The following is a 144,179-nucleotide window of genomic DNA, read 5'->3' on the forward strand; positions in this document are numbered from 1 at the left end:
CTCTCAAGCCCGCTCTGATAATGACAAACTGTCCTCATTTCCCCTCCTACAGAGAAAGCTACCCAACCATCGCGAACGTGAGACGCTGGTCGAGCTCACGGTGAAAGAGGAGCAAGGGTTCAAAATACAAAGATGGAACAGAGTCAATATTCATGTGCCAGTGTCAAGAACAATATGCCTGTCATTAGCCAAATGAAAGACCGTGTTTGTTATCATTCAGGGTGTTTAGCAAGCTGAGATAGCAAATGCATATGGAGCAGTCATTTTTATTCACTTCACTTTCGGTGTTAGCTGCTGCTTTGTTTTCATTTGGATCGTGACTTTTTAAATGTGCGTCTGAGCGGTATTATTTACAACAGATTGAAAATTATGGCAGGCTCATCAAGGAAAGGAAATAGATTCATGCAAATTATCTTATGTGTTTGCTCCTTTCCAGCTTTAAGTGCTAAGCCAGAAGAAGATGACGGCTGGTAGGACGGTTGCAAGCGATGCCTGGAAATCGATGTACCAGGTTGCATCATGAATCAACGAATACAACTTTAATACAGATCCAGCCTAGTTCCTCCTTATTTAATTCAGCTAAATGCCATTAAAATACCCTTTATCTCAGTAACCGCAAACCACAGCTGGGACATTTTTTAACTTGTGATAAGAAGCACTAACATATAGGATGCAGCAGAGAAATATATTCGCTCTGGCAATATTTGGGTAAGATTAAAAGAATGAGTCCCATGGTAAGCAAAAGCAAAAAATAACTACACATGAAGTGGACATAACAATAACAATAAGTACAAAAACTCCTTTATACTGTCAGCAAGCGCTATCTCAAGGGGCTCGAGGGGAAAAATGATCTGGGCTTGTAATTCATCTTGAGGAGACATGTTTATTTTCGCTTGTGCTCCCTTTTTAAACCTACGAAAACACATGTAACGAATCGTCTCTTGGGCTGCAACCAAAGTCAAGGAAGTCATCCTATTGGATATTTAACTATAAGCCAGTATACCAAAAGGTGTGCTCAAAACACCTCTGCCAACAACAAAATGGAATTGCTCATTAATTAAATCGCTGAGTCATCTTGTTCCTCATCTAAAACAGTGTTGGACATGTTACTTTAAAAAAGTAATTAGTTATAGTTACTAGTTACAAGTTAATAACTGAGTTACATCTTTATAAAAGTAACTATTACCAGGGAAAGTAACTATTGTGTTACTTTTTTTAAAAAATCTTCAAATATGTCAAATAACTTGGATGCCCCCAATATTAAATATGTTTGAATTTAATTTTTCCAGACTAATCTTAAATATCTGATATCCTGTATGTATGTGTATGTATGTATATATATATATATATATATTTTTTTTTTTTTTTTTTTTTCTGTAAAAAACACTACTACGTATTCTACTACTAATAACAACATAAAACGCACTAAGGATTAATGAGCTGCTGGGTTTATGAATATTAATCACGTTGTCTGCATTCACTCAAACTGATTTGCTGAAATCAAAACAAGGACAATAATAGGTGAAGAATTACAAAGGAACTCTGTTACTTTGACAGAAAAATACAACCAAGCAGTGTTGGGGAAAGTTACTTTTAAAAGTAATGCATTACAATATTGAGTTACTCCCTAAAAAAGTAACAAATTACATTACTTAGTTACTTTTTATGGAAAGTAATGTGTTACTTTACTTTTGTGTTACTTTTTAAATCTGGGCAGGGCTTCCTTGTTTGTTTTTAATATAAAAAGTTCTATTTTTGTCAAATGTAAAAGCCTTTTCACACCAAAAGCCTCAGGCTTTGAGAAAAGTAAATTCACGTCTGTACAGTAGACCGCAGAAGAAAAAAATGTCAACTCTTCAGCAATAAAAAAGGAAAACAAATGTTAGATTATCTTGATTAATTTTTGCTTATTAGTATGGTTGAATTGGATCATCAAAGGTCGGCAGCAAAGACATCGGTTAATAAAATGGGATTAAATGCATAAAGGATATTTGTATTATTTAACATTTAATTATTGCAGGTTTGTGTCATATTCTGAGTTGAATTTCACTGTTTTTATTAATTTTGAGGAATACTGAATCTGTTTTTTGTGAGTGAGATGAATTAATGCATGCTCACATTTATTCTAGAACTAATATCTTCTGATTTCTCTCAACATGGAGACAGGGGAGCTTTAATCAATAAATGGGGGGGAAAAGTAACTGGCGTTACTTATTTGAAAAAAGTAACTCAGATATTTTCCTGTCAATTAAAATGTAATGTGTTACTTTACTAGTTGCTTGGAAAAAGTAATAATATTACGTAACTTGCGTTACTTGTAATGCGTTACCCCAACACTGCAACAAAGAATATCGTTTACATGGTGCACGTCAGTTCTGTATGGTATAAGACTCTTTTGCTCTGTATCTTTCTTTTCATGTGTATGAGACAAAACGACGGCTCGTGTGCCTTCACACTAGAGTTCATGGCTCGTACGCTGATGAACTGGAAAATAAAATTCTAATAATATTATAATATTATAATAGATTATAGTTACGCCACATTTTTTGTCAGTAACGGTAACGGGGTTGTAACGGGGGAGACAGTAATTAGTTTGATTACTTGTTACTGAAAAAAAATAAGCCTGATAGTAACGCAGTTTATTTAAAACGGTCTTATTCCCATCACTGTCTAAAACATGGATGATACATTATTAGAAGAAAAAACAGCCATTGACTTCAAGGACACGATCGTGTCATTCTGTATTTGCATTTCAATTTATTTCTCTCTTGGGCAGTTTACTGAGATGTCATGCTGATCAGAGCATCTCAGACTGGAACAAATACATTTCATCTTTAATACTGTGCTCGAATCTTAGCACAATCTTGCATTCGGGATGTAAGAGTGCTTTTGAAGAGCTGTGAAATATAATGGCCCAGAGTGGTTTTTAAGCAAATATGTGGCCACATGGTCAAAGGCTAATCACAGGCAGAGTATTTCAATGCTCCTGTGACACTTCCTCTATGGACTGTCTGATTTACAAGGCTGAATGGAAGGGCTCTCTGCAGGAGCTTTGCCCATGTAGCCGTTCCTTCATGTCCTTTCAAATAATAGAAGGGTAATGACTTCCCAAGGCGTCTCTGTTTAGTCTGATTAAGACTCAGCAAATTGCAGGATGTAGGACCATCTATCCTCCTGCTCGCTGCAAAGACGGAATAAGGGAGGAGAGTCTCGATAAAGGGAACCGACAATGGTGTTTTATCTGCTTGGCAAAAGGGGACCGATTTCTCTATCCCCTGACTCCTCGCACTTGATACCTATCCCTCTCGAAATAAGAACAAACCGACCCATCAGAAGACTTACGGCACTATATGGAATGTTAAAAATAAGGAGCTCAGGAGAATAGCTCCCAAAGGACCCGCAAATTGACGTCACCCTCCTATCACTCAGTGAGCTCCCCGTCTTCACAACCTGCTGGTGCAGTTTGCCGCAGGCAATGACTATACTTGGCAAACATTGTCACTACTAGGAAAGTCACGATACCTTCATCTCTGCCGCTATATGGAGTTCTCTCGGTAATCCAGCGCTTCTGTAATGATTTGAGTATGGAATGCTGTCACCATCCCATGATTAGCAATGAACGACTGTTATGAAACATATCAGTTCTCTCGAGTTTTCTTCAGAGGGGATGTCTTGAAGTTTGTAAAATTGAAAACATCAGCATGCAGTATTCAGATCAATACATTATTGCCTTTAAAACCCTCTAAATTCCTTAATTAAGCCTGAATACACATAAGAAACTAGGTTTAATGGGAAACAAATCACACAGGCACCTCACTAACTCGAAGGCTTAGATCTAAAGACTGTGATTTATGCTCGAGCGCTCGCTTTTGGCTTATACAACTAGGTAGTCCTTCTTCTTTAAGGGGTTTTGGCTATGGGATGCCCACTTTAGGGTGGACCTCTCCTTGGAAAGCAATAAGCACTTCTAGACTAGCATGGCTCTGCAATGTGCATAATGTTTCATTTATAGACTGTAGCACAAAGCCTACACACAAAAAAAATCCCCTAAGCACTTCATACAAAGGGAATCTTCTCATTAATGGTATCAAATTGAATTTCCGTCAAGGCACCTGCGTCCTTGTTAAAAAGCGAATAGCAAAACTAACAGAACATCATGAACAACAAATTGGAAGGCAGGCACAGACTGAGAGACTGCAAGAGTTATTTGTCTGATGTTATGTAACACTGGGTTTATTTCAATCCTGGTTTATTTTTGTGTCTGGAAAAAGTCTCTGCAAAATGAGAGTGGTGTATCTAAGCACCAGCAACTGGCTTGTGCTGCATAACAGAACACAGTCTGTGTGAATGCAATTCCCTGCAGTTATGTATGACGCAACGCCAGTTTATTGAATAAAACTAAGCATAATAAAATACTTTCACCGAATTTGTGAAATACATATCTGCAGAAAAAAAAAAAAAAAAACCCACATCAAATTCAGAGTTTAAAGACGTTATCTTTCTAACACGAAATTGAAACATCTGAGGCTCCTGAATGTTACTCGTTGCCTCCTCTGATGGACTAACCTTTCCATGGCCTTTATTAATAGCTTCAAAATCAAAGACTAATATTCATCCTGACATATCCTAAAGACAGCAATGGCAACACAATTCCTGGGGACTGTTTCAATAAGTTAATATTAGAGCCGAAGCCATGGCCTCATTGTTATTCTACAAGTGCTCTGTGTCTCCCCTCAGTTCAAAACCTGTTCTGATAGGAATCTCCCAGCAATAGCCAGCAATTTCAAAGAAATACAAAGGGAGCGGCGAGAGGAGCAGTGGGCAGGAAAAAGACAGGAGGATGAAAAAAAGAGAGTGAGCGAGGAGAGAGAGAGAGAGCAACTGGCCATCAAAGCACCTAGTTTACTTGTCAAATCATATATCAGCTTTTTTTTTAAATCTGGTTCACAGAAGTTCATTACTGTCGATTAGTAGCAGATATGCAGGTATTATTATATCATCTTTTTGGCTTTAGGTTAAGGAATTATTCATATAAAACTAACAATTCAGTTATATTTATTTGGAAGATATTTTGTAGAATGTTGACATACATTTTTAAAATATCTTCTTTTATGCACAGAACATGTTTGGAACAAAATGAGGGGCTGTAAATGAAAGCAGAATTTTCATTTGGGGTGACGGTGGGGGTGGGGGTGAACAATCCCTTTAAAACACAATATCTCAGCCATTTTGCTTGATGGAACCGATTCGGATCATCTTGACATAAGGCAAAGCATCACATGTTGTATGGTTTCATGCAGTGACTCATCAAAAATAGGGAGATCAAATTTGGATTAAAGAGCAAAAAACCCTCTCACAACCGTTTGCAAAGCTTGAAGTAATATTAAGATGACTCACATGTTTGTTGTGCCTCGTGACACCTTGCAAAATTGTTGTTTTCTCAATAAACACTCCATCAGATATGGTAAAGTAGTGGAACAGGCCTGATGTTTTTAGCTACTTCATTGTCCTTCAGACCAGGGGAAATCTCAAACCAGAAAATGTAAACACTTTATTATGTTCAAATGCACATGCTCATCATATTGTTCAGGCAAGGCCATAACATTCTGCTGGGGGCAGATGCTGTCACAAATGTAGGTTTTTTATTTATTTAAAGAGCACCTATGAAAAATTCACCCGCTCCTTTTTTTTATCCCCATAAATCATAAGCAGTGTCTCAGAACAAGTTGTTCGCAGAATCTGTAAAATGTGGCGTTACATTTACAGGCCCTGCCTACGATTGTTGACGGACACTGCCGTATTAGCACACAGTGAGCTGCACACAATCCGCCATGTTTATCTTCATGCTAGAGCATTTAAAAGTAGCATTCAAGTAAGAAATGTCTTCTAATTAGAGCTACAGAAATTATTTATTCAAAAGAAAAATATTTTTATTTTATTGTTTGGTTCATATAGACAACAGTACAGGTAATGTATATTATGCTGCTGTCAATTAATACGCAGATCTAATATAAATATGTGATTTCTTTCTCAGCTGTTTACCTTCACAGATATAAGCGACTGTTTTTGTAACTTGTGTGTTTTTTACATAAACGTGTGTGTATTTGACAGTTTAAGTGCAATAAGACATAAAAGAGAAGAGTGTGCTGTGTGAAGCCACTTTCTGTGCCTGTGCTTTGGATTTGTGCACTCAGAATACCGTATATCAGAAGTTTAAACTGATACGGCTTTAAAATGCATGATTTCAGTGCAATAGACTTGATAATCAAAATCAAACAGATGTTTTATGGCATAGTACCTGAGTAAAGAGCTGTAAAAGCACAGCTCTATTCTGGAAAAGTGGGCAGGGAGCAGCAGCTCATTTGCATTTAAAGGGACATGCACGAAAACAGTGTGTTTCTGCTTTCACTCAAAATAGGCATTTTCAAAATTATATAATAAATGATCTGTGAGTTATTTTGAGCTGAAACTTCACAGACAAATTCTGGGGACACCTGACTTATATTACGTCTTGTAAAAGGGGAATAATACACTCTAAAAAATGCTGGGTTCAGCCCAGTGGATCATTTTATTGGGTTGTTTTTATTATTTTTACCCAGATACTGGATTATTTATTTATTTATTTTTTAACCCAAATGCTGTGTTTAACTTGTTTGGTCATTTTATTGGGTTATTTTTAATATTTTTTTACCCAGTTGCTGGGTAGTTTTTCTGTAAGTAAGTTGCTGAGTCATTTTTAACGCTGGGTAATTTCTTTCTACCCAACTGGGTCAAGCCTGTTTTTGACAAAACAACCCAGCTGCTGAGTTACAGGAGAGCACGGTTCTCAACGCCACCAATTTGGTGCACTTCTTCAGCGGAATAAAGGTTTGTATACATTTTATTTCATTTATAAAGTCTTTACTCTGCTGTAGATTATATTATTTTACAGCAGCAGTCACTTCGCATGATGGAAACACCTTTTGCCTTGCAGAAAATAAATTGATTTTATTCATTATAGTACTGAGTTCAATTTAATTTAAGGTAAAATATGTTCTTTAATGTCGGTACTGTTTGTTTATGGGCAGGTTTTGGAGTCAGTCACGGCATCTTTCAGCTACGAGTGAAATGCGAGGCCGCGGTCTGAAGTTTGCAATTAACCCGGCGAACAGCAGCCCTTCACTGGCTTAGATTTCAGTGACACACCAGCACGAGAATCAGCGCTATTTCAGTAAAAAACGATTACAGAGAATGGTTAAACACACTAAAATTAAAATTTTACTTCAAATGTTATATTTTTTAATGTCTAAAACGCTTGTTAAATGAGTTTAACTGTATATAATATTGTTAACTATGCTGTATTCACCCAATTAAATTCAATTTGTCTTGTATTTGTCTGTGTTCTTGCTTAACAATAAATGTTCATCTTTTGATTATTGCTGTCGCCTCTAGTTATTCTGTGTGTTTTTATAAGTTACAGTCCATTTTAAGCCAGCAATATAATATTTTTAACTAACAGTTGACTTAAATAAAACAACCCAGCATGTTCGGTAAAAACATTTAACCCAACCAGCTGGGTCAAAATAACAGCATGTGTTCTGTCCAATATTTACCCAGCGCTGGGTTGCCAAATAACCCAAGTTGGGTTGTTTTTAACCCAGCATTTTTTAAAGTGTAGATGCCTTTTAAATTAATTAAAGAAATAAGGGACTGAATCTATGGAACCTTTTTACAGACTGCGATAATGTGTTTCCACAGTTATTAACATCATGAACCTAGCATTATTTTTATTACCATTGCAAAAAACAAAAAATATACATTATAATTTGCGGTAAATTACCTTGGCATTAAATTTTAAAACACTTTTTCAGAATACATTTTAACTGTAAATAATATTTTTATTTCTAAAATATGCATACTGACTCTAAATTGTATGTCTAATATGCCTTATCAGCTCTGTTAATGTTTCTTGTCTCTCACATTCAATTATGAATTGCATTTCACGGTTTACGTAAGTTATATATGCTATTCAATTGTATATTAAATTCAAAATGCAATAATGAAAATGTTTGCATCACAGGATATTACTGTATTTCTATCATGAAACAATTCAAATATTCATTGCCTAACTACTTAAATCTCACCTTTCACTGTTGGAATTTAAACTTGACTTTCTTTGGTCATCTCAAACATTTTGACATTTACTTTAATCGCTTTTAAATCACTTTTAAATTTGACAATTACTTTAAACCACTCAAGATGACTAGCCTTTAAAAAAGTGATGCACAATGGAGTAATAAAAGGGGAGACAATTTGGCCTTATCTAATCCCCGTCAATGTCTATAATGGTAAAGGCCCCACGTTTAGAAATTGATTTCAGTGTACATTAGGATATTTAACCGTAGCACTATGATGCAGGTTTGTCATTGTTCACTCAGCTGCATATCCCTGTTGCTATGGCTGCCTCAATGAACTAATGTGAGCATTGTTACCTGCAATTTGACTGCTCTCAGACACACCTGACTCTTGAAATAGAAGTCTTGCTGAAACACAGATGACAGATTTTCCATCAAGAACTCGCTGTGACTTTTATAGCACACACCTCTAATAGCTTATTTGCTAATATGCTTCGAAAATAAATAAAAACATGAATCACATACACAAATACTTTCACACTGCTAATTCACACATGCCCACTTGTCTCACAGCTTTAATCATCAGTGCTTTAGCTTGTGTTTTACTTCAGCGATGGCGAGGGATATAAGATGTCACTCTTGTAATTGTGAGGACATAGCTGGTTGATTCAAGGCTTTGAATCGATGGGGCCTGAATCAATCTGCAAATGAGCATGTGTGCAAAACAAGCAAAGCCTGTGGAAGGGACCTGGGATGATCGATGTCTCTAGAGACGCAGCTCAGCGAGAGCTGAATACCCTGATTTTCCACTGCTAGGCATTGACGAAGCGTAGCCAAAAAAGCATTGTGATTACCTCCTTAATGTATCCCAGCACTCTTGCCCATTCCACCAGATTCCTTTCTTTTAGCCATGCAGGAGATGACCGCATCAGACCTTCATTACAAATGGAGAAAAAATATTACATATCCTGTTGTATATTCATCGCACATCTGACTCATTTCATAACTTTTCAGTGTGGCTCAAAGGTATTTTACAGTGTTGATGAAAAACTGGAGAAAAAAAAATATTTAAAAATTAGATTTTCTCCAGCACACAGAAATTACCTTGAATGATCTTGAATATACACAAAAACATGTTAGCCCAACAATATTCCTTCAAATGTCTGGGCAAACTATTTCATATTCAAGAATATTCCTGATTTGTCAAGGAATTGCAACATGATTAAATTATTTGGTTACTATATTGTTTTGCTTTTTTGCTGACTTAATTTATGCTGTTGTTATTGGTTTTTATTGTCACTGTTAGTTATTTGTGGTGCATTGATGTTCAGAGCTCAGCATTTTACTTAATGATGTTTTTTGATTGTCACAGTGATTGATGTTTGTGCATTAAGTACTGAGCTCCGTGTGCATCTAAAAAAAACTATAGCAAATAATGTCTTTCCTTTTGAATGTTTTTTCTCTTCTTCAGAGATAAAAAAGTTCACTGAATATTAAGAATGATTTAAAACTATGCATGAAAAGGAAATAAGCAGGACATTTTGCGTTTAGCAACCAATCATTTGTTAAGGAACATTACATTACTATGGATTACTAATAGGACTATTATGTTGAGTGATATATTATATTCTTACTATAAGACTCACTGTTATCAGGTAATTATAAAAACTCAATATATCATGTTGCTATGATTTTAACTTTAATTCAGTTATAACCAAAAGAATAACTCATATTTTATTCAGATATTCTAGACAGGTTGTTTTTTTATCTACAGCACCATACAAATGAAAATAATAGAAGCTGAGTCATATGCACCTGGTAATAAGTTGTATTTCAAGCATTGCTCAGACTCATTTAATGATGTTCTGCTTTTTAATCATAGCTGTTAAACGTAAAACATAACACATGCACTACAGGACACATAGAGGCCAACCTGTATCTGTAGCATTGTTACCTCAACTCTTCATATGCGCCCACACTGAATCCTCTAAAACCTGTCAGAGAAGGTTATGTGCTTGAAATCGATAAGAGCAACTTATGTTCAAAGTACCTGCATACACACATTGTCAATTTAGGTGGCTTTGGTTCACTGCGCTCATGCACTAACAGATTTCCCTGATTCATTTTAGCCCACAGCAGACATTTTCAGCCTTTTGATAAACAGGTTTGGTGGTCTCATAACTTCCTTGCCAGGATATTCAGGTCATTAGCCACATTCCTTTCTCTTGGATTCACTCAACAGGGCAAATTGTCCCTTATAGAAAGAGAGAAAGAGAGAGAGAGAATTAGTCATCCATCTTGATAGATGGTGCTCAGTGGGAGCTACGCACAAAGACAGCAAATTACGCTTGACCCCTGATTGCCTGCAGTACAGCCCTGCTGTTTTCAAGTAGCCAACATTTTCCTTCATCTCTAGAGTATGGGACCTCTATGCAGGTAGAATCTAAATTTTTAGCTTAGATCCATACATACATATGACTATATAAGACGCTGGGACCTCTATGCAGGCATAATCTAAATTTTTATCTTGGATCCATACAGTACATCGATATGTCTGTATAAGACGTTTGTCTCAAACAGAACAGCAAATGTGAAAAATACAGATTTCACCATTTTATTCAATTCTGAATGACAAAAGCTTTATTGAGGTTGATTTAATTCAATATTAAGGTACATTTTAATTTCTCAGAAATAATTCTGTAAACTACAGTAGCCTATAATGAATCCTGTTACTTGGTACATTACTACAATATATTAAAGGTTAAAATTAACAACAGAGCCAAAACATTTCAATTAAATTGCTATTAGTATTTAAAGAAGCCTGTAGTAATAATCAGCACTCAAAAGCTTATTTGTATAAATTTAAATTGCAAATAAAGTGCACATTGTTTTTATATAATCTATTACAAATCTCCAATTTTTATGTCAAACAGATTTAGTGACAAATATATTTAGCAAAATTTTTTTCCTAGCTAGGCTAACTAACAAACTATGTACAATGATTGCCCTGAGAGCACACATCCCAGATAGCACATGTACGTCTGCAAGATGTCTGTTAAAGATTATATGATCTGGAAAGCATCTGCTCTGTACAAACACCTGTCAGATGTCTGTAAGATGTCAGTTGTACATATATTCTAAATCATAAACATCTTAAAGACATCTAATAGACATCTATTTGGCATCTGATAGCAAACGTCCTATAGACGTACGTATTGCAGATGAGCAAACACTCAAAAAAAAAAAAAAAATGTCTTCCAGATGTAAATGCAGACGTCAAATAGAAATCTCTGTGATGTATGTGTGCTATCAGGGGTACGTCTGCAAGACATCTGTTAAAGATCACTTGATCTGGGAAGCATCTGCTGTGTACAAACATCTGACAGATGTCTGTAAGATGTCAGTTTTACATACATTCTAAATCATATACATCTTAAAGACATCTGATAGGAAACGTCCTATAGACGTATTGCAGATGAACAAACACTCTAAAAAAAAATACATCTTTCAGATGTAAATGTAGACGTCAAATAGACGTCTCTGTGATGAATGTATGCTAGAGATACATCATGGAGACGTCCTCATTTGGAAGACATATTTTTTTAGAGTGTTTGCTCATCTGCAATACATCTGTAGGACATTTCCTATCAGATGTCAAATAGAGATCTATTAGATGTCTTTAAGATGTTTATGATTTAGAATGTATGTCAGATGTTTGTACACAGCAGATGTTTTCCAGATCAAGTGATCTTTAACAGACATCTTGCAGATGTATATGTGCTATCTGGTTTTTTTTTTTCTAAGGTAAATGTAGTTAAATGGAAATGTGGATGAGTGATTAAACATTTTGTTAAGATGTAATATATCTTTTTAAAATTTTCATTCATGTTTATTTTGCTATAACTGATCAGTTACTAGCACTCTCCGCAGCCAGTTAAATTTGTTTACGCATCAACAGAAAATGGCACAGACAAAAAAAAGAAAAAAAAAAAAATAATAATCTTTAGATTCTGTGAAACTATATTTTTCTTAACTCCTGCTTTCTCACTGCTGTCATTTTTGTTGTGTATATATATTTTGTTATTGAGAAGAAATACGCAGCAAGTATTTGTATATTTATTTAAACGGCGCTGCCCTCGGTGTGGGTGCCATTGTTGCAGTTGTCCTCTGGATCAAAAAAAGATGGATCTCAATCAATCATTGCTGGAAAAGATTCAAATACACAAAATTCTGAAAAAAAAAAAAAGATAATTTGTGGGACCTGAAGGATTTTTTTGAAGAACAGCAAGCAGTTTAACTGTTCAGGACAAACAAGGGACTCATGAACAACTATCACTAAAAAAAAACACAGCTGTTGATCATTCAGGTAACAACACAGTATTAAGAATCAAGCTTATGTAAACTTTTGAAAGGGGTCATTTTTAAAAATTCAACTATTATTTTCTCTTGTGGACTATATGTAAATGTCTTTTATGTGAAAAATCTTATTCAGGTCAGTACTAAATAAAAAAAAAACTTCCTCTCATTTTGCAGATTCTGCAAGGTGTATGTAAACTTTTGAACTCAATATAGCGACATACAAGCTATATCTTATAAACGAAGGGTGCACACAGCAGGTCCTCCACTGTGAAAACTAAATTCTGTAGTAAACACCATCTTAAAAAGATATTACACAGACAGGCCTGTTATCTCCACTTAGTGAAACATAGCCTGAATATTATTTCTGAAGCATAAATCTGAATGTTATCCATGGGCTTCACTCATAGAGATGACACACTTCAGAAATATTCATATTCATATAGACACTGATGTAAAAGATTGTGCTCAGTCAAATTCATATTCTACAAATAACTGGAATCTATATTCTTAAATGCTATATCTTCATCATTCTTGTGTCAATTGTGAAAAAAAACACCGCAATGAAATAACATCAAGTCATATTGTGTTCTGTGGGTCTACTGAACATTATGGACATTTTTCACTCAGCATCAGTTGCATTTAGATCTCTGCCAGTGATGGTCTGCAGCAGTTTAGAAAGGAGGGTGCATCAGATTTGATCATATTTTGATTGCACTGAGTAAGCTGATGAAACCTGCTCGACAACAAGAGGCATTGCCTCAGAGATGTTAACTGCAACAGCATATGGAGGGATGATGAGACCAGCCTCTGAGGGGGTTTGAATCACCCAAGCTCAGTTCAGACCAGCCCTGTAGCTTCTAGCAGGCTCGGGAAGCTTGTGAATTACAGGGCCTTTGAGAATAATGTTCATTCAAATGGATGGGCAGGCAGAAGCAGTACAAAATGGATGGCAGTAAAACATGGCTTCACGATTCCCTCAAATATCATTCGATAGAGTTTTTCTCGGAGTTCTGACTCTGGCACAACACAGTTGTTTTCATATTCCACTGACACTCAAGCTGTTAAATGCAGACGTACTAAAAATGACTAATACAAACATGTTTGAAGTTGCAGAGGGCACATTCACAAGAATTCTTGAGAACTACAAGAAGGCCACTGAGACAACAGTGCCATCTCCTGGCTGCTTTTCGTGAATGTACATAATGCTGTATATATGGTTTGAATCTCAGTTAAGTGCCTAGTACACACAGTTCCAGTGTCAATAATACCATAAGTCAAAAGCATAACATTTAACAAACTATACTAAGATACTATTAAGCTGATCCAGCAGCAGTTAGGACTCATTAAAAGCATCAACATGACCATTCTGATGCTTTGAGAACCCACCCTCTGATGAGTTCAGAAACAATATAATACATACTTCTACTGATGTTCAAGAAGTTGTGGACTGTAACTTAAAAAAAAAAAAAAAAATATATAATATAATAAATATATATATATATATATATATATATATATATATATATATATATATATATATATATATTATAACAAATTGCTGCTCTTTTGAACTTTCTTCTAAACTTAGGGGGAAATAAAAATGCATCACACTTTCAAAAAAAAAAAAAAAAAAACACAACTGTTTTTGGAATGAATGACAAGAAATATTTTTTAAGCAACAAATCAGCACTGTTGGGCATGTTACTTTAAAAATTTAATTAGTTATAGTAACTAGTAACTTCTCACAAATAGTAACTGAGTTGGTAAATCATTATAAAAGTAACTAATTACCAGGGAAAGTAACTACTGTTTTACTTTTTTAAAAATGTTTGAATATGTCAAATAGCTTGGATGCCCCCAATATTAAAAATGTTAAATGAATGAAATTTCAATAAATTGAATGACATTTTTAGGTTACTCACCAGATACAGTATATAAAGCTTAATGGCATTTTTTTAAGTATCTGAATGTACACTTGGCATCAGTCAGTCAAGAATTATAATATGACATTTTGATAACTTAGCATTAAACTTTAGTAATTAGAACTTTAAAATAACCATGTATAAATGTGTATTTGTCATATTGACTAAACTTAGGATTGGTGGTGGTGCTTAAGATATTGTTTGTAATTTAGTGTTTCTATAAAAAATGGGGCAAAAAATAAAAAAAAATACTGAAAAGATAACAAAACTACTACAAATTCTACTACTAATAACAATATAAAAAGGATTAATGAGGTGCTGGGTTCATGAATATTAATCACCTTGTCTGCGTTCTCTCCAACTGATTTGCTGAAATCAAAACAGGGATGATAATAGGTGAGCGCCAGCCAATGAGATTGCCGTTTGCGCATTAGTTCCGCCTACTACCGGAGAAACCGGTAGTTCTTAAAAGCCGAAGTGTTCCAAAAGAACTCCGGTGTTATTTTGACAGGAAAAAACAGCAAAGAATATCGTCTACATGCAACGCGTCATTCTGCATGGTATATAAGACTCTTTCGCTGTGTATCTTTCTTTGCGTGTGTGTGAGACAAAGTTGTGTGCCTTAATTCACACTAGAGTTTATGGTTTGTCAAATACAGGTACGCTGCACATCCATTCAGATGAACTGAAAAATAATATAAAAATGAAATTATATTTATAATAATGTTATAATAAATTATAGTAACGCCACATTTTATTGTCAGTAACGGTAATGGCGTTGTAACGGAGAAACAGTAATTCGTTTGATTACTCCTTATTGAAAAATAGAGCCGTTTATTTCTAACGCCGTTATTCCCATCACTGCAAACAAGCATATTAAAATAGTTTATGAAGGACCAAAGTCCTCTGGCTTTGAACATGAATGGAACAATAGTTTGTTGGTGTTATTTTATTACATGCAGCAACAAGCTAGTGATATGTGATATTCTCTCCTTCTGAACACTTGAGGGAGCTATATAAATGTGCTCACTGAAAGAAGAATGAATTATACATTACATTTTATAAATTTTCAAGTACATGGTACATGCATGTTTTTTATTTCTCAAATAAAAATAATTTTAATGGGCATAAAAGTGAAAATTCATATAGGAATTAAACAAATCATTTACTTTCCCCTAATGTTGTTCCAACCCTGTATAACTTTGATTCATCTCTAAACCACCAATTAAAATATTTTTATTGAAACCTAAGAGGTACCTCTGTTTCTGTACCTCTGTTTGAAAGTTAAAGTAAGGACCATGTGACACTGAAGACTGGTGTAATGGCTGCTGAAAATTCAGCCTGTCACAGAAATATATTTCATTTTAAAATATATTAAACATTATCAGCTATTTTCAGTTCTAATATTTCATAGTATTACTGGTTTCACTGTATTTTTGATCAAATAAATGCAGCAATTCTGTCAAAAACAAAAAAAATCGTATCAACCCCACACTTTGTAGGTATTATATATAATAATAAATGACAAAAACAGTATTTATAATCATTTAAGTGGATATTACTTTGAAGTATTATTTTACTTAACACTTTTGGAGAAAACCAACAAATATACAGTTATAACTGTATAAACAATTTTAGCTTATAAGCACTTTTAATTTTGATAGCAATTTCATTTTAATACAAGCAGCTGCCAAACTTGGCAACAAATGCTAATCATGACATTATGATGCCATTGTTGCCAAGCATCAAAACATCCACACGAAAAGAAAAATGGCATTAATTAGTTTCAGAATGCTGTAGACTGGCATGTCAGCCGTTCTAATCAGCATTCTTACATTTCATTCTGTTCGCAGGTAACTGACATTTATCTTTGTAAAAATACTGAAAAGAATACTGTTTTTATAATACTGTATTTAAAAATATTTAATTGCAAATACTGAACTGTACATTTTCAAAATCAAGGTGCAATAAGAATTTATTATTTTAAAAACATTGTTGCTTTATTTGACTTAAATGTGTCAAACAATGCCTTTATCTTCAGTGGGAAGAGCAGAGGGGTCCAGGCCACATTGTTTCATCTGCACAGCTATGTCAAATAAGTAGTCATAACATTCACACCTGAAAAATAATACAGATTTGAAAGATAAATGATGTATACATACACAAAATATAGCCAATGAGGTGTGCATTTCATAGCTTACATAGTCTTTGCTTTCTCCCAGGTCTCTCCCCAGACGTAGACCCCGTGTCTGCGGACGAGAACAGCGCAGGAGTCGGGGTACATCTCCATGGCTCGGGCCATGCGCTCTTTCAAGTCTTTCTCCTCTGGGGTGTTCTCAATAATTGGAACAACCAGAGTGTCATCATACCTGAGTCAAAACACATGCAAACAGTAAGTAAAAGCAGAATTTTAGATGCTGACGTTACAATCACAACTGTTCTTTTCTGGAATAAACACTATGGCATAAGTAAAGCATCTTAGCAGCAAGTACAACCTGTAGTTTGTACCAGAGTTTCCTTTTCGAATCCCCTTGATCATCTCTTGATGCGTGATGCGAAATTCCTTGCCTGGAAACATGAGAGTTGCCATGACAGCAGACTTTGAGTGTGTATGGATTACTGCCTGAGCTCCTGTGAAAAAGAAATGACAAAGTGTTTTAAATACTGTACAGAACAGAAACAAGTTAGCAACCCACTGTGCGTGGACAGGTACCTCTCATTGTGTAGGCGTTCATGAAGAGGGGCGTGCATTGGCTTTTCTTCAGCTTCTTCTGTGGAGGTGGACAACTGATGTCCTTCTCATCAATGTCACACACAAACATGTCCTCTGGCTAAAAACAGGAGTGGAATGATAGTTTGTTGGTGTTATTGTACATGCAGCAAAAAGCTAGTGATGTGTGGTGCATGTGATTAAAAAAAAAAACAAAAAACAAAAACTTACTTGTATTCTCTCCTTCTGAACACCAGAGGGAGCTATATAAATGTGCTCACTGGAAGAAGAAATAACTATACATTACAATAAATTTTACACATTTGCAAGTACACGGTCAATGCATGTTTTAAATTTATCAAATAAAAATGATTTCGATGGCCATTAAAGTGAAAATTCACCTAGGAATTTAAAAAAAGTCACTCATGTTGTTCCAAACCGGTATGACTTTAATTCATCTCCAAAACACAAATTAAAATAATTTTACTGAAACCTAAAAGGTTTCTGCCCCTCTATTAAAAGTCCAGGTAACCAAAAATGTTATAAATGCATCTTAAAATAAGTTGAATATTAATCAAGTGGTTTGTTCCAAATCTTCTAAAGACGTTTGTTTGCTTTATATGATAATTTCATATAGATTTTATTTGAATTTAAGCAATAGTTAATGCACTTACATATATTGCATTATATGTGACCTTGGACCACAAAACCAGTCTTAAGTAGCACTGGTATATTTGTAGCAATAGCCAAAAATACATTGTATGGGTCAAAATGATACATTTTTCTTTTATGCAAAAAAATCATAAGAATATTAAGTAAAGATCATGTTTCATGAAGATATTTAGTAAATTTCCTACCGTAAATATATCTAAATGTAATTTTTGATTATTAATATGCATTACTAAGAACTTTATTTGGACAAAGGTGATTTTCTCAATATTTTTATTTATTTATTTTTTTTTTTTTGCACCCTCAGATTCCAGATTTTCAAATAGTTGTATCTCGGCCAAATATTGTCCCATCCTAACAAACCACATGCCAGTGAAAAGCTTATTTACTCAATTTTCAGATGATGTATAAAATCCCTATGGTACGGTACACAAGGAAGCTTGAACATGTCGTAATTACACAGAATTTTAATTTTAAGATTATGTCAGAAACATCATGGTGATGCAACCATCCTTATCTTAAAAAAAATAAATAAATAAATAAAATTCTAGAAAAGAAAGACTAATAGCTTGTTTGGCATAATCTTTTATAGTTCACTCTTCTAACCTTTATGCAGAAGGGAAAAAAGCACGTATGAAGTGATTATTGTGTATGATGTATCAAATATGGTGTATGATGTATCAAATATGGTGTAACGTTAAAATGCCTTGACTAACCCATGCCGCAGGCTTATTCCTCCCCCGGTTCCTGTCACCCAGCCCAGCTGATAGAAGAGTCTGCAGAGCTCTGGGATCAGCACACGTGGATGTTCCTGATCCTTAAACAACAATTTAAGATCTGTTACTGCGTGATTACCCACATAAAACACACTTCTGACCAGATCTTTAATGCTGCTGTCTCGATTCTGAGAAACAAACGATATCGAGTATTTCAGATACTCCACAAAACCAGGGTTAAGGACAGTATATTAGTTTTACCCCTATTTCTTTTCCGTTGCACTCCTCGGTTTTAGTGTTCACGATTGACGACATTCTTGACACACTGAAAAAAGACTGTAAAGACAATGATGAAAAAGGCTCAAACTGTTAGAATTTACATTCCAGTTGGTTTCGCAGCGCAAAACAACCCAAAACAGCAAACCAACACGTGATCACACAGCAAGCGCTTCAGCGGAAGACGGAAGTGAAGAGTTTTAAACGATAAAAGACCCCCAAACAAGGAAGTAAGTATGTCAAAAATATCAAAAAACACACACGCTTGTTCTTTCGTTTCCCCCCTTTTTTAACAGTATCTTTTGTTTAACTGCCTAAATGGGGATATTGCATAAACTATTGTTATTAAATACAGGTAGATACAAACTGTAACCTAACACTTACTCCCTACATTTTTACAGCTAAAATATGGTCAAGCAGGTACACGCATAATGTTAAACAGAATTAATAGTAACTCAGCTGGTGTTTGTCCCAAATGTAACAGTGCAAAATTCATTGCAATTAATTAATTGTATCCAGGATTTTGAGAAAAATAAAACAAGCTTTGGAAAGAAGTCAGTCTCATGATATGACATGTTTTTTTTTTATTATTATTATTATTATTATTATTATTATTATTCTGTTTTGGTATACTTCCTGATAACTGGACTATTAAGAGAATTTCAAGCTATTTTACATGTTAAATGGCACTCTATTTATTCATTTATTTATTGGTTGAAAAATACTGAAAGACCTACAATAACTGAGAAATCACGGTTTATTGTACACTGTGAGAATGAGTGTTCATGAAACATTAAAAAAAAAAAAAAAAAAAAAAAAAAAAAAAAAAAAAAAAAAAAACACCCTGGTGAAAAACACAGCATATGCTGGTAGGTATGTTTTGATGCTGGTTTATGCTGGTCCTTTGCTGATTTATGCTGGTCATGTTACTGGTCAAGGACCAGCTAAGGACCAGCATAAACCAGCATCAAAACCTACCTAACCAGCATCCCAGCATCAAAACATACCTACCAGCATATGCTGTTTTTTTCACCAAGGCAGGTATGTATTATGAAGATTCTCTGTCGACACAGACAGCCCACCCAGCAAAAACACATTTCAAGAAGGTAGCTTCACTAATTTATTTTCTCTCTCTCTCTTTATCAGTTTTTCAGGATATTATATACATTGTGGAAAGGAAAGGAAAGGAGGTGATTTGTGGCCAAGTATGGTGACCCATACACAGAATTTGTGCTCTGCATTTTACCCATCCATGTGCACACACACACCGTGGACACAGATCCGGAGCAGTGAGTAGCCAATGCTGCGGGGGCCGGGGAGCAGTTGGGGATTCGGTGCCTTGCTCAAGGGTCTCACCTCAGTAGTGGATTTGAGAGTGGAGAGAGTACTGGTCATTCACTCCCCCCACCTACAATCCCTGAGACTCAAACCCACAACCTTTGGGTTACAAGTCCAACTCTCTAACCATTAGGCCACAACTGCCCCAGAGATACCCCTTACAGAACATTTTGTGTTTATACAATAAAAAGTATGACTTATGTCCTCACAACGTATTGTCCTTGTGGGGATTAACACGATTTTTTTATTGTTTTATTGGACAAGCACTATCTGGTATTCCAGTGTCACAGTGTGAGAGTGAGTACATGTGTGTTGCATGTCACGCAATGATGCACGTGCAAGTATTGCGCTTTCCGTTATTCCGAAAAATAATCTTGTGTATCCTAATACATTGTTTTGGTGCAGCTGTGTTCAGAGTAGCATTAAAAATGTGTGTTGGTATGGTTAAAAAAACAATATTACAGTGTAAGACAGTTACTACAGTACACTTAGACATAAATGATCTAACAATATAATTGATGGATGGCACTTTCTGCGTCATTTAGTACTGTAAATTCTGTGTAACGTTACGTATTACATAACATTTCAATGAAACAGGCTGTTGGATAATTATTATTATATTTGAATTGTTTATATGATCTTAGTTCGACTTTTGTTGGGAAATCCAACTTTATGTGTGTTTAGAAGGATCGTCGGAAAATTAGTGTGTTTTTGTAAATACATAACTGCACAAACTATGTCCTGATAACTTGTAGTTCACAGCCTTAACACTAAGCCCAAAAATGGGACTTTATTGATCCTATTTCGCCACACAATTTTGATATTGGCCACTTGCAGAATTATGCAGTGCATGGCCTTTCATTAACGTAATGTAATGTAATGTAATGTAATAATAAGGTAATAATAACTCCAGAAAAACAAATATCATTCATATCTTGAAACAGTAAAAAAATCGATTTCCTCTTTCTCAATATGTTCCAACGTCATAGATTGAATTGATCTCCATAGACTGAAACTCATGCTAACTTGGTATAGACGTCATAGGTAAAATGTTAAGAAAATAGCCAAGTTACGTAATAGTTTATTGATTTCTTTTGAAGTTCCACAAGAACCAACATGAGAGAAAAAAGTGACAACCTCCTACGAGCCACCTTCACTTTCTTCCCGCACTTGAATCAGGAAGTGAACGTGTATCAGCAGACATGAGGGCGAGGCCATTTTTCACACACCTGAGTCAGCCACACCACAGCATGTTCACACTGACTCACCATAATACATGAAGCCACCCTCCTCACCACAAACTAGGCTATTTACTCCCAGTGTTCACCTTTTTCATTTTAAGAAGAGAAATTCAATACGTTTTGCTTCTGTTTTATATTAGTTCTTTTTAGTATGTAGCCTACTTACATTAAAGAATGTTTAGTACAATGTACTTACTATGTTCTTGAATTACAAAACAGTTTTGCTGCTACTAAGATGGCATGCAGGTAAGGTTAGAGACAGGTTTCATGGTATAGTTAGGTTTAAAGGTGAGTTAAGGTGTACATGCAATTAAATGCAGGCAATTAAAATCATACAAAATTGCAAACCATAAAAATGTACCCAACAAGGGATATTAATGTACTCCTTGACAATATGTGTAATGTGTTAGATTCAGAAGCCAGAGGATACATCAAAAACACTGTTTTATTTAAACACTGAGGAAACACTAGAAGATAACTTCTGGAAACAACACACCGAACACAACCAATGCCAGACAATAAACAAAGGAAAACTCAGGGCTTGAATATGTGAAGAGAAACAGAACAGATGTGGAGACTAATTAACAATGATAGAAACTAACTAGAGAACTCAGGCAGGCACAACAGGAACACTAAACCAAAACAGAACATAACCAGATATGCATGTGACAGAACTCCCCCCTCCCGGAAGGTGCGTCCTCTTACCGTAGAACAGTCCAACACATTAGGGAAGGTGGGGCTCCGGAGGAGGACGCAGAAAAGGCAGAGAGCAGGAAACCAAGGGAGATGACAGATGGAGATGATGGTGGAACGAGCCAGGCAGGGATCCAGCGTCCATCCAGGAAGGAGGCCCACGGTGGAGTCAAGGGTCGCTGGAGGTGGAGACCCAGGTGGACCGGGGAGACACAGAGGCAGAGTGACACTGAAGGCGAGAGGCAGGATCCCGGAAGACTGCGGTGGAGCCGGAGTGATGGAGGACAAAGGCAGAGCTAGAGGGAAGTAGGAGTCCGACTGAGAAAAAGAGATGGAGGGATGCAGCAAAGCCGGAGAAGTGGAATCCTGTACCAGAGGCAGGTTAACGACTGATCAAGGGGGAGTCAGAGGGACAAAAGAGCCTAGTGGATCAAGTGGGATGATTGGCCACAGTGGAGCTGAGGGCACATGGAGCCAAGGCGGAGCTGATGGGTCGGAGGGCCAAGGTGGAGTCTGGTGGTCAGTGGCTGGAGGTAGAGACAGGGGATCCTCATGCCAAGGCAGAGCTGGAGACTGGAAGGCCTGAGGAGAATCAGAGCACCCGGGTGGAACTGACTGAGGATGAACTGAGGGACTGAAAGTAACCAGGGCACAGGGCACTCCATCAAAACTCTCTCGGGGTTGGGCGATGTTACCGGCTTGCGCACCTGGTCAGACTCATCATTGAGCTCCGGGCCTATGAAGGGCTCAGGCATCACCTCGGGCACTGACATCATGACAGGCTCAAGATCTGTGTCTAAGGTGGGCTCAGATAACAGCTCAGTGAAGTGCAAGGGAAGGCAGCTAGCTGGACTCTGAATTTGGAGTGGGACTGGTGAAATCCACCTCTGCAAGGCAGAATTGTTGTTCACCAGCACCTACTTCACGGAAGCAGTGAAATTCTTCTGCCGACCGGTCAGCAGATGCATGGTCCGGATAGTGAGTTTGGCATGCCAAATCCAAGAGGTCTCTGGTGTGGGAACAGTCTTCCTGGAAAAGGAGTTAGACAGCAGGTAGGTCCATGGTTGAAGATAACAAATAAGAGAGAGAGAGAGAGAGAGAGAGAGAGAAAGAAAGAAAACTTCTCTAGGTCCGGTATTCTGTAATATGTTAGATACACATACCAGTGTTTGTGTTAGATACACAAACGCTGAGGCAACACTAAGAGATAACTTTTTGACACAACCAATACTGGACAATGAACAAAGGAAACCTCATGGTTTGAATTTGTGAGAAGAAACAGAACGTGTACAACCATAGAAATTAAAAACAGAACTCAGGCTGGTGCGACAATAACAAAACATTGAACCAAACTAAACCAAAACAGAACATAACCAGATATGCACGTGACAATAAGTTATTAGAGATCAAATATAGAGGAGGTCACAGAATTTTTGTGGAAGTGAGTAAAATTAAATGTTTTCTTATTTGAACCTATTTTTCTGGGGTATTTAGGATGAAGAAATATAGATAATCTTTGCAAAAAATAAAAATTGCAAAAACTCTAATTTAAGAGACATAAAGACATTTTCAAGCAAGTGCACAAAATATATGTGAAATTATAAGTATTCTCCTAATGGATAAAATATATTTCTGAAAAAATGTGTTAGAAATAATAATATGACATAATTATTACATCATTTTACTAAAAATGAAACATAAAAAAATAATAATTTACACAGTAAGTGAATATGATCTTATTATTTATTTAAATGTTAGTACATAGTAGTTAAAGGCACTTAATATGTGGTTCCAGTATTTTATACAGTGTTTTGTCTGTAAGTGACTTGCTCCAGTTGAACATCTGAATCATTTATTTAGATCACAGAAACATTGCAAACAGTGCAGTACAGTACAAAATTACTACACATGTACTTACAGAAATACTAAAATTGCAGCATACATAAACAGACTAATCTGTGAAATTCACCAGTACTGTGTTTTTTTTCTGAAGTGATTTATGCAAATGTGTCTGACATGTTAATGCTGGCTGCACAGACGCAGATAGAGAGGAAGTGTGAGAGACAATGACGAGGGTGTGTTCTCCATAGCACCACCCATCACTGCGCAGAGTGTGTCAGCAAGTACTTTAGTCTGAGAGTATATAATAGGTGAGGTACATCTCTAGAGAGTTCAGAAAAGTACAAAGACTCGTGGAGAATCATAGCATTGTAAGAACCATACCGGTTCAGGGCCAACACACAGGTATCCTTCCCTTTATCCAGCACATGAACCAGCACTAAACATGTGGACTTTGTTATTTGTAGTATTTGCTACTGGATCGCCAGCTTTACTTCAGGCAGCCCCAGTTCAGGGTGAGTGATGGTGAATGTGTTACTTTTTTATTTCAGAGGTGCTTTTGGTGGCGGGTGTCTTTCCATACTGTATAGTCTTGGTCAAGGCGCATTTACAATTGCAGGATGAGGTCATACTTGTGATACTGATATGACTGTAGTAGTGAGACTGCAACAAAGGCTATGGTTATAAAGCTCATCATTAATCTGAAGAGGCAATTTCAGCTGACCTCTGCTGTTATCTGTGAGATTTGAAAGATAGAGGAAATAAATCATAGAGGAAAACAAAAAGTTCCCGCACATTTCCACTAATAATCATTTTATCGTAAATGCTTATCGTAAGTGAATTTACGCATCACGTCGTTGTAATGTACGTTATAAAAGTGTGTATTTAAATTGAGATTTGCTAAAAAAATTACATTTAACAGTGTAATTAAATGATTAGTGTAATTAAAGTTTAACTGTTAGATGATAGCAAAAGTGATCGTAAGGATCAGAATGTAAATAAAGATTTTTGTAGGCTATCTTGTTTTTCCACGTTTAGTTTAGTGTATCGACGTTGTTCTCAGTAGATAAATTTCACATAATATAACTGAAGATAAAGGCCTAAGTCTGTCTTACATAAACGTCATATCTTTATTGATGTAATTAAGATCTGACAGGTGTTAACTGATACAGATAAGATAATATTCCAGAGTAATGAACTTTCTGCAACAGAGCCCATGGCTTAAGTTTATTGTACGCATAATACATTCACTCAGTTCCTCAAGAGTTATTTAACCTCGTGTGACTCCTCTCTCAGATGTTAACATCACTGCAAAAATTATTTTCTTACTCAGTATTTTCTCTTGTTTTCCAGTACAAATCTAAACATTCTTAATTCAAGATACAAAGTAACATAAGATTTTAAGAGTTTTTCATTTAAAAAAATCAACTCATTTTGTTGATGTTTGTTTTTTTCACTTTCAAGCAAGTCTGGAAATCAAGACCAGAATAGTGTCTCAATCCATCTAGTGCCAGTTTATAGTCACATTAATCTTTCTTTTTCCCTCTTCTGCGCACTTTATATCATTTGTTCCACTAATTGATGTCTTTTAAATTGTATGCTGGTCCAAACATGTTATTTTGAGACAAGAACGAGAGGTCATTTACAAAGTCAGTGGATTACAGATGCCCTAGATGTGTTATTGATGTGCTCATGTCTGCACATGCAATGAATCATTAAGAGATTTATCTAATGATACCTCACGCTAAATTGCTCATCTGTTACACACACATCTGGCACTCATTTTAAAACGAATCATTAGTGCGATTATACAAGGAAAACAAAAAATGAATTAAGATTTCTGACTTTAAATATTCACGTTAGTATCCCTTTTGCCAGGTTCCGGTGGCAGATGCGGCTTTGCCGGTGTTTTTCATGTTGAGGGAACCAGCCGTTACTCTCTTACTTTCCAACAGGGTTTTGAATTGTGTCAGAGTTTAGGTTACAAACTCGCAACACAGGAACAGGTCAATGACGCTTATAAAAAAGGCTTGAGAACATGCAGGTAAAGAAAGCAGGCTGTGCACAATAGCCTTAGCCTAGAGCTAAATAACATGTTGAGACATAAATGCACTTCTTTTGATATTAGCTAATGGCAGTACTTAATTTTTAAATGAACCCCACACCTTTGTTTAGATATGGCTGGATAGATGGACAAAATGTCATGTTCCTCCCACACGTTAATGGTTCAAACTGTGACTCCAGTTCCACTGAGATCACCTTCCATCCTGAAGTGGCAGAATATCTTTCCAATGTCTACTGCTTTAACCCGTCAAGTGAGAGTATAAAAAAGCAGGGTATTTTACTGAGAAACACCATAAAAAACAAACATGCTTCAAACAGGTTTTGTCTTACTGACATTTTATTTCCCTCTAATAAAGATACATCACTAAACTGTGAAGATACTGGTAAATCTAACTCTGAGAGCTTAACCAATGGAAACACAGCCACAGCAAGTACGTTCCCTCTATTGCCTGCAGTAGAATTATATTTCTATATCATGTGCTTCATTGCCTTAAATTGCTTAGACTTTTGATGCAGTCACTTTACCTTTTGAGTTGAGGGGTGTGTATTCTGAAGCAAGACATGCAGCAGACATACACTTCATTGTTCATTATCCAACCACACCTAATCCAAAGCATTAGTCATATCTCTGTGACCTCACGCATTTTTTACGCACCTGCAGTACGACAATGAAGGAAGAACAAAAAGTTGCTGATTGTATCTGAATACTCAGGAAGCGAATCCTTCGTCATTATTGTCTCTTGTTTAACCATTCACTCACTGTAGAAAAGTATCTGCATGGTTTAGTGTAACATTCCACTCCTTTATTTTGCTTTGGCATCAGCGAAATGCAAAACACTGATTTAACATTTAAATATTTAAGCTTTTTTTGAAGTAATCCTTTATCTGTTTTCTCACAAAGACGAAAAAACACATGAAGACATTCTTACAGAGGTCGAGACTGAAGGCTTTCTACTAGATGTGGAGGAGATAATGGGAAGAGTAAAAAGAGAAATTTCTGCCCCCAAAACTGATGAGAAACCCCCTGTGCCTGCCTTGGAGGAACCCTCTACAATGACACACAATGAAGACAGCAAAGGCCCTACAAGCAAGCCCCATTTTGGGAAGAGCTCATCCTCTGTTACTCCTAGGGTTTCGTTCTTTGATACAGAGGGCAGTGGATCAGGATCAGTTGAGTCGTTTACACAACCTAAGCCTAGTCAATTCACAATAACAGCAACTGTCACAAAGGCAGCTCAGAGTACATCAGTGCCAGACAAAACTGAGAAGAATCAAATTCATGAAAAGAAATCTCGAATGGTGGAAAGTCATAAAGGTAAATATCCTTACAAATCCTAGCACTTCTATATTGGATATTGTTGGGGTTGGCTGGGGATCATAAAGACCAACATAGTGTCAGTGTGGCCTGGTTCATTTGGAAGCCTGTTCCACTTCAGAGTGGGGAAGTAATTGCAATTTTATATCAATGATATTTCTCATTCTGACTTAATATTTCATGAGTATATTTGAACTTTCTCTCATAAACGTACAATTTGAGAAATTAAGTCAGAATTGCGAAATATAAACTCGCAATTGAGAGTTATTAAGTCAGAATTACATGATATAAAGTCAGAATTGCGAGATATAAACACAATTGCAAGATTATTTTTTTCTTGGAGACTTTTAAACTCAAACCTTTCTCAGAATTGCATGATATAAACTCACAATTGCGAGAAAAAGTCAGAATTGCAAGATAAAAATTTTCTCGCGAATGCAGGTTTGTATCTCGCAGTTCAAACTCAGAATTGCATGATATAAACTTCAGTCAGAATTACGTGATATAAAGTCAGAATTGCGAGATATAAACAATTTTGACTTTTTTTCTTAGAATTGCGAGATATAAGTCAATTGCGTGATATTAAGTCAGAATTGTGAGATATAAACTCACTATTCTGACTTTTTCTCAAAATTGCGTAATATAAACTCACAATTGTGAGAAAAAGTAAGAATTGCAAGATAAAAACTTTTTTTCACAATTCTAACTTTTTTTCTCAGAATTGCGTGATATAAACTCGCAATTGCGAGTTATAAAGTCAGAATTACAAGACTTTTTTCTCAGAATTGTGTGATATAAAGTCAGAATTACATGATATAAACTCAGTTGCGAGTTATAAAGTCAGAATTGCTTGATGTAAAGTCAGAATTGTGAGATATAAATTCATGAGTTGCGAGTTTATGTCTCAATTCTGGCTTAATAACTCGCAACTGCGTGTTATAAAGTCAGAACTGCGCAAAGTAAACTCGCAATTGCGGGAAAAAAGTCAGAATTGTGAGATAAAGTCGCAATTACCTTTTCTATTTTTTTACTCATTGGCAGAAATGGGCTGCCATAGTCCTGCTGTAACGAGCTCGAGAATATAAAGCGGCAGCCGCGCATGCGCTCAAAATAAACAGACAATGTCGTCCCTGATATGGATGCTAATACAGTTATCTTTATAGTTGTTCTTGGTATGAATGAGCCTTTAGCCAAAAACATGCTTCCATAGGAGTTGACGACATAACAATAAGCTACATTTGAATTAATATTAAGATTTAATATCATCATGTGGTACATAACGTATGTTTAATATGTTGATGTAAATTTTTGTAATGATGTTAATGCATAATACAGTATGTTAAGTTATCAAGTCTCATTACAGATGCATCTTCTGCAGACATAAGGAATGTGGGAGCATTGCCTCCACCTGCACCCATTCACGAGGAGAGTGGACCATCTAGTAAGTTCTTGTGACTGCAATGCACATGTCACCAGTTGCTTGACTTTTTATTCAACTGACTATAATGTAAATCTGTCAATTTACAATGTTCTCCCTTCTACAGCTTGGCTGATAATCTTTGCATTCTGTGTTGTTGTTGGAGCCATAGTATGCATACTTGCTGCTATTGCTACTAGAGACAAGTAAGTTTGGTTGTTAGATTTCTTTCATTGAGTGAATTTATCACATTCATCGGCCATCGCGGTCCAAATTCAGTTTACTGAATGTAAGTCTTTACCTAGGTGGTACGGACCGAGACAGAGCAGAAACATCACAACTGAAGAGCAGAAGAAAGACTACAGTAAATCAGAAACACTGCCACTGTCACAGAAAGAACAGGAGATAGTGGCACTGATGAGTGTCACGAAGCTGCAGAATGGTCAAAAGGAGGACAGTACTGCTGCCAGTCTGGATGAATGTGAGAAAGAGTATTTAATGTAAATATTTGAAATTCTGCATATTGTGTATTAACAGGTTTCAACTCTACTGTACTTTTTATTTGCACTAGTGATGTTTTTTCTGCTCGGAGTCCGATTTTTAATTCAGTTTGCTTCTGTTTTTGTTGCTTCAGAATTAAAAAAAAAAATCTTCTTGTATTTCACATTTCTTTTTTAATCTAAAGTATTATTTTTTTTTTTTCTCAATAATAAAAAATGCTTATTATCTCTTATTGAGTGATGGTTAAAAATTATATGGCGAGAAAACATTTTTATACTGGTTTTCATCTGTTTGTAAGTACTATGTACTGTGTGAGATATGATGCATTTTTGAATGTTAGACATTGCCCTGTCTTTTATAAATAGAGAACCCCTATGCAGGTTGTAACGCAATGAAACAATTGTTCAGTTTATTAAATTACCCATAAAGATGTATTTTTGTCAGCTCTCAGAGCACATTTATGGTGGGATGAGTCTTTCAATAAAACATGAAATTTGAACAAGGTATGGGAATTTCCACTAACTAACGAACTGACTAACACTAAATAACTAATTACAGTTGAGGTCAAAAGTTTACACCTCCCTTTTAGAATCAGCAAAAAAGTGAATTATTTTACCAAAATAAGAGGGATCATGCAAAATGCATGTTATTGTTTATTTATTACCGGCCTGAATAAGATATTTCACATAGAAGACGTTTACATATAGTCCACAAGAGAAAATAATAGCTGAGTTTATAAAAATGAACCTGCTCAAAAGTTTAATCAAAAATTTGAAGATCAGGCTAAATTTAACTTATTTTGTCTTCTGGGAAGCATGTAAGTATCTTCTGTAGCTTCTGAAGGGCAGTACTAAATGGAAAAATATGATATTTAGGCAAAATAAGAAAAATGTACACATCTCCATTCTGTTCAAAAGTTTTCACCCCCCGGCTCTTAATGCAGCGTGTTTTCTTCTGGAGCATCAGTGAGTGTTTGAACCTTCTGTAATAGTTGCATATGAGTCCCTCAGTTGTCCTCAGTGTAAAAAGATGGATCTCAAAATCATACAGTCATTGCTGGAAAGGGTTCAAATACACAAAAATGCTGGAAAACCAAAGAATTTGTGGGACCTGAAGGATTTTTCCAAAGAACAGCAGGCAGTTTAACTGTACAGGGGATTCATGAACAACTATTACAAAAAAAAGAATCTTTAAACTTTTGATCGGGTTAATTTTTATAAATTAAGCTATTATTTTCTTTTGTGGACTATATGTAAATGTTTTTTATGTGAAATATCTTATTCAGGTCAGTACTAAATAAACAATAACATGCATTTTGTATGATCCCTCTTATTTTCATAAAATAATTAACATTTAGCAAATTCTTAAAGGGGGATATAAACTTTTGACCTCAACTGTAATCAGTTTGTTAACTTAAAATAGCTGGATACAAAATGCATGACTGAATAGAAAAAAAAAAAAAAAGAAAAAGAAAAACCACTGAGACAAGAAGCATTGCCTTTATTTACAATTTGTTATAGGTGTTTCATAGAAAAATAGAGGAAAAAGACAAATTTAAAAAGTGGATGCAAAATCAAGTTTGGTAGACAAGTAACACAGTGTGTTTGAAACCAAACAGGGCTGCACAAATAAAAATAGCAGGATGATCATACAATACTTGTTAATATACATCACTGTACCTAAACAAATGTGTCAGGCCCTGCCTGAACAGATATTCCAACAGTGCACACTTTTACATTATCGATATTGTATCCAGGTTGTGTATAATTTACTTAAGATATACTCAAGATCTCTGCACTCTATAAGGTTGTTAAATCTGTAGCAAGCCTGGTTTATAATGATTAGTAATTTGACTTTTCCCTCTAGTGTCATTATTCCTACCAAAATGTTTAACAACACACAATATTTGAGACACAATATCATCATGAATTGTAACAGTGAAAAATATGCTTACATTCATATACATACATTTTTACTCATCAAAGTTTCACAGCCACTTGTTCCCTGTGATTTGTACTGTATTATAGCAAGAACTACTTAAGACAACCTAATCTATCTATTGAAATACTGAATTGAATACATGAATTGCCGTTGTTTTATAAAACAGTAGGCAAAAAGCAATGAAATTCTACACTTTCATTTGCATGAAAAATATATCTAAAATATAACAGCATACATGTGTATTTATTTATATACAGAAAGTGCAAGGAGGCACTTTAATGAAAACATTTTAAGATTCTGGTGCAAAAGAGAAATGCTGGTCATATTGCTATTACGGACTATTAAATAAATAGTACGGATGTATTGGTAGATCTCAATTCTGTCAACTCTTTTCTGTTACATGCTACCAACCTGAGCACCAAATAACTTGAGGGCCTCTCTCACCAGCGTGAATATCGAATCCATTCAACTGGACTTAATATCTGAGTATTCAAGAATGCTCCTCAGAGAATCAAACACTATTAGCGATCTAAGATACAAGAAAACGGGATTGCGTTTAATGTTAATGTCATAAAGTTTTCCGTCTGCAGTTTGCAGTTGATATCTTCAAGGCAAGATTGTAACTTAGCAAATAAATACATAAAGAAATCGACAACTTAAAGGAGTAGTTCACTTCCAGAACAAAAATGTACAGATAATGTACTCACCTCATTGTCATCCAAGATGTTCATGACCTTCCTTCTTCAGTCGTAATGAAATTTCTTTTTTTTTTTTTTTTTTGAGGAAAACGTTTTAGGAATTATCTCCATATAGTGGACTTCAATGGTGCCCACAAGTTTGAATGTCCAAAATGCAGTTTAAATGCAGCTTTGAAGGGCTCTAAACGATCCCAGCCAAGGAATAAGGATCTTATCTAGCAAAACGATTATTTTCTAAAAAAAAAAAAAAAGTATATACTTTTTAACCTCAAATGCTTGTCTTGTCTAGCTCTGTGATGCACATGCGTAGTCTGCGTCATCCGGGTCCAAAAAACTCCCATCTCATTTTCTCCTCCAACTTCAGAATCGTCCTACATTGCTATGTTTTACCTTTTTTTGTAAAAGGCATTTAGATATATACATTTTTATTTTTTTTAGAAAATGCCCTTTGAAGCTGCATTTAAACTGCATTTTGGAAGTTCAAACTCGTGGGCACCACTGAAGTCCACTTTATGGAGAGAAATCCTGAAATGTTTTCCTCTAAAAAACATAATTTCTTTACAACTGAAGAAAGAAGGGCATGAACATCTTGGATGACAACGGGGTGAATACATTATCTGTAATTTTTTGTTCTGGAAGTGAACTTCTCCTTTAACAAAGCACACAGATACATACAAAACCTACACACATGCAAGTCCCTTTCCTCAAACATAAACATGCATAGAGACTTATTCAAGTCTGAATGAAAAGTATTCAGTCCACAACAGTCCTTGCAGATAACGTCAATCGACTCAATGTCATACTTCATGTCTGATCGCTCTGTAATTGCTGACGTGGCATTTACGTCGGGCAGCGTCTAAAATAAGTGCCAGCATTTGGAGGCAAACCACTATTTCAGAACCTCTAAGTACATCGGTAAGCTCTTATAAGAGGCTGATCTGGAGTGCCGCCACCAAGGGTTAATCCACGTAAGCCAAGCCAGTCAAAGGTATCTTCAGCAAACAAGCTGCACTTCTCTCCTCCTGCCACTAGTAGTGCTCTAGGGTCAATCTGGGGCTAGACAAACCACTGCGATCCTTTTATGCGCTAGCCTTAAGGCAGCAGGTTTCAGACCGATGCTCAAACCCAAGGCCTAGAATTCGAACTATCGTAATCCTTGAGCGTGAACAACAATGGTTCAAAATGCAGCCTGTCCTCTATGTCAAATGAACCACCTGCTACTTCGAGGTACGCTCTCTTCCCTTTGTGTATCATATGTACTGAGATATCATACAAAAGTCAGTGCTTGTGCATATGAAATGTTCTGTGGTAACTTCTGACTGTTGATATGTACAAAATTAGCATTTGGTTTTCACCAGAAAGGATAAGCTTGCGGGACTCAGAATAAGGCGGAGCTGGATCTTTGTGCTGTGTTACTCGTGTATCCATGGTTCCTCCTCAACAAGTGAGAAGTCCGCAGGGGAGCCATTTGAGGCCAAGGTTACCTGAAAGCAATTATCAGGGACAACTAACTGTTGGACCAAGGCACAGTCAAAATGCATTAACCGGTGCTAACTAAACTGTTTATGGTTTGGAGCAGAGAATCCAGTTAGTTTGATATTTTAACAGCACAATTTATATCCAAATTCACAGAAATGTACCCACCACAAGACAGATAATAAATAGCTGCATGCAGCGGGATTCCTTACAGAATGCTGAAAGACTGAATACAAATAGAAAGAGTCATTTGAATTGTAATATTTTGTAAATATAAACTGTATTTTTGTTCTAATTACAGTGAATCTCTGCCCAAAGCTAACCTAATAAAGGGGTTTTGAAAACGTGTCACGCGTGCTACCACACAGGCCTATGCATTTGTGAAACACAGGGTCAAAAAGAGGCATAAAATTCACAAAAAAGAAAGAAAACAACTGCAGTTTTCTTACTGATAGAAATCAAGCTTAACATCGAGCTTGAAAAAATGAAATAACAGCTTTTGGTACAAATGAGGTGTGCACTGCTTTGTTTCACCACTTTCGTTTTTTGCCAAGAACATCTTGGCATTAGTACACTCTTAAAGGAGTAGTTCACTTCCAAAACAAACTTTTACAGATAATGTACTCAGCCCCTTGTCATCCAAGATGTTGATGTTTTTCTTTCTTCAGTCGTTAAGAAATTATGAGGAAAACATTTCAGGATTTCTCTCCATATAGTGGACTTCTATGGTGCCCCTGAGCTTGAACTTCCAAAATGCAGTTTAAATGCAGGTTCAAAGGGCTCTAAACATCCCAGCTAAGGAAGAATGGTCTTATCTAGCGAAACAATTGGTTATTTTCTGAAAAAAACTGACCATTTATATATTTTTTAACCTCAAATCTTGTCTAGCTCTGCATCAACTCTGTGTATTCCGGTTCATGACAGTTAGGGTAAATCGAAAAACTCACATCTCATTTTCTTCTCCAACTTCAACATCGTCCTACATTGTTGTTTTACCTTTTTTCGTAAAGGCCGTTTGATCTTCTTTCCACGTTCACTTTGTAAACACTGGTTTCTTTGTAAACACTTCTGCAGTGATGTAGGACGATTTTGAAGTTGGAGAAGAAAATGAGATGGGAGTTTTTCACGCAGAGCTAGACAAGATGAGCATTTGAGGTTAAAAAGTATATAAACGGTAATTTAAAAAAATAAATAAATAAACGATCGGTTCACTGTATAAGACCCTTCTTCCTTGACTGGGATTGTTTAGAACCCTTTGAAGCTGCATTTAAACTGCATTTTGGAAGTTCAAACTCGCAGGCACCATAGAAGTACACTATATGGAGATAATTACTGAAATGTTTTCCTCAAGAAACATAATTTCTTTACGACTGAAGAAAGAAACACATGAACATCTTGGATATCAAAGGGGTGAGTACATTATCTGTAAATTTTTGTTCTGGATGTGAACTTCTCCTTTAAAAATAAAGGTTCCAAAAGGGTGTTTTTGCAGTGGTGTCATAGTAGAACCATTTTTGGTTCCCCAGAGAACCTTTCAGTAAACGGTTCTTAAAAGAACCATTTTAAAGAACATTTTAAAATCTAAAGAACCTTTTTCGACTCTAAAGAACCATTTCTGTATTTGCAAGGAACCATCGATGCCAATAAAGAAATTTGCCAAATTGATGATACTAATATGGATCAAAAACTGCTATTTCACCATGTACCAGAACAAATAAATAAACCATATTTATTTATTTATTCCTTCATTCTGTTAAATGTCTTATGCATTCACATCAGGAATGACCAAAAAATACAAAAGTGTAAAAAAAAAATCACAATGGTACATACAGTGTTGGGGAAAGAAATGAAAGCATCTACATACAGGTTTCTATGTCTGTGAGAGTGAAATGTACCTTGCAGTCATCTATTTGGACCGGCTGACAGGAGTTGTGAGATGCATATACACCGTGGTTAGTGTTATTCTCAAAAAAGGATTGTGTCTTGGCCATCTCAAAGTCATCTGGCCTCATCTGCTGCGCATCGAACATGTCAAGCTCATCTTTGGAGAGGTGGTACACGATTCCCGCCCCGTACGAATCACCAACAACATTGACTGATGTTCGAAAGCGGTCCCTGTTTGATAAAGCAGAAGGATACAAAGAAAGGTGCCACATCTCTCAAGGCTAAATGACTCCAAATGCCATTAGTGCCTGTTCTAACATGCAAAACGAATGGCTAAACATGCCGAGAAATTAGCTTTAACGACAAATCATAAACTGGAGATCATAGGCATTATGACTGAATCCTTGACTGATGACTATTTCTTGAGATCAATTTTTTGTATCGCTAAAAGAGCAAAGAGAGATTAACTTACAGTAGCCAGTCGACTGCTACCAGTAAACTGATGTCTTGAGTCGGTAGCCCCACAGCTGTCAAGATCAGAAGCATTGTCACAAGACCAGCACTGGGAATACTGGCAGCTCCCACGCTAGCCAGAGTTGCTGTAAGGCTACAAACAAAATGTAAATATTAGATATGATATGAGGTTAGGTACAACATTTAAGAATAATACATCACATTCTTCTCTCATTCGTACTTTGAAAATGGTGTGAAAATGTGATTTTATCAATATTTTGTTTCAAATAGATAGTTCTGATGATGAAATGAATAATTTTACTGAAAATTTCTAATTTGCCATTATTTATTTACCCCAATGTCGGTCCAAAACTGTACGCTGTGATTTGGTTTTTCTGTAGAACTGAGAAAAACCAAAAGAAATCTCAACTATCAGTTGCCATATCTATATCAAGCTAGAAATAATGCTACATTTTCAAGTCTTCTATAACAAGTCTTTTGTACATTTTTGTTCTGGAAGTGAACTTCTACTTTAAAAATAAAGCTTCCAAAAGGGTGTTTTTGCAGTGATGCCAAGAACCATTTTTGGCTCCCCAAAGAACCTTTCAGTGAACAGTTATTAAAATAATAATAATAATAATGATTTACTGTGTAAGGCTATGTTCACACTTTTTTGCTGGCAGTTTCTTTTTTGAAACTGCCAGCATTTGTTTTACATTATAATCCTATGGAGTAATAAACTGTGTTTTCAAAAAAGTCCTGAGCGCTTTTTTAAACACCACCGCCGGCGTCTTTTTCTGCCACTCAGAGCGTCTTTTCAAGTTGAAAAAAGTTAAACTTTTCTGAAAGAAACACCCTATGTCAAGCGCCTTTTTGACAGCTGACCAACGACAAGCAAGTAGCTAGAACTGATGTTTCCATAACAAGAAGAACAAGAAGAAAAAAATGGAGAAGATGCGGATAGATAGACTTTTATTTTATTGTTGTGAACGGTTAACTTCAAAAACTGGAGCGTGGCTTCGATAGCCTTGTGGGCAGCGCGTCGACACGAACGACATGGCGTCCCGGCTCGCAGACCCTTCCCGATCCCAAAGAATCTCTGAGCAGCAGTTGTTGATATTTACCATATCTATCAAGCCAGAAATAATACTATATTTTCAAGTCTTCTGAAACAATATGATAGTTTTATAAGGCAAACACACTGAAATTTAATCAGCTGATACCTGCTGCTGCCTAATCGACCGAGTCAAAGAGCTGAACTTGAGCGCCAGATCAGTCCAGTTCATAAAAGAAACCACTTTTCAATGAACCAGTTAATTGAATTCACAAATCAGATTGTACTGTTCTTTTCTGACTTAATGATCCGGATGTACCCGGAATACTGAGCGCAATTCATATGGACTGCTTGTCTGTTGCTTTTTTTTTTTTTTGATATCATCATAATAGTTTGAAGACATGATCACTATGAAGTGTATGGAAAACTGTGCAAAGATTATTCTGTTTTTGTTCAACAGAAAAAATAACACTGAACAAGGTTGGACGAGTAAATAATTACTGAATTTTCATTTTTGGGGAAACTATTCCTTCAGCAGGTACATGCCATCAGAATAAGATTTTTGTAAAGTATAAAGTATATACCATTTCTGTGTCCAGACTTTTGGTCTTACCTGACTGTCACAATCTGACCAGGATCAAGTTCTATTCCATTCATCTGGGCAATAAAGATGGCCGCTACGGCCTCATAAAGCGCTGTACCATCCATGTTGATCGTTGCTCCAACAGGTAATACAAATCTAGTCACTCTCTTGTCGATGCCCAGATTTTCCTCCAAACAGCGAAAAGTAACAGGTAAGGTCCCAGCACTACAAAAGACACATAGATTTCAAAATCCCTTCTTTTCATTAATCATAACTCAACTTCCAAACATCCCAATATTGGCTCAATATGTGTCTTAACTCTCAAAGGTTTATAAAAACAAGGTACAGTTACTGTTGCTATTTACCTCGAAGCTGTTCCTAAAGCAGTGACCCATGCCTGGAAAACTCCCATGAAGAATTTGAATGGGTTTTTCCGAACAATAATAAAATATATTAAGGGAAGGAACATGGCTCCGTGAATAATAAGTCCAATGATGACAGTGACCATGTACATTCCCAGCTGCTTGGCCACCACTTCCAAATCATTAATTGAAATGATTTTCCCACAGATCAGACATGCAATACCAACGGGGGGAATACCTGTTACAGGAAAGAGACGTGCGGCAAAGTCAACTAACAGGTTAATCAGATATTTCAATACAGTTAAAGGCAGTTAAACTGTTAAAGTTAGCATCATTACACTATGGTTCAGATGTTTGGGTTCAGTAAGAGTTTAGTTAAGCAAGCATTAAAGCATTAAACTGAACAGCACAACTAAACAAAAATGACAGTAGAGATATTTATAATGTTAGAAAACTATGTTTCTAATCTAAAAAATGTATCGCAGTTACCAAACAATTTTTTTTCCAACTTAAAAAAAAATAAGACATTTTTCTTGAGCACCAAATTAGCAAAGAATGATTTCTACATTAAATAATAACATTTTGTATATTTTTGATCAAATAAATGCGATAAGAGACTTTTTTTGAAAAATATTTTCTTACTGACCCCAAACCTTTGAATGGTAATGTACATACTTTACATATATTATAACGGTGAAAATGGAATTCATGTAAACTTTACTCTAGTCATTAACAATCATAAAAGCTGACCACATGATCATGCCGACAAGCCTCATAACGATCTCGTTGAGAACGTTGAAGAACTCAAGCATCAGCTTGGCCCTTTCTCCCATCTTTCCCATGCATATCCCGAAAGCCACAAAGAACCCAATGAGACCTACAGAGACACACATTGCCACCATGTTAATTGAAGTACGTAAATGACAATTTCATGCATATACTATGTGATCAAAGCCATTTGTTACCTAAAACATTCATGCCGCTCTTGAATTGAAGAGACTTCTTGATCACATATTTCGCTGCGCCCTTGGTAGCATTTCGTCCAAAGCGAGTCGGAGGTGGAGGAGGAGCTACTTCAACCTTGCTAGTAACCGTCTGGATCTACATGAGGAGACAGACGAACTGTTAATGAACTATTAATGAAAGACTAATCAAAATTAGTGGATGAAAGATCAGAAATTTAGTTATGGTTGAGATTAAATGGATGCAATTATCTGAAATCAAAGCACATTGGATGTACACACCTGCTGAAAACAAGCCTGAACGAGATTTTCTGGAAAGAGATTTCTGATGAGATCAAAGAAGGCGTCTAAACTGGACACTTCATCATTTTTTTTGCCCTCGCCCAGGTTGGCCTTCAGTTTGGGGTTACCAGGGTGGATGAGGAGCACCAAGATCACCCCCAACACAGCTGCGATAATGGTGGTAGACATGTAATACACCATAGCCCTTGTGCCCAGACGACCACTGGACTTGGCATCCAACCCTGCTAATCCTAAACAATACAGAACAGTATGGCATTTAAACTACATCACTGCATTAGCATTACTCTTTCTTTTTCAAGCTACTATAATACTAAAAGTTACACACAAAGGGTATTCCTCAGGGTTAAGTACCATAATCATTGCTGCGATTACTGAATGAGTAATGAATTTGGAACGTTTTGAATTTATAATTGCGTTTCTTTTTTGGTAACATGTTTAGACATGTTCTGCTTATGAGCTACTGAAAGTGATCCACCCTACATTTGAAAGGTATGCTTTTAATCTTATTCTGGATTACAAAGAAAAAGTCAAAAGGACAAACAATGCCTTAATCATTACAAAATTACTATGGTTAGTCCATGTTTAAAAAATAAAAGCTATAACACTGTTTTTGACTATGAGGTCGTTTCAGGCAGTACTTTTGCAGCAGATTTTTTTTCTTGTATTGCTGATGCAGATATATTTATGCTGGTTTGCCAGCATGCACATAGGAACAAAAACAAAGGGGGTATTATTGTTCTGTGTTGATAACATTGTTGGAGGTGTTCAGCAAAGCGTATACCAGTACCTGTGATCAAACTTGAGATGATCAGAGGCAAAATCACCATTTTTAACATCCTCATGAGAATGTCACCCGGGAAGGCAATGACCATAATGACATCGGCGGGGAGCGGTGATGCGTACCGCAGTAGAATACCAGCTACTGAACCAGTGATCACACCTAAAATAGAGACAGAGAATCACAGTGAATGTCAAGGTACAGAAATGGGACCTTTCACAGAGAAATAATACTGGACCTTTTCGTGTAAGTGCACTCTGATACATGCATGTAAAACTGGTATAATTGTAATAGCTTAGAACATAGATTTTTTAATATATTTTAAATACAGACCTCATAGGTTGAGGCACAGGACTAAACACAATTAATTTTCTCCTTTATAGACATATATTAACCACTGTAATCAGGAACAGTCACAAAATGGTACTTAATAAGCATGATATTCACCTCATTTTTCCTGTAAGATCGGGTGCGGCCATTTGTACATTTTATGGGTTTGGCTTCTGGTCCAATACGCCTCCAGCTATTTTTAGCTGTACAAAACAGCTCGTTTCGCTGTGTGATTGCAAACTAGTATTTTTTTTACCATATTATTTTAATGTACTATCCTAATTATGAACACACTGGTTTGTAGTGCAAACAGTTTTACACATTGTCATTCTTCTTGTTATTGTTATAGTGGCTATATATCGAAACATTGATACATACAGTTGAAGTCAAAAGTTTACATACTCCTTGCACAACCTGCAAAATATTAATTATTTTACCAAAATAAGAAGGATCATACAAAATTTATTTAGTACTGACCTGAATAAGATATTTCACATAAAAGATGTTTACATATAGCCCACAAGAGAAAATAATAGTTGAATTTATAAAAAAAATAGCCCATTCTTAATACTGTGTTTTTACCTAAATGATCCACAGCTGTGTGTGTGTGTGTGACTTTTTTTTTTTTTTTTTTTTTTTTTTTAGTGATAGTTGTTCATGAGTCCCTTGTTTGTCCTGAACAGTTAAACTGCCTTCTGTTCTTCAGAAAAATCCTTCAGGTCCCACAAATGCTTTGGTTTTTCAGCGTTTTTTTGTATATTTGAACCCTTTCCAACAATGACTGTATAATTTTGAGATCCATCTTTTCACACTGAAGACAACTGAGGGATATGCAACTATTACAGAAGGTTTAAATGTTCACTGATGCTTCAGAAGGAAACACAATGCATTAAGAGCCAGGGGTGTAAACTTTTGAACAGAATGAGGATGTGTACATTTTTACCTAAATATCATATTTTTTCCATTTAGTACTGCCCTTCAGAAGCTACAAAAGATACTTACATGTTTTCCAGAGGACAAAATAAGTTAAATTTACCCTTATTTTCAAATTCAAAAAGTTTTCACCCCCCATGTATCGTGTTTCCTTCTGAAGCATCGAGCGTTTGACCTATCTTAACCTTCTTTGACTTCAGCTGTATATTCTGATGAGTATCGCTGAGTATCATGCAATGCAAAAACTATTAGCAAACCAATATATACATTTATTTTTTTTTAACATACTTAGTGCTTTAATGAAATTGCTGTTAATTGATGGCTTATTGTTGCATTTCCATATTCCATGTAAAAGCTTTCAGGTAATTATAATTATACATTAATATTTTACTGCAACAGTAACAAGTGTTCTTTTATTAGCAAACTGACACCTGGGAGCTACATTCACCTATAATACAAACTAAAGCACAACACGAACAAACAAAAATGCTAAAGGAACTTGCCAAGAACTGTGAGCGTAAGTAACAGATTCTTCATGAGTTTGTCACAGCAGCCTCCACACATGGATTCTTCAGGTGGTGGAGGAGGGTCCAGATGACTCTCGTGCATTCTGATCTCAACTTGCTTCTGCATTTTGTTGGCACTGGTGGGCAGAAGAAGTGGAGCATAGAGTAAAGTATGTCAACATAAATTATCTAATCAACGAACACTAGCAGTACTAGCTATGCTTGTCATTTCAGGCCTTCTAAAATTACCACTTTATGCAAAATTCATTAATTCATGCCATAAATACAAACTGCTGTGAGTGTCAAGATTTGTGACCAAGATATGTTTGGGTACAGAATGACATCCTGCAAAAACAGTGACACCAATGACAATGCTGTGCAATTCTTGCGTTTACATCCAGAGATAAGTAACAAAGTACAAATTACTATATGGTGGTTGTTTAGCCTTGATACATTCATTAGCTAACAAATTTTAAATGTAAATTATTTTGTATTAATGTGTCAATATGATGTGAGGTATTTTTAAACATCAGTATTCTACTTCTACTTGAGGTGTAAATGATGTGTGTACTTTTGCCATCTTGTACTTGTTTAAATCTAACGTTTTTTTCTACAACTTTTGTACAGATGCAATCAAAGTCAGTGAACCACAGAGTGGAATGTAAATGCACAGTTCCAAAAAAACAAAACAAAATTTTTATTTTTTTGCAAAAAGGCATATTTGATATAAAACAGTTACCACGTTTTGTACAACTTTTATGAGTTTTTTTTATGTACTGCACTATAATATCAAACTAGTTTCACTGTAATGGCCTTTTTGCTGATCTTATCGAAGTCTAGAGAAGATCAGAAATAATACTGCTAAAACTGTGCCTGTGGTTGTATATCAACTGTATCAGCTGTATATCAACTACTACAGGCGGTCACGTGGTGTCACATGACATGAGAGTTGTTTCGCTTTACTGTGGTCTAGATTAAAAGGTTCTTGAAAGTCACCCCCCCCCCACACACACCCATTTGGTTACATAACCTGTAGTCTTGCAGTAATTAGGCACATGCATGCAACAGTACAGCAGATAAGTTTCAATTAAGTTGTATTTCTTTCTTGCAGTAGTGCAACGTGATTACAATTGATATTGATGTATCTTGCAGTTGATGTATCTTGCAGGCATTTTTGTGTGTGTGTGTGTGTGTGTGTGTGTGTGTTGGGGTGGGGGGGGGGGTCCGGCACCATTCATTAAACATTACCTGCATGGAAAAATGAAAGGAAATACAAAGAAAAACTATTACAGCTCAAGCAACAAAAGAAAATCAACACAACAGATAATAGATCCTTTAGTGTTTGTGTACATTGTGAACGTCTCAGAGTAGCTGGACTCAGGCTCATCTGAATAAGATTAAAAAGTTGAATGATGCCAAGGAAATCAGAGACAGTCTGATACACAAAGCTCCAATCCTAATGAGATAAAAGCCTGGTAACTGGTTAATTTTAGCCATTGAGCACAGCAGTAATTGTGTTGCACAACAGTTGAGAGCATGTAGGAAAAGTCAAGGTGCGAATGAGTGTTTTGGTTTCAAATGGTAAACAATAGCATTTGACTGATTTAAATGATTCAAAACAAGCCCAGATATTTGATATGTAATATTCATTCTGATCTCGGCAAATACACTTATTGCCTAGATTGTCCTTTCATGTAAAAACAGTTGAATCCAATTTCATTAGTGACTACATTAGCTCCATCTCACTGACATGAAGTGACAAGAGTTCGTCTGGGGGTTATTTACAGATTAAGTGCTTGTCCTTTGGATCTTTTTAGAAATCAGTTCATTTAAGGCAATTAATTAGGTGAACAATAGGCAACATTATTAAAGGCATATATTGTACAGGCATTTCCTACAGACACATTTTGATTTGCTGCAGAGTCCTCTAAAGATTAAATCAAATGCTTTTTTTGCAGACTAGATGTAATGATAAATCTCATATTCAAATATTCATCAGGTTAAAGCTATTCAAAAGTTGCTAACTGAAAATACGGATATGCAAGAAAATCCCGAAAGGGGCTATTTATAACCTTACCTGTTGTAGTGCAGTTACTGAAAAGGAAGAGTTTCACAGTAGTTTGCTAGACAGCCATGGGCTATAGAAATGGTTTTGAATGAAATGCTGTCAGACTACAATTTATCCATCAGGAAATCCGGTCCAGGTCATTAGAAATGTCAGTCAAAACTCCAAGCACCAGGTGAACAGCAATATACTAAGTGATTGCTCTGATGCAATCAGCAACACTTCCTTGTAAGATCAATGAAAATGCCGGATAGGAGATTCCATGCACAATCCTCTATCTTTGAATTGATCTTATCCCACCATTGGTACTAGAGAAATGGGCGAAGAGGTGCTGCTCAGGGCTCCGTGGGACAACACAGAGGAGGAGTCTAGCACCCAGATTATGTGTAAGTAGCAGCTAATATGCTTGAGACTCCTCGACCTCTCTCTCTCACCTCCTTGTTTCACCTCCTCCATCTCACTCCCCAGGTCTGATCTTCTCTAATGAGCTCTGAAATGAATGAATGGAATCAAAGAGTGATACATGGCAGAAATACAGATTCAGAAGAGCTGTCTAGCTATAGCTTTCATGCAAAACGGATTCAAAATCAAGATAATTAGTTGTGCAGTATGTGTGATCTGCATAAATTACCAGGGCAAAAATGAAGTATAAATTTATATGGACAATTAGGTGCTTTCCATGGAGACATCATGGCCTATACTTTGCATTATTAAGTCCACTTCCAAAACAAAGATTCACATATAATGTACTTATCATCCGAGATGTTCATGTCTTTCTTTCTTTAGTCGTAAAGAAATTACGTTTTTTGAGGAAAACATTTTTCTCTATATAATGGACTGATATGCCCTATGCCCTAATTTTGAACTTCCAGAATGCAGTTTAAATGCGGCTTCAAACCATCCCAAAAGTTGTTGTAAACGATCACAGCCGAGAAAGAAGAATCTCATCTAGCGTAATGATCGGTTATTTTAATAAAAATAATACAAGTGATATACTTTTTAATGCCAAACGCTTGTCTTGTCTTACTCTACCTGGACTGTTTTTGTTCCAGTTAGGGTGTGAGAAAAACTCCCATCTCATGTTCTCTCTCAACTTCAAAATTGCCCTATATCACTGTTTTACGTTTTATGTTAAGGGTGTTTGATCTTCTTTGCATGTTCACTTTGCAGAGACTGGGTCGGTATTTCTGCAGCGCTGTAGGATGATTATGAAATGATGTTTGAAATTGAGGGAGAAAATACGATTGGAGTTTTTTGACATACCCTAACTGTCTTGAGTCAGAATACACAGAGTTCATGGAGAGAAAGGCAAGCAGGCGTTTGAGATTAAAAAGTATTTAAATTGTACTTTTAAATGAAAATAAATGCTCATTTTGCTAGATAAGACCCTTCTTCCTTGGCTGGGATCGTTTGCAACCGCATTTGGGATCGTTTGAAGCCACATTTAAACTGCATTTTGGAAGTTTAAAATCAGGGCACCATATCAGTCCATTATGCAGAAATGTTTTCCTCAAAAAACATAATTTCTTTACGACTAAAGAAAGAAAGACATGAACATCTTGGATGACAAAGGGGTGAGTACATTATATGTGAATCTTTGGTTTAGAAGTGAGCTTCTCCTTTAAAGAAAAACGTAATCTTGACCTCCGCTGACCTTTAAGTTGCATGCAGACTCGGGCCTAACATGACAGGAATAGACAGGGGCTTCTCATCACCTTTAAGCACAGACGCTATCAGATCAAACAATTAGTAGTGAATGAGAACTGTAAGCTCTGAAAGCCCCAAACGCTTATAAATATTCAAAAACTGGCTTGACTTCTCAAGAGTGTACATTGTAAAAACTGATTGTAATTTTATATAAAAGACTAAAAATGCTATAGTAAAAAACTGTCAATGCTAAGTTCTTATGCTAAACTGTAATAGATCTAACCTTACACATTATGTAATTTTACAGTATATTATTTAAGGAAGTAAAAATGAACAAGAATGGCATTCCCAGAATTCCCTGTGTGACACTTGATGGCATCTTTCAGCTGTGTTTCTTAATAGTCTTTGTTATCATTTATGTATATTGGGGGTTTATGTTACAAACTAATTTCTATTATATATTAATATTTACCTCAGCTTGTGGAAAAGCTACTCAAATTTATCATGCAGCTTTCTATTTACAACTTGTAGTACATTGTAATGAGGATTTTTTCAAAGTTGTAATTAAAACAAAGATTATTGAAGCATGTTTTACAAGAAAATATCTCAGTCTTTCTACTTTAAAATTTCACATTTAATTCAGTATATTATTTGTCATTTCTTTGCAATTAATTGTGATATTTACTAGCAATTTCTGAGCAGCAGCATGGCCTTGCTAATTCAAATACCAGTTTTATTAATTAATTACTGTTTGTTTGTTCTTTAAAGTTTTAAACTGATAATATTACAGTTATTTTGGATATTTTGCAAAAATGTTTGCATTTTCTCTATATTTACAGAATTATTCTAGAATATATTACTCTGAAAAGACCAGATTTCATTTCAGTGTATCAAAAAAGACAAAAGGTCTCACTTTATATTAGGTGGCCTTAACTATGATAACTTAACTATGGTACTTACATTTAATCATTTGATACAATGCACTTAATGTATACATACATGTTTTTACTATGTAATTGTATTTTTAAAAATACCTGCATGTAATTACATCTGCAATTAATTTCTGTGACCCATCCCTTACACTTTAACCCAACCTTAAACTTACCCATACCACCCAGCCTGTCTCTAACCTTACCCATATCCCACCTCAAAAGCAGCGAAAGTGTTTTGCAATATAATATAAACACAATAAGTACATTGTACTTATTTTCTGATGTAAATACATAGCAGTTGATTTAAAGTGGGACCAGACAAAATGACAACTAAAAACATAAGACGTTAAAAAGTTTGACCTTTAAAAATACTGACGCTGCTTTAATCTCTTTGTAGTGAGTCTGCAAGTCCCACTAGAGTGTGAAACACCCATTTTGTGCAAGTGGAGAGCCTGGACTGTGGCCACATGCAAGGAGTGTGCACAGGCACATGGTCTCACATCTGCTGTCTGCCCCCCACCTGTGCTGCACCACGCTGAATGCTGTCCAACACACTCTTCAAGCTCATCCACCTGACTCCAGTCTCCATGCTTAGCAGACAGGTGTCTATAATTAACTAATCTGTTCCAAACCTCTCTAATCCCTCATACATAGACATGGTTCACACACACACACATTCTCAGGTGAAAGTACTGCATGTACACATAGTGTCACTTTTAAAGCCTAACATGCATGCATTATGTTACATAGGTAAATTACTGTGCATATCTCCATTGGAAATCTAAGTGTTTAAAATGATCTTGACCATGTGGTCTTGTGTTGGTGTGCAATGACGTGCATCTCTAGGAATCTGAAACTAATATTGAACATGATTAACAAATAATCTATGGCCAAAATCTGATTTTCCCCTGAATATGTTATGTGGCAGATGGCACTGCCTATTAGGAAAGGTTAACTACAATTACTACAATTCTCAAGGGTCATGCAGCTTGATTAAGTAACAGCAGCATGTGGTGCATCACATGTGTGATACCTGCGTGTTGTCCACCTGATGCGGATATTTGACCAAAGGTACAAAACATACACAACCTTTATATGTGTCTGTATAATGAATAATTTTTATGTATTAAAAAAGAACGCTTGAATTAATTTAATTTTGGTTTTAAATTAAAAAAAATACTATAAAAAATTATATTATACTACAGTAATAACAGTAAATTATTATATAATTACATACAACTAACCCTAAACCATACTCTATTCCTAACCCTATAAGTAGGCCCACAAATTAAGATATTTTTGATGAAATCTGAGAGCTTTCTGACCCTCCATGGACAGCAACACAACTGACACGTTCAAGGCCTAGAAAAGCAGTAAGGACAAAACAAAAATAACTTTTTTTAACAAATTCTTCTGTTCTGGATTAGTCTCCACCGCACGTTCACATGCATGCACTGTGTACTCTCATGAAAACACGGCGGAAACTGACACAGAAAAGAAGATATTGTTCAATAAAGTCATTATTTTTGTTCTCTTTGCACACAAAAAATATTCCTGTACCTTCATAAAATTAAGGCTGAACCACTGATGTCACATCTTAACAACGTCCTTACTGTCTTTCTGGGGCTTAAACGTGGTAGTAATGTTGCTGTCTATGCAGGGTCAGAAAGCTTTTGAATTTCATAAAAAATATCTTAATTTGTGTTCTGAAGATGAATTAAGGTCTTACAGGTTTGGAACAGTAAGCAAGTGGGTAAGTAATTAATGACCGAATTTTCATTTTGGGGCTAACTATCCCTTAAGTTTACTCTGTACTTAAATATATAACTACACTGTAACAAAACACCTTGAAATAAAGTGTAACCCCTTAAAAGTTATGATTCAAGGAACTGATTCAGGTCTTGAGTTACATAGGTCATTTAGACTCAAGTGCAGAGTTTTCTCACTCACCAGTTCCAGAGGTGAGCTAATGGTGGATCATGTACGTGAACAGGCAGGTCTGTACCTGCCTTGACAGCATCACTGAGGCCAGTGGTTTGTGTTGCTCATGAATCATGCATCAGTGAGAAAAAATAACAAGTAAACTTCAAAATAAATTCATCTCACTGAACAAGGAACAAACATGTAACAAGAAGCCTAAAGATGAGCAAGTGCTACAGGATTATGTGCATGTGTGGAGATGCAGTTGACATTATGCCAGGCAGTGATATGTTACTATGTTATTTTTGTTTAGTTATTAAAAATCGCTTTTAAAAAAATCCTTGATTGCATTTTGCCCGTGTCGAGTCAAAATACTGGAGCAATACTGGAGCAAAATACTGGAAGTGGCGAATTCCACAAGTTAAACCCATTTAAAAATCATAATAAAGAACAATATTAAGAATTCACAAAAGCTACGATTCAGTTAAATAAATATATGCGATGCAGGTATAATGTATGCGCTTTAATTATTTACATGCATGTAGGTTACCTGAGTGCATCTCACAGCGACTCCGTTCACAGTAAATGCTGCTACATAAACTCATTTACATGTGTGGAGCGTCTCAAACTCCAACTTTGCATGTTGTTGCGAATTTGGGTTCATTATAACGTTCATCTGGGAACGAAACATAGGCTATTTCATCAAATTTGTAAGGTAAATCATTTATAAACCTAGTTCAACCTAGTTTAAAAACCTCTCACTCTGAGTTTACACGTTTTGATGCCCACATATTGAAGAAATTACAGTGCCTGTAGCTTTTCTATCATAAAGAAATGACCAAATATTACAGATTAAGGGGGCATTTGAACTAAATGTTGAGTCAATATTAAACAAGCAGTGCAGTAAAGTGTAAAAACAGTTTCAGATCGTTGATCATTGATTTGAAGTCATTTTAAAGGCTATTGTTCACTTAGGTCTATTTTAATTACTACAAAAAAAAAAAAAACATTATAATTATCCGATTACTTGATTAATCGTCAGAAAAATCGACAGACTAGATGATTGCTAAAATAATCGTTAGTGACAGCCCTAGTCATGATATTCTCCAAAATGGCGTTAGGGTGACGTGAAGGAGAAGAATTGTTGAATAAAATATCTTAATTTGTTTCCTAAAGATGAACAAAGGCCTTAGGGTTTGAAACAACATGGGGGTGAGTAATGAATGACAGAATTTTCATTTCTGGGTTCACGTCCATATTATTTGTCAACTACCCAGAGCTGGATATGTTTTGAGTATTGCCTCTATACACTGTCAGAAAAAAAGGTACAAAAGATGTCAATGGGGCGGAACCCTTGCAAAATACTAATATGTATGTTTTAGGTAGTAATGTGTACACTGTAGGCACAAAAATGTACCTTTAAGGTACAAAAAGGCAGCCTTTAAAAGGATACAAAGGTGTAGCTTCTGAAAAGGTACCGATGTTAATAGTTCGTTTTTTTCAGCTCAAGCCCTTTTTTAGGATTTAGGTGCAACCACTCCCACAGCCTCCCACAATGCAATAGTTTCACATGTGACGCTTAGTCAGCGTAAATAAATTCTGCAATGTTTGTTATTACTAGGAGAACGGCTTTTCACAAGTCTCAGTAAATGCATTTGAAAGACTATTTGCAAGTATGAGTCATCTAAGTACGTAAATGAAGCACATGTTTCCAAAGAAAAAGACTTAAAACTTGAATTTTCGGATGAAGCACAATATCTCTTTTATTGTCCCTCAGATTATCTCACAAAAAAGTTAGATAAACAGACAAACCTAGAGACCATAGACATAAACATACAACTCTGCCTAGACTTGCCCAACATCAGGAAACATACTGAAACCATATCACTATTAACATCCAACGTTGTGTGTGTGTGTGTGCACACAGGGCCCGTCACAAACTGGCACGGGGCCCAGTGCAAGGTAGGGAGTGGGGCCACCCTTGATCTGTTCGTGATCGCGTTTTGGTCCTCTTTGATCCACATCAACTGCACCACCCTATAAGGACGGCCCTGCACACGCACACACACACACCCACACAAACACATGCACAAGCAGCCACATGCACAAGCAAGGTCAGGATCCTACCCTGCAGGTTATAGGTAGTAACAGATTAGCTTCTACACCCTCTATTTTCAGAGACACAACATCACAGAGGAGTGTGGAAAGCAGCAAACAACCACCAGGGATGTCCAATCCCATGATGCTACGCTTCTCTATTATTACAAAATTTTTTTCATTCTACACAGTCTACATGAAATTGTTGATATATATATGTATATGTATGTATATGTATATACATTTATATAATTCTATACTTACATATTACAGGTTTTACATTATTTTTTTATAATTATAGCATATTAAAAATTGCACGAAAATTCAGCTTTGCCATCACAGGAATAAACTAAATACTAAATTATTTTAAAGAGTAATAATAGTTCACATGACTTTTTTGATCAAACAAATTTAGCCATGGTGAGCATAAGAGAAAAACGAAACAATCAAGTTAAAAATCTTACTGATCCCAAACTTTTGAATGGTAGTGCATGTATACTGTACATAAAACTAAATTTTTTTAAAAATCTGAGAAACCCGTACATAGCATCAGTGGTCAACACTAGTTAGACTGCTGGTTTGATTCCTGTAAGGAATGAGTAATGAGTTATCACCAGTGTATCCTTAAGGAGGGAACTTCACCTCAGGATGCCTAAAGGGGGCTGTGTTTGTAAATGCACTGTAATCTTTGGACAAAGCTGATAAAATGACTAGAATAAAGGAAAAATTGTTAATAAAAACAGTAAATACAATGTGTTTCTCGAATTGTATTTATTTAAAAGCATTCTGAATAATAAATACACTGTCCCACTTTTGACAAGGGCTGCACTAAAGGCAAAAGTAAATACATATTGATTGTGAAAAAGTATGAGCAAATTTGATTGTGAAACATCCTGAGGAAAGGAATGACAAGCTAAGGCCTGCAAACACAGTGACTGAATTCACATGGAACGCTTCCTCTTCACTTCACCATGCAAAAACATATCCTCATACACACGCAAGGCCATAAACTAGTTGTGAAATCCCAAGTTTCATTAACAAGCTAACATGAGTTTTGGCCAAAACTCTTTTTATGGAACATGGAGAATGCTGTACATACAACTCTGCTATAATATTTGATCTAAAACTCTATGAAATGTTCTTTTCAATCCAGTTTTTAAAGTTTGCTACCCGTGTGTAGATAGTGTACAAATCTGGATTACAGCCTTGCAGATCATATCCGAAGCTCACTAGGCCTAGCAGTTCCCAAGCATGATAAGAATCAGCATCTTCCAATCCGCTTGGGTGGAAAGACTCCAGCCCAAAAGTGGGTTGGGAATCAGTAGAGGGTGAAAGAATAATCCCTCCGGTTTCAGAAGGGCAGATCATGGACGGGCTGAGTGGATGTTGCCGTCCACATAGCATGTTGTCACTCATACTGATCGGTACTCCATATTTGCTGAATTGCCTTTCGCACTTTACCACATCAGCTAATTCAATCAGTCCCGTCCGGGTCGCCTCTGAGTCTGTGTGTGCCCTTTGTTGGCTTGCTACGGGCCAGCCAGCGAGGTAGGCCTGCTTTGCAGTGACCTCTCCACCCTGCAGACGTGGCAGGCACACAGGGGACACATATTCACTGATTCGAGCTTTGTCCGACAGCTTCAGTAAGGCCAGGTCGGAGTCTAAGACGCGTGGGTCGTAGTTCGGATGGATCAAGATCTGAGCGACCTGTGTGGGAACAGAGATGATGAAAGACTTGAACTGAAAGAGTCTGGTTGGTTTGAGAGGTAAATAATCCTACAGACTACCTGGCAAAGCCTAATCATAGATTATCGATAAGAATGTGCCTTGAGTTTTAATATGTATATTTAGTCTGCAGTATCCTCAGTATGGCTTTGGGCTTTCCAAGAACTTTCCAAGAAGACATAAAATATGGTAATATTGTTGGATTCATGGATTTCACACATAGATAGATACATTTTTAAAAATGTTGCATGTTTGAATTACATTGGTAAATTAAAGTAACTGAAGTGATTTAACTTAATGGATTAGCAAAATTTTCAAATAATTTACTCATCCCTACGTCATCCAAGATGTTTACGTCTGTCGTTCTTTATTCAAAAAGACATTAAGGATTTTGAGGAAAACATTCCAGGATTTTTCTCCATATAGTGGACTTTAATAGGGATCAATGGGTTGAAGGTCCTAATTTGCAGTTTCACTGCAGCTTCAAAGACTCTACGCAAGGCCAGGAATAAGGGTCTTATCTAGCGAAACGGCTGGCGATTTTAAAAAAAAAGAATAAAAATTTACATACTTTTTAACCACAAATGCTCATCTTCACACACTTCACACAATACGTAATCACAGTGTAAAGGTCATAGGTGACATAGGTGGAAGACCCGACCCAGTGTTTACAAAGTGAATGTCCAAAGAAAGTCAAACACCCTTTACAAAAAAGATAAAACATCGATGTTAGACGCAGGGTTTGGTTAACACACACCAACCCACCAAATGCGGGTAAAAATCAGCTGTGGCGGGAAACACTGTCAAATCTCTTAGTTTTAGTAAATTATGTTCACTCATTCATTTCTTGGGCAAGTTCATTTAAGCCTAAACTGCGCAGATTCAGCACAAATACTGAGCTTGTGAGTCATCATGATATATTAAATACAGCATAATTGTGCAGCATCCGCGCATATCTACCTTACTTTAACAACCGACAAATAACGTAGCGACGGGTGCACTGGTTTCCTATACACTGAAGCAATAATTAATCATTAATAATTAATTTCGATTAATCGTTTGCCAGCCCTAAAATAAAAATGTACATACTTTTTAACAACAAATGTTCATCTTGAACTAGTTCTGTACCCACAACTTCACACATTACGTAATCACGGTGTAATGGTCACGCGTGACGTAGGCGGAAGAACCGACCCAGTGTTTACAAAGCGAATGTGCAAAGAAAGTCAAACGCCCTTTACAAAAAGGTGAACATCGTTGGATGCAGGGTTTGAAATTAACACTCGGTGACCCACCAAATGCAAGTAAAAATCAGCTGTGGCAGTCTAGCTTAGTTTAACATAATCAACAAATAATGACGTGGCAGGTGCGCTGGTTTCCTATGCATTGAAGCAATAATGAAGAGTTGAAAAACGACTGAAGACTCACACTGTGTCAACACCGGACGTGAGCGGTGCGACAAAGTACAATAGAATCCAGTATGATCAGTGATGCTGGCTACACTGGATGTGGTATAACATGACAGTAAACTGATGCCTCGTTCTATTTACTGATGTACGGACACAAAGTTCAAATGATTTGCAACACCCGCTTTGAAACAGTCAGTGATTAAAAATAAATAAATAAATAAAAATGTACATGCTTTTTAACCACAAATGCTTGTCTTGAACTAGCTCTGTGTCCAGAACTTCACACATTACGTAATCATGGTGCAAAGGTCACGCGTGATGCAGCCAGAAGAACCGACCCAGTGTTTACAAAGCAAATGTTAAAAATTAACACTCGCCGACCTGCCAAATGTGGGTAAAAATCAGCTGTGGCGGTCCAGCTTACTTTAACAACCGACAAATAATGCTCTGGTTCTCGATGCATTGAAGCACTAGCGAAGAGTCGGAAAAAAACGGCTGAAGACTCACACCGTGTCTACACCGGACGCAAGTGGCGTGACAAAATACAGTAGAAGCTATTATGATCAGTGATGCTGTCTACACTGGATGTGACGCTACATGACATATCTCCGACAGAAAACTGATGCCTATTTATCATCTATGACTATTTATGACGTACTGACATAAAGTCCAAATGATTTGCAATGCCCGCTTTGTCACATCCAGTGTGGACAGCCTCAAGCTGTTGGATTATTTCAGTTTTTTGTTTTTTGGCCAGTAGAAGGTATGAATGGCAGGTAACTTAAAAAAATGTGCAGCTAAATTGGCTGGTGAGTGAAAAAGTTAAATCCAAACCCTTGTTGGACGATTTTGAAGTTAGAGGAAAACAAAAAATCATTTTTGCTCTGCCCTACTTTTGTGAACCCATGTACATGGACAAAGAACTCATCACGCATGACCTTTCCAGAGTGATTGCGTAATGCGTGAAGTCATGCATGTGCATCACAGAGCTAGTGCAAGATGAGCATTTGTGGTTAAAAAGTATATAAATTTGTAAACCTTTTTTTTTTTATATGACTGATCGTTTATAAGAGCCCTTTGAGGCTGCACTGAAACTGCAATTTGGATCTTCCACCTGTTGATCCCCATTGAAGTCCACTATATGAGAAAAATCCTGGAATGTTTTTCTCGAAAACTTTAATTTCTTTTCAAATGAAGAAAGAAAGAACATACTGGATGATATGGGGGTGAGTAAATTATCAGAAAATTTTCATTCTGGAGTGAACTAATCCTTTAAGTAACTTTTGCAAGGCATATTGTACAAGCTTGACTGCTTCAGTGTAGTCTGAAAGTTCTTACAGTACCTGTATGTGCTGTATTCTCTTGTTCTCTCTAAGGTCTCTGAGGTAATGTTTTCCCATCACTACATTCAGATCATCTGAACTAAGCGCTTCACTCCGTCCATGCTCCGTCACACAATGAGCAGTCACCACGACCCAGTGCTGATTGACCAGAGCCCCACTGCAGACAAGCTGCCATCTCTGGTCCTTTGTAATCCCTTCTTTATCTAACTCTCCCTCCTCTTCCTGATCTACAGCAAATGTGTCCCCCCGTCTTTTGGTCCTTGCCATTAGAGGGCTGGCATTGTATAGACGGGTGTATATGGCAGCATGCCATGGCCAGTGAATCTCTGTGAAATTTTGGGGACTGGCAGTTGGCAGTTTACCACATACTGAAAGAGAATGAGTGCCAGTTTTGTGAGTGACTGAGTTATAAATAAAATAATATAATTATTACTACTATTATATAATAAAAAAGAAACATCTTAAAAATAAATGTAAAAATTTGTTTTATCAGTTATTGGAATGGTAACCTAATTCTTCTTTGTCAACCTACATGTCTGAGGGTTATTAGTGCATAGAATATTTGTAAAACGGAAAACAGAAACTATTACATGCTGTAAGTGTGTTAGTGCTTCCCCCACCTGGTGAGCAGGAGAAATGACGACCACTCCATTTGCCAGTCTTTAGGCATGTGCGGCGTGCACTACCAGAATGCTTGTAAAGTGCTGAAACACACTCATATTCTATGCTGGTGTACACATGGTGGAAAGTTGGCGGCAAATCTCCAAAAACAGGAAAGGCTTTCTCCAGCGTGTCTGCTTCAGTTCCTCTCTGAATAGATGCAGCGTACAGCTTGTGAACTGGACTTTTCCTAGCATTAAAAGGGATAAAATGAGGATCCAACTTTACAAGTTTAATACCACACTGTCACAAAGAAATAAAAAACACCTACCTGGAAGGAGGTTGGTTTTTTAAGACCTTCTGCCGCACAAGTTTTGAAATTTTAGGTTCTCTACAAGCTGTAAAACAGATTAGGTGTTCAAGTTCACAGTGTGTTAACAAAAGGTAAACTTAAAGGAGAAGTTCACTTTCAGAACAAAGATTTACAGATAATGTACTCACCCTGTTGTCATCCAAGTTGTTCATGCCTTTCTTTCTTCAGTTGTAAAGAAGTTATGTTTTTTGAAGAAAAGGAATTAGCTCCATATAGTGGACTTCAATGGTCCCTGCGAGTTTGAATGTCCAAAATGCAGTTTAAAGGACTCTAAACAATCCCAGCTGAGGAATAAGAGTCTTATCTAGTGAAATGATCATCATTTTCTTACAAAAAAAAAAAACCCTCAAATGCTTGTTTTGTATAGCTCTGCGATGCGCATACGTATTCTGTGCAATCCGGGTCAATACAGTTAGGGTATATAAAAAAACTCCCATCTCATTTTCTCCTCCAACTACAAAATCATCGCTGTTTTACCTTTTTTTGTAAAAGACGTTTGAACTTCTTTGCATATTCACTTTGTAAACACTGGGTCGGTGCTTCAGCAGCGATGTAGGACGATTTTAAAGTTGGAGGAGAAAATGAGATGGGAGTTTTTCGACATACCCTAACTGTATTGATTCCTGAATTCCTGAAATGTTCTCCTCAAAAAACATAATTTCTTTACAGCTGAAGAAAGAAAGACATGAACATCTTGGATGACAATAGGGTGAGTACATTACATGTAAATTTTTGTTCTAGAAGTGAACTTCTCCTTTAAAGTAGAGACGGTACCTCTGATACACAGGGGCTGACTGCCGCTCCAGGTCCCATTCTTGTGGCATGTTCGTTTTGAGTCTCCACTGAGAATATATGTATTGTTGCAGAAATAATCAACATATTTTATTCTGCCATCAGAGCCTGAAACCTCAGTGGTGTATCCATTGTGGAGTTGTGGAAGGGTTGGACAGCTTTTTACGGTTGCTTCTGTAAATCAAATAGCAGAAGAACAGGTCACTAAAACTTGATTTAACAACCTTTTTATTCCTAACAATACTTTCGATTTAAACATATATTTTTCATACATTTTAAAATGCTGTAAGATCTCAATAAACGCTGATGTTCTGTGATCTCCAGTTCAAAGAAGCATGACTCCCAGGCATACATGCACACCTGACTTTGATTGTAAGCAGCTTTGTCAGTCTCAAAGGGTGTTATACCAAAAGTAGTTGTCACAACTGTGTAAGTGTCAGCGTACCCTTTATGCATACAGGAGCACTTCCACTCCAAGTGCCATTGGGAAGGCATGCCCGCTGAGATGCTCCCTTGAGCTTGTACGGTTTATAGCAAAGATACTGAACCGAGTTGAGGATGTCACCTTCCTTGTAGCGCAGGAAGAGATCTCCGTGCGCAGGCTTCTTGGGGGTTGCACAGAAAGGTGCTTGTTCTTGTGAAAAGCAGTAAAATATTATGACACAATATGTAAGCCTTAAAAATGAAACATTTTTGATGAGAAATGAGTTTGAAAGTAGTCTCTATGTAAGCATGAATCCATGAAGCCCACGCAGCAAGAACAATAAAACAACAACAAAAAAAATTGATAACCAAATTAATATAAATGAATGAACTGCTAATAAAATATACTCAAAAATGAATGAATGAATGAAATTTAAGAAATAAATAAAGCAAGCTGTATGCTTCAGGGTTTGACAAGCAAATTATTATAAATGATTGAACTACTAAAATAAACAAACAAACAAACAAACAAATCAATAAAATATACAAATAAAAACATAAAAATACAATTAAAATAAAACATAAATAAATAAATAAATAAAGCAATAAATAAATAAAGCAATTAATTTATTCATTATTTGCAAGATCAATTAATAAAGTAAGCTCCATGAATTATTGTAAATCATTGAACTACTAATAAAATATACTCAAAAATAGATAGAGATAGATAGATAGATAGATAAATATAGCTGTATGCGTCAGGATCTGATAACCAAATCATTATAAATCATTGAACTGCTAATAAAATATACTAAAAAAATACAAATAAATAAACAATGACTAAATAAATAAATAAAATGTAAGGTAAATAAATAAAGCAAGCTGTATGCTCAGGATATGATAACTGGATTATCATAAATGACTGAACAGCTATTAAATATACTCATTAAATAAATAAATAAATAAACAAATAAATAAAATATATGAATAAAAATATAAAATATATATATATCGTAAATAAATAAATGAATAAAGCAAGCAAGCTGTATGCTTCAGAATCTGATAACGAAATTATTATATATGTTTGAACTCATAAAATAAATAAATAAATACAATTAAAATAAAATGTTAATTAATTAAATGTAAAAATAATTAAATAGGATTTGATAGGATCTGATAACCAAATTATAGTAAATAAATAAATAAATAACATTTACAAATAAAATTAAAATAAATAAATGACTAAATAAATAAACAAATAAATAAAATTAAAATTAAATAATAATTAATTAAACGTAAGATAAATAAATAGGATTTGATAGGATCTGATAACCAAATTATTATAAATCATTGAACTGCTAATAAAATATACTCATAAATATTTATTTAGTTATTTAGGCATTTAAACGCTGTATGCTTCAGGATCTGATAACCAAATTATTATAAATCATTAAACCGCTAATAAAATATACTCAAATAAATAAATAAAATTTACAAATAATGAATGAGTGAATTTACAAATTATTATAAATGACTGAATTGCTAATAAAATATACTCAATAAATAAATAAATAAATAAAATTATAAAAATACAATTAAAATAAAACGTAAATAAATACATACATACGTACATAAATAACACTTGGTTTTATACCTGAGACTTCCTGGAATGTAGCAAAAAAACCATCATAGTTATTGTAGCCATCTGACACAAAACGAATATGCAACGAGTTTCCAGAACTTCTAATTGGTGAAGGGTTTTCGTCCCCACAGTATCTGCCAATTACAGGTGACTTTGGACTGTCGCCATCCCGCACCTCTACATAGTCATATCGACAACTGTGGTCAGATTCCAAGCTGATCATTGAGAACCTGAACACATGTGAACATTGAGAAAAACTGTAATGAGAAAACATACTGCAATATAACAGCTTCTTCAAGCGGATTCGATTGAGAAATGTTTAAACTGCAAATTATTATTCATCAGCTTTGTAGCATTTACAATAGATACCTGAGTTCCATCATTGCTCCTCTGCCAACTTGTAGCGTCCATTCACATTTGGCATTAATTGGATAACCTTCTAAAGTCACATGACCATGTGGTCTCTGTATAACTTCTCCACATGCTAAAGTTGGCAAAAAGAATGTGTATCTAAAATGATTTATTTATATGTGACAATACAAATCAATAAAAGTAAACATCACATATTAAAAGGATTCTGTGTAAAGGACAGAAATACTCACTGAGACAGTCTCCACCAGACCAGCCTCGACGACATGATGTGCAGTACATGCCTCTGATGTAAAAATCATCCTTGGCCTGCCAGGTGCCATTGTTGCAAGTCTTGCAGTTGTCAAAAATGCTGCAACCTTAGAGAATACAGATATTTGTATAAGTTTATAAAAACTGCAAATGGCAAACATGAATAAATAATAAGCAAATGAATTTGGCTGAAGCTCATATATTTTTTAAAAAATCAACTTTACATGTGTATCCATAATATGAACTGCTCAAGTTAAAAAAAAATACACTTACAAGTTATCAAAAGTTCAAAACTTATAACAAAGTTGCGTTCCCTCTTACCCTGGTGAAGGATGCAGGGGTCACACTCATCCAGCACGTTTCGACAGCAGGGTACAGCGTAGCCCACTTTCGTTCCCTGAGATGGGCACTTACATGAAATCTGCTCATACTCACAGCAGGTACGGCACATGGCGTTCCAGTGTGGGCCGGGACACTTATCCTCCTGCGACCTATAAACTAAATCAAGCAGACTAGAAGTCAGAGACATAATGCTTTTCTAAAATTCATGTGACTGACGATAAGTGAACGCTGCCTTCTTCAAATGAAGTGTTCACTGTGATAAGTTTCAGCTGGCATGGAAAAGTAAGTCAATTTATTTTCCTATTCAGTCATGGAAAAGTCATTAAAAATCTTAATCATTTTAAAAACCAGTCAGTGAAAGCTGATGTGATGGTTTGTGAAGGCATTTTGTGCCAGAGAAAAATGTAAAACGTCCTTCTTTAAAGGGATAGTTTGCCCAAAATGTAAATTAGCTGAAAATGTATTTTCCTTCAGGCCATCCAAGATGTAGATGAGTTTGTTTATTCATCAGAACAGATTTGAAATTTACCATTACATCACTTCTCACCAGGGGATCCTCTCCAGTGAATGGATGCCGTCAGAATGAGTTCAAACTGCTGCTAAAAGCATCACACAAGTAATAATCCAAGAGTAATCCACGTGACTGCAGTCCATTAATTAACATCAATTAATGTGTTTGTAAACAAACCTATCAAAAAGTTTTTAAATCTTTAAACTGTAATCCACAATATTGATTTCTGCAGTGAATACCTCCTCCAGTCTGAATTTGAAGAGAAATACGCACAGATCAAACACTGTTTGCAAATGAAATGGTTCTAAACAAATATGGTGATGGATTTTAAAAGTAAAAAGACACAACAGGAGATTAACGTTCTCACTGAATGAAGCGTTATTAAGGATTATGGATGCCTTAATGATGAATTTGTTTATTCACAAGATGTTAATTGATTGAAAAGAGCTGTGTTCCAAACACAGGTTCGATAGGAGCCTAATCATTCAATCCTGCCAATCATCATTATGAGTCTATATAAGCAGCAGTCATTTAAACGTCCCAGCATCAATTCTTCTGCCATCCCTCCACTTCCCCATCTCCTCCTCTATTTCTGTTATTCTCCCTTCATGTAGTACCGCAACTCGGGTTCAAGCCTCCATTGAGGACAGCAAGCCAAATTAGTTTACCAATAACCATAAGAACTGGACGGGCAGGCGAACTTCTGATCTATGGATTATTGTGAAGTCTTTATCGGCTGTTTGAACTCTCATTCTGACGGCACCCATTCACTTGAGAAGATTTATTGGTGATCAGGTTGTCTGATGCTAAATTTATCCAAATCTGTTCAGATGAAGAACCAAACATCTACATCTTTCAACCTGTTTTCATGATGAAAACGTACCTGTGGGAACTTTTTGCAAGATGCAAAATACTTACCACCATGTACGTTTTGAGACATATTCAATGTAAAATGTCCACTGAGTGGCGCTAAAAGAGTGTTCTTTTTCCCCCAGAACAGATTAACATACATGGTATATTTTCATGTCAGCTGTTTCATTGTGAGTCACATTTTTCATGAGATTCGTACCCAAATATTTCACATCCCCAGTACAATTCTGTGCCAGCTGAGCTACCAAGCAAGCCTGTTACGTCTGGAAGGTGGAGCTGTAATCATAACTGTGTACGAAAACAATTTCAAGTGCTTGCTGTTTTACCGCCTCTAGTATTCATGTTGGAAACTGCAGTGATATGTACTTATTGATACGTATTTTGCATCTTGTGAAAACATTCCCACGGGTACATTTGTCAGGATTGGCTGAAGTAAATACATTTTCATTTAAGTGTGAACTATTCATTTAAGTTCTCAACGTGTCCTGGCAGGTTCAAGTCATGCTTTTTGTCATAGATCTGATTACCAGTCCTGTAATTATAGTCTGTGGTCTTTCATCACCCCTCAAAAGTTTAGCTGTGACTATAATATAGATGAAAGATGAGTGACTGTGATAATTGTCCAACAGTTCTAAAATTATAACCTTAGTGCTATAATATATACCCCACTACTACAGTTTTTGTGGCAGCAAGATTCCCGTCTGTGTCTTGCTATCTTTGAGTTTACAAAAAGATTCCAATAGTCATTTCCTGTCACATTTAGCTGACATCTGCTTTTCTCATTTGTGAGAAAATGTCCAAAGAGATTTATAAACGTCAAGCATCCAGGTTTACTGAACACTAAACACAACTGACCATAGGTTAAACCCTTTATAAACATTTTGGACAATGGCAAATAATTATCTCAAATTGGCAAGCAGTTTATGAATATTTAAACAGATTCACAATTTTCAGCAAGTCTCATAAGAAAAAAGTCAAATGGGAGTTAAGGAACACTCATCTACAGCTGATCTTTAAAGCATATGCACTTTAAAGGAATGCAACCTGCTGAGTAACATTAAGTGGTGTGAAAGCACTAAACATACAGTCATATAAACTTTTCCACTGGCTGTGGTATTTAAATTACAGTGCATTGCAATAACAGTGTTTGTGTCTGAGAAACACAGTCATTACTCTTGAAAGTAAATGTTACAGGTCTTACAAAACTCTTACCATTGGGCCAAGATGCTCCAGTGCTTAAAAGCTGAAGAAGATAAAGAAAGATAGGGAGCCAACCAGCATGGTATCCACACTTAGGGGGCATCCATATCCCTGTGCTCACAGCCAGCTGGCCTGAGGGAGAGAGCATTCTTCTGCCAAGACTTCTGTTGTGTCAAATGAGCTCCTGCAACATGAGGCCAGTGATTAGAACCCCCCAGTCTCTCTGTCTTTCCTCTCCCAGTTTCTCTCAGACCGTTTCTCTTGCTTCTCCCTCTCCCTCAATTTACAGTCTGTTGCAGTTTCACTGCTCAACTGTTGCTGTGACGTAAGATGTTTGATACAGAGCAAGGGGAAACCTTTAACCCATTCTCTTACCAATGTCATGTTTGTATATTTGTTAGACACAGTTACCAAGTTACTTCTAAATATTCCTCTCAATAATGATCTGTCAGCAAACCAAATTGTTGCAGCAGCTTGGAACAAAAGCTTTTGTTTCTAGAGAAGTGTAATAATAGTTTAAGTTATAATTTATGTACTGACAATGCACTTTTAGGAGATAATATATGTAAATAAATACATAGGCACCATTTTACTGGTCAAAAAGATAAGAGGAGGTGCAGAGACATTATACAAATGACTGACTAGGCCCTGTTTACACTAGTGCGTTGTACACTAGTGAAAACGATCCTGGTCAACACTGGCGTTTTCACCTGAAATTCACATGACCATTCATACAGGTACAGCCATAGATATGTATAGGTAGATTCCCTATTATTTAGATGGCAGACTCGTCTACGTGCTTGAAGCGGTCAAATGGGAATCTACGTATCTACGGGTTCAACAATGAGCATGTTATTGTTTACACAGTCGTCGAGGATACACAGAGCAAATGTGGGCAGCCACGCCATCGTTTTCAGAAATCTTCGTTTTGTTCCGTTTACACTGAAACGCTCTCTCACTTTAAGCCCTCCCCCACCTGTTTCTCCATTTGCTTGACCCATTTGGATGAGTTTTTTTACATGTCGACTTTCAGCCTTCTGCTGCAACTTTCACTTTTGATATGACAACAATATTTGTGTTTTTCTAAGGGTGGTGTCACAAAGACAGATGTGAGTTCTTTGGTAGAACGGTTCAGCTGGACAGACTAAAGAGGAAAACATTTCCCTGTTTGTTTTGAGTTCTCATGGAAACCGAGTTCTATGTTTTTAACCATTCCCAAATACAGTCATTCTGTCTGAATGAAGAAAACCCCCAGCTCGTATGACTGTGACGATTAACAAATGTGTCAGACACACGCACAAACACATTATAAACCTGAAGAAAATATGACTTGTATTTATCCAGCTGGTAAACAACAGCTGATCCCTTCTTAATATTTATAATTAGACAAGAAGTCTATAATGATACTTCTGTTCAAAACAAGTTCTTAATATCTCTGCAAAAAGCTTAAACTGTTTTCCAGTTGATTTTTATTACCGCCTGTTTCCACCCTCTCTGCACCATACAGTATTAATTTTCCATATAAACCCTCCTTGAATTCTTTTCATCCTCTCCAAACAGTAAAATCTGAACTCAAATCCATATACCACTACAGCTTTGCATGTTTATGACTGTGTGCATATTGAAAACAAATTCTAAGATGTTTATATCCTCAGAATGTTTAGCAGTTTTACGACTATTTGTCATATTGACATACAGTCATGTGAAAAAGTTAGAACACCCTATTGAATTTCATGGTTTTCTGTATCAGGATATAATAAAAAATTATCTGGTCCTTGGCAAGTCTTAAAATTTGGAAAATAAATCCTCAGATAAACATCATCACATGACATATCACACAGTGTCATTATTTATTTAACAAAAATACAGCCAAGAGGGAAAGGCCATGTGTGACAAAGTTAGGACATCCTATGAGTCAATTGCCTGTAGATGCACTTTTAGCAGCAATAACTTGCAGCATTCATTTTCTGTGTGACTTTATCGGTCTTTCACATTGTTCTGGAGGAATTTGGACCACTCTTCTTTTCAACGTTGCTCCAGTTTATTAAGGTTTGTGGGCATTTGTTTATGCACAGCTCTCACCACAGCACAGTAAATAACAACACTGTGCAATTTGTCATGTGTTGTTGTCCATCTGAGGATTTATTTTTGAAATTTTAAGACCAGCCAAGGACTAGTTTTTTTTTTAATGATGTCCTGATACAGTAAACCATGGAATTCAATAGGGTGTCTTAACTTTTTCACATGACTGTACAACATAATACATTCACTAAATGTATCTACATTCATGTTTGTTTTGTTTTTTGAGAGGTTGTCGGAGATGTTTTACATGCAAGTCTGACATTTAATTTGTTTCAGCTGTGGCAGATACATACAAACAACATTCCACAGAAAAGACAGACTCTAAAACATATTTTCAAATAAACATCTTCCAAACAGAGTGTTTATCTTGGACGAATACTAATGAATCACGCTGGCAGTTTAAAAGGCATCTGAACAATTGTTTCGATTATCACAAACTTTTTACTTCTGTTCAGGGGGGAGTCACAATCCATTACGTCTAAGCAATATTGGATTATATCTGTGCACAGTTGTGTAGCTTATGATAGCAGGAGACTGTAATCACTTACTGAAAACCTAGACTTGCCTCTGGATGTTTTGAGTTGGAGTCAACTAGCAAATAAGAAACATTCAAGAACCGTTGCTGATGGTGTGTTCTACTTAGCATCTCTTGCTCAAGGGTAGTCTGAAGGGAAAAAGGGCTTCTCTCTAAAATATTCATGGACATTCTGGACAAAGTTCGTTGAAATGTGCATTTCCGATGAGAAGGAACGTCGAGGGAACAGACACTTCAGAACATTGCCACTTTGGCACACACACTGTTCCGCTCTGCAACATTTAGTCACTACATTTTAATGTTATACCACCTGCGTCACTATTCTTAGTTGCATTCACAAAGCAGAATGAAGAGTGAAGTGTCTTTTGAACACTTTTTTTTTAAGTTTTTTTTTTTGTTGTTGTTGTTTTTTACAAAAAGTAGAATAGTTTTAATATATGATAAACTGCTTATGATGTCCCTTGTTTGTTAAAACCTTTGGATAAAAGTATATTGTTTTAGATTTATTGCCAAAATGATTTCCATAAAGCTTCTTACTCATTATTTGCTAAATCATAATTAGAATACCTGTCTGAGTGATTAATGTGATTCTGCTGGTTATGTTTGAGCAGGCCCATTGCTGGAAATTAAGCACCTGGAGCAGATAAACAATTGTTTACTTTATTAAGGTTTATTTTTGAGATCTTTCTTTCATAGAAAAACATTCCACTGATCTCAATGAAGTCCTCCTGCCTCAAATCAACCGTCCTCATTCTGCTGGCCTTGTCTGAGTCATTTCAAGCTTATGACTTAGAGCTCATACAACATGACAAAACCTGTTCTTAAAAACCAGCTCACAGTCTCTACACCAATCTTTTTTCAGACAAATTGGCCAGGATGAAAGAACAACACCTGTAGCCCAACCTAGCAAAGACAGGCCTCCTTGTCAACCCTTCCAGCCATAAACATCACAACATCTCCATAACAGATAGGCTTAATTGGTTTTCTTTGACCTTCTAGCAACGTTAGCACATTTCAGTGCAGACTTGTTATCTTGTAGGCATAGAACCAAAGTTAAGTTTTTCCACAGACAAACTGCAGTTAGTGTATATTCATCAAATATATATGACCTAAACATTTCATGTATTTCACAAACCCTGTTTTTGCAGAACATTTACAAGTAACACTTCTGTTATTTTGATCTAGGGTGCTTTTTCCATAAAATGGAAAAAAAATAAAATGGAAAAAAGGAGAAGTCCACTTCCAAAACAAAGATTCACATATAATGTACTCACCCCCTTGTCATCCAAGATGTTCACATCTTTCTTTCTTCAGTCGTTAAGAAATTATGCTTTTTGAGGAAAACGTTTCAGCATTTTTTTTTTCACATAATGGACTGATATGGTGATTTTGCACTTCCAAAATGTAGTTTAAATGCAGCTTCAAACGATCCCAAATGCGGTTGTAAATGATCGCAGCCGAGAAAGAAGGGTCTTATCTAGCATAACGATCGGTTATTTTCATAAAAATAATACAATTTATATACTTTTTAATGTCAAACGCTCGTCTTTTCTTACTCTGCTTGGACTGATCTTTTCCAGTTCATGACAGTTAGGGTATGTCGAACAACTCTGATAGTTTTTTCTCCTTCAACTTCAAAATCATCCTATATCACTGTTTTATCTTTTTTGTTAAGGGTGTTTGAGCTTCTTTACAGGTTCACTTTGCAAAGACTGGGTTGGTACTTCTGCACTTCTCCAGAGTTTTTCGACATACCCTAACTGTCTTGAGGTCTTGAACTGTCTGATACACAGAGTTCAGGGAGAGCAATGCAAGACGAGGGTTTGAGATTAAAAAAATATTAAAATAGTATTTTTTTAATGAAAATAACCGATTATTTCGCTAGATAAGACCCTTCTTCCTCGGCGAGGATTGTCTACATCCGCATTTAGGATCGTTTGAAGCCACATTTAAACTGCATTTTGGAAGTTCAAAATCGGGGCACCATACCAGTCCATTATATGGAGAAAAATGCTGAAATGTTTTCCTCAAAAAACATAATTTCTTTACGACTGAAGAAAGAAAGACATGAACATCTTGGATGACAAGGGGTTGAGTACATTATATGTGAATCTTTGCTTTGGAAGTGGACTTCTTTAAACACCACAGTACAATGCCACATTGGTTCAACAATATATGTGACCCTGGACCACAAAACCAGTCATAAGTAGCATGGGTATATTTACAGCAATATCCAACAATACATTGTATGGGTCAAAATGATCAATTTTTCTTTTATGCCAAAAATCATTAGGATATTAAGTAAAGATCAAGTTCCATGAAGATATTTTGTAAATGTCCTACTGTAAAAACGGTTTGATTAGCATGTGCATTGAAGAACTTCATTTGGACAACTTTAAAAGCGATTTTCTCAATATTTAGATTTTTTTTTTTTGCACTTTCAATTCCAGATTTTCAAACAGTTGTATCTCAGCCGAATGTTGAATTTTTTCGCAAGATGCGAAATACATACCGGTAAGTACGTATCACTGCAGTTTTCAACAGAAATGAACACCAGAGGCAGTAAAACAGTGAGCACTTGTAATTGTTTTCGTACACAGTTATGGTTACAGCTCCATATGTTTCCCTTTCTGGACGCAATAAGCTTGCTCGGTAGCTCAACTTCGTACCTTGGGTACGAATCCTGTCAAAAACATGACTCATGATGAAAGAGCTGAAAAATTTGAGATCGAAAAACAAGATAAAATAGCATGCTTGCGAAATTGCATTTTTATGACACATTTGATTTTGTTCATACTATCGAGTAGGTTTAGGTGTAATGCAGACAGTACATTATTTTAAAAAATCATGGAGCATTAGAGTCATAGCGCCACTCAATGGACATTTCAAGTCAGAACTGCGGTGACATGTACAAAACCAATGTCATATAAACTTACCATATGTATACTCATCTGTTCCAGAGAAAAAAAACTACCACTCTTTTAGCACCACTCAGTGGACAATTCACGTCAGAAATTTCACGAAACATACATGGTACGTTTCCAATGCTGCTTGGAAATGTCAGTTTAAACTACGGTTTTGGGAAACACTGAATAGTTGAACAATATTGGTAATGAAGGAACTTGCGATTTGGGTAACAATGCTTTTTGGACAGGTTTGGCTCTGTTCTGCTATGCCAACATGCCATTTTGGGGACCACCAAACTTGTATCTATCACCCAAACCACAACATATCCTAGTTTTCTCAGCAGGTGCAAAGCTGGTCCAAAGGTCCAAAATCAGTGTGTGCGCATTCATGTGAAGAGTGACAGAATGGTGGCAGGGGGAGGATTTAGGTACAACACCTGCAGCTTTTTCATGCTCCTGCCCAGATATTTTGGGAACATGGGCTGACCAGCTGTATGTCTGGCAGTGCATTCAAGTAATAAGTAACAAGTCAAAACAAAATGACAGTAGGAATAAGGTCACATATGACAACTCATAATGATGTGATATTACCACACCAAACCAATTTTTAACAAATGAATGTTGAAAATGTTATTGTTGAATAAAATGCATTGTTTAAAGGTGATTTTTTTCAAATGTCCTACTGTACTAAAATGTTATGTCACTGGTCTGCTGTGAGTTCTATCACTGCAGTGACTGTGTTGGATGCATTTTGCAGCGTGGCAGCTGTGACCATCATGTTTATGGTTGGCGCTTGATGTCCCGGCATTTATTCCCAATCTGTGGTGTGAGAGCCGCAGATCATTGCAGTTTGTTTCATGGCTCCAGTAGGGACTGCTTGTTTGGATGTTTAATTTTCCTTTCAAAATCATTGTGTTTAGGCTGTCTGGTGGATTGCACACTTACTAATCCATATCACTCTGGACTATCCTGATGTCTTAGACTCAATAATGTTGTGTCTGTTGTATGTAAGCAACAAGGTTATGCTGTATTGTGAATAAATCACGGCTCAAGGGCATTGTTAGGCATGACGCAAAGATAAATGTTATCTTGAATAAAACACAGCTGCTGACCAATCAGAATTAAGGAATTGAATTGAATTGATGCCCTTGTTTTAATGTACTTTTGTATGTTTATGCTTTATTCTAAGTAGTAGTAATGCAGCCTTCAAGTGCACCTGGAGAACATGTAAACTGTTATTTTGTCATGTCACACATTCAAGTCGGAAGCAAGTAAACCTAAAGAAAAGAATTATATTTTGAAAAATAAACCTAAATAGCTATCTAGAGTTCCAATGCAAAAGCCTCTAAAAGCCATCTTGGTCAAAAATGAGATAACAATACTGAGTGAATGCACACATAGTACATGTTCATCAAGCCTCAACCCATTCAGAAGTACCAGCACTTACATAAAAACCAATACACAGTAGCCAAAGAAAAAAGAAAAACGTCAGACGAGCTTAGAGGCTTTTGCATCTGAACTCTTCATATTCAAAATGATGAAAACTGTCTACTTCTATCACTTATTCATACATGTTATCACAACTAAATGTTTTTGTTGCATAAATCAAACTGTGAAAGTTGAGTGATTCACTTTACACCATTCACCACAGGCTTGCTTTCCAACTTGCATCATCTAGAATTCTGAGTCTCCCACTGACTATTAATATGAATTTGTTTGGTCGTTCATGTTCTCTACCTGCAGAGCACAATTTTTAAAATTGCATGGCACCGTTTTATGGCATCAATATACTTTTGACTACTAGAAAAAAAGTTTGCAGTTTGTAATTTAGTGTTTTTTCATGTTTTTTACATTGTTTAGAGTATAAGAAAAAAAAAAAATTAAAAATGATATTTTATTTATAGGTCATGCTATGTCCTATAGAGGACACCAGGACTCAGTTAAAATAAAAAGCTAATAAAAAATAAGAAAGACATGAATGAACATGAAAAGTCAAAAACAGTGGGGTTTTTTAAAATCATTGTATATAATGGGAAAATATATATTTTTTAATTTTCCCATTATATACAATGTATCTAATTTATTTGCATATGAATGTGTTTTAGGGCAACATGAAAAAAAAAAGTATAATAATGAAAATAATAATTGGCAATATGTTCATAATAATATCTAATATTTCATAGGTCACTTGTCGTGTCTCCCAAAATACGTAACAAACTATATAGTGGACATATAACCTATTAAACATGAAATCTATGATCTGCTTCGTAACAGAAAGTCCTATTTTGATTTTAAACCCCATAACATTTCCCTGAGATGTTTATTCATGACAAACAATTGGAAAATGTGTCATATTTAAATTATATTACAGAATATCATCATATTCCCGTAAGGGTGTTAAATTTTATCACAAAATTAATGTCAGCCATTTTTAAAGACCAAAGATAGGGAGCGGTCATGGTGAAACAACATTTGGTATCCCTGAAAAACTCTGAATGTGCCCTTTACAGGACATCCAGACTTAAAACTTTGACATGTAAGGTCTCAGAGAAATTCGCTAAAAGATATGTCCTCTACACTGGACAAAACTCCATTGCAGGTTGTTGGGAAAATATGGTGGCAACTTTAAGGTCATATTAAATAAAATATCCTTTTTCATAGGTTATGATAGGAGCCTTCAGCTCATGTGAGCATCAGCTTAATTATATAAGCGCTGTTTATTTCTCCACGTGTAAAACTTTTTAACTAGCAAAAGTCACTGAGTACACCTTTAAGTAACAACCCGCGAGCTCATCACGCCATGTAACCGATAGGTCGCCAGAGACCTCAATCTGAAGCGTTTACCCACTATGCAAATAAAGTTACTGATGATAGACAAGTTTGTAAATATATCAAATCTGAACAGTCTCCTATGCATTTACCAAACAGAGAAGTCTAAACATCCTCGTCTTACATTTTCGTCATTGGCATTCCCCCTGGAGAAATATGAGACCACATTTGTTTGTCAAGTCTCATGATCTGATTTTGGTCACGTGACTCGCGTCCATGCGATTGTAGCCGTACTGAACGCTGAAAGAGTTTGGGAGGAGAGACAGGGAACATCGCATATGAGAGGAGAATTCATAATGATTATATTTCAGCCGTAGAATACCCATGTAAGAAGAGAAAGCGAAATGGACTAAAATGCGTTTTGAAATCATGAACGCCGGCAAGGTGAAATTATGCGCGTCACTTTGTATGTGGCTTGGAATAGTTACCTGGATAGGAAATGTGAAGTTGCATCTCTGGTCCGTGTATGTCCAACAATCCACTGAACGAGACATTGCATTTTCTCTTGCAAACGAGCAGGTGAATATTTCTAAAAGACACGCGTCGGGATTGCGCGATGGGAAAACTTTTAATATTCGCTCTCCGGTCATTCTGGATAACGTGATCGAGCACCGGGTCTTCTGGAGCGCGTGGCTGGAAGGTCTCTCGACTCGTGTTTTTGACGTTGAGCACGAGAGGAAGTGGAGAGAGCAGGTTCGGGACGCTCGGGTGGTTGTACTGGAAGCGGGCTGCGGCAGACCCACAAACCGCCTTGCGACCTTTGCCGACGGCACAAGAGCATGCGTGCGATACGGCATCGACGCGGATCAAGTGCTGGGCGAAACGCTCTCGTATTATCTAGCGGAACTGCTTGGGATTTCCAACCTTCCGCCCTTGGCGCTTTCCAAACTGAATCTGTCCAGTGAGCAGTGGGCAAGTGTGCGGGGAAACATCGAGGCGTTAGAATGGTCGCCAAATGCCATTGTGTCTCTCACCGAGTTCATCCCAAATGTCACTGGAGTGTTTATCCCATTACATTTACGCAAACAGCAAGGAGCAGGAATGCAACTCTTTGCTGAGACTATGTCTAACATGACTGTAACATACCTGGTTGAACTGATGCAGTGGAGTGATCTGATCATATTTGATTATTTAACAGCTAACTTTGACCGAATCGTCAGTCATATTTTCAGTCTCCAATGGGACGCCCGCGTTATGGAGAGGACCACTAATAACCTTCTCAAAACACTCCGTGGACATTTGCTTTTTATTGACAACGAGGCAGGGCTTGTTCACGGATACAGAGTGCTTGACCTCTGGGAGCGATATCACAGACTGCTGCTGAGTTCGTCGTGTATATTTCGGAAAAGTACAGTCCGGCGTATTTCTGAGATGAAGCGCTCCGGAAACAGCGCGAAGTTACTGTTTGAACTGTACCGCGCGAGGGAACCGTTGGCGCGCGAACTGGGCTCTCTGTCTGAAGAGCACGCGCTTACATTGCAGAACAGAATTGATGTCGTTTACAAACACATTAAGCAGTGCACAGAAATCATGTAGATATTTGCGACCTCAGGTGTTTCTATTTGTAGGTGCCACACGTTGGTCTGTAAATACATTGTTGTCTGTACTGTTATCGTGTCATTCCAGTGTGAACTTATCCACCTTATTCTTAAACGCCTAAGTTATGGGCGAGACTTCCGGCTAAGCCACTAACTAGAAGAATAACAACGTGCAGTAAACGGTAAAACTGTTTGCACTTCAAACTAGCCTGTTTGTAGTTAAGATAATACATTAAAATAATATTGTAAGACACCAGTTTGCAATATCAAGCAGCAAAATGAGATGCTAGCACGTAAATCTGCAAGATGTCTGTTAAAGATCACTTGATCTGGAAAGCATCTGCTGTGTACAAACATCTGACATACGTCTGTAAGATGTCAGTTTTACATACATTCTAAATTATAAGCGTCTTAAGGACGTCTATTAGACATCTGTTTGACATTCGATAGGAAACATCCTGTAGACGTATTGCAGATGAGCAAACACTCTGAACAGTACGTCTTCCAGATGTAAATGCAGACGTCAAATAGACGTCTCGTGATGTATGTGCTATCGGGGATAAGACCAGAAGAAAGACCCATAGAATGTACAAATGGCCGCTCTTATGGGAAATAGGTGGATAGTGCTTAGTAGAATTAATGCATAATGTGACAGAATAGGGATATTAACAAAAGGCTGTTATTGTTTACTCTAAGGGTTGAAACATTCCCCCTTTCCTGCTGAAGAAGAAAAAAGAAAGATCTAAGCTATTGTACTGGTTTCCTAGGCTGCTCTTTTGGCTGGTTTTAGAAGAATTTGGGGCACTTTTTGGGTCAGACTGGGAGACCAACTTTCAAAGTAGTTGGGCACCAGTTTGAGCAGGCTGCAAGCTGGTTTATGATGCTTTGTTTTCACGAGGGTCCATTTGTTAAGAATTAATAATAACTAACCAATAATAAAGAGAAAATGAATCTTACAGTCAAAATCAAATAAAAATATTAATTATAATCAAATACATGTTTTTCTTTCGTTTCCTTTTAGCCTGTGTGGTATGTCAGCTGTTGATATGGTTTTGATGATTCGGGGATACTGGGGAGAGTTGTACTATTTATTTATCATATACACTACACAAAATGTTGGGTTAAATGCAATGCAGCACTGGGTAGTTTTAACTTTCTGCCAACCCAACCTTCTGGGTGGTTTTATTTAACTCAACTATTGTTTAAAAAGGACTATGGCTGGTTTAAAATGAACCCGAAATAGGTTTTAAATTAATAATCAGACGCATAATAACTATAGAGGCATCAGCAATATTTAAAAGGTGAAGTTTTATTAATTAGCATTGTAATTTAATATTTATTATTTAATTATTATTTATTCAACTTATTAATACATTTTCTTTTATTGGACATCTTATTAAATGTTAATTTCCATCCTATTTGGGTTCATTTTAAAGCAAGAAATATAGTAATCTTTAAGCAATAGTTGAGTTAAATAAAACTACCCAGAAGGTTGGGTTAAACATTTAACCCTGCCGCTAGGTCAAAACAACCCAATTGCTGGGTTTGTTCATATTTCACCCAGCACTGCGTTGTTCGTAACCCATTTTTAGTGTGTAAACTGTGTAAATTAATGTAGAGTGTCAAGAACTGTTGTTACACCTCCTACACTACCGGGGTGAGTTGTAACACAGAAAATGTACTAAATTTAAAATGTACCTGTTAATTTATTTGAGTAATGTTTCATAAATGTCAGTCACTTCATTCAGTTTTGTGCAATATTTGTCGGTCCGATAGAAGTAAATTTCAAAGAAGTGTTACAACCTTCCCCATCTGTTCAGCCATGATGCTTCTCATCTGTATAACATGTAGATGAGATCATCTTAGTATTGGTTGAATGTGAGTATGCCTGACAAAATGATGTATGACTGTTCAATGCAGCTTATTATGAATGCTGAGACAGCAATGTGCTTTTATACTATGTCATCATCTATATCAGTCATATCGATCTCCATGATTGATATACTCTATGAACCCCTGCCTGAAAACAATTACATGTCTTTTTTTCCTACTTCAGAATTATACTTCGTTAGTGTATTTGCCCACGTTTTGCCCAAAACATCCTAACTTGTTTGTAGGAAATTATGAAATCTGTCAATTATATTAGGTTCCATAAATCAGATGTGATGGAGGCAGGGTGAACTGTCACTAAATATTAAAATGAAATTTTAGAGCACGCTTTCTTAAAGGCATGACTTTGGCATCTCATCAGAACTTGCTGAAATTCTAATTTAAAATGCAATATACAGCTTTAGTCATGTGGAAGAAATACTATTTCATGGGAATTGAGAGAGGTACTTGAATGAAACAAATATGATAGAACAGAGGGCTCCATTCCTGTATTTCCCTACAGACTCTCAGTCCTTTTATGGCCTGTGTTTTGGGGGATTTGGTTTCAAAGGCATTTGCAGCTTTCATCAACATCACTCATAGCCTCTTTAAGCTATTTTATCTTGACTGCTTAGGGATCAGGAACACTAACAACAAAGTGAGCTTTTTAAATACTTTTCTATGCCACATATCTTTTAAATATTTTATGCTGGTATGACTTGGTGTCCTATAGCCTATATACAATTGAGGGAGCAGCGGAATTGATCAAGTGGAGGTCAGAGGTTAAGCAGAGGGGAATGTTTATACCAGATCAGCCACCTGCCCAATCAGTCACTTTCCATGTCAAACACACCCCACAACCACAGCTAAATATGTTTACTCTTACAGTTTGCAGATCATTAACTATATCAGTAAGTCACTTCACTGAAACTGTAACTGAAGGATGCTGGTGTTGAGTTTAACTTAGTAGCTTTTAAAGGGGTCATTGGATGCTAAGTTCACTTTTACTTGTTGTTTGAACATTAATGTGTGTTGGCAGTGTATGTACAAATCTACCCTGTAATGGTAAAAATCCATGCAGTGGTTTTTAATTAATCTGTAAAAATAATATCCCCTTTTCCAAATCGAGCCATTCTCAGATGCCTGTCGTTGTGGCATCACACCAACAGAGGCCGCTCCCACGATAGTTGATTGACATGAGCGTCTTACCTAAGATCAGTTGTAACAGTCCAGCCTCCATGTTTTGATGCCGGAGCAGGGATGTAAGTTCGAGAAGAATTGAGCGATTGTGGTGTTGCTGGATGTAATAATGAACGTAGTGGTCGTCATTTACTCCCGACATCTGAGCCGCTGAAGATGCAGTGGATTGCGTTTGTTTGTGAAGGGAATGCGCCTCCCGATCTACATATATCCGTCTATGTTCACGTGAATCATTCGTGATCCAGCTTCCCTTACAGCAGAAGTGAGTATTAGGGTTTTTTTATGAATCTTTGCGATCGCCTTTTCCTAATAATGTGCTAGTTAGCAAGTTTAGTGGCTAAATGTGGCTAAAGTAAACAGGCTCATCAATCCACAGCTCCAAGAGGGGTGGGGTGAGAGCTCATTTGCATTTAAAGCAGCCTCTACCAGAATGGGATGATTTTTGCAGAGCTGATTTTGGCAAGGTAAAAAGGGTGTTGTTTTACACTACCATTGAGAATTTTTAACCAAAGTATATTATGGACTTTTCATTAAGACCCTAAAGAATCATATCAACTTGTGGAAAATGGGCATCCAATGACCCCTTTAAAGTCATTGGTTTGTTAAAAAAATAAAAATAAATTATATTTGCAAGCAGTGATAAAAGGGCCCTCGCACACGGGCTCACCGCCACCCTGTGGCTTTAGGAAAACAGCGAATGGTGAACAATATGCATTTAAAGTGGTAAATATAGGAAGAATATGTCATTTATATCTGCCAAACTTCCTGCTGCCGGCTGGTGGCGCTATGACTATAACTGAGTATTGGCATGTAGATGTCTTCAATCCAGAACTTTGATCAAACATATGAAGTTTGTGGCATATTGAACATGGTTTGAGTTAGTGTAAAACATGACATATCCTGTTGCCAACAAGTGGCGCTATGATTATAACTGAATACTGGTCTTTAGATGTGTTCAGGCCAGGACTCTTACCAAACATGTGAAGTCTAGTGCAGATTGGACATTGACTGTTTAAGTTAGTGTAAAACAGGGGTGTTTAACCCTGGTCCTGGAGATCGACTTTCCTGCAGAGTTCAGCTCCAACCCTGACCAAACATACCTGAACCAGTTAATTAGGATCTCAAGGAGCACTTGATATTTACAGAAAGGTGTGTTTGATTAGGGTTGGAACTAAACTCTGCAGGAAAGTTGATCTCCAGGAACAGGGTTGGCCACCCCTGGTGTAAAACAAGTAATTTCCTGTTGCCAGCAGGTGGTGCTATGATTATAACAGAATATTGGCCTATAGATATGTTCAATGGGAGCCAAACTGCAGTTTCAATGCGGTTTCAAATGTATATACTTTAACCACAATTACTTATCTTGAAGCTGCAATGAAACTGCAGTTTGGACCTTCAACCTGTTGGCCACCATTGAAGTCCACTATAAGGAGAAAAATCCTTTCCATTAATCAAAGAATCCTGGAAAAAAAAAGAAAGAATCCCATGCTCCTGCAAAAGTGTTAAGCACCACAACTGTTTTCAAAAAAAAGATAATAAACTTCTGTATTCCCCACTTTAAAACTGAAGTTCAAAAAGTTGTGGCAAAAGGAAGTTCTTTTGTATTTGAAGCAAAGCTATAGGCATTACATAATGGCCTCAGAGACCAGGCCTTATTCTGTTTCTTCAAAGGTCGGTGGTTTTGTGTACTGCTGTAGCTTTTTATTTTACAATGATATATGGAGCAGCTTGTAGACTATATGGGCATTTTTAAAATTCTCCAAACTACAACAAAAATGAGACCAATTCCCTGTTGTGAGGGTGTCAAGTATGGTTAAAATATTAACCCATTTCCCCCCTCTATGGAACACAAATAATTTACTCAGCCTCCACACGAAAAGCTTTCCCCTCTCTGTGCGCCACTAGCACTGATGGAACCAAATAGAATCCATCTATAATAGTGACAAACACGCTGTGCCGAGTGCAAGTGTGAGAAGTTTGAGTTGGATCACCATCTATCAGAACAGACGTGGGAGTTGCAGAATGGCAAAGTGGGCGTAAGCGTGAACTTATGGAGAATTTAATGACTCTGTTTATCAGCCTTTTCACAACCTTGGCACATTAATGTATTGTGCAGTGGTGGAAAGCTGTACATAAAATTATTTTTCTTCATTATTTTGCGAGTAAGAAAGCATTTTTTTGGTCGCCTGCTCTGGTACAGTAAGGATTCCGGGAGAAATATTTGCTCGTGAATGCACTGTTTGTTGTAGTAAATCTCCTACTCACGCACACAAACACATGTACACACATGCAATTCATGAGTTGCTATGGAAGAACAGAAGCAAGGCCAAAGCATTCCGTAGCAGACTGGCAGTAATTGGCATTTCTCCCTCTCTCTCCCCAGGCCCTATTTTGCTACCACACTGAGGAAAACGGAAGAGCCATAAAAATAAATAGGAGAATAGCACACAGCGCATTCCCTCCCCTGTGTTTCCCTCCACTGATCTCAAAGCACATTGAGCACAGAGGAAAAATGCCTCTTTCACAAGCCCTTGCCAGCCTCAAGACACCACTTCCTACTACATCCTAATGGTTCAGAAAAGATGAAGTCATCCCTTTTGTCAAATGTAAAGTAATGGCCTCATCCACATAGTCTCACTCACAAAGCTCTACACATAAGCCCTGGTACTCTTTCATGATACGTTTCCTTACTATAAAGAGAGATTTCATTTGTATATGGAAATAGACATTTCTAAAGTTTAGAGTCTTTAGGATTTGTACATGTTTTTGAAATAACTGTTTTCTGCTCATCAAGGCTTTTAATTAATTGAATGTACAAAATAGTAAAAAAAAAAAAAAAAAGTAATTTATTTCTATAATGGCAAAGCTGAATTTTCAGCGGAAATTACTCCAGTTCTCACAGTTTTCAGAGTGATGTGATCCTTCAGAAATCATTGAAGAAACAGTTGTGTGATTTTGTTTGTTTGTTTTTTGGTTTTTAGGATTAAGAAACAATGTGTCCTTGCTGAGTAAGAGTATTCAAATAAATAAATAAAAATAAATATAATAATATAATTTAATTTAATATAATATACCAGTCAAATGGATTTTTTTGAATCTGAGATTTTTTATGTTTCTTTTTAAAGAAGTCTGTTCTGCTCACCTCTGCTCAAGTCTGCATTTATTTGATCCAAAGTACAGCAAAAACAGTAAAATTCTGAAATATTTTTACTATTTAAAATAACTGTTTTCTTTTTGAATATATTCTAAAATGCAATTTATTCCTGAAATTTCAAAGCTTAGTTTTTAGCATCATTATTTCCGTCTGCAGTGTCACATGATCAGAAATCATTCTAAAATGCTGCTAATATATATATATATATATATATATATATATATATATATATATATATATATATATATATATATGTATGTATATATATATATATATATATATATATATATATAATTATTATTATTATGTTGAAAACAGCTGAATAGAATTTTTTCAGGTTTCTTTGATGATTAGAAAGTTCAGAAAAACAGCATTTATCTAAAAATAGAAATTTTTTGTAACATTATACAAATGTTATCATGTTTGGTCAACTTAAGGTATCCTTGTGAAATAAAAGTATTAATTTCTATAATTTCTTTCTAAAAAAAAATAAAAAATACTGACTCCAAGCTTTTTAATGGTAGTGTAATATTACAAAAGAAGCCTGATTTTTTTTACTTAACTGTTTTAAATATTGATAATAATAATGAAAATAATAATAATGTTTCTTGAACAGCAAATCAGCATATTAGAATGATTTCTGAAGGATCATGTGACACTGAAGACTGAAAATTTAGGTTTAATCACAGGAATAAATTGCATTTTAAAATATATTCAAACAGAAAGCAGTTGTTTTAAATAGTAAAAATATTTCAAAATATTACTAAATGTAAATATAAATATTATTAATATAAATATGTTATATATATCTACAAATATATATGTAATATGCTGTATTTTTTATCAAATAAATGCAGGCTTGGTGAGCAGAAAAAAAAAAACTTTAAAAAACATTAAAAATCTTACTGTTCAAAAACGTTTGACTGGTAGTGTGTATATGATGAAAAACTCTGACTGACCCCAAAGGACAGTGATCAGAGAAATCAAAGCTGTGCATATTCAGCCACCAGGTGGCAGTCTGTTATAACAAAATAGACTCCTGCAGCCCACCATTGTGTACTGCTCTGCCAGAAAGTGAACAAATAAAAGAGTTTTTTAATTGAGATTTTTGCTGTGAAAATCTTGCATATTAATGATGAAATATAAAAACAATAATAATAGATATAATAGATAATAATAGATATTAGATATGATTCTATCACATAGTGGCCAATATGTGAGAATGTTAATCCCATAACATCATGTGTCATTTTGTGTCTCCCTCATCCCCCTCCTTTCCCAGTACCCGCTTGCACCTTGCTCTCAGGAATCTCCAGACAAGGGAATACCTCAGTAATTCCCTCAGGAGTGCTGATACTTCCTCCCGCATTAAATGCCTTAGAGCACCAGGTGATGCAAATATTTTGTTTTCCCTGCGCCAAGAGTGGTCAGCGCAGTCTATATGCTCAGTCAGGGCTTATTGTAATGGGTAAGACCCCCCACCGAGGGACAGTCAGTATTGACCACATTTTCACTCTCCCAAACAGCAAACATACTTTCCCTTTACACAAAAGAGAACAAGGAAGAAATGCTAATCACCTGCCCATCAAACTACCACGTTCAGGCTGTCAAGGCCTAAAACAGGAACACACATTAGACACATTTTTGCCCATGTTGACAATGTCAGATAAGCAGGGTATAATATTTTTTGAGATTACAGTCATTTTGTTATAAAATGCTATCAAATTTGGGGGTTTTGGAAGTAAAAATTATGAATTACTCTACAATTTACAATGAAAAATAATTTTCTTCTTAATTTTTTTTTACCAGTAGTGTAAAAATTAGGGTGTTGGTGTTACAAGTTATGTTATTTAGTTAAAGTTTATTGCATTTTTTGTGTCTATGATGGTGTTTTGTGTTGTGTGTTGTGTGTTTGACCATGTGCATCTACTACAGTATAAAAGAGTATTGGCCATGTTTTATGAACAGGCCACTTACGCAGGCTTTCGATTGTGCCACCTGTGGTCTTGTTATGGTTAACAATACATTTTAAGGTAAAAAGCAGATTCACTTAATGATATATACAGTGTTATAAATATACTGTACAGTCAAAAATATGGCATCTTGTGGTCCCACTTAACTACTATACACTACACACACAACAGTGTAATTATAAATGTAATAAAATATAAGTATAATGTAAAAACATACAGCTGAGTTCAAAAGTTTACATTCCCCTTTCAGAATCTGCAAAATGTTAATTATTTCACCAAAATAAGAAGGATCATACAAATTGCATGTTATTGTTTATTTAGTACTGACCTGAATAAGATATTTCACATAAAAAGATGTTTACATATAGTCTACAAGAGAAAATAATAGTTAAATATATAAAAATGACCCGGTTCAAAAGTTTACACCCCCTTGATTCTTAATACTGTTTTCTTACCTAAATTATGTGTTTTTTTGTTTAGTGATAGTTTTTTATGAGTCCCTTGTTTGACCTGAACAGTTAAACTGCCTGCTGTTCTTCAGAAAATTCCTTCAGGTCCCCCAAATTCTTTGGTTTTCCAATATTTTTTGTGTATTTGAGCCCTTTCCAACAATGACTGTGTGATTTTGAGATCCATGTTTTCACACTGAGGACAACTGAGAGACTCATATGCAACTATCACAGAAGTTCAAATGCTCACTGATGCTCCAGAAGGAAAAACAACGCATTAGAGCCGGGGGTGAAAACTTTTGAACAGAATAGAGATGTGTACATTTTTCTTATTTTGCCTAAATATCATATTTTTTCATTTAGTACTGCCTTGCAGAGGCTACAGAAGATTTATGTGCAATATCTTAATCTTATCTTAATTATCTCTTATTTTGGTAAAATAATTAACATTTTGCAGATTTTGAAAGGGGGGTGTAAACTTTTGACCTCGACTGTACGTACAAAGTAGTTAAGGCCACCTAATATTAAGTGGTTTTTCATACCGTAATATAACATGATACTTTTTATTGAATATAGTGTATTCAAAAGCCTCATCCTGCTCTGCTGGGAATTTGTAGGCCTGGAGTTTCTCGAATACACCCTTGACTCCGTCAGTAAGCTGTGCACTTTACTCAGTGAAATCTTCTGAGGGCCACTTATTCTGTTGATTCAGTGTTCACTGTTAGTTTAAAACCAGACTTGACTTCCTCTCATCAAACATGTAGCTCCATTCCAAGCTCAGCGCAGTCTGCGAGCTCATGCGGGACTTTTAAAGATCCCCCGCAGGGGAACAGTGAGTGAGTGCCACATTTTCACTTGGCAAAACAGCAAACATACCTTCCCTTCATTGCCACACAAAAGATTACAAGCAGGAAATGCTAATCGTCCGCCCATCAAACTATCACAAGTCTGAGGTGAGCTGCTCTGTTAACTGTCATCCCTGCAGAGCCGCAGAGATTCTGATGGTTTCATCTGCCCTCAGAAAGAGACATCCACGGAGGCTCAAACAGTGGCTCAGGCTCCCAGAACAAAAACAGTCCCAGGCTCCAGGGATGTGGGCTCATTATTAGTATGCATGCCGTTGTGTTCTCCCATTGACTTTTGCACTAAGGACAAGGCCAGAGAAGCACTCTTTTATTAAGCAATGGGGAGCTTATCTTATTCATCTGCGAACCGCTCCATTACGTATGCAGGCAGACGAATGTTATCTCATTACTGCTGGTTGTCCGTGCATCAAACGTGTAGAATGTGATACGGTCCGTGTTGAGATGTAAATTTAGATTATGCCATTGTGTATATTCAAAATATCAAATAAGGTGAGTCTTAAAGGGACAGTTCACCCCAGAATGAAAATTCTGGCATCATTTACTCATCTTCATGTTGTATGCATGAGCTTTTTTCTTCTGTTGAACACATAAAAGAAGATATTTTGAAGGATGTTTCAACTGTTTTTGTCTGTACAATGAAAGTCAGTGGGGTTCAAAACAACACTGGACCCCACTGACTTTCATTGATTGGACAAAAATGTCTTCTTTTATGTTCCAGAAGAAAACAATCATGCAGATTTGGAATGACAAAAGGGTGAATAAATGATAGTAGAATATTCATTTTTAGATACATTTTCTTTCTTTTTTCAGTTTAGTATTTTTTAGTTTATTATTTTAGTTTAATCTTTAGTCATTTTGCTATGTGCTTTTGTCATTTTAGTTTTTTTTCCTCAATATTTTTCAATGTTTGAGTTTTTTTTTTTTTTTTAGAACAGTGGCAACTTTTTTCAGTTTAGTATTTTTTAGTTTATTATTTTAGTTTAATCTTTTGTCATTTTGCTATGTGCTTTTGTCATTTTAGTTTTTTTCCTCAATATTTTTCAATGTTTGAGGTTTTTTTTTTTTAGAACAATGGCAACCTTTCTAATTTTCGTTTAAAGTTTGTCTTGTAATATTTATATTACATTTTATTTTAGCTTCAATTCAATTACATTTTTTAATAGTTTTAGTTAATGATAACAAAACTGTTTCAAGCATCAGGAAACAAGACATACAGTCAAACCAAAATTTATTCAGACACCTTCAACATTTCTCACATTATCACTTTTTATTTACTATTGTTTAGAACATGGGACGGCACGCGTGCCAACAGTGGCACACAGAGGGCAAGTCGCGAGTAATAGGGAAAACTGCATACTGACGTACATTTGGAGGTAATAAATTCTCATTGTCACACAGCCTGTAAGGAGCTATAAATACTATTAAAGTGTGAGAATTAACGCTGCCTTCACGCCATGTCGTACGCCAGTCTACGGATGCGCGCGCGACCGCTGCGCATACTAGGCGCTTCAGATCAGAGCATAGGTCGAACGGCGCTCGTCAATGTCAAAATGACTCAAATGGCCAATCAAATCAAAGTAGGCGGGGTTTACTATTCACATAAGCCGACCGCAAAGCGTCAGTTTAACATTGAAAGAGAGCGAGGTAAGATGAAACTATATTAGTAGTTAATATTAGTCACTGTTTTACGATAGAAATGTTAAATGACCGACAGCTATATCGAGTGATGCAAACTACTTGGCTTCTTCATCTCAAATATGGCCATTTTGAAAGAGAGAGAGAGAGAGATGTGTGAATTGTCTGCGTCTGTCTCTGTACAAACAATGAAGACGAGTTTACTTAAAAACAGCGACTCAATCCCCTCGTTGCTGAGAAATATAATGTAGCGATTCAGTATCGATTAATAAAAGTGGTATTGGCACAATGGTTAACCAGAAAAATGAAAAATGGCACGTCATGCGAAAAGGTTGCCGACCCCTGGTTTAGGAAATGATAATAAAATATAACAAAAACTCAGAGTTAAATAGAATATCTTGATAAGGTCAGATAACTTTGATAAAAAGGTATGTAATGGATTACAATCAACCAAAAATTCAGACAGCTGTTAGTTTGACAATATCAGTACTTTGCTGACCAATTACCAAGCAGTGTTTCAAAACAAAGATTCACATATAATGTACTCACCCTCTTGTCATCCAAGATGTTTTTGTCTTTTTTTCTTCAGTCGTAAAGAAATTATGTTTTTTGAGGAAAACATTTCAGCATTTTTCTCCATATAATGGACTGCTATGGTGACCCAATTTTAAACTTCCAAAATGCAGTTTAAATGCGGCTTCAAACGATCCCAAATGTGGTTGTAAACAATCCCAGCCAAGGAAGAAGGGTCTTATCTAGCGAAACGATTGGTTATTTTCATTAAAAAAAATACAGTTTATATACTTTTTAATCTTAAACACTCGTCTTGTCTTGATCTCCCTGAACTTTGTGTATTCTGACTCAAGACAGTTAGGGTATGTCGAAAAACTCCAATCATACTTTCTCCCTCAACTTCAAAAATCATTTCAAAATCATCCTACGTCACTGAAGAAGTCCTGACCCATTTCTTTGCAAAGTGAACAGATCAAAACACCCTTAACAAAAAAGGTAAAACAGCGATACAGGATCATTTTGAAGTTGAGGGAGAACATGAGATGGGAGTTTTTCGATATACTGTCATGGCAGAGTAAGACAAGACAAGCGTTTGACATTAAAAAGTATATAAATTGTATTATTTTTATGAAAATAACCGATCGTTATGCTCGGTAAGACCCTTCTTTCTTGGCTGGGATCGTTTATAATCACATTTGGGATCGTTTGAAGCCGCATTTTTGGAAGTTCAAAATTGGGGCACCATACCAGTCCATTATATGTAGAAAAATGCAGAAATGTTTTCCTCAAAAAAACATAATTTCTTTATGACTGAAGAAAGAAAGACATAAACATCTTGGATGATAAGGTGGTGAGTACATTATATGTGAATCTTTGTTTTAGAAGTGGACTTCTCCTTTAATTTTGTTCAGTCTGTGGTGTAAAAAGGTCACATTAGCAATTAAAAAAAAAACATGGTCAGGTCAAAGTGTCTGAATAATTTTTGGTCCCAATATTTTATCACTTTTACTTGTAGTCCACTGTATGAAGAATTTTTGGGTATAATATTTCATGGTTTACTTTATTTTGCTATCCTCATTTACATAAATGAACTATAGTGTCCTGCACCCACTAGTAAAAAAAATTCGAAAATTATATCTGATGACTGTATGAGACTAATGTATTTTCTGAGCTCATGCTTTAGATTCTTAGCTGTATCTTGTTGTGTTCTTGTTCGACATTGCTTGAAACATTAGTGGATACTTCAGTTTTAGTTTGAAACCAGTGTCTTTATATTCCCATCACAGCAGGCTGTTAATGCGGTGCCTCACGCTAATATTAGGCAGGCATGCTCACTCAGTCTCACTCATTGTGTTCTCGCCTCCATCCAAAAGCTTGAAAGTTTTTTTTTGCTTCTCAATTCCTTAATCAAATCCCCCGTTACACCCGCCACACACCCAGCCTCGGGCTCCAGAAACGCACAGAGCGGGAGGCAGCACGTCCCTATTCAGACACACACCGCCATCCACAAAAGCACCAACAACCCGCAACCCATCCGTCACACTGACACCCACCCCCCCTCCGCAACTCCCCAGTCCGCGGCCACCCTCTCCCCAAAACAAGAGAGGGTTTTGGGGTAGCACACACTCCAAACACCTTCACATGGAACCCGAACCGCCCGGCCCGCGGCTCTCCTTTTGTCTTGCCCCGGCCGGGCCCCCTGCACAATGTAACCGGGCAGGAACAGAGAAAAAAGGGAGTGTCTGGGCTGAGGCACTGGACCCGCCCTCACCAGCCCTCTTCTCTCCGGTCACCAGCAGCATCTCTTGTGTGAGGCTCTCAGAGGGGTTGGTAAGGCCTGCCCCCCATTGCGCTGATACCACAACAATAAACTGGTGTCCATTCACAGTCAGAGTGGCTGTCCTTTGCTGCATCCAAAATGTCCACAAAAGTGATGCATTGATGTTGAAGAGTCTTAGTTCGGGCTTCTTTTGACAGTGTCTTAGACTTAGATGAAAAGTACTTTTCTTACCACGGTGTGAAAGTTATTGTGCTGCTGTCCCACTTGAGTCAGTGCTTTTTTGGCACTCTATCAAATTCACGATTACTATTGAAATTTTGAGACATAGACAAGGTAAGACGGCTATTCAACAGAAAACATCATTCAGCTTTATTATTCCCTTTTTTGCAATTTAAGCACACAATAACTGAAATCCTGCTAGTATTAACTAGGACTAAATGCGTGCATGTTATTTCAACCCTTAAAATGACTTTTTAATGCAACATGGTGAAGCCAGGCTCATTAAGTCACATGAAAAACATAATGTTTAATATACACTATTCTTATTCTCCCCAAGGCTGCATATATTTGTTTAAAATACAGTAAACACTAATACTGTGAAGTATTTTTTTGCAATTTCAAATAAGTGTTTTCTATATTAATATACTTTAACATGTAATTTGTATGTGATGGCAAAGCTGAATTTTCAGCATTATTACTCCAGTCTTTAGTGTCACATGATCCTTCAGAAATCATATTTTTTTTAAATGGAATTGTTTTGTAACAATGTAAACATCTTTACTGTCATGTTTAACCAATGCAACGCACCCTTGATGAAAAAAATCCTTTAAAACACTTTGTGTTTAAAAAAAAGTATAATATTTAATATATAATACAGTAAATTATATTTAATCTAATAGCAGAATGTATTACACTACCAGTCAAAAGTTAAGACATTAAGTTTTTTAATATTAAGTCTCTTCTGCTCATCACACCTGCATTTATTTGATCCAAAGTACAGCAAAAAACGTAAAATTTTGAAATATTTTTACTATTTAAAATAGCTGTTTTCTATTTGAATATATTTTAAAATGTAATTTTTTCCTGTGATTTCAAAGCTGAATTTTTAGCATCATTACTCCAGTCATATGACCCTTCAGAAATCATTCTAATATTCTGATTTGCTGCTCAAAAAAAAAAACATTTTTGTCCTATTATTATTATAATTATAATTATTATAATTATTATTATTATTATTATTATTATTATGTTGAAAACAGCTAAATAGATTTTTTTTTAGGTTTCTTTGATGAACAGCATTTATCTGAAATAAAAATCTTTTGTAACATTATAAATGTCTTTATCATCACTTTTGATCAATTTAAAGCATCCTTGCTAAATAAAAGTATTCATTTCCTTAAATTGTTTTAAATATTGATAATAATCATAAAAAAAATGTTTCTTAAACAGCAAATCAGCATATTAGATTGATTTCTGAAGGATCAGACTGGAGTAATAATGCTGAAAATGTAGGTTTGATCACAGGAGTAAATTACATTTTAAAATATATAAATAGAAAGCAGTTACTTGAAATAGTAAAAATATTTCACAATCTTACTGCTTTTGCTGCATATTGGATCAAATAAATGCAGGCTTGGTGAGAAGAAGAGACTTCTTTAAAAAACATTAAAAATGTTACTGTCCAGAAACGTTTGTCTGGTAGTGTATGTTGGCCTCACTGACAAACGCACAATAATGCACAATTATTTTATCACTCCACACTCTGGAACCTCTGCTGTAGTTGTAGATTATTTAGTCCCTCCTATTTCGTAACACAGAGCACCCTGTTGCTAAAGTGCCATTGAAAGGCAGCAGTGTGGAATGCAGGGATTCCGCCAGCCTCATGCCCTTTCCTGAGCGGGCATGTGCCACTCAGACAGCAGGGGCCACAACCTCAAATTACGCTGCATCCCAATACAAGAACCCTGCTGTGCAGGGAGGAGTGCAGATAGAATAGTGGCACACACTCGCATTAGCGGGACTGTTTGTAATTCAGTGTTTGTGTGAGGGTAAAAACTGAGAGGCCGTATGATTGGCTGGTAGGGGAATCTAGCTTGGCCTCTTTCATGACCACTCTGATAAAGCTTTCTTCAGGATTTGCTATGGTTGTCTTGTCCTGCTGCAGCTGTCCTTTAGGAGACAGCCAGCACAGTGAAAAGAACTGGCCTTGAGGGACCAGAGGTAAAGCAGGGTTGATGGGCTTATATTATTCAGTATTGTAGAGCATGACGCCTCTCATTAACTAATATTATTTAGTGGAGCGAGCGCAAAAGATAAAGTGATTTCAGTTGTGATGAATGCATAAAGGAGAAAAGAGGGAGTGAAAGGAGGAGAGGGAGTAATAATTTTTCCTTTGCTCTCTTTCTCGCTTTTTGTTGTCAATGTTTTTATGAATAAAAATGATTGAGTGGGAAAGTGTGGACGGAGTCATTTAACTTAAGTACATATCACAAATGATTTCTACCTCTGCTCAGAAAAGAGACATAAACTCAGAACTGCAAGATGCAAACTCAGAATTCTGAGAAAAATAATCAGAATTGCAAGATATAAACTCACAATTGCAAGAAAAAAGTCAGAATTTTAAGATAAAATGTTACAATATTTTATTTATTCATTCATTCAATCATTCATTCCATGGCAAAAAAACAAAACAATTTCAGAATTCTGAGAAAAATAGTGAGAATTGTGAGATATAAATTTGCAATTGCAAGAAAAAAGTCAGAATTGTGAGATAAAATGTCACATTTATTTATTTAGTTATTTATTTATTTTCCATAGCAAAACTTCTCAGAATTTTGAGAAAAATAGTGAGAATTGCAAGATATAAACTCACAATTGTAAGATATAAAAATTGCAAGAAAAAAGTCAGAATTGTGAGATAAAATGTCACATTTATTTCTTTAGTTATTTATTTAGTTAGTTAATTTTCATGGCAAAAAGTAAAAAATCTCAGAATTCCAATAAAATAAAAAATAAAATTCCAATAAAAATAGTCAGAAATGTGAGATATAAACTCAGAATTGTGAGAGATAAATTTGCAAGAAAAAAAGTCAGAATTGTGTGATAAAATGTCATTATTTATTAATTTATTTTCCATGGCAATAGGCAAAAAATCTCAGAATTCCAAAAAAAAAACAAAAAAAAAAAAAAATAGTGAGAATTTTGATAGAAACTCAGGATTTTGATATATAAATTTGCAATTGCAAGGAAAAAGTCAGAATTCTGAGATAGAATACTTTTTATTTTTATTTATTTATTTTTATATTTCAAAAAGCAAAAAACTCAGAAATTGCAAGATATGAACTCAGAATTGTGAGATGTAATTCACAATTGTCTTCATTAATATATTGAACTTCTGCCATTATGTTCCCAATTAAAAATATTGTGGGTATTTTTAAACAAAAATTATTTATTAAGCAAATTCCAAGTCCCTGATATGTAAACAACAACATAACATGAAAATAAGTTAATCAGTGCTCAAATTCACAGTTAAGTAAACCAGTGTTTTGCATTATTACCATTACTATTTTGCTATTGCATCTTGAATATTGTTTTGACGAATCGGCACCCGAGACCGGAACTATCCGTTTTATAATAAATGATTCAATGGTTCAATCTTTTAGTCGTATTGTTCAAACCGGTTGTGTGCGTTTTGTAGCTAAAATGAATAACATTTGTAGTGCGTGTTAAGAAACGACATTTGTATGCGGTGTCTCTATGCATGTGTGTGTGTGTGATGGAGGTCATAGTCCAGGGCAGGCATTGAACTGGAATGGCCTGCAGGGATACATGTTGCTAGGCAAAGTGCACTGGCTCAGTTGGAGTTGAACGCACAATGCTGCAAGGCCCATTGGTCCTGATGATAATAAATGAGGTGCCAGTGCATCTGTGGTGCTCCAGAGCTCAGCTTAACGCCATCCAAGCCGTCTGCCATTATGAATTTTATTCATTAGAAGTCAGGCTTTTATTACTTCAGGGAGTTACAAACAATGGAATGACAGTTGAAATGGACAGATATTTCTTCATTTAGAGAGATCATTGTGAATGCTCCTTATTAAATTTAAGGAAACTTTTTGGTCTTGATATATCTGCAAAATATTCCAAAGTAACAAGTGTGACTGGCTTGTGGTGTTACTGAGAGAGTATAGCTATGCATCTAAGCCTCAGAACACCTCAAGTAAGCGTAGATTTGTGTATAAAGAGTTTCATCATTGGTTTAAAGCAGGAAAACTCCAGACTCCAAAAGTGTGAACTGACTCTGGAACAGTGGACATGGTTGGATCTCTCAGGGCTAGTCTTGTAGCCCCTGGCATGGTTGCTTTTAACGGTATCTGCGGCATGTCGTCCTCAGGGGAAAAAGTCAGCCCTCCCGAGTGCTGTAAACCATAGACTAATCTCTGCAGCCTACTGTCAGGGGTCACACTGGCCGCACGCTAGGGTCAGCCCGTGACCTCCTTCCCTCCGGCCGAGCCTAAGGTGCCTTTCACTCCAAACAGCGGTGTAATTATCTCCTTATTGCAGGAGCGCTGAGGCCTGATGAGAGAGAGTTTCAAGAGGGCTTGTCAAAGATGAGAGGCTTTAGACGCGTAATTCTCATCTCTCATTAGTTGTGGCCCCTCTCTCTCCAGCCCATGGGCACACAAAGAGCCTCCGCTCCCCCAGCTGAGAAGGGCTTCATCAGGGACAAAAGGGAGTCCCTTAGTCCCTGACTGGAGGACAGGCCAGGCCAGGAGGTGGAACAGCAGGGCCTATTCCAGCTTAATCCCAGGACTACGGTATAGGGACATGACTTGTGGACTGAAATCCTCCTCTCGGGGACTTAGAGCAGTGGCCACTCTCAGCGGTGTTTGGAATCCTCTTATTGGAGTCACAGTGGACTTTAGGGATAATGTACTCCCCAATAGCCACTACTGACTGAGCACTTGCTGGGCGACTGCATCAAGACCACAGGATGCATTGAGTGCGGGATGAAAAACGTGTTAGGCCTCGCTGGGACACTTCCTTTCAACCTTGGGGACACAAAATAATGGCAGGTCAAGAGTCTAAACCTTGAAATGGCTAAAGGAAGGAGTAAAGTTTGATGTGTTATCAACAAAAGTGAAAGGTCTATTACTTGTCATTCAGCACATTGTGGTTATATTTATATTAACAGAGTTGACTAGCCTGTGTTCTTCAGCTTGAGAGTGAGTTCTGTTGTAAACCAAAACAGTGACAATCAACATCCTGTTCAGGAATTTTATTTGAAGTAGATGAGAGATTCTAAGGAAAGTAAAACGGGTTTGTTTGCAATCTAGATAAAATCCCTGATAGATTCTGTACGGCTTTGTGTACAGTCAAAATAGACACTTGTTCTGTCATGTTCTGTCACTGTACTGCACATGCACTGTTCATAAGTACTATTGTTCTTAGTGAAGGCATATCATTTTGCTAACATTTCTTTTTGTATATCCCAGAAAAACCTTTTTGAACATCTTGGCTTCTTGGCTCACAAAAGCCAGCATTTGTATAACTTAAAGGGGTAGTTCGCTCAAAAATGAAAATTGTGTCATTAAAGCATTAATTCACTTCCAGAACAAAAATGTACATGTCTTTCTTTCTTCAGTCGTAAGGAAATTATGTTTTTTGAGGAAAACATTTCAGGATTCCTCTCCATATAATAGACTTCTGTGGTGTCCCTGAGTTTGAACTTCCAAAATGCAGTTTAAATGCAGCTTCAAAGGGCTCTAAACGATCCTGTCTAACAAAACGATTGGTTATTTTGTAGTAAAAAATAAAAAAATACAATTTACATACTTTTTACCCTCAAACACTCATCTTGTCTAGGTCTGCGTGAACTCTGTTTTTTCCGGTTCAAGACAGTAACTCCCATCTCATTTTCAAATTCAAATCATCCTGCATCTGCGTTTTCCTTTTTTTTTGTAAAGGGCGTTTGACCTTCTTTGCATGTTCACTTTGTAATCACTGGGTCAGTACTTCTGCAGCAATTTAGGGTGGTTTTGAAGTTGTAGAAGAAAATGAGATGGGAGTTGAGTTTGAGGTTAAAAAGTATATAAATTAACAATTTTTTTTTTTTAGAAAATAACCAGTCGTTTCGCTAGATAAGACCTTTCTTCCTCGGCTGGGATCGTTAGAGCCCTTTGAAGCTGCATTGAAACTGCATTTTGGAGGTTCAAACTCAGCGGAACCATAGAAGTCCATTATATAGAGAGGAATCCTGAAATTATTTCTTTACGACTAAAGGAAGAAAGACATGAACATCTTGGATGACAATGGGGTGAATACATTATCTGCAAATTTTTGTGTTCATCTTTGGAACACAAATTGAGATATTTTTGATGAAATCTAAGCGCTTTCTGACCCTGCATAGACAGCAGTGGCCCAGAAAGGTGGTAAGGACATCGTTAAAATAGTCCATGTGACATCAGTGACGTCATAATGTTATGAAGCTACAAAAATACTTTTTGCACGCAAAGGAGCCGTCGTAGAACCTGGATGCGCTGCGCCTTGTTTACAAGCAAAATAAGATGATTAATGACAGAATATTCGTTTTTGGGTGAACTGTCCCTTTAAATGAAGTTTTAGAAAACATTCTGGAATTTTGAAGTTCCAATGCATGATGCCATCCTGCAAGAACTGCTGAAAACCACAGTCCTTCATCATCCCGTGCCTGGCTATGGTTCCTCTACTGAATGTTTTCTCATGCTAATCAGGTTCTTTGTAGTTGAAGGGATTTGCTCTGTGGAAGCTTTGTCCCCAGTCCAACAAAGAGCCCCCCCAAAGTCAAGCCCACTGCCATGCTGACACAAAGATTCGTGGTTTTGGGGAGCACGTCCCCAGCTCTATTCATACTGAGCGCACCCCTCAAAACTCCTCAAAATCACTGATCACTAATGAACTTTTACAAACTTTATCAAATGCGTAACTCTCCTGCATTTCAGCTGAAGTTTATATACCTTTCCATAAAGACTAATTGTATCTTTTTTTAAAAGAGAGAGATTTGCATGAATGAAATGTTGATATAACGAACTATATAACACAAATATATAAGACAAAGTTTTTTCTTCCCATACAAGCAGTGAAAAGCAGCTACTAAAAGACAATAACAGGTGCATTAACTGGATTTTTGGGGCCTTTCTGTGTCAAAGACTATATTACTTTTCTAAACAGAGGACATTCAGTAGGCTTTTTGCCTGCTTCTCTCTTTGTGTAGTAATTGGGTTATTGGCATATGAGCATTATAAAGATGCATAGACAAAGTGTGAAGGAGGAGTTAGGTAGGGGACAACTACACAAAGAGACCTTTCCCTTTACCGTTTCTAATTGGCCACCCATGGCCTTTTGCTATTCACCTTTCACATTTTCATCCAAAAGCCAGAAGGAAAAAGAAGGTTTTTATATGCTGAGGACTCAGGCTACTAACTAGAAGAGTATTTACAAACACATCTGACTTTTTTTTTTGTTTTGTATAAACTTTTTTTTGTAGTTTGTTAATACAGTATATTCAAATCTTATGTATTTTATACAATTCAGAACCGTGATACAGAAGTTACTAAGGGATCAAACACTTCTGACGCTATTCAAAGTTTCTGAATAATGCAGAGAAATGATTGGATTATTCTTTTCTCTTGAAAATGCCCCTGTAACCCTTATACATACCATCACTCTTTGCTTTCAAGCTTCCTCCGAGCTTGTGAAAGATGTGAAAAAGATGATCTAATTATTTAATTTACTAATTAGCACCCACGGAATCTCACCCCAGCGCTGGCCTGCCCTGGCCAACCCCTTGAAAGTCAGTCTGTGTTAAAGGCCATTTTTATTTCTTTACCCAAAAGAACACAAAGGTAATTTGATTGCCAGACCCTTTCCATATGCTTGCAGACCTGTGCGGTCAACCAAAGCCCCCAGAGACCCAGTCGGGTTGTTTCACTCAGCCCTTGCAAAGTGTCAGCCCCCCAGTCCCAAACAAAAAAAAGTAAAAGCAAACACATTGAATCTAGTTAAAGAGAGAATGAGGCAAACAAACACAAAGAGGGGAATCAACTGACCCGCAAAAAATGCTCTCAAACACAACCGGTCTTCAAACGGTCAGGGAAAGGCTGTATCTGTTCTCTACTGGAGGGCTGGTGAAGGGAGATAAGAAATTAAATTGTTAAAAGAAAAAGCAAAGATTTCAGACTAAAGCTTGACTTTTGTCTTATCACCTCTATAATAGTCAGCCGTTGAATTAACACGGGCAGATGGCGAGGAGATTACAGCCATTTGAATTCATTAAGAGCTGCTTCGTAAAGACGATAATGAATTAGAAATGTGATTCGCATTGAAGACAGATACAGACTGAGGCCTGTTTCTACCAGGGCAATCTGAAATGCTGCCTGGCGCAGCTCAGTAAGAGTGCAGTTTTAAATGAACCTCTAGAAGGAGCGCACGTGTGGTTATGTGACACCAGCGCATAAATGAACCTGTATTGTCCTGGCAGATCATTGCCTCGTAGACTCATTAAACCTCCCCACCACCTCTGACTACAAGGAAGCACAGCATCCTCTTTACCAAAGAGCCACAGGGCTTGGGGTACCGGTTTAAACCAAACAAGGACGCCATTACTCTTCACAATACTCTGAATGGGCCAGCGGGGAGAAGGGCAGTCTGGCTGAAACTGGGGAATGTTTAATTAAACTTTGGAAAGGCTTGGAAGTGCATCTGCACCAAATGACCCTCCAGCTGAAAAGAGGGATTAGGCCGGTGGAGAGAGAGCAAGTTCATTAGAGGAGCGCAGGCACAGGAATAGCACTTAGAAGAGAAGGCCGCTGGTGTAATTGCGTTTCACAACTATAGGCATTCGCTTGCACACGCTAATTATGACTGGAGAGAAAAATATTTATTTTTTAGGTGGAGACAGACTTAACAAACATTGAGAAAGCCTTAAGAAAGATAGTTAACTATGTCAAATTAACAATTTGGTATAAACAGAGATAAGTTCTTCTTAAGCCCTATTTGGACGGAAATTGTTTCTCATGTGTCTCATGTGTGATAAAACTCATGGTTGGCGATTTATTTACAATAGAGAAGCCAGCTCTGTGATCCTACAAACCCAATAATCCTAAAATGGTCAAAAAGGATGATTAAACATTGAACTTTGAATTGACTTCTTTTTGTAAACTCTGTTATAACAGTAATGTAATAACATATACACTGTAAAAAACAATTTGTTGAGTCAACTTAAAATAATTTGTAACCTGGCTGCCTTAAAATTTTAAGTTCAGTCAACTCAACAAAAAGTTTATTCAACTTGAAATGTTAAATTATACCAAGTGATAACTTAGATATTTGAGTTGAATTAACTTACAATTCTAAGGCAGCTGGGTTACTTACCATCTGTTAAGTTTAGCAAACACAAATATCTAAGTTGTTACTTAGTACAATTTAACATTTCAAGTTGACTAAACTTATTTTAGTTGACTGAACTTAAAATTTTAAGGCAGCAGGATAACAAATTATTTTAAGCTGACTCAACAAATTGTGTTTTTTATTTTTTTTTACTGTGCAGTAATAACATATAAAAAGAAATGTGGATTCAGACGACAATTAAATTACCACACAACCTTGGTGTTTGTCAAAAAACAGTAGGTAATTCGTTTGGGGATTTTTACGCCGGTGGTGAGAGATAAACACTGACATTCTGGATTCATACAGCAATACAATTTTCTTGGTGAAAATAACTTTCGTCCCCCTGAGAAACAATTACAGTCCAAATAGGGCTTTATTTGATATATACACTATCAAATCTTAATAACCATTTAGGGTTGTCAAGATGTTTTTAAATAATAATAATAACAATAGAGATAATAGATAATAATAACAGTAGAAACAGTATTTGTACTGTTATTTTAAATTATAAAAGTAAATATATTTTAAAATGTATTTCTGTGATGGCAAAGTTTATTTTTTTAGCAGCCAGTCTTTAGTGTCACATGATCCTTCAGAAATTATTCTAATATGAAGAAGCATAAATAAGACACATTTATAAGAAAAATAAATAAGAATAATTTCCTATTATTATAAACAATTGCTGCTTATGTATATGATATTTTTGTGAAAAACATTCTTTTTTTCAGAATTTTGATGAATAAAAGTTCAAAAGAAATGTATTTGAAGTAGATTTTATTTGTTGTTGTTGTTTTTTTGTTTTTTTTCTTTACTTACCCCAAACTTCTGTAGTGTAGAAACTAGAAAAAGACCAGGGTTAAACAAAACTGGACCATGTATAAGCTGAAATTTAATACAGTTGTGAAAATGACTAACATGCATGCTGTTAGCCCATATATATATGTGTGTGTGTGTGTGTGTGTGTGTGACCCTGGACCACAAAACCAGTCATAAGGATCAATTTTTCAAAAATGAGATCTATACACAATCTCAGAAAACCGCCTTTAAATTTGTCCAAATGAAGTTCTTAGCAATGCATATTACTAATCAAAAATTAAGTTTTGATATATTTATGGTAGGAAATTTATAAAATATCTTTATGGAACATGATCTTTACTTAATATCCTAATGATTTTTGGCATAAAAGAAAAAAAAATGTTGACCCATACAATTGTATTTTTGGCTATTACTACTTAAGACTGGTCTTGTGGTATTTTTTGTTTGATAAAACAAGAAAAACTGGTGTCCCCGATTTAGTTTAAATTCGGCTTAACACCTGAAAAAAGGTTGACGGGCAAAAACACTGCTATTGTCATGCCCGCAAGACTGAGAGAATCCCCTCACGTTTTGCTCAGCATAACAGGAGGACAAACATCTGTGCACATCCATAGGGATTCTATCGTCATTGTAGAAATTAGCAGGGAGTAAAGCAATTGTTGAAGCGCTGTATTGGTGTATTAATAATTAACCATTAGCCCCTTTGCTTCCTCCCCCATAGACCCTCTCTCTGCTGACATTTCCAGGGACTGTTCTCTGTAGGAGGACGGACTTCTTCATTTAGAAGACAGGACAATGCAGTACACTGCTTTTGTCCCTTTGAAATCCTGCTGGGCCTCAATATGGCCGGTCAGGGATCAATAGGGAAGCACAATAGCCGTTACTCTGCAGATTCACTGGGCCTTTAAAGAAGGCGCAAAGCAGACAGCATCCAGACCGCATGGTGTCTGGCCACACTAGGCACAAACGGAGTGATGTAAAGAGAAAAGGAAGAGAAAAAATGTCAATGGAAGAGGAAGAGGGGTTGTGGCACGTGAGGTTGTTTTGATCTGAACTTGGACAGAAGATCAAAGAACAGACATACCTGTACTTTATTCTAGTCAGGTTTACAAGGTTATAATTCCTTTTAGTAAGGACTGTACTTTACTTGACTGTAGCGTAAAAATCATGACATGCGATACCAACTTATCTACTCTGCGATCTCTTTCGATGCAGGTCCTTTTACCTCTCTGTGTGGGACAGATGGTCCTCCATTCCCCACATACTATCACAGATTGAGCCGGTCTTTGGTTTACATTTGACAGGATGTGATTTCTTAGCTCAATCAAAGACGGCAAGAGGCCTAGCCCAAGTCCATTGTCCGAGCGATTAGAGCATGAATGGAGTCTCAAAATGGAGAACCAGTGCAGGGAGACAGCATGAAGAAGGAGGAGGAGGTGAAGGAATGCATTTTACGGTGGACTAGAATAACTGGCCCCTGGTCAGCAGTCCCCTGCGAGGATCTGGACTTTGTACGCTTAGTCCTTCGCCCTGTGCTGCGACGTGGGGCTTTTTAGGCAACATGCTTTCTGCCACCCCACAACTCAACTACAAGAATGGATACGCAGCAGGAAGCCCTTTTCCTCGCAGTCCAACCCCATCTGCCACTGCTGAGTGTGGAGGGGCCCGGAATATAAACGCACTAGACGGATGTGATAAATGACACACAGAAATTGCACACTCACATGCAAGACTGTGAGCGAAAGCATATTTTGTCTGCATTGTGAATGTGTTTGCATTCTACACAGAATGCAATGCATAAAAAAAGCTGTCTTACGGAATAATGGCAGAAAACATTTTTCTAATGAGATGCCTCCACAGACTGCTTGCAGAAAAACTGTGAGCAATGTAGTCTGATTCGTGAACACTTGAGTCTTATGAGTTGGTTCTTTATTGTAAGTCAAAGACATACAATGGGACCAGCGTACTCTGATTCGTGAACAAATGTCTTTTATGAAATGATTCTTTATAGTGAATCAAAAACATAACAGCATGGCCAGTGTAGTCCGATTCATGAACAAATGACCCTTATGGGTTGTTTTTAATAATGAATCAAAAACCTACAGGGCGAGTAATGTAGTCTGATTCTAGAACCAATGACTTTTATGAGTCATTTTTATAGTGAATCAAAAGCATTCCTGAAGAAATTATCCAATTGTATTGTTTTTATATACTGAATCAAAAACATACAGAAGGACCAATGTAGACCGATTCATGAACAAGTGGAGCTTATGAGTTTTTATATATGTACAGTGAATCAAAAGCTTGTAGCTGGAGCAGTGTAGTCCAGCTGTTAAACCAATGACCTTTATGAGGCATTTTTTTATAGTGAATAATAAACCTACAGCAGGGAGACCCTTGTGAGTTCGCTCTTTTTACTGAATCAAAAACATGGGACCAATGTAGTCCGATTTGCAAACAAATGATTTTTATAAGTCGATTCTTTACCTTAAAATTAGAGACATACAGCAGGACCAGCGTACTCTGATTCATGAACAAATGTCTTTTATGAAATAATTCTTCATAGTGAATCAAAAACATTACAGCAAGGCCAGTGTAGTCCGATTCATGAACAAATGACCCTTATGGGTTGTTTTTAATAATGAATCAAAAACCTACAGGGCGAGTAATGTAGTCTGATTCTAGAACCAATGACTTTTATGAGTCATTTTTATAGTGAATCAAAAGCATTCATGAAGACATTACTCTACTGAATAGTTTTTATATACTGAATCAAAAACATACAGAAGGACCAATGTAGACCGATTCATGAACAAGTAGATTTTGCGAGTTTTTATATATGTATAGTGAATCAAAAGCCTATAGCTGGAGCAGTGTAGTCCAACTGTTAAACCAATGACCTTTGTGAGTAATTTTTTTATAGTGAATAATAAACCTACAGCAGGGAGACCCTTTTGAGTTCGCTCTTTTTACTGAATCAAAAACCGTGGGACCAATTTAGTCCGATTTACAAACAAATGACTTTTATGAGTCGATTGTTTATTGTAAATCAGAGACATACAGCAGGACCAGTGTAGTCTGATTTATGAACAAATATCTTTTATGAAATGGTTCTTCATAATGAATCAAAACATGCAGCAGGACCAGCGTAGTCTGATTCATGAACAAATGACCCTTATGGGATGTTTTTGAAAGTGAATCAAAAACCTACAGGGGGAATAGTGTAGTCTGATTCTCGAACCAATGACTTTTATGAGTCTTTTGTCATAGAGAATCAAAAACCTACTGATGGAGCAATGTAGTCTGATTTATGAAGAAATTACCCTAATGAGTTGTTTTTATATACTGAATCGAAAACAAACAGAAGGATCAATGCAGACCGATTTATGAACAAGTGGACTTTATGAGGTTTTTTATGTATAGTGAATCAAAAACCTACAGCTGGAGCAATGTAGTCCAACTGACAAACCAATGACTTTTATGAATCATTTTTTAAAAGTGAATAATAAACCTACTGCAGGAAGACCCTTGTGAGTTGGTTCTTTTTACTGAATCAAAAACCGTGGGACCAATGTAGTCCGATTCACAAACAAATGACTCTTATGAGTTGGTTCTTTATAGTAAATCAGATACATACAGCGGAACAAGCCTAATCTGATTTACAAACAAACGTCTTTTATAAGACAGTATTTCACAGTGAATCAAAAACATACAGCAAAACCAACGTACAGTAGATTGATCCATGAACAAATGACTCTTATGAGTTGTTTATAATAGTTTACCTCGTATGTAGTTTTTTTTTTTATAGTGAATCAAAAACCTACAGGGGGAGTAATGTGGTCTTTTTTTAACATTGAATCAAAAACATACAGCTGGACCAGTGTAGTCAGATTCATGAACAGATGAGTTTATATGATTCACAATAAATATATAGTGAATCAAAAACCTACAGCATTTATTAATAGTTATTTTTTCATAGTGAATAAAAAAACTACAGTGGAATGACCATTATGAATTGGTTCTTTTTACTGAATCAAAAACCTGCAGTGGGACCAATGTGGTCCGATGAACAAACAAATGAATCTTATGACTCGGTTCTTTGTAGTGAATCGGAAACCGAGCAGTAGCAGTGTAGTCCAGTTTTTGAGCAAAATTTATTTACTAGGGCCTGAGCACCAGTGGTGTGAGAACCCTGTTAGAATTGCTCAGATTCTTCTTCTTCTTCTTCTTCTCCAAAATGAAACGCATTTTTGAGGGCCTAAACATGCTCGAAAACTTTGCACACGCGCCACATCTGATATGGGTTCCAGAAGTGGGTGTGGCAAAATGAAAATGTAAAATACACCTGTAAAATTTCGACGAAGTGCCTCTCGAGCTATGTTTCACATACATGTACAAAATTCAGTAGGCACATGTAAGATACCAATACCTACAAAAAAGTCCTGCGGTTCGAAGACCAAACAGGAAGTCTGTTATTTGGAATTTCTTGGCAAGTTTTGTGCCCTTTTTGCCATTTTCAGGTGTTGTATTTAAACTCCTCCTAGAGATTTACACAGATCAACAACAAATTTAGCGATGTTAAATTGTGAAGATCTTGAGTTTTCGTTAAAGGGCGTGTCCGTGGCGGCCTGACAAAGTTTCGATGTTTCGCCATGGCAATAGAAGTTGTTATAACTCAGCCATACAATGTCCGATCTGCCCTAAACTTCACATGTTCGATAAGAGTCCTGGCCTGAACATATGTAAAGGCCAACATTCTATTATAATCATAGCGCTACCTTTTGGCAACAGGATATGTCATCAAACATACCATGTTCAATCTGCACCAAACTTAATATATTTTATGAAAGTGCTGGCCTGAAGACGTCTACAGCCAATATCCAGTTATATGCGCCACCAGCTGGCAGCAGGAAGTTTGGAATTTATAAATGACTTTGATATATTCCACTTTAAAAGCATATTGCCCACTGCTCACTGTTTTCCTAAAGCCACCGGATGGTGTGAGCCCATGTGCAAGGGCCCTTTCAATGCTGCTTGCAGCTTTAATTAATTTAATTAATTTACTTTAAAAATTTAATAAATAAATTTTTCTTTTTAGTGAATCAAACACAAATAGTGCATCTAAAGTAGTCTGATTCCCAAAAGAATGACTACTTTGAGCTGTTTCTTTTAATGAATAGTACAAAATAAGAAGTTACCGGTTTAATTCAATTTGACAACTCAGATTTTGTGTAAGCATCATGATTTTCATTACATATACGAAATATTATTCATTCAATATCTCATTAATTGTGGATGTAATTAAGAAAATAGCCAAAGACCATTTAACACAGAGAACAAGTGCCGACATCTACCTTAACTGTGCTGCTATGTTCGTTTCAGATCAATATCTTTATAAACAGTGAAAAAATGTTGCCGGTAAATGGAGCTTTGAATTTTTGTTCTGAGGTGAAACACAGTTATATGTCAGTTAGTGAACTGCCGCCACTGCATGGCGGTTACATAAGGGGTTTCACGCAGACAGCATGTCTCAAAGTGATCTTGACCTCGGTAAAAGGAACATGCACTCCAGTGCAATACTCTAACCTATGCAGTGTGTCATTCTACTGACAGGACATCATTCAGGAGAAACGCAAACATGTCAGTTGAAAAGTGGGAATATGTTGTTCAGGACAAGTTGGGTCATGTTTAGGTGACTTTAACAGTCATGTAATTTTGTAGAAAGAAACAAAAATGAATATAAAGGATGCAGATGATTTAACAATATTCATTCACTGACATTTTCTAGTTTGTCATTTTGTTTTTAGACTGTATGAATTATTTCAAAATGAAAAAAAAAGACAAAAATAAAACATCACACATTCTCTCATAGGACATGATTTCATCATGCCAGTCTTTTCGCTTCATGTTTTCTTTCTTTAGTCTTTCTGTGAGTGTGAGATGAGGTTGGTACAGCCGTGCCTGGCAGGCTCAGAATTCGTCTTGAATCAAGCGCGCTTTCGAGACACAGAAGACTGCCTCAGGATCTGTCACTCTGCATTTCAGTCTCACCAGAGGAATGATGGTATGCTGAACGGCACACACTCTCTGACAATTCACACTCAACCTGATTCTGAGGGAGAAGAGAGTCCAAAACTCTTCCCCTGAACTATTCACATTTGTATTACGATTCAAAAGTTTAGGGTCAGTAAGAGGTTTTTTGTTTTGTTTATTTTTAGAATAGTTTGATATTTGATAATAATAAGAAATATTTTTCAAGCAGCAAATCAGACACTGAAGACTAGAATAATGATCCTGACAGTTCAGCTTAACCACATGAGTAAATGACATTGTAAAACATATTACAATTAAAAACACTCCTTTTTTAAAAAAGAGACTTCTTACCAAGCTCAAATCTTTAAACAGCTGTGCATAATCAACAAATGTGTTTCTTATGAAAAACTCCTTAATGTGACCTTATTTTCCGGTGTGGGGGATCCATCACAAAGTGTATTTTTCACCCATGGCATAGTTAGTTCATTGCAGTTGGGTCTGTGCCATTACCAGCCCTCATGTGAGTGTGACTGACAACATGTTAAGGGGCAGTTAGTCGACGGTTTACTTTTTGTCTTGAGTATCAACAGAGCCAGGGGCAAATGTCTCAACATGCATTCCATAGAATCACCGTTGCTTGTCATATTTGTGGTGTTTGCATGTAGAGCTTTTGCAGTGTGCTGGCATTAATAACACATAGTCATTGAAATGAATATAGAATGTGTATCTAACACTGAACTTAATCTCCATATTATTGTTCTATATGTTCACAGTAACAGTCTGATCAACTTCATCATGAGACTGAGAACTGGAATAATAAATGCTGAAGTTCAGTTTTGCCAGTGCAGGACTAAATTACAATGTAAAATATATTCAAACAGCTACAATAATACAATTTCAAAATATTACTGATTTTACTATATTTTTGATTAAAATAAATGCAACCTTTGTGAGCATAAGAGATTTCTTTCAAAAACATTTAAAACCAACTCCAAACTTTTGAACAGCAGTGTAATGACTTGAATACACTTCCTCTATTATGATCATGTTTTATGATCAAGTTGTTATTTTTAAAGCTAAAAGTAAAAGAACAAAACATCTGGCTGTCCTGATATCAGGATCAAGATCATTCATCTTTATTAGTAAAAACACCGTGTAGTGCAGAGGCAGATTTAGTGACAAGGAAGTGAGGCTTCAGAGAAATGCAGTGATCATTTAGCCTGTGAGAATAGTGGATGGAATATGGAATGGACAAGTGACATAAAGCTCAGTCACCTGTTTTTTTGTTCTCAGCGTGCTATCGTCCTGACCTGCAGCGTGGTTCCTCTTGGTCACTCTTCAGCTAACAGCAGTTTGCTTACAACTGAACTTTACTCAGATAAAACAAAGAATATTGTACAAATATGACATGATGGAAATTTCTGTTAGTTTAGAGCACTGACATATTCTGTTAAAGGAATAGTTCACCTAAAAATAAAAAAATTACAGGCTGTCCAAGAAATAGATGAGTTTGTTTCTTCAACCGAACAGATTTGGAGAAATTTAGCATTCCATCAGTTGCTAAATATTTGCATGTCAGAATGAGGGTCCAAACAGCTGATAAAAACATCACAATAATCCATGAGTAATCCACATGACTTAAATCCATAAATTAACATTTCTCATAAAGCAAAAAGCTGCATGTTTGTAAGAATAAAATCTTTCTCCAGTGAAGAAGTTCATACCCTGTTGTCCTCTCACATTAAAATCCACCAACATATTTGTTTAGAACTTAGGAAAAGGGCTCGGAAAATCACCCCGGATCCCTCACATGCAAGTCACCACCTTTTTGAACTTTTGCCATCTGGTCGGCTCTACAGAGCCCAAAATACCAGGACAGTCAAGCCCAAGAACAGTTTCCTCCCCCAGGCAATCTACCCTATGAACAGTTAATGTCCCGCCATTGTGCAATAAAAATATGTGCAATAACCTTATATTTATTTGTTACCACCTAGATCCTAGTACAATCCCGGCATCCCCATTCTGTTCTATTCCTTTCCTATCATCTATAGCACAACTGTATGCACAATTTATTTTATTTTTCAATTTATACTTAAATTATTGTCTGTTTATATTTACATACAGCGCCCTCCACTAATATTGGCACCCTTGGTAAATATGAGCAAAGGCAGCTGTGGAAATAAATCCGCATTGTTTATCCTTTTGATCTTTCATTCAAAAAACTCACAAAATTCTAATCTTTCATTGAAGTAAAACAATAGAAACTTCGGGGGGAAACTCATTATGAAATAAATGTTTTTCTCTAGTTCATGTTGGCCACAATTATTGGCACCCTTTTCCCAAAATAGCTCTGAGTCTCTCCTATAATGCCTGATGAGTTTGGAAAACACCTGAGAGGAGATCAAAGATCATTATTTCATACAGAATAACTCCAGATCCTTCAGATTCCCAGCTCCATGTTGGTGCTTCTTTTCTTCGCTTCACCCCACTGATTTTCTATGGTTCAGGTCAGGGAACTGAGACAGCCATGGCAAAAGCTTCATTTTGTGCTCAGTGACACATTTTTGTGTTGATTTTGATGTTTGTTTTGGATCAGTGTTCTAATGGAAGATCCAACCACGACCCATTATAAGATTTCTAATAGAGGCAGTCGGGTTTAGATTTTTTATCTGTTGCTATTTGATAGAAACCATGATGCCATGCATCTGAACAAGACGTCCAGGAACTCTGGCAGAAGAATAGGCCCACAACATAAAAGATTCAGCAGTACATTTAACCGTGTGCATGAGGTACTTTTATCAATGAGATTTTCCCCACACTTTCCATTGCTTTACTTCAGTGGAAGGTTAGAATTTTGTGAATTTTCCGAATGAAAGATCAAAAGGATAAACAATGCAGATTTATTTCCACAGCTGCCTTTGCTCATATTTATCAAGGGTGCAAATATTTGTGGAGGGCATTGTATGTGTATTTTATTCTCATCTTATTTTTATTGTCTGTGTGTTGTTGTTCACTGGAAGCCTGTGACACTAAAACTAATTCCTTGTATGTGCAAGCATACTTGGCGATAAAGCTCATTCTGATTCTGATTCTAAACTGTTTTGAACTGTTTAGAATTGGTTTTCACTTGTAAACAGTGCTTGATCTATGGATTTTGCTCTCCCGATTCATACAAGAAAGAAAGCAATTTTATAGGACTTTAGAAATTTAGGTATTTAGCCAGATGCAATGGTTTGAAGTTAAAATGTTTATTTTTTTGTTTATTAAAAACTGGGAAAATTCCCTCCACAAGACATTCTTAGATGGACTGGAGTCGCATGGATTATTGTGATGTTTTTATCAGCTGTTTGGACTCTCATTCTGACGACACCCATTCACTGCAGAGGATCCACTGGTGAGCAAGTGATGTGATGCTAAATTTCTCCAAATCTATTCTGATGAAAAAACAAACTCATCTAAATGCTGTATGGCCTGAGGGTGAGAACTATTTCTTCAAAACAGCCTCAACCAAATAAACATTCAGCTCATGTAAAAGGGCATCCGATGTCAGCAGCAAACAAACTAATCATTTTAAATACCAGTATTTGCATAACAGTAGACTTATTACTAAGATTCAAGAGAGGTGGGGCCTTAAGTTCTCCAAATTTCACCCCAGACCGAAGAAATCTAATTGAACAAGAGGAATATGCATCAAAACAGCAATAGAGTGAAGGAAAGAAAGAAAAAGAATGGGGCAGTAAAAGAAGAACTAACCTCAAAACAGTGTTCTATAGAGGAGCTGACCTTGAAAACAGGATGGAGACAAATATATGAATGTCACCAGTTAAGCATCCCATCAAACAGCTTAGCTGAGATAGTGGCCGAGAACGTCTCCTTAATGATACAAAGTTTAGAAATAACATATTTGTGTAACAGGCACATTTTTGGTGGGTCGAGAGAACATGCCAAACCAGCAGACTTATTCAATGTCTAGGGGAGAAGAGCGCTGTGAATAGAATTAGGGAAAATCTGCATAGTACAAGAGCTCTCCGACAAAGACTTAATGGTACGTTTGGCTCTTTTGAAGGGGCAGCAACAACCCAAAACCTTTAGTCCTCAGACCCCTTCAACAAACCCCCAACCCCCCTCATAAACCCATTCAGACTCCTCTCCACCCCACCCGCACCCTCCGTTCCTGTCCTCCGCTCACAGAGGGCGGCTCGGGAAGGCTAGAAGATGAGTATTGATATAATGAGCGGGAGAGAAAGCGTACAAAAACACTGCGGAAAGCGTAGATGTGATTAGAGCCTGAATTCCATTATGTCTTTCTGCAATGATGGACAAATACGCCCAATGAGAAAAGCATGGGGTGAGGCATTGGCAACACAAAAGCCCCTCGCAGAGATGCAGTTGAATGTTCACAAGAGGATAGGTCTGGACGGTTAAATATTTAAAAATACACTAAATTGTCTACACACAGACATTGGGATGCAAATACACATCTATGGCGAGAAGTAAATATTGCTTTTGGTACACATGTGAGCCTTTCAGTGAACGAGTTGAAATGCCAAACGACAGGTCTTGCATGTTTATTGGAAGGGTGCATTTGTATGTTCTGTGGCATTCACAAGTGCACAGTACATACTTGACGTAATTGCATTAGGGGATTTGACAATGAGTTTGTGTGTGTGTGTGTTTAGGGGGCCGTCATCAAATCCATCCCATCGCTTTCTCATTATGGAGATTGTGTAAATAATTTTCTTTGGAATTTACACTAGCTGGCGTGATGTGCTGCCGCTTTCTAAATAACTGGACCAGTGTAAACAGTCATTGTATTTGTTTAGAGCAGCTATTGTGCACTGATGAGTGCTGAATGAGAATCAGCTAAGCAAATGTTTGATCATGCATGAACACTTTCTTGAGAAAGGCACCATGGAGTTATCATGAAAGTCATTTGGGTGTATATCTGGAAGTTCAGATACAGAATGTAGAACAATAGTCTGATGCACAGTTGAATGCATCTGTGAGTTTGCCTTAAAAGTAATTACACATCTTAAAGGGCTCATTTTATGCATGAAGAATCAAATTTATATTGATCTTTAAGTGTAGCATAATGAATTTTAAAAAATCATAATAACAAATGTATACTGCTGTTTATAAGTTTGGGGTTGGTAAGAAAAAAGTCTCTTATACTCAGCAAGGCTGCATTTATGTGATCAAAAATGCAGTAAAAACAGTAAGATTGTAAAATATATTTACAATTTAAAATACCTGTTTTCTATTTGAATGTATTTTTATATATAATTTATTCCTGTGATGGCAAAGCCAAATGTTCAGCAGCCATTGCTCCAGCCCTCAGTGTCGCATGATCCTTCCCTTACAAAAATTTAGGTTTTAATACAGTAAAAGTGTAGTAATCATGTTTTTTGGTGCATTGATTACCATTTGTATAACCATAGTTTTACTACAGATATCATGGTTAGTGTAACAAGACCGTGGTTAATTTGTGGTGACCATGGTTTAACCATAGTAACCGTGGTGTTTGGGTTTTATTTGTAGTAAAACCATGGTTAATTTTCGTAAGAGTTCAGAAATCATTCTATTATAATGATTTGGTGCTCAAAAAACATATTTTATCAATGTTACCAAACAGTTTAAAGGTATAGTTCACCCAAAAATGAAAATTCTGTCATTAATTATATGGTTCAAAACCCGTAACACCTCCGTTTTTCTTCGGAACACAAATTAAGTTTTGTTTGTTTGTTTTTTTATACAGTTTTATTATGTGATTTAATGTGACAAAACATATATTGTATAAATAACATTACAAACATATTTTTTCTTTAACAAAAGTAAAACTAACAAGAGAAAGAAAAAAAACAACAACTCAGAAATAATCTATTTAGCTGTCTTAATTATTAATAAAAAATCAAATAAAATCCAAAAACCTAAAAATAATGTAGTTCCTTGCAATTATTTGGCACTGAGAAGGCAAATGCTCCTAAAAAGAGCCTCGATTTTTTTCAAAAGATTTTGGTGATTTTCTAACTTTGAAAAGGATTTTCTCAGGGGTGCAATATAAAATGAGTTCACTGATCCAATGTTTTCTAGATGGAGTCGACTTCCAATTCACTAATATACATTTTTCCCAGCCGTACCAGCCAAAAGTATGAAATACTTTTTTATGATGAGACGAATTATTCAGTAACAAATTAAGATATTTTTGATGAAATCTGAAAACTTTCTGGCATAGAAAGAAGAAATTGTTGAATAAAGTCATTATTTCTGTTTTATTTGTGCTCAAAAAGTATTCTTGTAGCTTCATAAAATTACGGTTAAACCACTGATGTCACATGGACTATTTTATTGATGTCCTACTCGCTTTCTGGGCCTTGAACGTGTCAGTTGCATTGCTGTTTATGCAGGGTCGGAAAGCTGTCGGATTTCGTCAGAAAATCTTTGTGTTCTGAAGATGAACAAGGTCTTACAGATTTGTAACAACATGAGGGTGAGTTATTAATGTCACTTCTGATCAGTTTAATGCATCCTTCCTGAAATATTAATTTCTTTCCAAAAAAAAACATACTGACCCCAGAAGGATTATAGTAGGGTATGATTTGGCTGCTCTTATATGTGCATTATATTTTCTGCAACTGAATGTAAAACAGTAACACGATAGCCCAGTGTTTACTAACTTGTGTTTGTCTTAATACTTAGTGACACCAAACAAAAAAGTTTTTCATTTGAATGACACCACACAAGAAATCTATTCCCTGTAACTCATATTATAAAAACATTTAAAACGGTCATATTCTGTGGGGGGAAACACAAACTCAGTAGGTAGCTTCTCCAACTGAAGCATTTTTAGTTTAACCCTTTAACTGTCACTCTCATTTTTGAACACAGACTTAAAAATGCACTGTCCAGACTTACATTTTTTATAATTCATGATTAAAAACATTTTGTAATATGATTTTGATGTACATTTTCTACGGTAATGCAATGTCTGATTTTAAAATGCATTTTAATTGATATATATATATATATATAGATAGATAGATAGATAGATAGATAGATATAGATATATATAGATATATTTGAATTTTGAGATTTGAACTGATATATAATTTCTCATGATTTCTAAAGCGTGATAGGGAAAAAGGCAATGAAGAAAGTTTGTGACAAAGGTCAGAACTCATGTTATGATGAAGATTTTGCACTCTTGACATATATTAATCTATTACTTCACATAAATATGGTAAAATATCTATTTAGGAGTCTTAGACCTTTCCAACGATGTATAGTTTGTCATGATTAGATTAGGATTTATTTGTAATATGGTGAAGTAAACTTCATTGGCGTCCCACTGGGGGGACGGTGACAGTTAAAGGGTTAATACTGGTTTGATTGACTGAGACATTTGTTGGGACAACAACAGTAGGAATACACATGTTCTGCTAGCGCCATAAACACAATTTGACAGTACTTTGCACATTTTTTTTTATTTAATATATAAATAAAATATAGTTGTAATTTCAGTTTTATAAAAACAAAGCAAAATCTAGGAGTCACTAGCCTTTCATAGCAATGGCTTTTAGCACCTGCTTAGTTATTGACATAAAACGTGTTTGGAGCATGTACCTTATCATCAGGCCTTTGATAAATGAGCTTAGGGCTCACATCTATGCCTTTTTGTAACTATAGTGTCACACTAAGCATACAGATTGTTAATCACAAGGTGATAAGGAGAGGCGAGAACACCAGGCAAATTATTAAACTTGGAAATTAAATGCACTGAACGCTGGAGACCCATCTAAAGGCACAAGATTTTAATCTTGCAGGCTATCGTGAAAAAGATGTGTACGCAGATGTGGACTAGTTTTACTAAAACTAAAGATGCTTTAACCTTCTTTTAGGGTACCACAGCCATTATTCTTTAAAGCATGTGAAGCTTATCAGGAGGAGAGTCTTATCATTATTTGCCTGGTGAAGCATGGTGGCCCAGGGGGACAGCTGAAGAATGGCATACAGCGGGCAGGCCTAAAATGGCAGGGATGGAATCCGGAGTGACACCCTAGCTTTTGCGTGACCTCTTTCAGAGGGTCATCACTGTATGCTGTCACACTGTGTTGCCCTCAAACCAACAGTACCTGTTGTTTTGAGCACTAGGGAACACTGGAGTATATTTAAGGTGCATTCACAAAATCACAGAACGACTTCAGTAATTCTTGGAAAAATAGCAGCACAACTGTATTCAGCATTGGTATGCCTAAATTGATATGTTTCTTCAAATCAGCATATCAGAATGATTTCTGAAGGGTCGTGTGACACTGAAGATTGGAGTAATGATGCTGAAAATTCAGCTTTGCATCACAGGAATAAATTACATTTTAAAATACAGTCAAACCAAAAATTATTCAGACACCAGATATAATGTTTTGATATTTCTTTACTAGTGAGTGCAGGATACTATAGTTCATTTATGTAAGTGATGATAACAAAATTAAATATTATACCCAAAAATTCTTCATAAAGTGGATTACCACAGTGTATTTGGGACCAAAATTTTGATTTTTCACATTTGACCTGAGCATATTTTGTTACATACCTTTCTATCGAAGACATTATCAAGATGAATTAGCTCTGACACAGTTTAACTCTTGAGTTCTTGTCATATTTTACTACCATTTTCTAAACTGTAGTGAATAAAGTGTGATAATGTGAGAAATTTTGAAGGTGTCTGAATAAATGTAGGTTTGACTGCAGCCTTGGTGAGCATAAGAAACTTTTAAAATCTTGAAAAATCTTACCAACCCCAAACATTTGAATGACTGTGTAAATGAAAAGCTAAAAAAAGGGTGTTAAAACACTGACAAATAAATCACAGAATGTTTGCAGCAATAACAACTGTATTTACAAGAAAAAAAAAAAAAAAGAATATTTGAGTGGCTGATATTTCTGGAAGTGTAGGATATAAAAGTGTAATATAAATAAAAATAAATAAATAAAAACATACATACAACCTACACTCTTAAATGAACTCCACGAAGAACTTTGAACATCCACGGAACCTTTTGAATGCAGAAAAGGTTCTTTAAAGTTGAAAAAGGTTCTTTAGATTTCTAAAATGGTTCTTTTAGGAACTGTTCATTGAAAGGTTCTTTGGGGAACCAAAAATGGTTCTTCTATGGCATCACTGCAAAAACACCCTTTTGGAACCTTTATTTTTAAGAGTGTTTAGACTCTATTTGATGAAGGCCATGGTTAATAGTCAGCATTGGGAAAGTTACTTCGGAAATGTAATAGGTTATCGATTACAGGTTACCCTATTTAAAAAGTAATAAGTAGTGTAACTATTTCAATCACTTTATTAATGTAACTGATTACATTTGATTACTTTTCTAAATTTCTAATGAATGTTTTCAGCTGTTAATTTTCAAACATTTAAACCAGTTTACAGTAGTACTCAACACTGATTACTGTTAGACTTACAAAGTCCTTCAAATTCACTTGAATTACACTGCCCTCCAAAAGTTTGGAAACGCTCCCTAGAAAAGTGGGGTTTTGGACAATATTGGCATGAATCCTTTTTAATTTGTGATAATTTTGCACTGATAAGGGACAACACAAACTACAAAAACATATTTGATTACATAAACAGTTTATACATAGAAAAAACTTAAATTTTCGATTTATCAAAATATCCACCATTAGCAGCTATTACAGCTCTGCATAATCTGGGCCTAAATTCATCGTATTCTAAACTTAATTGGCAATCAATTGTTGAAGCTATTAAGGTGTTGCTGACCCAAAAATCTTTTAAAAACCTGGGCCAAGTTTAAACCAGTAACCAGGCATCACAGCTGGCAAAGGGGCATGTCTGACTTTGACATGTATATATTGCCATTATTATGTAATCAAAATCAAAATTATTATTGCTGGTCTTCACTGATAATGTCAAGTTACTTTAATGTATTTGCACCAAAAAATGATAAGGATTTATGCTGATATCGTCCAAAACCACACTTTGTCAGGGGTGTTTGCAAACTTTTGGAGGGCAGTGTAAGATTACAAAAAATATTTTAAAGCACAGCCACCACAAAATTTACTGACTTTTTTAAGAAATTTATTGACTTTAGCACCTTTTTTACTTTGAGATGGTTCTGAGGTTAAATACTGATTTAAAATCATAACAAGATATAGTTTAATAGCTATGATATTGTTTTTTAAATCAAATCTTTGAATAGCTATGACAGAAAACATCTAACAGTGCTTTGGAAAAAGACAGTCAATCTTAAAAAAATAAAGCATATACACAAACCCAAATAAAACAGTTATCAAATAAACGTGTCTTATTCTGTGTCCTAAACTCCTGAAACATCGGTGTCTCATATTTTAGAGCATCCAATGCACTTTTGGAAAGAAATCAATCAAAACTGTATGTATGTGAAAACATTTAGATGTTGTAATCGTTAACATTTTTATAAGTAACTGTAATGTAATTACACATTGTAACAGATTACAGTACACTCTTAAAAATAAAGGTGCTTCACGATGCCATTCTTCAGATTATAAAAAGGTAAAAACGAGATGGTTCTTTAAAGAACCTTTGACTGAATGGTTCTTTGTGGAACCAAAAATGGTTCTTCTATGGCATCGCTGTGAAGAGCCTTTTAAAACACCTTTATTTTTAAGAGTGTACATGTAAGTAGTTGCTCCCTAACTCTGTAAATAGCACTTGTGAGTAGGATACACATTTCAGTCACTCATGATATCATTTACATTGTTTTGGGTTTGCAAAAATAATGGTCTTTAATGCCACTTGGTAAGTTTTAATGAAAATGACACCCTAAACAAACAGAAGACAGGGTGGGCAGTGGGCAGTTTGAAATGAAGCCAAACGGTGAGGTCATAACTGCCCGTTCTGATAACAATCACCATGAGATAATAAGACAACACAGCTGATCAGCAGGAAATAAACATGGAAACACAAACATCTAATCAAGCACCAGCCTCCATCCCAGTCGAGAACGCCAGTTGATTATTTAGATTACGTCGGGGGGCCTGAATAAATTCAGAAAGCCACCCACAAAGAGGGCCTCTATCAGACCAGCTCCTCAAACAAGCAGAAGCCATGGAGATATGAGACGCCTCACAACAATGGAAGTGTGGCTGAGAGATATAGGAACTTCAGGAGCGTATTTGCTTACAAGGCCCCTGGCCAGCACCAGCGCACAGAAAATACTCACTGACCACACACAGGTTCGGCAAATCACTGTTTGTTTAATCGTCGTACATTATGGGACTAATCTTTCTCTTATCTGCTGTTTTTAAACCGCGCTAATGAATTTTCTCAAAATGGAGTGTAAATGTGGAATAAAACACTCTCTCTTCTCTCTTTTAGACGGGCTGCAGGACTGAGGAGTACAGTGCTCAGAGCAGGGTTTGTTTTGGGTGTGTGTGATGAAGTTTGAGGAGGGGGGGTTTGGCCCTCGGCCGAGACGGATGACTATTGTGTGTGCAAGAAGGAGTGTGTGCAGAGGGTGCTGGGCAATTTAAGACAGCGTTTAGCATGCAGAGCCAGACAGGGTAAATCAACCTGACTGCACACAATCATGAGCCCCGAGAGAGAGAGAGATAAACAACCAAGAAGAAATAGAATAAAGGAAATCTTGTCAGCGTGAGGCATAAAATCCAAGACTGAAAAAATGTTGCTGCATTATTTATACTTGGATCATAGGTTGTTGTTTTCCATCTAAAATAACACTGGGATTGACATGCTCCTTTTTTCAGAACTGCCCTATACTCTCAAAATAATGGCATCTACAACATTTTTATTGCTCAGAAGGTTCTTAATAGTGAAAAAACGTTGTTTAGATTGTTAAAATGTTCCTCACACTAAAGGAACCGTTTATTGGGGAACCCCCCCTTTGTTTTTAAGAGTGTATGATCTCCAAAATGAGAACTGAAAAAGAAGATAGAGACTAGATGGAAAAAACCAGAGTGAGTGAAAGATTAAAATTAGTCTGAATGAGGCCCGCACCCGGCCCCTTTCATTTGTCACCGGACCCAAATCAGGCTTTTGTGTGGGACTCTGTAAAGTAGTGTCAATCATTCTGCTGGTGTTTTATTAGAGAGGAGAATTTTTTATGAATTTACTCTTCACGAATTAAAAGGACCTCCTGCTCTAAGTGCTGAAAATAGGCAATACAGACTGAAGTTAGACATCACAATGCCACTCGTACACTGGAGCGACATCAAAGTGGCCAAGACATCCAATCAGATTTATGTTGAAGGCACTATGTGATGAATATGGTGTAGCCCTCGCACAAAAGTGCTTTTGTGTCACTTAAATCAGAGGCCATTCAAAATCAGCACGGGTCTGTCTGATTGGATGATGGCGAAAGGCCTTACAGCGCATCCAAACTTCACACGCACAATAGAAAATGCTAATTTTCATGCACTCAGAACCTTAGTGCTTGGTTGACTCACATTTGGAGCACTTTGAAGGATGTCATTTGATGCAAGAATAGGGCTGCTTTTTGCCTGGTTTAAATGGGGAAAGTTAGAATCGCACAAACCTAAACAGGTCTCCTTATCTTTGCTGATAAGACCCCTGTATATATGCTAAAACTGAAAGAAAAAAAGTGAACAGGAAAACCGACATTGGTAGGAAATTTTGGATGCCCTCCAGGACAGTTAGTTCATCACCATTAGTCTTCTGCTGACGTCTATTCACAGCCTCCATAGGTTGGGACGGACACTTTGGTTACACCACAAAGGTATTCAGGGGTTATAAATTGCTTTACTCTTCAACTTTTTGTTGTTGTTTAAAAATTAACTGTTCACATACTGTATCCCAAGGTCTGCAGCTGCCTGTCACTTTCCTTTGTGGTTATACAGTAAATGACTCCCATTAATAAAACCATGTTGACACAACTCAAAGCCACTTCTATTATGAAAGATAAAGTAGTTGTAAATTAAAAAAAAGACTATTGGAATATGTTCTACTAGAAAATACTATTTTAGATTTTTAAATTGTGAAATTCACTAGCAATTTCTAAGTAAAATTTGTTTCTAAGTGTGTTTGTAGGGTTATTTCAGTGTAAATCAGTGCTATGTATTTTATACATTATGTTTACAGTACTTAAGCATCTACATTTGTGTAAAGTGCAATTCTGAATGTTAAATGTCAAACTTATAGGCTTTTTAAAAATATATTTGTGACCCTGGACCACAACAAAACCAGTCAACATCGTATGGGTCAAAATTATTGATTTTTCTTGTAGGCCAAAAATCATTAGGATATTGTTCCATGAAGATATTTTGTAAATTTCCTACCATAAATATATCAAAACGTAATTTTTGATTAGTAATATGCATTGCTAAGAACTTAATTTGAACAACTTTAAAGGTGATTTTTTCAGTATTCTGTTTTTTTTGCAGATTCCAGATTTTCCAATATTGTTCTAACAACCATACATCAATGGAAAGCTTATTCATTCAGCTTTCAGATGATGTTTAAATCTCAATTTCGAAAAATTGACCCTTATGACTGTTTTGTGGTCCAGGGTCACATTTGTTATTAGTCATTGATTTTAAACACACAAGACAATGAAATGAATAAATAAAGTATTTATTTTACATAAAATAGGGTTTCTCTTCATAAAAAAATTGCATATACACAAGTTTGTATAAAAACACACAAGTGCACACTTTGATACAAAAGTTATTCATCCAGTACAAAAACATTGCCGCATATCTAGCACAAAATATTATAATATACAGGTTGCCTGTGGGCTTCCTAGAGTAACGTTAGTGTATCCCCTAACAGACGCCGTATATGGGACCTGACACTATTCTCATCCTCATTCGTTTAACTACGACCGGTCACCTCGTTATTTGTACAATATGGAAGGAACAAACTGGCTCATTCAGTTGCATTTACACATTATTGCATCAACAGGGCAAAATGTTGAATGCGGGGTGACAAGACACAAGTCAGCAGTACAGACATCCTCGCACGCCTCAAGTCCAGCGCAGATGTAACATTTGGAAACTTGTGAAACATCTGTGTGCATTGCTGGAAAATGCCCTCTGAGTGTCCAATGCTCAGTCAATGAACTTGAGTCCTTCATGGGCACCAGCAGGCAGCGTTTGTCCTGTGCCGTCCCTTCAGCACCAATCTTTAGTAGTCAGTGAAGCACCTGTAATCAAATAATAAGTTATTAGTCACAGGCATACACAAAAACTAAGAAAAATTAGGATTTTTAACCCTCTGAGGGTAATATGTACAACTTAACCTGATTGTTTGAGAGAAAAATTGCTTTTTAAACTGGGGGCCCCTTAGGTGAGGGCCCCTAAGTTTGTAAAAGTTGAAAGCGCTTAAAAACTGCTCTTACCTGATTCATATCTGTCGAACCATGTGGTGAAGTCCAGCAGTTCTTGCTCCTCAGAGCTGAGATGCTCGTAGCTGCCCTCATCAGAGGAATAAGCCGAATGTGGAGACTCCGAGCCCGCCGAGTACGCGTTGGAGACCGACGGAGACGGAACGCCGCACTGCAACACAGCAGACACGGCGTCGTGCTCGTCCAGCAGCTGTTGAAGCGCTCGGATGTACTCCACCGCTGAGCGCAGCGTCTCCACTTTGCTCATCTTCTTGTTCGCCGCTCCGTTCGGCACATGCTGGCGAAGCGTCTGGAAGCCCATGTTCACCTGCTTGACGCGGTTCCTTTCGCGTTCGTTGCGTCTGGCCACAGCCATGGGCTGTTGCTGAGGGATTGCATAGCCGAGTCCGTTGAAAGTCAGTCTCCTCTTGCACCTGAGCAGCTCTGGGCTGCTCGAGCGCTGTCTCTTCAGCACTTTACACTCCCTGTCCTGCTTCGCTTGAGGTACGAGGGTCTCCGAGAAAGGCTGGTAAAACGCATCTTGGGTCATTTGCGTCGTAGCGATGACAGTTGCCTCCATGTCGCGAGAAATAAATAGATAAATAGATGAGATGGGGAGTTTGCGAGTAATGCGCCGCTCTCGTGCCTTTCGCGTGGCTCGCAAGAAGCGATTCACCTGTTTGGCGAATGATTTGAGGGTAAAGCAACTTGCTCTCCCTTTTCTACACGTGCGCCACACCTCCACCCCCTTTCGGGCCGCACGCTCCCAAAGGAAGACCCCGCCCTCTGTATGAATCCCCTGCTCGGGCTTCGCGCGCCGGGCGCGTGGCTTTGACAAACTCAAAGGAACTATTCTGTGCGCTCACTGCGCCACGCGTATGAGGCGCTGCCTATCTGTGAAATCATGCTCACCCCGGCGCACGCGTTATGGAACGTAAAACTTGAAGAGTTGACCACTGATATCAAAGAAAACGTTCAGGTTACTGTACTTCACCTGTTGTCTATCTGTCAGTCTGCGGGGTGCTTTAGATAACCTGCTAAAAAGACATGGGTTCAAACAGTATACTCACAAAATAGAAATGACATGTCCAAGTGCCTAAAACGTCATGTTACAAACATGGTTTTTGAATTTAGGCCTACAATAATTTCTGTATACTATACTGTATGTATTAAAATAACATAGTACTGTTATTTGATATCATGACCATGTTACTGATACAATGTTGTTAGGACTATTGGGCAAACAAGTAAATAAGAGACTTGAATGCATATATAACTTTTATTCTCTAGAATACATATGTAGATAAAAAAAGTATTTAATTTTGATCATTTAGATTGTGTTAATCAGGTTTTTTCATAATACAGTTGAAGTCACAAGTTTACATACACATTGCAGAATCTGCAAATTAATAATTATTTGACCAAAATAAGAGGGATCATGCAAAATGCATGTTATTTTTTTATTACTGACCTGAATAAGATACTGCACTGAAAAGATATTTACATACAGTTCACATAAGAAAATAATAGTTTGATTTATAAAAATGACACTGTTCAAAAGTTTACATACACTTGATTCTTAATACTGTGTTGTTTCTTGAATGAGCCACAGCTGTTTTTTTTAAAGTGATAGTTTTTATGAGTCCTGAACAGTTAAGCTGCCCAATGTTTTTCAGAAAACTTTTTCAGGTCCCACAAATTCTTTGTTTTTTCAGCATTTTTATGTGTTTGAACCCTTTCCAACAATGACTGTATGATTCTGAGATCAATCTTTTCACACTGAGGATAACTGAGGGACTCATATGCGACTATTACAGAAGGTTCAAATGCTCACTGAAGGAACACAATGCATTAAGAGCCGCAATGCATTAAAATAATATATATATATTTAAGCAAATAAGAAAAATGTACATGTCTTCATTCTGTTCAAAAGTTTTCACCCCTGGCTCTTAATGCATTGTGTTTCCTTTTGGAGCATCAGTGAGTGTTTGAACCTTCTGTATCATCAGAGTCTAATGTCTCCACAATAGTACTAAAAAACCAGTCCTAATGAGGGGAAGAAAATAATACAAACAGAATGTTTTCTTAATAAAAATTTCTGAATGTAGAACGGTTTGTGTGAGGGTCCTGTTTAAGGATAGAAATCATTAGCACAATATAAACACAACAGAAGTCAATGGAAAGTTTGTGTGTGTGTGTGTGTGTGTGCCTAACCTCAGACTACTCTATGTGAACTTTCACTGAAATTAGTACATTGTAAAGCATCATCAACAAAAAATGAACTAATAATGACAGCTTGCTATGTACTTTATAGGCTAATGAAAAATGGGAAAAAAGAACTCTTCACTGAGGCTAATTTCAGATTAAGTTTGTGTGAAAAAATGCAATAATAACTGGCAATGCTCTATTTTGATGGGCCCCTGTAGACATTCTGTTGACTATAAATAACTAATGTCAACTACCAGTCATTACAGTAGATAGTAGACTGTCTGCTTAATATCTTCTAATACTCTATTTTTATGCTCCTCCAACCGCCATTCTATTGACTAAAATACAGTAGGTAACTTTGCACATACATGTCAACTAGTTAACCTAAACGCTAACCATAACTCAACAGTCTACTAATACTCTGAGTTAGCTGATGTATAGTTGTCAACAGAATGTCAAAAGTGGACCATCAAAATCTGTCTAATCCAGATTAGAGTCTCAAAATCGAATTATGAGATAGGCCCTAACAAGCATAACAGCAAAGTTTGATTTCAACCATTAATTTCACAATGATTTCAATCTCTGACACGGCCTTACTCAGCCGATATTAAAGATATCAAGGGTAGATATTCACAGAATGTTCTTTACCTTATGAAGGATGATTTTATATAGAAAACAGTAAATCACAAAAAACGATTTTAGCTGGGTCTTTACAGCCAGGGTCACAAATATTAGATTGTAAAGTTTATATTTGCTGTGATTTGTTAGAGTATTTATATGTTGAGGTAAACATGTAGATCTTCTACATCTTCATGTAGGCTGACAGAAAGAGGCTTTGGGTAACCCAAATCTAGATAACTTTATTGAATAATTCGTTACATGTTCAGGATTCCACAGAAGCAATACTTTACCCATCACATGTGGCCCTCAAAAAAAAAAAAAAAAAGTGAAATGTAAATGTATAAAGATCGCCACCTGGCGGCAACATTAAGTTTCTACAGGACAAGATATGAACGATTTCTTACTGAGAGTAGACTACACAAATCTTGTGTATGTTCTCCAAAATAACCTTAGATTCCTTGGTTTCATACTAAATCAAGAAATATACGTTAACTATAGTAAGTATAGGTTATGTTTAATCTTTTGGAGCTATTACAATTTATGTAATAACGTGTTGAAAACATTTCAACTTTCTGTGCAACATTAGTTTTCTGTGCAAGTTGGTAGTTTAGTTAATTATGTAAACATATGTTGAAGTTGTGTTTTACAATATTTAAGGAATGACACATTCGTAGTCTGATGTGGGCTTAACAGCCTTTCCCATCAAGTCAAGTGACTTCTATGTCCTGTCCTTAGGTTGAAGCATCAGGAGCTGAAAACAAAAATATTTAAGAGTTATAAAGGGCAGAAGACTAAGTGCATGTTGTATTGCTCTATAAATGAATGCACTTACTTCTAGGAAACAGCAACTCTGTCCTCCGTTGGTGTCCATTGTGGCAAGTTTGTTTGTCCTCTAGTCCCCTATAAGACAGAACACAGTGTTCAGTCACCTGATTTGATTTCAATACGTTTAAAACTAAGATGAGTCAAACACACTTTAATAAAGGAATATGCACTGACTATACAACTAACGAGAATGCTCTGCTGAGAACACATTAAAAAAGGCAAATCACATGACAACTTACACATTAAATTTGTTTGTCCCTGTATCTTCTAACCATTCTTGCCAGTCATTCCACTGAAAGTATTCATAACAGTCACTGGATTTACAGGGACTGTGGACAGTCAGGTACAGCCCTTGCCACTGCTCTGTCAGATTGTTCAGCCGTATCATAATCTCCCTTATCACTCCCCATGCTTTCTGGATGTCCTCTGAGGTTTCAACTACAGGGAGGAAAATATTTAAGTACAATATTTTCAGTCCAGATTTAATAATGAAGAAGACAGAAAAAAAAACATCCCCTAGTGGCAACAATATGCATCTACAAAATTTCATTAAAAAAAAAGAAACTACAGATTTAATGATTTTATGATCTAAAAATTAGGCACACATATACAGATACACTACCATTTAAGAGTTTTTAAAAGATATTAATTCTTCCATTCCTCAAGAATGCAAAAGTAACAGTAAACACTTTTACATTGTAACAGATTTGTATTCCAAAAACATTGTTTTTTTGAACTTCATATGCATAAAAGAATCCTGAAAAAATGATCACAGTCTATTAAGTCTACATATTGAGCTGATCAACTGTTTTCAACATCTTGAGCACTAAATCAGCATATTAGAATGATTTCTGAAGAATCATGTGACACTGAAGACTGAAGTAATGATGCTGAAAATTCAGCTTTGCATCACAGGAATAAATTACATTTTAAAATATAATAAAGTAGAAAGCAGTTATTTTAAAGTGTAATTTAGTGTTATTTTAATTTTTATGCTTATATTAATGCAGCCATTGTAAGCATTAAAAACTTCTTTAACCCTTTAACTCTCACCCACATTTTGTAACGTAGACCACATAGTTTGTAACAGAGGCATATATCCAAATTTAAATGTTTGAATGAACGATTTTGAATATAGGCCTAAGGTTGGACTCTTTTTTAAAGAAGACAAGTGTAAACATTTCAAAATATGAAACTATCAAAAAGTTATAGAATTTTAAATGTACTGTAAAGACAACGCGATGCACTATTTTTTATATATTTTATATAAAATAAATATTTTACATTACAGCTTTTACTCTACAATTGCTATAAAATTAAAGGAGAAGTTCACTTCCAGAACAACAATTTACAAATAGTTTACTCACCCCCTTGTCATCCAAGATGTTCATGTCTTTCTGTCTCCAGTCGTAAAGAAATTATGTTTTTTGAGGACAACATTTCAGGATTTTTCTCCATATAATGGATTTCATTGGTGCCCCAAATTTAAACTTCCAAAATGCAGTTTAAAATCAGCTTCAAATGGCTCTAAACGATCCCAGCCGAAGAAGAAGGGTCTTATCTAGTGAAACAATCTGTCTTTTTTTAAATATAAAAATTTGTATACTTTTTAAGCACAAAAGCTTGTGTAGCACAGACTCTGGGATGCGTGTCCACGATGCTACAAATTAGTAATGGGTTGTTCTTGAATGTTTCTTTCATTTTGAACGAATCTTTAATGTGACTCGGGAAGAACGAGTCGTCTCGGGGGAGTGATTCGTTCAGTCGCACATGCACAACATGCTATTAGGTTCTGTACTGGAATTAGTTCACCTGTTTCGAGTCTTCGGGTTTTTCAAGTCGTTCGTTCATCTTATGGGGCTGTCACTTGACGAACGAATGACTCAAACCCGAAAACTTGTCAGATAAGAGATGAGGTGAGCTAATCATAGAGTAAAGACCCAGGTAAACAATAAATTAATGTTTTCTGTTTCTCCTAGCATTTTTGTCTTGTTTGTAGTGTGATCAACGTTTGTGTAAGCAGTAGATGTGTTAGGGAAGTAACACGAAACATTTTAATTATATTTTGCTAAAATGAACGAAATGACTCGAGAAAAGATTCGTTAATTTTTCAGAACGAGACTCAAAGGTCAGAGTCAGTAAAATGTCCGAACTTCCCATCACTACTACGAATCACGTGTAAGTTCATCATCTGTGTACTGAGTATGGCAAAAAACTCCATCATATTTTCTCCTACAACTTGAGAGGAGGACATCGTTGTACCTTTTTGTTTGTAAACAGCGTTTACAACTTACTTGCACTTTCTTAGTCTTTACGCGTTCGCTTTGTAAACACTGGGTCTGTAGTTCCGCCTACGTTCCACATGACCTTTCGACGTGATTCAATAGTATGTAGCATTGTGAACGCACATTCCAGAGCCTGTGCTACATGAGCTTTTGTGCCTAAAAAGTATAAAAAAAAATTTTTTTCGAAAAAAATAACCGATCCTTTCGCTAGATCAGACCCTTCTTCCTCGGCTGGGATCGTTTAGAGCCCTTCGAAGCTGCATTTAAACTACATTTTGAAAGTTCAAAATCGGGGCACCAATGAAGTCAAAAATCCTGAAATGCTTTCCTCAAAAACCATAATTTCTTCACGACTGAAGACAGAAAGACATGAACATCTTGGATGACAAGGGGGTGACTAAATTATTTGTGAATTGTTGTTCTGGAAGTGGACTTCTCCTTTAAAGGCTTATGTCTTAATAAGTTATGTTCTAAATTTAAAGTTAATATAAAAACAAAAATTTAGGTTCCTAAGTGATTTTATTTAGGGCGTTAAACCACAAACAGCCACCAGGTGCCATCTTCACTGAAATTTTTTTTCATGCATTTTTCTGTCACAAATATCTAAATTTTCTGTCAACATTACTTCTGTCCTAAAATGACCAGTTGATTGTAAAATAATACACTTTGTAATGTGACACTTAACTTCTCTCACTAAGGTGGAAGACACCGCCAAAAGACTTTAAAGTATCATTTCCACGGTAACGCAATGTCACATCAAAAATGGTTTTCACAGGATGAATTTTGAGCTTTTAAGCTTTCAGATAGTGTATTTATGATGATTACTAAAATATGTGATATAGGGAAAAAAGACAATGAAAAAAAGAGTGCCAACCATCCCACAGATCTTACCAACCCCAAACATTTGAGAAGTTAAAAATAAAGTAAAAAAATCAAAGTGATACAAAATGTAGTAAAAACAGGACTTACGCTCAGTCTCTTTGCAGCGGATCTCAATGAACTGGTCCTCATCACGGCGTTCTCTTAGCAGAAACCGTCTGTCACCACAACACAGCATACACTGGTCTTTTCCGATCCAGTATGGAGAGTATAAGGAACACGTCCTGATGACAAGCCTTTAAAACAAGCATCAGTTGTACATGTCATTACTAGCAATCCAAGGTTATCTCTTACAATCAGTTTAAATAAGCTTTTTGAGCAAATCATCAGGGTATCTGCGTTTTTTTATTGACATGCATTTCTTAATTTTCTCTTAAAGAGACAAGCACAAGCATTTACCTGTGGAAAAACCCATGTGGTATCTCAGGTAGGAAGTAAACATGGATATTTAGGTCCTCTGTATTGTCCGATTGCCACTTTTGTTCTACCAGTTTATTGTCTGGCAGGTAACTTGGGAACAGACAGGCATCTGGCTCATACACAATCGGATTTGAGGGCACCCAGTTTTTTTTCGGACAGAACTCATTGGCTTTTGGATTGAGAGGACTGTTATGTTTGGTCGACAAACATACATCAAAGTGCTTTAGTAGTGAAAGGAGACTTCCTTCCTTCTTTTTGGACCCAACCACCTCCTCAATTATCTCTTCATCAGTAATGCCATAATTCTTCCGGAGCTCATTCCGCACCAGGATCCTGATAGCCACATTGTTTAGGGACGCTCTGTCTTTATAGTCGCTGATCCATCTTTTCTTCTGTATTACAAGTGCATTTTCTGACTTCAGCTCTGCGTTGGAAATCTTGTTCAGTTCCTGGACTAGGTCATGTCTCACAATAGTCTGTGACAGAATCAAAAGAAAATAACTGATGAAGGATTTCTATGAATATTCATGGACATTTAATGGATGTAGTTTGAATGTTGGATGCATGAACCTTAAACAATGAGATGAGAAATGATGGCTCTAAAAACAAAAAATCCGCCAACTCTGGGATTTCCTTGTACCACATAATGACGCCAATTCGGTGAAGATACTGAAGAATTAGCTGAAGTCTGTTATCGTCCAGTGTATCATGCCTGTTCTTCAGTTCATTCAAGAGGGTGCTTTGACTCACAATTCCTATTATAAGTGCAAATTTCAGAAACTCAAAGACACCAAACACTGTAATATTAAAAAAAAAAAAAATCATAATAAAATACTGACCATGCTCAGTAATGCCACCGTTTTTCAGTTCTTGGATATCTTTCTCCACCTCATAGTAGCTTCTAGGTATGGTCTGTTCTATGCTGGGGAATGTATCTTTGCTCAAAACCTCTTGTTTGATGCGAGTAAGTAGCTTGTCAATGTCCACCTGTTTAGTGCAATCTATGGGTACAAGGTCAAGGACCTGAAAACAAAAGGAGAGGAAGATTATTATGGCAGCGCACTTCATTGGATGCATATTTTATTAGCCAGTAACTGCAAAATCAAATTACCTTTAGTTTGTACTCAGTCAGTCTTTCAATCTGATTTATCTGGTCACGGTATGAAGATGAGTTCTCCATTTCCTGGAAGTTCTTCCTCTGCTGGTTCAAATTAGTTGTGTGTGTATCAAGCATTTCCTTCACCTGCTCTTCGATGTGTTTTTTCTTTTCTGTTACCTCATTCTCATTCTTGCACTGGTCAACATGAGTGCCCACAAGCAGAACTACTGAGTCTGGAATCTTAAGCTGAAGATTTTTGATCCAGAAGCCCACATTCTCTTTGAAACTCTGGACATCCATGTTGTAACTGAGAGGGAAAAAAAAAATGTTTAATTCATTGGTATTTGGTTGCTAGCAGACCTAGAAAAAACAAAAAAGGATTTACCTGGAAAGGTCGATGGCAAGTATGACAAAGGCTTGAGCTGTTATAAAAACATGATGGGTGATGTAGTATTCCTCTTGTCCAGCGAAGTCCCAAAAGAAAAAACGGATACCCTCACTATCAACTTCACTGATTTCAATCCCTACAGTACGATCGGCCTCGGCCACTGGTACAGGGCGACCCTGCTTCAGACTGCGACACAGAGTGGATTTCCCTGCCATGGAGCTCCCAAGAAACATAGTCTTTACAGTGTACACATTCGGGGCATTCGCCTCAAGCATCGCAAAGTAACTCTGGATATCTTTCAATCCCCCTGCACAGACCTCCTGAGGAGGCTTTCTAAGAGGGTTGCCATTAGCTTTGAACAGAGATAAGTTGCTGTTTTGAAAGAGTAGGTCTGGTAGCTCAGCCAACTGGTTCCTCTCAACATAAAGTTCTTTTAGGTGTGAAAGACCCACAAGAGGATCCAGATTCTTCAGGCAGTTGTTGGACAGGTTAAGGTAGTTGAGATGCTGGCACCTGTTCATGTCCTGGGGTAGCTTTTCAAGTCGATTGGTGCTCAACTTTAGGAATCGAAGTTTCTCTAAAGATGGAAAGACATTTTCTGGAATGGTTTTGATATTGTTCTGATTGATATAAAGTTTCTCCAATTGGCGTAACCCTCTAATGTCCAGGGGGAACTCAGTGAACTCATTCCTGCACAGGTTGAGCTCCGTCAGGTTTCTAAGTTGAGCGATACCAGTGATTTGTTTAAGTCTGTTCCGCTGTAGATCTACCTTGACTGCATCTCCACCCCTCTGGAGAAGCTCATTGGGAAGTGTTTTGAGTTTCTTTCCAGCAAAGTCTTCTTCTTTTTTGGCATTTTGATTTCCTATGGTAATAATAGGCTACTGTTAACGTAATAATAATAGTAACAGAATCATTCTTATTTAAGAATTATAACCTAGATGATTCAGAGAAGTAATGCGTATGTAAACATGAATTATAAATGAATGTTTTCTTTCTAGGCAACAAAAATAGGCCTAGTGAAAAGTCTGTGTAAGTTTGTCAGGTTTAGCAATTATATTCACTACAATGATACAGCAAAACCCTGGGAGTCACCCTCAGTGTGGATAGTCTAATTATAGTATCTATTTATAATATAAAAATAATGTTCACGTTTCTTACAGTTACAGTCACGCAAATCTGTAGCATTTCTTAAAGAGCAAGATGCAAAAAAGTGTCAACATACCATTTAAAAGGGGCATGTTGATGAGATGCTAAAGAAACTCTTTCGCCCGTCTGTGTGTTTGGTAGGTGATCTACTTCCTTATGTCTCACAGAGCAAAGCAGGGACGGACCTTTAACAGAGCAATAGGCTACATCTGATTTTTACTTTCATTTTCTGGAAAACGTAGCAGTGCCTAGTTCAGTTTCTATCACGTGATTTACACAGTCATCTAAAAACGAGCCAGCACTGCCATCTTCTGGCTAAAATATGAAACAGTGCATAGCATAAGGTCAGCAGCAGTAAAACAGACACCTTTACAAAACGTAAAGGAAAAATACATTCTGTCATCATTTGCTCATGTTTTGAAATGTCTCAGCACTGAAACTTGCAAAAAACTTAAGGTGTGTTGAAAAACAATGACAGTACAGTTCATCTGTCACAGGAATAGGTCAATTTACCGTCATCCTCTTATTCAAAAAGTTTTCAACCCCCGGCTCATCAGTGAATGTTTGAAGCTTTTTTAATAATTGCGTTTAAGTCTCTCACTTGTCCTCAATGTGAAAAGATGGATCAAACCCAAAATCATACAGTCACTGCTGGAAAGGGATCAAATATGCAAAAGATGCTGGAAAAATGAAGAATCTGGAGGACCTGGAGGATTTTTCATGAGCAACCATCACAAATTTAAAAAAAGGCGTAGATCATCCAGGTAACTACTCACAGTATTAAGACCCAAGGGATCACAAATTTTTGAAGGGGGCTATTTTAATAATTTCAGCTATTATTTTTTTTGTCTTGTGGACTATATGTAAACATCTTTTATGTAAAATATCTTACTCAGAACAGTACTAAATCAAAAATCTCTCTTATTTTGTTAAAATTATTCTCATTTTCACAGATTCTGCAAGGAGTCCCAAACTTTCGCCTGCCGCTCTATGTAGCACTGATCCGGCCTGTGTTTGATTGTGGTTGTGTGGTATGTGAAAGCCGGTTAGAAAAGCTTAGTAAAATACAAATATGAGACAGTGTTGTGGAGCATCAAAGATGACACCTATTCCAGCTTTACAAGTCTTGTTAGGAGATGCCCTTAGATGCCCTTAGAAGGAAACAATTAATGATCAATTACTGGGCTAACCTCTAGGGGCATAAAGTTGAACAGCCTATAAAAATTGTCTTACAGAACCGCTGGGAACAAAATAAAAATGCTGAATACGTTTTGGGTGGAGTAGTAAAAACAAAAAGAGAAGTTTGTCATCTGCATTTTCAATATATATCAGAGGCCAGTATATCCCTGGTATATACAAGTGCACAGCCCTCCAAAAGTTTGGGAACACCCTGGAAAAGTGGGGCTTTGGACAATATTGGCATGAATCCTTTTTAATTTGTGATAATTTTGCACTGATAAGGGACAACACAAACTATGAAAACATATTTTATTACACAAACACAAACAGTTTATACATAGAAAAAACTTACATTTTCGATTCATCAAAATATCCACCATTAGCAGCTATTACCGCTCTGCATAATCTGCACTGTAAAAAAACAATTTGTTGAGTCAACGTAAATAAATTTGTAACCTGGCTGCCTTAAAATGTTAAGTTCAGTCAACTCAAAAAAAGTTTATTCAAATTGAAATGTTAAATTATACTAAGTGACAACTTACATATTTGAGTTGAATCAACTTAAAATTTTAAGGCAGCTGGGTTACTTACCCATCTGTTAAGTTTAGCAAACACAAATATCTAAGTTGTTACTTAGTACAACTTAACATTTCAAGTTGAATAAACTTATTTTAGTTGACTGGACTTAAAATTTGAAGGCAGCGGGGTAACAAATTGTTTTAAGCTGACTCAACAAATTGTGTTTTTTATTTTTTACAGTGTGGGCCTAAATTCATCGTATTCTAAACTTAATTGGCAATCAATTGTTGAAGCTATTAAGGTGTGCTGACCCAAAAATCTGTTAAAAACCTGGGCGAAGTTTAAATCAGTAACCAGGCATCACAGGGGCATGTCTGACTTTGACATGTATATATTGCCATTATTATGTGATCAAAATGAAAATTATTATTGCTGGTCTTCAATGATAATGTCAAGTTACTTTAATGTATTTGCACCAAAAAATAATAATGATTTGTGCTGATATCGTCCAAAACCACACTTTGCAAACTTTTGGAGGGCAGTGTACATACAGACGGCTTAAAAGATCCCTAAAATCAAACAACTGGAGCTGCTTTTTTTAGTTCAAGTGGAAATCAGTGGAATAAAGTGAACTTTAAATCATTTGGCAGTCTGTCCACCTTTTTCTTACTGAAAAAAAGTGGGTGCGACCATTTGTAAATTTTATGGGTTTGGCTTCCGGTTTCACCCGCCTACAGCTATTTTTAACTGTACAAAACAACTTGTTTTTCTGCTTGATATTGCAGACTGGTGTGTCTTACCACATTATTTTAATGCATTATCTTAATTTTGAGCACAGTGGTTTGTAGAGCAAACAGTTTTACTGTTCATAATTGTATAACACATAGTACTATTCGCATTTGGAAACAAAATCAAGTTTAAAATAAAATCCCTGTCGCTCCTCTTACGTTGGAGGGAATCCCTCATTTGTAGTAGAATCCCTTCTACTATGAACTCTGGAATTACACAATGGAGAGATTTGGGTATCCAAACTTTTGAACAGAAACAATATATATATATATTCACTGCTCACTGCTGTTTGTGTGCACTTGGATGGGTGAAATGCAGAGCACAAATTCTGAGTATGGGTCACCATACTTGGCCACAAATCACCTCCTTTCTTATAATTTGCATAAGAGCAATTTTTTGTGTACTTACAGATTAAGGACTATGTGAGGAAGCATGTCACCTGTCTGGACAAGGTTTATCATACTAGGTTTGATGAACTCCTGGGACTTGGATATAGAGTTAGCCACTTAATATCTACAGTTTAATTCATTATTACACAAGACTTTACCAACTACAGAAAAGATATGATCACAATGAGAACTTGAAGTAGGGGAGGAGATCAAGTGACAAGCTCTGGGTTAATGCATTAGAGCATATTCATAAATGCCCTACCAATTCTAGGCATTGCCTTGTATGATTTAAGATCCTTCGCTGACTTCATTATGCTAAAACAAAGTTACATACATTTTTTCTGATGTCTCCCCACTATGTGATAAGTGTCAAACTGAGAAAGCCACTCCTCTGCACAGTTTGGGGCAAAGAACATAATTGGATTCCCCAATAAAAATATCTAAACACACACACACACAGACAAATTGTATTTGTCTGATAGAAGACAGTCATGTATACCTAGAATGGCTTGAGGATGAGTAAATGATAGGGTAATTTTAATTTTTGGGTAAACTATCCCTTTAACAGATTTTGTAACAATTAAAAAATGTAAGGTATTTACATTAGCTATAGACATAACATCATTATCTTACCTAACAAGGCGTGACACAACAATTACTCATTTTCAAAATGCTTTTGATTGGTCGCACCTATATATATAACGCTATATATAGTACACAAACACACACACAGCAGGCTGGTGAAAACTTTTTTAATTTGAAGATCAGGGTAAATTTTACTTATTTTATCTTCTGGGAAACATGTAGCTATCTTCTGTATTCTATGAAGGGCAGTACTAAATGAAAAAAATATATAATATTTAGGCAAAATAAGAGAAATGTACACTTCTTCATTCTGTTCAAAAGTTTTTACCCCCTGGCTCTTAATGCATTGTGTTTCCTTTTGGAGCATCAGTGAGTGTTTGAACCTTCTGTAATAGTTGCATACGAGTCCCTCAGTTGTCCTCAGTGTGAAAAGATGGATCTCAAAATCATACAGTAAATTGTTAGAAAGGGTTCAGATACACAAAAATGCTGGAAAACCATTTTGTATGATCCCTCTTGTTTTGGTAAAATAATTAACATTTTTAATGATTCTGAAAGGGGTAAACTTTTGACCTCGGCTGTAGATTATTGTAGTACTTTATACCTTTCTATCCTACTACGTCAAAGTACACACTTTCAACACACTTTCCATCTGAGCTTCATCTATTGATCCATTCTCCAAACCGCTTGTCCTCTGTAGGGTCGTGTGGTTGCTGTTACTGAAGTTGCTCTAGCATCTCAGGCCACAGGTGAGAAAACCGCCCTAGACAGATGGCCAGACCATCACAGGACTCAATTCAAATAAATTGTTAATAGAATTTGTTGTTGGGATTTCATGGGCTTAGTGGTACATGGATGTGACTGTCGCTGAATCTCAGCAGAATCCTGCTATTCGAATCTAAATACATCAAATAAGACTGCAACTGTTTATCAGTGGATGTATATCAGCAGCGTTTTATTTTGTATATCAATAACATTTTATTTTGTGATCTGATTAATTTGACTTTTAGTGTATGCCACTGGTAATAATTATTTACAGGAAAAACCCTGGGTGGAGTTCACTGGTTTAAAACCAGTTTTACTTGAGACTTTTCATAACACAACATTTCACCACTCTAATTTGATGATTATGGTGTTAATTCATCTTCAAAGCAGAGGATTTCTAGACAAACTTTAATGTTATGTAAATATAATTAGCTAAATGATTTTAATGATGTTTTATTGATAAAGTTTAGGTATTAAAAAAGTTTTTGTGGCACTAAATGTTAAATATTTTTTTTTTATCAGTAGTATATATGGATATAAAAGTATTTCTGTGTTTTGACTCTCCAAATTTTACAGTGGGAAATCAATAAGTCTAAAAACTTGTCATCATTTCTTTTTATTTTGCTATGTTTTTAGTTCATGAAATATATGTAAAGTGTTAAAATACATTTAAAAATCTTAATGTTTCATAATTACAAAGACAGGACTGTATTTACATAGACTTATTCTTGTGTTCACAAATACATTTCACAGAATATTATACAAAAGGAAATATAATTAACATATTCAGACAAAAATAAAGTAGACATAATATAAAGTGAACATTGAATCATTCCTCAAGGTTGTACTCCAGACTTTATCGCCATGATGTCTCTCTTGATGACAGGACTGCAAGACACATACAAAATGGAATGAGGTTCTGGACGTCATGGAGGATGATTGAAAAAATATGTTGTTCAACACACTGGTGGAGGTACGGTTTCATATAACAGATAAGGGGAAGACTGGCAAAAAGAAGAAATGTAAACAAAGAAAAAGAATAAAAGCTCTAGCTTAAAAAACAGCAGCATAAAAGCTCAAAATCAAACATCAAAATGCTTCATTTACAGGCAGACAGCCTGACCTTGAGTCTGTTCCAACATTTCTATACACCCACGTGATCAATGTGAATAGCATCCACTAGAGGCAATTCCATAGAAAGACGAAAAAATGAATAACTATTTAATTTCTTTTCATTTAAAACACTTGTGCCAGGTAGGAACCATGGAGCAAAGCACAGTGGCAGCCTGCGTGAAAGAACCCCAAGGCAGTGCAGGTTTCGGCTAAATGGGAAGGTGATCATTTTTGTGGCAGCTTGACAGTCACTATTAGCATGCAGCAAGACAGAATCCTGCTATCTTATTATAGGAAGCCACAGAAAACAAAGTGAGCACAGTGTTTTTGTTTTCTGGCTCAAAAAAAATAACAAACTAATAAATACAAATGTCAGCAATCTGTCTTGTTGGCAGTACAGTTGAATTGTCTGATCAGAAAAAAATGCCCATTACAGTGCATTTGACAAGACAAAGAGCGATCAGAGAGGACAGGAGGTGTGCAGTAAAATATTGTGCATTCTGGGAAGCAGGAAGAGGTAGAGGTGGACAAGCAGAAGATTTAGACCAGCAGAGGGCAGCAGTGTGCAAGCTGTGTGTCACACATACACACCCTCTGGATGAAGGCTGGAGACAAGTGGGTTCTGGAGGCTGCGTGGGTTCCCCAAGATTTGCTTGGCAGTGGTACGAGGGTTAAACTCCAAGATGGAGGAATTTGAATCTGTCATGAACACAAATAAACTATTGTTAAGCTTTTTCAGCATCACTTATTTCATTTGATATAGACTGTGTTCCTCTGAAACCATTAGATATTATCTTTTTCATTTGGAAGACATTTATGAAAACATGTTATCCCCACCTACACTGTAAAAAAACAATTTGTTGAGTCAAATTAAAATTATTTGTAACCTGGCTGCCTTAAAATTTTAAGTTCAGTCAACTCAAAAAAAAAAGTTTATTCAACTTGAAATGTTAAATTATACTAAGTGACAACTTAGATATTTGAGTTGAATCAACTTAAAATTTTAAGGCAGCTGGGTTACTTACCCAGCAAACACAAATATCTAAGTTGTTACTTAGTCCAACTTAACATTTCAAGTTGACTAAACTTATTTTAGTTGACTGAACTTAAAATTTTAAGGCAGCAGGGTAACAAATTATTTTAAGTTGACTCAACAAATTGTGTTTTTTATTTTTTACAGTGTAGTAGTTCTTGTTCAAGTGATAGTTCACTCAAAAATGAAAATAACCCCATGATCTACTCAACCTTAATGACTTTCTTCTTCCCAATGAATACAGAGGTATATAAAAACATGTCTTGGCATGTCCTGCCACGTTTTATAATGGCAGTGAATGGGTGTTGAGATTTTGAAGTAAAATAAAGTGCATTCATCCATCATAAGTTCACAGCTCTAGGGGGTTAATAAATGCCTTCTGAAGTGAATCGATGCGTTTGTGTAAGAAAAATATCCATATTTAAAACTTTATAAGCCATAATCTCTAGCTTCTGCTAACTGTCCTATGCATGTTCACGAGAGAGTGCCATTCTAGCAGATGACTCCAGTAAAAGGTGATGAATAGGGTGACCACCTGACAATAGATCTGTTGCAGGACTTAGATGTGATTTTGCGGGGCAATGCGGGACACGTGTGAGACAGATACATTTTCTACTGTTGTGCTGTGTAAATACTGATTACATCCGTTGTCATGTGCGCTCATTTATGTGAATTTTTTGTGTGAATTGTGCTTGTGCATTTTGATAATAATGCGCTCTAGACATTTGTCATTAAAATAACGCAGTAGAAACTGCATCAAACGTACTATTAAAATAACAAAAAAATCACGTCTGAAATCTGCATTGATGCTTTTCCATGTGCGCTCGACCATTTCCTTCGGTGGCACCAGATTACTTGATGAGGTCTGCAAATCCTTTGCGCGGAAGTACGCCACAAAAAGAATAAACAAAAAGCTTTCTTAGAAAGACAAAAAAACGCATGGACATTTTCTTAATATTATAATTAAAAACCAACAGCCTGATGAAATTGCTGGACGTTTTCTCACTATGCAACGTGCGGGACAAGGGGTGAAAATGCTGTTTGGTACAACGCAAAGCGAGACAGGTGGTCACCCTAGTGAAACGCGGAAGCACAGAGGAGAGAAAAACATCTGTCACGAATTAGAAGTACAAAACGAGGATTTGTAAAGAAAAATGTTGGAGGACATTGAAGTAAGCAAAGAGAAGACATTTTTTTGCTTTCTTTGCTCCTGTAAACAAATTTGGTTATTTCGAGACTAGAATATTCTCACAAGAGTTTACGCTACGCCCACGTCCGATGTCATTCGCTGGAACGCCACTACCTAATAAACACGCGTACGTCAGTTAGTGGAAGCTAGAGATTACAATTTCTGTTTTAAATATGAATATTTTTAGGGCTGCCCCTTAATAGTCGACTAACCGTTAGTCAACGAGAGAAGGCTTGGTCGACCTAAATTTTATTAGTTGCTTATTTGCAGAAAAAAAAAACATAGGAAGTGGCAAAGTCACGCAGTTCGTGATGATCAGATCATTAACGGTTGGTCTATACAGCAATATAGTACATCGGGCAGAACATCAAAATGCTCACCTACCTCAAATATGGCTTTTCAATGTGTGAAAAATATGTAAGTAGTCGCTCAATCTAATGTTCACCTACAAAAATGTGCGCTATTCAAGTGTCTGTGCGGAGTGTGGAAGCTGAACAGTAGTGCGCTTACTGCATGTCATGACAGGTGCGGTCACTTAAAATACTCCGTCATTTTTGGTCATACAGATAAAAGTAATACATATTTCAAATCTGTAAAGACTCTACGTTTATTTGTGTGCACTCAGAATAACAACGAAACGTTGCCCTTTTGTAAAATAACAGAAGCAAACAGGATGCGCTTTCTGCCGTTTCAGTCTCTGTGAACTTGAGCACGAAATCTTGTGTATATTTGCCTTACATGAAAAATATATCTATAGAAAGTAAAATGTCTACTTTTAAAGGAATCAATTCAAATAGAAAACATATATTCTAAGATTATGTAATCCGTATGAAACATGCATACAGGCGCATCACTACTGTGGAGATGACGAGTCAGTGTTGCCGACTTCATCTCTTAAGCCAAAAACAAAGACAGCACTAGTTTATCAATAAAATATTAAAACGTTAATGCAGCCTCCTTACTGTTTTTCCTGACACACTCATAATTACTATATCTTCCAGTGGACTATGGCAAGCTTTTTTGTGTGCCCTTATTAGGCTATGTAGGCAATTAAAGGCTCACTATTATGATCTATATGGTTTATTAATAAACGTGCGACTAATAGTCGACTAATTTTTAAAATGAACGACTACTAGTTGACCAGAAAAATCTTTAGTCAAGGGCACAAACAACATTGATTTGCTTCAGAATGCCTTTAATAACCCCCCAGAGCTGCGTGAAGTACTTTTTATGATGGATGGATGCACTTTAGTGGACTTTAAAAATCAACAGCCATTCACTGCCATTATAAAATTCGGAAAGGCCAGGACATTTTTTAATACAACTCTGATTGTATCCGTCTGAGAGAAGAAAGCCACATACACCTAGGATGGTTTGAGTGTGAGTAAATCATGAGGTCATTTTCATTTTTGGGTGAACTATTCCTTTGACAAATGGCTTGCTGTAATTTTACAAACCTTCATCACTCTGTCCATCAGGCTTGAGGAGAGAAAAATCGATCTCTTCGGTTTGCTGATTGGATTGTGCTGGAGTGACTCCTGTTTGCTGGATGAATTGTTGCAGGTTACACTGGCGCAGCTCCTTATTCAGATCATCCAGTTCCTTGCTTTTAAACTACAGGGGAACATAAGAGAGATTTAGCGTTCGGTTGGAGGAAAAAGCTGAAGCAGCGACATTCAAAAGGCAATGTTCCTTTATCACACAGTTCTCTTTTCTTGTAATGAAACGCCCACAGAGACTTAACCTCTACAATGAGGTCTAATGTCCAAGCCATGTGTCTCAAATGTCATTTTTCATACGTTCCTACCGTGAAGAGAGATAATTGTTAGATAATACCAGCACTGCGGTTCCTGCTTAACGTTTCTTAACATAAAGATACTGTCTTTGCACCACTTGATGAGTCTTGTTTTGTTTTCCATAATCGCAATCATTTTTATTTTGACCACTGAAGGTGTGACTAGCATTGTTGGTAATGATAACAACCTGTAGGACTAATGAATACAGCACTGCCCTTGCAGACGGGAGTGAGACAACAACGAAGCAATAGTGAGGTAGTGTGTGCGATGCCCTGAGGTTCAGTTAGTCATGGTGAGCACACAACATGCTTTTGTGTGTCAGTGTGAGTCAACTAGTACAAAGATGTTTTATTTAATTTATACCATATAGTCAGCAAGTCATTACTGCAAACTAAACCCTGACAGGGTGATCAGGACTCTGAAATATGTGAACATGAAATGTTAAGCTGAAATCACGTTACAGTCCTACCTGTATAAAATCTGCTAATACAAATGTCCATTACAATGCAGCAACAAGATAAATATAGAGTACGGTGTGATACGAGGTAATATGTGAGTACGGTGTGATACGAGAGACATGAAAGTAGCAACAGTTTGAGGTAAATGGGTGAAAAATCTCAAACTGATATTGAAAGTTACAATGACAATGGTGCCAAAATTAACTGATAAAGCCATGTAATAGCAAACTAGAATAGAAATTATTTGTTCTGTCCACTTAAATGTGAGAGGCTTCCGGTGTCACTTTCAGTTCTACAAAAACAAGCAGACTTATGTACTTAAGTGCAAAGTAACGTTACACAATGACGTTAACATTTTGTGGATTGTTTTTGACTACTTTTGAGTAGGAAATGAATTCCAGATGTAACAAAATCGCAAGTTACTAAACCTAACAACAAAAGCAATGATAAAACAGTGTAAGTACAGCTGAGAAACAGCAAAATATCAACCTTATTCATTATTATATATTATGTATTAACTAACATGAACAATGCACGACACATTTCCCTGTTGAAAAAACAGCTAAAACCAGCCTGAGCTGTTTGGCTGGTTTTAATGGTCATCCAGCCTGGTCTTAGCTGGTCAGCAGACTGGTTTTTGAGAACAACTAGCCAAAACCACCTTGACCAGCCTAGCCAGGCTGGGAGACCAACTAAAACCAGCTACTTCCATCCTAAACCAGCTAAGACCAGCCAACCAGCTTAGGCTGGTTTTAGCTGTTTTTTTTTTCAGCAGGGTCATTACACTATTTATTAATATTTGTTAATGTTACTTAATAACAATACAGTCTTCATTGTTTACATTAGTTCACAATACATTACCTAACATTAACACACACAACTTCTGATTTTAATAATACATTAGTAAATGATGAAATTAACTTTAACTAAGATTAATAACTGCTGTAAAAGTATTAATTCTTAGATCATGTTAACTAATGTAGTTAACTAATGTTAACATACTGTATGACTTTTTTGTAAAGAGTTACCATTTTTTATTATTGTCTGAACTAACTTTTTCATGCAGAAATATTTCAATATTTCAACAGTTCATATGCAAAAACAGATAACGTTTTTAACAATGTTCAAAAATCATGTTTTTCCATTGTGCATTCCAATTAATCTCAATCAAACTGCAGTTGGGTTATTTTGATTAGGTAAAAAATAAATAAAAAATACAACTTAGTAACAATAAAACTAGATAACATAATAAAAAAACATGAATTTTGAACATTTTAAAAAATGGAGTTATCTGTTTTTGCAAATAAACTCTTCATTTGTTTTTCTGTAGTATTTCACCAATTTTTTTATCAGTGTATGCTACTATATTATTTTAAGTTATTATCATAAACACACTAGCTTTTAGTGCAAATAGTTTTGCTGTTTACTACACTTTGTTATTATTCTAGTTATTTACATAAGCAAATGAATCACAAGTCTTGCACATTCCCAGAAAATAGCTTTACTTGCTCATTTCAAAAGTGAATTTATAGTATGAGTGTGTGTAGTATGAATGGAATCTAAGTTTACTACATCTGCCACGTTGGCTTTGTTATCCTATGGTGTCAGTTGCATTCCTCTCAGTGGCTGCCAGGATAGTAAAGCGTCCATCGAAACGCACACTTTAGAATCTCAGCAGCAGTAGTAGATCATCCTGGTCATTTTTGCCTACTGTTTTTCAGCTGCTATTAACATGGACATACTACTCTTTTGACATACTGTTTTTTATTTACTATGTAGTAGGGAATTAGGCATATTCACATGCAACTTATTTGGCATTATTTGGAAACTCTAGTACTTGACCACCCATACTGACTGCAACATTGTCTCATAATATGAGAAGAAGCATTGGTTGGGGCAAATTAGCGCGAGAGCGCAATTCCAAAACAGCCCCGATGGGACGGGAAATTTCAGCAGGTGATTTACAAACAATGCGCAAATTAAAGAACACAGATGCAACATCTAATTTACATAATGACCAACACAATATACCAAGCGCAGAGTAATTAGCGTAGTCGCAAATAAAGAATAAATAAATGAAGAACTCACAGTACGTTGAAAAGAACCAAAAAAGGCCAAAAAATTGTTTGCTAGAAGTTTTGATAGACCTGGAATTGCGTGACTCCTAGTTGAGGGTTCCAAGTCGTCTTTTATTGTCTGAAGCAAATAACATGGTTTGGCAAATGATATGTTCAGATAATACGTTCTTCTGGCATTCCAAATAAATAATACATGTGAAAAAAATCCTCTTCCTTCTACCACACGCTCTCTGTTCCCTGTGGTGCATCCTCCTAGCAACAATAATCCAGCCATTTCAAGTGCAAAAATGGTTAAATAATGTCGCAAATGCCAATAATTTGACGAGTGCAAATGTTAGTAAAACGCGTTGCGTGATTCATTTGAATATTCTCCTCCCATAAATTTGGCAGAAACTTAATACTATAAATGCATATTTAGTAGACCAGACGCAAAACTAACTGTGTCCACGCCTTTCAAGTGATAATTCTGGGCATCTTTTGTAAAACCTGACAGTACAGTTTTAACGCCAAAGACGGTTTGTGCTGGCGCAAGATGTTAGTAAAACAGGCCCTAAGTGTTTTATATTTGAAAATAAGTATTAGAAAATTAACTTCCAGTGAAATGATAATGACAAGTACATACTGTAGTATTGTGACTAACCAAAACTGAAATACAGACCTGCAGTTGTTCTTCTGCCAGCCTTAACTCCATTTCTATCTCTTCAATTGATGCCTGCAGGTCAGTTCCATGACGCTGATGGTTGTCCAGTTGTTCTTTCGCTATAAGTACAGATTCTTCAACACTGGGTCTAGCTTGAAGCACACCATTTCTCTTGGTTTCAATAAGCAGCTTAAGATCTTGCTCCAGCTGCTCCGATTGGTTGTCTGTGTCATGCAACCTTCGACTGTGTTTGTCTAGAGCTAAATGGAGTTCGTTTTTTTGCCGTAGCATGTCCTTTTCTTTTTGAACTTCAGACTGAAATTCATTGTCCCAGTGCAGCGCGTGGGCCAACTCTGCCTCGTTCTGCCTTAAATGCTGCTGTAGGTGGTCCATTTCCTCGAGGAGGTCAGGGGAAAGGGTTGGAGGAGGAGCTCGCTCCCAAATACTCAGCTCCCTCTCTAGAGCCTCCACCTGTCCCTGCAAAAACTGTAGCTGCCCTTGTTGTCGTAGAATCTGCTGATAAAGTGTCTCTTTAGATGGACCAGCTTGGGCAAGAGATGAGGGCAGAGATGGGGACGCCCCTCGTGCTTGAGAGTCTTTGGGCGTTTTTTCAACCTGTTTTACATGAGTTCGGGGTGATGTGGAGGGCCCCAGATTGAAAGTAAGAGCTTTTTTTGGCTCTTTGTGTTTGGGGGGCTCTGGATCTGGAGGTCTGGGTAATTGCGGGACTCGACCTTGCTCTGAGGCTTCACTGCTTGTGGGGCCGGTGCGCCGTAGGATGAATTGCACTTCATTGCCTAATTGGCCCAGCTTCGCCAGGGACTCCAATGGGCGTTCACTGGCCACAAGCTGCCGTTCCTTATCCCGTAGTTTCTGGATGAGAACGTAACGACCAGTTTGCCCTGGAGAGCACATTAAGAGCGAATGTTAAAGTACAAATGCACTAGCAGTTCAAAGAGCAAAACGCAGAAAGAGAAAGACTCAATAACTTACCTATAGCCTGGGCAAGAGCAATGACTACATCCTGACAAGATGTTTCTTCTGATAGGCCGCAGACGACACGTGGAATGCCATCCACCCACACCTTCAGCTCCATGACTGTGAGAAAGTCAGTAAGGAGCTTCTCTACATGACACTGCTCTGCTGAACAGATAGTGAAGAACAATTACTTACAATATAGAGAATAACAGCACTTAAAAACCATAAAAATACGGATGTAAACTGTCAGGCAGCGATTGTTGAAATGCATAAACAGTGCTCTGCTTATCAAGCTTATCATGCTCTTCTATGATCGAGGGAGAGTTTTTAACAAGGCTGGCAAAATGTCAGTAGAGCAACAGGTGTGGATGTAAAATATCTTAAATCATAAAGGTTTATATGATGAACATTTAATGAAGGGTTTTATTTACATATAAACATTGGTCAATGCACAAACAGATAGAGCACATGGAATATGGTAAACAGAAGTACAAACTTACTAGCTTGATGCGTGAGAAGAAACATCATTGGTTTATTTAAAAGTCTGTATGAACATTTTGAAGCATTAAAGTTTTGGTTGCATGAACTTTCCATGGAGGGACAGAAGTCTATCAAGTCTCCATTTGTGTTTTAAGATGATTAAAAGTCTAATAGGTTTGGAAAGAATGACAAAATGGTAATTTTTTGGTCCCCTTTTTTAAAATGAAGTGGCTAAGTAGCCAAGGTCACACTTTAAACTTTCAGATTCTGGTCCTACAGATGTGAAAACTGTAATTTTACTTAAATGGATAGTTCACCCAAATTGAAAATTTTGTCATTAATTACTCACCTTCATGTCATTCCAAACCCATAAGACCTTTGTTCATCTTCAGAACACAAAACAAATCCGAGAGCTTTCATAGACATGTTCAAGCCTCAGTACATCGTTAAAATAGTCCATGTGACATTATTTTATTCAAATGTAATTTTATGAAGCTACGAGAATACTTTTTGTGTGCAAAGAAAACAAAAATAATGACTCTATTCAACAATTTCTTCTCTTTCCTGTCAGCCTTTCCATGCGCATTCATGAGAGTACCACAACGCATGCACACAAGAGTGTTTTTTTCGCACAAAAGTATTCTCATAGCTTCATAAAAGTACGGCTGAACCAGCCTTTGTGGGCCTTGAACATGGTAGCTGTGTTGCTGTCTATGCAGGGTCAGAAAACTCTTGGATTTCATTAAAAATATCTCAATTTGTGTTCCAAAGATGAACGAAGGTCTTACGGGTTTGGAACGACTTGAGGGTGAGTAATTAAAGACAGAATTTTCATTTTTGGATGAACTATCCCTTTAAATGTAATGGATCAAAACCAACTAAACTAACCGAAACTATAACACACGACAGTCAGTGCAATAATACACTCCAAATGTTTCGGCATTCGATTATGAGGAATGCTGCTTCACAAGTCAGATAATGGCAAAGTGTGCCATGGATTAAACCAATGAATGCCATAATGTGTTAAAACATTGTTACTATAAGATATTGTTTTTAGAGTGCATCAAAGAGATGTGTTGTAATGAACATTCGCATGCCAACTGTAACTGTAAGAACATAATTCAAAAGAATATGAGCACTTTTAACCTGACACCACATTTCTCTAGAAGTATGCATGCATGCTAAAATGAGGAACATGAGGACTTTATTCACTTCTCTGTTTCATCCTGACTGTAAATGAACCAGGCATAGTTTTCAGAAAGTGTCAGTAATGCAAGCCAATAAACTCCTTCAAACAACACATTAATGAGAAGTCAGTGATCAAAAATGTTTTTTAGCCTTTCACTCTTAAACATAAAGGTTCTTTATTGGCATCAGTGGTCACTTTCACACAACAGCAGAATACGGTTGTCAGTTCTGTATTTAAGTCCTTAATACGGTTACGTTCACACACGGTAATTTACGGCTGTGACAACAGCATTCTGTAACCGAACTCACACCCGTAAATTTTCTCGGAACACAAGTGTTTCCAAGCGTTTCCCAAAAGCATCGTAAGCTTAAGTGCATCGTAGACCCAATCTCCAGCGGAGTCGCTCCAGTTAGTTTTGTGTTCTATGCGCTGCTCAAATCCTCTGCTCTTCACGCAAATATAAAAGCTGCTGTCGGTTAATGAAGGTTTGAAGAATGACACTTCTGTATGCTGCTGTATGAAAGAGACATTTCGAGACTCACACCTGTATATAAATGCGGTTGTCAATCCCAAAAACCGCCAGTGTGAACGTACGAATATCCATGAAACCTTTTTTAAATGTAGAAAAGGTTCTTTATAGTGGAAAAAGGTTCTTTAGATTTTTAAAATGTTCTTCAAATGGTTGTTTTAGGAACTGTTCACTGAAAGGGAGCCAAAAATGGTTCTTCTATGGCATCACTGCAAAAACACCCCTTTAGTACCTTTATTTTTAAAAGTGTTGAGCATGTTCTGACAATAGCAATCAGCCCTATTTTGCAAGTTATCACTGATTTTATGTATGTTTTAAGGAAGCACTGATATTCAAGATGCTACTGGCAAATGAACAGGTTAAGACACTTTTTAACTGGCTGTCCATTTTTAAACATGCTCTGTGAGGTGCGTTAGTGTCTCGTGTCCTCAACCCGCATATAATGCCTGACTCCTGAGGCAATCATTAACCAACCTTCACATTCCTCTAAACCTTGAAACTGTGCTCACATGCTCAAAGAATGTGTGTACTGTACTCACAATCACAACACTTCTGCCTGTCAAACTTGATCATTAAATCTGACAAAATGGCAATAACCATAAGAGATAAGGAGAAAAGTTAGGACAAATATTTTGTCTGTCTTTCGATGTCTCCGCAGAACATGCCTCAGGTTTCATGGCTTGTACTTCATAATGTTGTACTATGACAAAGATTACACACCTCTGCTAAATGTAATCATTGACTTGTTTCATCGCAGTGCCTTTGACAATGACTTTTATTTAAGGTAGCTTTCACACATCAGCTCTGAAATATCAGTAAACTGTAAATTTGTAAAATGTAAAAAACAGAAAAATGTAATCTGTGTACATTTGTTCAATTTCATTTGTATGCTTTTATATGATTTGCCTACACACCCCACTGATCTTACATTTAGGGTGGAGTTTTGAGTGGGCTTCGGACTTTGTTTCAAAAGAAGGCAAGGTCTCAAATGCTTTCTTAAAAGGAGATCATGCATAAAAGCAAGACACACCACAACGGTCCATCTAGTACATGTGTACATTGTAAATGAATTAAAAAGCAGCACAGGGAGTGGAACACAAAAATAAGTTTTGTGTGAACCTGCTCTTACTGTAAACAGCACAGTGTTATCTTTGTCATAATTATATGACTGAATGTGTCATTAACAGTACTGAAAAACATTACGTTTTCGGGTAAGGATGTGTTATGTTCTACCAAGTTATTATCATTGTATTATTGATAAAAAGCTGTGTGATACAGTAAACACAATGCATACATTATTGTAGCCTAAAAATTCACATTTGTGACCCTGAACCACAAAACCAGTCATAACAGGTATATCTGTAGCAATACAGCCAACAATACATTGTATGGGTCCAAATTATAGATTTTTCTTTTATGACAAAAATCATTAGGATATTAATTAAAGATCATTTTCCATGAAGATCATTTGTAAATTTCCTAAATATATGAAAACTTAATTTTTGATTACTAATGTGCATTGCTAAGAATTTCATCTGGGCAGCTTTAACGACAACTTTTTTTTTTGTTTTTTGCACCCTCAGATTGCAGATTTTCAAATAGTTGTATCTCAGCCCTTGTTCTATCCTAACAAACCACACATTAATGGAAAGCTTATTTATTCAGCTTTCAGATGATGTATAAATCTCTATTTTAAAAAATTTACCCTTATGACTGGTTTTCAGTGTTGAGAAGGTTACTTTGGAAATGTAATAGGTTACAGATTACAAGTTACTTGATTTAAAATGTAATAAGTAGTGTAACTTTTCAATTACTTTATAAAAGTAATGTAACATTACTTTTAATTACTTTTTGATTACTTTTCTAAATGTCTAATATTTTCAACTGTTAATCATTTCGAAACATTTAAACCAGGCAGAGTTAACCTTACAGTAGCACTCAACACTGATTACTGTCAGACTTTCAAAATCCTTTATCAAAGATTTTAATAAGTAAGGGATAACATACGTCTTTATTTTGCGATAACAACTGGCTACATTATCAACAACATTATCCCACTTATTACACAGCTGCTTGCTAGATTATTTAGATGTTTCGTGTCAAAATTATTAGACACGAAACACTGATCTGAGTTGAAATATTTGAACGCAAAGCTTCTATGAAGAAATCAGTTGCTAGCGAATGGCAAGTTCAAACTAGACATTTTAGGGATACAGTGCAGTCATACCACTTTTCTTACACAACATTTCACCACATAAAAAATTAAGGAAGTAGTACTAGTTTGGTAGTTATCTTATAATCCATTACAGTGTACAAAAAAATAAATTTCAGCAGCTGCGTTTGTATGAAACGAGTGAGTCTACGATACCAGGATGACAGAATTAAGAAATTGTCCACATAATATTGAATTAAGCTTTAATATTTTATTAGCTAACCAAACACAAAGCTTCCGCCAAGAAAAAATTATCAAGCATACAGCACTAACTTAAGTTGCCCCGAATGAGTCTGAGTTATTAGCTTCTACCAGTTGTTATCGGGGAATAACCTACCTTGGAATGTCATGACTGACCAATCAGAATCAAGCATACCACAGAACCGTGTAGTAATTTAATTTAAAGCACAGCCACCACAAATTTAGACTTCATTTAGAGATCAGCAAAGGACCTCGAGACGGGAATCG

The 144,179-nt window shown here is 36.4% G+C and overlaps 8 protein-coding genes across 12 annotated transcripts in view; 2 read left to right on the forward strand and 6 right to left on the reverse strand.

Annotated features, from left to right (window-relative positions):
• Nucleotides 1-16,288: 16,288 nt before the first annotated feature.
• Nucleotides 16,289-18,941, reverse strand: apip (APAF1 interacting protein). The gene is made up of 7 exons (XM_051113742.1): nt 18,752-18,941; nt 18,491-18,591; nt 17,337-17,385; nt 17,109-17,226; nt 16,891-17,026; nt 16,597-16,764; nt 16,289-16,513 (listed from the first exon to the last, which is right to left on the reverse strand). Exons 1-7 carry the CDS (start codon nt 18,803-18,805, stop codon nt 16,414-16,416), a joined length of 726 nt encoding a protein of 241 aa, XP_050969699.1. The 5' UTR covers nt 18,806-18,941; the 3' UTR covers nt 16,289-16,413.
• A 5,236-nt stretch (nt 18,942-24,177) lies between these two features.
• On the forward strand, nt 24,178-29,371 carry cd44a (CD44 molecule (Indian blood group) a). Of its 2 annotated transcripts, none has more exons than XM_051113750.1 (8): nt 24,178-24,392; nt 25,756-25,921; nt 26,053-26,213; nt 26,298-26,372; nt 26,843-27,256; nt 28,620-28,697; nt 28,801-28,879; nt 28,979-29,371. In XM_051113750.1, the coding sequence occupies exons 1-8, from the start codon at nt 24,323-24,325 to the stop codon at nt 29,175-29,177; spliced, it is 1,242 nt and encodes a 413-aa protein (XP_050969707.1). In that variant the 5' UTR covers nt 24,178-24,322; the 3' UTR covers nt 29,178-29,371. The 2 variants fall into 2 exon arrangements, with proteins under 2 accessions (XP_050969707.1, XP_050969708.1); XM_051113751.1 differs by having other exon boundaries at nt 26,053-26,192.
• A 3,051-nt stretch (nt 29,372-32,422) lies between these two features.
• Nucleotides 32,423-41,570, reverse strand: slc1a2a (solute carrier family 1 member 2a). The gene is made up of 10 exons (XM_051116194.1): nt 41,435-41,570; nt 39,678-39,830; nt 38,870-39,120; nt 38,591-38,726; nt 38,374-38,502; nt 37,629-37,860; nt 37,294-37,488; nt 35,646-35,780; nt 35,185-35,404; nt 32,423-33,297 (listed from the first exon to the last, which is right to left on the reverse strand). The coding sequence occupies exons 1-10, from the start codon at nt 41,562-41,564 to the stop codon at nt 33,226-33,228; spliced, it is 1,653 nt and encodes a 550-aa protein (XP_050972151.1). The 5' UTR covers nt 41,565-41,570; the 3' UTR covers nt 32,423-33,225.
• A 9,282-nt stretch (nt 41,571-50,852) lies between these two features.
• pamr1a (peptidase domain containing associated with muscle regeneration 1a) lies at nt 50,853-62,269 on the reverse strand. Its single transcript, XM_051116080.1, has 11 exons — nt 61,962-62,269; nt 59,348-59,524; nt 59,008-59,133; nt 58,775-58,889; nt 58,418-58,635; nt 56,786-56,974; nt 56,323-56,514; nt 55,507-55,573; nt 55,196-55,425; nt 54,576-54,943; nt 50,853-51,805 (listed from the first exon to the last, which is right to left on the reverse strand). Exons 1-11 carry the CDS (start codon nt 62,095-62,097, stop codon nt 51,227-51,229), a joined length of 2,397 nt encoding a protein of 798 aa, XP_050972037.1. The 5' UTR covers nt 62,098-62,269; the 3' UTR covers nt 50,853-51,226.
• An 8,175-nt stretch (nt 62,270-70,444) lies between these two features.
• Nucleotides 70,445-71,902, forward strand: fjx1 (four-jointed box kinase 1). Its single transcript, XM_051113899.1, has one exon. The coding sequence runs from the start codon at nt 70,656-70,658 to the stop codon at nt 71,835-71,837; it is 1,182 nt and encodes a 393-aa protein (XP_050969856.1). The 5' UTR covers nt 70,445-70,655; the 3' UTR covers nt 71,838-71,902.
• Nucleotides 71,903-115,193: 43,291 nt separating this feature from the next.
• ascl1b (achaete-scute family bHLH transcription factor 1b) lies at nt 115,194-116,594 on the reverse strand. Its single transcript, XM_051115576.1, has 2 exons — nt 115,932-116,594; nt 115,194-115,736 (listed from the first exon to the last, which is right to left on the reverse strand). Exons 1-2 carry the CDS (start codon nt 116,494-116,496, stop codon nt 115,705-115,707), a joined length of 597 nt encoding a protein of 198 aa, XP_050971533.1. The 5' UTR covers nt 116,497-116,594; the 3' UTR covers nt 115,194-115,704.
• Nucleotides 116,595-118,964: 2,370 nt separating this feature from the next.
• si:ch211-210p4.6 (malignant fibrous histiocytoma-amplified sequence 1 homolog) lies at nt 118,965-126,022 on the reverse strand. Its single transcript, XM_051113671.1, has 10 exons — nt 125,867-126,022; nt 124,639-125,506; nt 124,266-124,560; nt 123,994-124,177; nt 123,725-123,909; nt 123,134-123,630; nt 122,825-122,970; nt 119,810-120,008; nt 119,578-119,645; nt 118,965-119,496 (listed from the first exon to the last, which is right to left on the reverse strand). The coding sequence occupies exons 1-10, from the start codon at nt 125,880-125,882 to the stop codon at nt 119,477-119,479; spliced, it is 2,478 nt and encodes an 825-aa protein (XP_050969628.1). The 5' UTR covers nt 125,883-126,022; the 3' UTR covers nt 118,965-119,476.
• A 4,591-nt stretch (nt 126,023-130,613) lies between these two features.
• The window catches only part of rassf7b (Ras association domain family member 7b), a 22,672-nt gene continuing 9,106 nt past the window's right edge, over nt 130,614-144,179 (reverse strand). For 2 of the 4 annotated variants that reach the window (XM_051115889.1, XM_051115887.1), the window contains exons 2-6: nt 139,317-139,466; nt 138,342-139,225; nt 134,809-134,965; nt 131,721-131,828; nt 130,614-130,904 (exon numbers count right to left, since the gene is read on the reverse strand). In XM_051115889.1, the coding sequence (XP_050971846.1) occupies nt 130,873-130,904; nt 131,721-131,828; nt 134,809-134,965; nt 138,342-139,225; nt 139,317-139,419 (1,284 nt within the window). In that variant the 5' untranslated portion in view covers nt 139,420-139,466 and the 3' untranslated portion in view covers nt 130,614-130,872. The remainder of the gene's footprint in view (nt 130,905-131,720; nt 131,829-134,808; nt 134,966-138,341; nt 139,226-139,316; nt 139,467-144,179) is intronic. The other 2 variants (XM_051115890.1, XM_051115888.1) reach the window with 1 other exon arrangement.

Source organism: Labeo rohita, chromosome 7 (genome assembly GCF_022985175.1).
Source record: "Labeo rohita strain BAU-BD-2019 chromosome 7, IGBB_LRoh.1.0, whole genome shotgun sequence".
NCBI lineage: Eukaryota > Metazoa > Chordata > Actinopteri > Cypriniformes > Cyprinidae > Labeo > Labeo rohita.

Bases quoted from the DNA above. Each gene is read 5' to 3' on its own strand.
- ascl1b (XM_051115576.1), bottom strand. From the start codon at position 116,496: ATGGAGGCAACTGTCATCGCTACGACGCAAATGACCCAAGATGCGTTT. The intron at 115,737-115,931 runs GTAAGAGCAGTT...ATTTGATTACAG, and splicing joins GTTCGACAGATATGAATCAG to GTGCTTCACTGACTACTAAA.
- apip (XM_051113742.1), bottom strand. From the start codon at position 18,805: ATGTCGTCAATCGTGAACACTAAAACCGAGGAGTGCAACGGAAAAGAA. The intron at 17,227-17,336 runs GTAAGTTTTTGT...TCCTGTTTTTAG, and splicing joins TTCAGAAGGAGAGAATACAA to CCAGAGGACATGTTTGTGTG. The intron at 16,765-16,890 runs GTTGTACTTGCT...GTTTTGACTCAG, and splicing joins AACTCTGGTACAAACTACAG to GTATGATGACACTCTGGTTG.
- pamr1a (XM_051116080.1), bottom strand. From the start codon at position 62,097: ATGCTCTCTCCCTCAGGCCAGCTGGCTGTGAGCACAGGGATATGGATG. The intron at 56,975-58,417 runs GTATAAAACCAA...GCTTTTCACAAG, and splicing joins TACATTCCAGGAAGTCTCAG to AACAAGCACCTTTCTGTGCA. The intron at 56,515-56,785 runs GTACGCTGACAC...TTTGATTTACAG, and splicing joins TGCTCCTGTATGCATAAAGG to AAGCAACCGTAAAAAGCTGT.
- fjx1 (XM_051113899.1), top strand. From the start codon at position 70,656: ATGCGTTTTGAAATCATGAACGCCGGCAAGGTGAAATTATGCGCGTCA.
- si:ch211-210p4.6 (XM_051113671.1), bottom strand. The intron at 123,631-123,724 runs GTTCATGCATCC...ATTCTGTCACAG, and splicing joins TTCTCATCTCATTGTTTAAG to ACTATTGTGAGACATGACCT. The intron at 120,009-122,824 runs GTAAGTCCTGTT...TCCTCCCTGTAG, and splicing joins CCGCTGCAAAGAGACTGAGC to TTGAAACCTCAGAGGACATC.
- slc1a2a (XM_051116194.1), bottom strand. From the start codon at position 41,564: ATGCAGAAGCAAGTTGAGATCAGAATGCACGAGAGTCATCTGGACCCT. The intron at 39,831-41,434 runs GCAAGTTCCTTT...TCTCTATTTTAG, and splicing joins ACTTACGCTCACAGTTCTTG to GTGTGATCACTGGTTCAGTA. The intron at 38,503-38,590 runs GTAACAAATGGC...GTGTCTCTGTAG, and splicing joins GAGCGGCATGAATGTTTTAG to GTCTCATTGGGTTCTTTGTG.
- cd44a (XM_051113750.1), top strand. From the start codon at position 24,323: ATGTGGACTTTGTTATTTGTAGTATTTGCTACTGGATCGCCAGCTTTA. The intron at 27,257-28,619 runs GTAAATATCCTT...GTCTCATTACAG, and splicing joins AATGGTGGAAAGTCATAAAG to ATGCATCTTCTGCAGACATA. The intron at 28,698-28,800 runs GTAAGTTCTTGT...TCCCTTCTACAG, and splicing joins CGAGGAGAGTGGACCATCTA to CTTGGCTGATAATCTTTGCA.